At 36.7% G+C, this 142,458-nt stretch overlaps 6 protein-coding genes and 1 pseudogene across 8 annotated transcripts; 4 read left to right on the plus strand and 3 right to left on the minus strand.

Moving 5' to 3' along the window:
• Nucleotides 1-8,126: 8,126 nt before the first annotated feature.
• LOC115420211 (guanylyl cyclase-activating protein 1) lies at nucleotides 8,127-14,552 on the plus strand. Its single transcript, XM_030135477.1, has 4 exons — nucleotides 8,127-8,404; nucleotides 9,997-10,146; nucleotides 11,815-11,905; nucleotides 12,535-14,552. The coding sequence occupies exons 1-4, from the start codon at nucleotides 8,207-8,209 to the stop codon at nucleotides 12,663-12,665; spliced, it is 570 nt and encodes a 189-aa protein (XP_029991337.1). The 5' UTR covers nucleotides 8,127-8,206; the 3' UTR covers nucleotides 12,666-14,552.
• A 1,705-nt stretch (nucleotides 14,553-16,257) lies between these two features.
• On the plus strand, nucleotides 16,258-29,235 carry irf6 (interferon regulatory factor 6). Of its 2 annotated transcripts, none has more exons than XM_030135476.1 (8): nucleotides 16,258-16,502; nucleotides 16,790-16,972; nucleotides 19,604-19,799; nucleotides 22,205-22,303; nucleotides 22,394-22,657; nucleotides 25,312-25,704; nucleotides 26,859-26,977; nucleotides 28,203-29,235. In XM_030135476.1, the coding sequence occupies exons 2-8, from the start codon at nucleotides 16,799-16,801 to the stop codon at nucleotides 28,431-28,433; spliced, it is 1,476 nt and encodes a 491-aa protein (XP_029991336.1). In that variant the 5' UTR covers nucleotides 16,258-16,502; nucleotides 16,790-16,798; the 3' UTR covers nucleotides 28,434-29,235. The 2 variants fall into 2 exon arrangements, with proteins under 2 accessions (XP_029991336.1, XP_029991335.1); XM_030135475.1 differs by having other exon boundaries at nucleotides 16,258-16,498; nucleotides 16,792-16,972.
• A 5,250-nt stretch (nucleotides 29,236-34,485) lies between these two features.
• On the plus strand, nucleotides 34,486-48,690 carry eps8l3a (EPS8 signaling adaptor L3a). The gene is made up of 18 exons (XM_030134989.1): nucleotides 34,486-34,550; nucleotides 34,628-34,698; nucleotides 34,796-34,860; nucleotides 35,844-36,002; nucleotides 39,446-39,595; nucleotides 39,691-39,755; nucleotides 39,839-39,960; nucleotides 41,692-41,816; nucleotides 41,914-42,019; nucleotides 42,105-42,178; nucleotides 42,844-42,918; nucleotides 44,731-44,876; nucleotides 45,168-45,327; nucleotides 45,406-45,449; nucleotides 45,535-45,631; nucleotides 45,745-45,849; nucleotides 46,133-46,218; nucleotides 48,519-48,690. Exons 1-18 carry the CDS (start codon nucleotides 34,486-34,488, stop codon nucleotides 48,661-48,663), a joined length of 1,860 nt encoding a protein of 619 aa, XP_029990849.1. The 3' UTR covers nucleotides 48,664-48,690.
• A 691-nt stretch (nucleotides 48,691-49,381) lies between these two features.
• ampd2a (adenosine monophosphate deaminase 2a) lies at nucleotides 49,382-76,835 on the minus strand. The gene is given in 19 exon segments (XM_030134260.1): nucleotides 49,382-53,059; nucleotides 53,452-53,562; nucleotides 53,692-53,865; nucleotides 54,106-54,226; nucleotides 54,310-54,473; nucleotides 54,558-54,684; nucleotides 55,155-55,318; nucleotides 55,416-55,547; nucleotides 55,638-55,832; nucleotides 55,990-56,119; nucleotides 56,206-56,295; nucleotides 56,393-56,534; nucleotides 58,040-58,226; nucleotides 58,318-58,429; nucleotides 59,076-59,144; nucleotides 59,738-59,868; nucleotides 60,319-60,340; nucleotides 60,342-60,447; nucleotides 76,514-76,835. Coding segments are annotated over 19 exon segments (2,700 nt in total). The 5' UTR covers nucleotides 76,821-76,835; the 3' UTR covers nucleotides 49,382-52,843.
• Nucleotides 76,836-85,393: 8,558 nt separating this feature from the next.
• LOC115419467 (G-protein coupled receptor 61-like) lies at nucleotides 85,394-90,476 on the minus strand. 2 transcript variants are annotated; one of them, XM_030134262.1, is made up of 2 exons: nucleotides 90,305-90,476; nucleotides 85,394-88,880 (listed from the first exon to the last, which is right to left on the minus strand). In XM_030134262.1, the coding sequence occupies exon 2, from the start codon at nucleotides 88,676-88,678 to the stop codon at nucleotides 87,275-87,277; it is 1,404 nt and encodes a 467-aa protein (XP_029990122.1). In that variant the 5' UTR covers nucleotides 88,679-88,880; nucleotides 90,305-90,476; the 3' UTR covers nucleotides 85,394-87,274. The 2 variants fall into 2 exon arrangements, with proteins under 2 accessions (XP_029990122.1, XP_029990121.1); XM_030134261.1 differs by having other exon boundaries at nucleotides 90,196-90,476.
• Nucleotides 90,477-105,919: 15,443 nt separating this feature from the next.
• LOC115419968 (amphoterin-induced protein 1-like) lies at nucleotides 105,920-109,282 on the plus strand. Its single transcript, XM_030135035.1, has 2 exons — nucleotides 105,920-106,167; nucleotides 106,517-109,282. Exon 2 carries the CDS (start codon nucleotides 106,569-106,571, stop codon nucleotides 108,108-108,110), a length of 1,542 nt encoding a protein of 513 aa, XP_029990895.1. The 5' UTR covers nucleotides 105,920-106,167; nucleotides 106,517-106,568; the 3' UTR covers nucleotides 108,111-109,282.
• An 8,530-nt stretch (nucleotides 109,283-117,812) lies between these two features.
• On the minus strand, nucleotides 117,813-124,483 carry LOC115419570 (RNA-binding protein 15 pseudogene; annotated as a pseudogene).
• Between the last annotated feature and the right edge of the window lie 17,975 nt (nucleotides 124,484-142,458).

The following is a 142,458-nucleotide window of genomic DNA, read 5'->3' on the forward strand; positions in this document are numbered from 1 at the left end:
ACATGTGACCTGTAAGGATGATGTCAAAGAGCCCCAGCTAAAGAGGATCAGGTCTGTGTAAAGCCCCTGACTGACCTGACCCCTGACAAACTACAGACTATGATGGCAACCACCGACACATGGGTGAAGGGGGACCTTATGGCCTCAGAGCCCAGGAGGTTAATGTCAGTGTCTGAGGATGTTTACACTGGAAAACAACCAACACATTCACTCAGCCACATTTAGTTCCATGTGTGTATTGGATATTTATACTATGAATGAATATTTTCACAGTACAAGATTCTCCATTGCTACTATTTTGCACCTGTTTGTCTTTGTAAATGGGTTTGTTTTGGAAATGTAAAAGCTGAGACTCTTTTATTCATGCAGTGTGAACTTACCCTCTGGAAACATATCTGTGCCTGAATCAGTTCACAGTTGTGAGATAGGATTTCCAAATATACTTCTTCCATTTCCATGACAGGTTTTATATCAGCCACCAGAGCGATCCTTCATCCCTGAAAACCCAAGTTGGACCTGAATGTAGAGAACTGAACTCTCATTGAGTAAATTGACTAATTACTGAGATCAGATACTAATGAATTTTTAAAGATTTTAACCCTTCAAAATAACAAGATGTTTTTGTCATGATCTCACCATGTTCTCAGATGAAACATAAATTATATAATCATTTTTGTTTTTTATCAAAGGAGAACTTATGCAGACACTCTGACAACTTTGCTGTAGCAGCATTTGTGTTCTCGATTTATTTGGTAATTTTGTCTTATTTGTTTTCTACAGTACTGTTCAAAAGTCCTGGTCCAATATGAAGTTTGTACGTTAAGTAATGTTCTAGTGACCACACATATACACATATGCATTTCTCAGTCACTGTATTAAGATTTTATTGTGGACCAGATCTTTGGAATAATCTACGACCTGAACTTCAATCAACATCTTCTTTATCATTATTTTAAAAAGCATCTGAAAAGGACTCTAATTTATGAAAAAATGTACGGCTGTATATCATTTGATTTGTATTTCTAGTGTTTTTACTTTAGATTATCATTTCAATTATATCGAATTTTAATTTTTTTGTTTTTTTTGTTTTTTTCCTGTGTATTGTTTACTTCCAGGGCAGTATTTACACAAGCCTTTTATGGCTTCCATCCTCTCCTGCACAATGGTGTTACTTGTGTGAAAATTGTTTCTAAATTTTTCTCTTGCTGTCTATGATGTGCAAATAAATAAAATAAAAAAAAATAAAAAGATACAGTCTGGATATATGGGAAACATGAACAGCATTAAAAACAAAAGGTTCGGTAAGAGAAGTTTACACCATGGAGAAAATAACCCATTGGCTTAGAATGAGAGAAAGTGTCTTTGTGACTAAGTGGGAGAAATGGACACAGTATGACAGTGAATGATGCTTAAGGATTGACAGACTCAAATATATGTACCTTATTTTGGATGATAGAGATCGGTAACCATGACTTATTTCTTCTGTTTTTGTTTTTTTACTTAACACATCTGTTCTGTTTCTCTAACTCTACAGTGGAATACATAATTTGAATACGTATCTCTTTGTTAAAATGTGAAAAATTTCAATAAAATGTATCAAAAAAAAAAAAAGTTCAGGAGAAAAGCAGCTTTAAAAAGACATTCAACATGTCTTCAGGCCTTTTGTTCAGGGCATATGAGATTTACTGACATTAATTTTCTGTTTATATCAGGTTTCATTCAATATGTGTCAGATGTTTCTAACTTTCTGTGTTGCTTTGATTGAACGAAGGATATTTATTTATTTTGTCAATCAGTTAGTTTCTTCTTTTTGTTCAGTCATATGTAACCTTTGTGATGATGGCCTTCACCAACACTGTTAATATAATGCTGTCTTGTTTTTATCTGTACTATTTTTATTTTGTTTTTTTAAGCAAAAAACTCAATAAAATAAACTTTAGCAATAAAAAGGCTTGTGAGACCCATTCAACTGCTGAATCTACAGTTCAATACAGTGTACTTTATACAAACCTCATTTATTTTTTGTGCTATGTCATCCATAAAAAGTTGTAACTCTACCCCAACAGTGACCACAGTCAAATATTATTATAGATATACAGGTTTAGAATCTGGTGTAGACAATTTACACCATGTTACACGAACATCTCTAAACACTTCAATTAAAAACATCAATTAATGTCAATGTTCATTCAGAAGCATCTTTTATGTTTTTTTGCAGCACATAATCACCCATTAGACATATGACAATAGGAGCATAGGACAGATATTCACATGTAAATGTAGATTATGTCTGGGAAAGTGAATGTGCACTAAGCTTGTCTCTTTGTGTGTTACATAATACTGGGTTGTTTAAATATACACCCAGCACAGTCATTTATTTCAACCTCTTTGCCACAGTCACAGTGTTTTTGTTGAGTCTGTGCGTCGCACCTCTACCCAGTCGTCCTGGAGACAAAGCAGACTGGTCCATCCAGTTCCTCCACGCTCTGCTGGTTTAATGCCGACTGATGCTGGATGAAATGTGAAGAATGTGCTGTGAAGAAGGTGCTACACTTACAGCTGCACACAAACCAGGAGTACATCAACTACACACTGCAGTACTCACCTGCTAATGACTTCTTAGTGTTATTCTTTATTTTATGTAAGGGTCATCAAACAGATATCCAAAGTATAGCTGATAATGTAACAACATAGTTTTTCCAGCATTCTATGTAAAAATTAAACACCTATGAAAAGGAAATGCATCAACAAGAACAGCATGAAATCATACCAATGTCATTACAAGTATAATTTATGAATCTGTCACCTGACATGATGGTGTATTCATGTATTTATTTACTTACTGTTCACCTTTACAGTGTGGACGAGGTTTTTCTCGAGTGATGAATTAAAGTCGTATACCTTTAATTGCATAATATAACACTTAACCCTGTTGGAAAGAGTTGTATCATGTTTTATTTGAATCATACTGGAATACACAGTCATCAGTATAATTACTTTTTCTTTTGAACTTCTGCTTTTTATCCTTCTGTTCCCAGGCAGCTTTACTCGCAAATCACACAACAAAAGACTGCATTTAACACTCCAGTTTAATGAGGCTTGAATGTATTGAAATGGAAATGAAACTACAGGTTATGAAGGCGGTGGTTTCAGTTTGATCTGTTGCATTTTTCCAATGAATGATGTGTGGCGATTGTGAAACAAAATGCTCCTGCAGGATTTTCAACCTCCACCAAGGCCGTCGTCCACTCTTCTACCACAATACAACTAGACCTTAAATGATTTCTGTAGCGTAGAAGTCTCAGTAAACATAAACAAAAATAAAATGTTGGGCGCCAGACAGGAGAAGGGTTAAATTACCTTCAACATGTCAAATTTATTACATATTTAACTTAAATGTGAAAGAAACAAAAAAACCCAGCTGCTCACTTCATTGCTACAAAAGATATGTCAGATAACAGCGTAAAATTAAGGTTTCTTAATTTTCTCAATTTTAAATCAGCAACTCAAAATCATCATCATCAAAACATTTCTAATTATTCATCAACACAAACAAGTCTTAAATCAGGAATTAAAAGGTAAATTAAACAGACATTAAATTAAACACAGGTACTCAGTCTCAGAAAACAATAGGTTTTTCTTTTATAACTCATGTAGGTCAAGAGGGAGGATGAGTGTGCAGGGGTGTATGTATGTAGAGTGAGTGTGCAGGGGGTATTGTTCGAAGGTCTTCAAGGTCCTTCAGTTCTTTCCAGGGGATGATGGTGAGTATGGAGATCAGTTGAGATCAGTTCAGTTCAGTTCATGGGGTTGTGAGTGTCTGTGTGTGAGAAGGAGGAAAGTTGAATGGGGTCCATTTCAGGGCAGGTTGGAGGTTAGGGGCATATGTGTGTTGAGTAGGGGGAGAGAGAGAACAAGGGTATCTTCAGGCCAGAATGGGAGAAGCCAGGAGAGTGTGGGGAAAAAAGGGGAACTTATCTGTCTGTTGGTGTCCTCTGAGAGAGAGTAACCACTGAGTCCGAGCAGAACAGGTCCGCCTGCTCCAGGGATTCAGATGCTCTTCTAAAGGCTCCTGGGTCCACACCGGTCCATTTTCAGATTCTTCGGTTAAAGTCACATTAAGGTTTTCTTTTTCATTTTGTTTTTTTCCTCCTTCCTTTGTCAATCTCACTTCTCCATTAGATCTGACCTCCTTCCAGTCTCTCCTTTGTTTGAGTTTCCCTCCACACACAGTTCTCAGGTGTGTCTCATTTATAAGTTTCCCTTCCCCTCCTTACCAGTGATGTCACTGTCACTTCCTACTTCCTGCTACAATTACATATATTTTCCTAATTTTTTTTTTCAAAAAGCATTGTTTCATTTGGACACTGCTTCTATTCCTGTTGTACATTAACCCCCAAAGACCTAAACAACTGCCAATCATAAGCTTCAAATGATCTAAAATGTTCAATAAGTTTTGAAACATTAATCCTATCAATACATTGAAAAAAATCAGGTAAAATACAATCTCTCAGCTTTTCATCACTTTCAGGTCAGATTTGTCTTTTTTGGACGTTCAGAGGCTCCACAGTGAACATGAAAACATGATCATACTCTGGAGACTGCAAACTCAAGACCTACTTTTTAGCCTAGTTTTGAATTAAACTTTCTGTATTTCTCTATTCTGTATTTATTACAATTACTGTGTATTTGTCTATTCATTCACTTTTATTAATCTGCTTTCTAGATGGCATTTTCTTTTCTTTTTTTACTCATTTATTATATTTTATCTTACTTTAACTTATTAATTGGTTGATTTCAATCGCTTTCATTTTTGAGTTGTTATCCTGCCTCTGGTGTTTCCACTTCCTCAGCTCCCGTCCTTTCTTATGAAGGCTGTTCTAATTTTAGTATCTACCACTACAAAGTATTTCCGTATGTGTGTGTTTTATTGTTATCATTGTGTGAAGCACTTTGTGTTGCACTGTTTGTATGAAAAGTACTATATAAATAAAATGTGATTGACTGACTGACTGACTGACTGACTGACTGACTGACTGACTGATTGATTGATTGATTGATTGATTGATTGACTGACCATATTTCACTAAAATTTGACAAATCACAGTGGTTGTAGACATTTGTTTTGATGTTAATGACATATTTAGCTGAAAAAGTCACTTCTGTTCTGATAATCACAATCTTATGTTGTATATCAAGTGATTCAGCACTAACAGTCTGAGGACTGGAATTAGGGGGTAGGACTGGATAAGCAGTGGCTTCTTCCTACTCCCTTTCAGGCACAACAGTTGTTCTTTTTTTTTTTCTATTATTTGATTTTTTGTGTATTGTTTATTATTATTATTTTTTTTTTTTTGTTTTCTATTGTTTGATTTTTTATTTGTGTATTGTTTATCATTTTTATTATTTTTATTTTTGTTTCATATGTTTTGTATTATGTATGTGTCTGAAATAAACTAACCTAACCTAACCTAACCTAACATCTACAGTGTGTAAATTATATGGGAAAAAAATGTCATATTTTTACTCAAATATGCAAAATGCAAAAGGAAAATCTTATAATAAATGATCAATCACATCACAGTCGTAACATGTAGAAACAAATTTATTGGCATGAGCCTGGTGACAGACAGAGGTGATCGTATAACAATAACCAAGAAATTATGTTTAATTTTCCTTCATACAGTTCACTGGTATCTCAGCCTTTAACATAAAAACTGAGATAAATTAACACTCAGTGACAAAATAAAAGAAACTTTCATTCAGGTTAAAGGTACGTTTTAGAAATAAGTTGAGTAAACCCATCTATCATCGACCAAAACCATCTATTGATCTAAACTGTTTATAACCCTGTTGATCCATTAATCCTATCAATACATGTAAATAATTGACATAAAATACAGTTTGTCATCTTTTCATGGTCATCAAATATGACCCATTTCAGTTCAGAAGCTCCATAGTGAATGTGGAAACACTGTCATCTTCTACAACATTGGTCCACCAGTAAAACCCATGGAGTTTGTTAAATGACAGTGGATGGAGACACTGGGTTTATGTTCAATTGATGATAAATTTTACTGAAAAAGTCCCATTTTCTTCAGTTTTGTCTGTTTTTGATATAACAACCCACAACTTTAATATGAGCTTTGATGAACACGTGCATGTTCAGTGAATTAAATATAGGAAAATATTTGATTTATACTTTTAAAAATGCAAAATATAGTGCATAACATCAGAATAAGTGGTAATAAATCAGTTAAGAAAGGTTAAAAATAGAGAAAAAATAATTTGGGAACTGATACAAAAGTAGCACTGTGTTAAACAAAATTAAATTATTTAATGGTTAAATTTCAACCAAATTCAATAAAAGTAAAATGTCATACTGTTGTAAATTAAGTAGTAAGTAAATGTATTTATTTTACCAAGTTACTAGTTCCAATTATGTTCAATTTGCAGCTAATTTTGCATTTTTTAATCTAATATTTTCATTGTGCTAAACTTACTTTATTGATGTTTTGATCAGTGAAAAGCTGTTGGTTTCATGCATTTCATGAAAACTGAATAAAACTATCTGGAATTGCTGAATTAAATCTAACTAGGAACTAAATGAACTTTAGTAAGTGTCTTTTTTTTATTGATTTATTTTTTTATGAAACAACTTTCTAAAATACATTTTGATTGTTTGAGACCTTTACATCTACTCAATGACTTATACTTACTTTGCTGCAGTAATTTTTAACTAACCAGTAAACCATTTGAATATTTTTGTCACAGTATTTGACTCTATTTACATTAAAAGCCGAGGTTTCCCAGAGGCCTATTGTGCTCCCTGTCCAGTACAACAAATGGCAGTAAATGTAAGGGATCTGGCAGCAGATGGAGGAGCTTTAGAGGGTCTAAGGTAACCCAGTGACTGCTGAAACTAGGCCAAGCTGAAGGATCACATAAGTCTGGCAGTGAGAAGACTTAAGAAAAGGAGATTTATGAATATGGTGTAATATTTTTGAACTCATCTTAAAGACCTATTTAAAGTCATCGCTTATTGCTCAGCTGATAGAAGTTAATACCAGCTGAATACACCAGTGTAAATGTTTTATGTGGGTATCCCTTTGAAAGCACCCTACGTTTTTATTTTGATGCAAGTTAAAACCCTCATATATGCAGGCACTGTTTCTAATTAGTCTTATACATTATACCTCAGCTGCCCTTTGAGAACCACATTTAGATATTAAATATGGAACTTATAATTCATATTCAACCAAGATGTTTTTGTTCATACAATGGGATTTACATTCACTTTAGCCCATAAAGACCCAAACACACACTGGCAACCAAAAGCATCTACTGATCTGAAATGTTAAATACCTGTTGATCCACTATTCCTATCAATACATGTAAATAACTAGTGTAAAATACAGTTTGTCATCTTTTCATGGTCATCAAAAATGGTCCATTTGGACATACAGAGGCTCTGTCGTTACCATGGAAACACCATCATCTTCTACAACGTTGATTCACCATTAAAACCCATGGAGTTGGATGAATGACAGTGGTTTATGTTCAGTTAATGAACATATTATTCCACAATGATTTTCCTGAAAAAGTCACTTTTCTTCAGTTTTTCTGTCTAATAACCAACTTTTATCTGAGCTTTTATGAACATCTACATGATCAGTAAATTAAATACAGGAAAGCAGGTGAATACAGAGCATAATATTTGAATAAATGGTGATAAATCACTTAAGAAATATTAAAAATAGAGATAAAAAAAAATTCATTTGGGAACTGTCACAAAAATAGAACTGGGTCTTTATGGGTTAATGAAAATATATGTTATTTCTTTTGCAGCTTTCATTTCCCCTCAGAAATTCTATGCAATATGTAATCTGTTTGGGATTGATTAGAATATTTGTGTAGTTAATTGTTAATAGTTAATCAGCACTGGTCAAACTGATGTATCATTTTTGTGTTATCTCATACAGAGGGATTTATTTCTGCTCTTAGGCCTCTTTAATTAGTTACTTCTTTACTTGGAAGCAAAGTGGATTATGACCGCTGAGCCTCACTGATGCACAGAGATGTGATTGGCTAGAACACACTGCTTGCAAACAGTTTTTAGACCTCATACGTGTCATATGTGGATGCTTGCTGGATGCAGTGAATTCTGACTATGGTTTTTACAGGATCTTTTCTCTGAAAAACAGATATGGGGAACACTCTCGGGTCCAGCATAGAGGAGCTGCAGGCATGTGAGAGTCATCAGTGGTATAAGAAGTTTATGACTGAGTGCCCATCTGGACTTCTCACCTACTATGAATTCAAGAAGTTTTTTGGTTTGAGGAACCTATCGGAGACATCGAATGCCTACGTCAAGACTATGTTTACAACATTTGATATGAATGATGTAAGTTAATGTGTTTGTTGTGATGTGGCTTTGCTACAAAAATAAGATCACCAGTTTTTGTTTTTGTTTTTGTTTTTTTTTTCATTTGCAGTTTTACTTAATAGAAGTGATAGTAAAATGTTCTGCAGGTGTGAATACTGTCAGCAAAAAATAACAAAAATACATCGGTTGTTTGAGGTAGACAAGTAGCTCGTTGTAATTCTACTCAAAGGGGCCGTGACTGGTTCATTTTACTTATACGTTATGAGCATAAAATGTAGCTTCATCCTCTGGGTCTGTTCACACAATGCAAAAAAAAAAAAAGTTATGTGAGTTATAATGAGAATGAGTTATATGAGAACTGACTTATTTTCAACCCTATGGTTCACTTTTACATGCATGGATGTACTTTTACTGCAGTGACAGTCTGTGTTTTCACTGGAGAAACGTTGTGCTTGTTTTCTTATTGAGAACAGCTGAGAGGGGGCTTATCCCACTGACTCTACTTACCCAACTGACCCACAAATTCTAAGATGCAGCCTCCTTACACAGTTAGAATAGAATAGAATAGAATAGAATAGAATAGAATAGAATAGAATACAATACAATACAATACAATACAATACAATACAATACAATGTTGTGTGTGAAAAATTGTTTTGTATGATTATATTGTATGTTATTTGCATTGACTAGTTGTAAAGATTATTGTAAGGACCCCAGGAAGAATAGCTGTAGCTATGGTACAGCTAATGGGGATCCTGAAGAAAGAAAGAAGAAAGAAAGAAAGAAAGAAAGAAGAAAGAAAGAAAGAAAGAAAGAAAGAAAGAAAGAAAGAAAGAAGAAAGAAAGAAAGAAGAAAGAAAGAAAGAAAGAAAGAAAGAAAGAAAGAAAGAAAGAATACAATACAATACAATACAATACAATATTTTTATTTATTTATTTAGACAGGGACAGCACACAATATACATTAACCTTAACATGAGAGACGTACTATAACAGGTTGTAGCACTAGTGCTAATTTCCACCCGTGCATACGATACAATACAATACAATACAATGTTGTATGTGAAAAATTGTTTTGTATGATTATATTATATGTTATTTGCATTGACTAGTTGTAAAGATTATTGTAAGGACCCCAGGAAGAATATCTGTAGCTATGGTACAGCTAATGGGGATCCGAAAGAAAGAAAGAAAGAAAGAAAGAAAGAAGAAAGAAAGGAAGAAAGAAAGAAAGAAAGAAAGAAAGAAAGAAAGAAAGAAAGAAAGAAAGAAAGAAAGAAAGAAAGAAAGAAAGAAAGAATACAATGCACTATTCATTTTATTTTATTTTATTTTATTTTATTTGTTAATTTAGACAGGGGCAGCACACAATATACATTAACCTTAACAGGAGAGATGTATTATAACAGTTTGTAGCACTAGTGCTAGTTTCCACCTGAACATACAATGCAATGCAATACAATACATGTGCATGATAAAATTAAAAACAAAGTGTAAAAACAATATCAATAAGCACTTTTCTGTCTTTAACTTTTCCATACACAGATGTAGACCATGAATTCTGCTCCATTAATGTCTAATGCTCATTGTGACTTGTCGTTTTGCAGGACGGCTTCATTGATTTCATGGAATATGTTGCCGCTCTGAGCCTGGTGCTGAAGGGAGAGGTACAGCAGAAGCTCCGCTGGTATTTCAAACTGTATGATATCGATGGGAGTGGGTGTATCGACCGCGATGAGCTGCTTCTGATCATTAAGGTGAGCTTGAGCCCTCATGTTTAAGCTCAACTGATAGCTTAGTGACACTCACACCTATAAAAATCTCAAGCAGCGACCTCAAACAACCCATTGCTAAGACCACTCATGACTGACTGAGATGCAAAACAGAGATGAAGCAGCTGAAATCCCACCCAGGCTTAGTAGCATACACCATGGGATTTGATGTTAACTCACTTTAAGGTCAACTCACTAAATGTACAGGAGGAAAATAGATGACACTAAGAGGACCTCTACTGGCTGAAAAAGAAAATCAGTGGTACTATTTGTGTCACTTTCTAAACTGAATATGTACATTAAATGGACAAATGTACTGAATTCAGGTGTTTAAATGCTAACATAGGCTGTGTTTTAAAATGATTAACCCAAATTTCATAAAGTGATTTTATATTGTAAGAAAAGTCATTGCAATCTTTTTTTTTTTTTTTTTTTTTTTTGCATTGTCTTCATTATGGACAAAATGTTTCAGACTTTGTTTTTGCCTAATTTTAATCAACACTGACTTTTTTAATCTTTAGAATTGTTTTACCTCTATGTCTCTAAAATATATACCACATTCAGATGATAAACAATGATTTTATATTACAAGTAGTCATCTGGTTTCCTCAGTTCTCACTCAGACTCAGTCTTTAACCCTTTCATGCATGAATTATGAGAACCTTAATCTAGATTTTTTTTTTTCCCTTAGTGTTTTTATTCCTCTTTAGGCTTGAAAATAAAACGATGTGATTGAAAAATTTTTTATGAACCTATTTTTCATGGAGTTACAAAAATGTCCACTCGGCTGGAAACCATGTGTTTTATTATTATTATTTTTTTTTTTTTTTTAATTTAACCTTTATTTAACCAGGTAAGTTAGTTGAGAACTGATTCTCATTTACAATAACAACCTGGCCAAGAGGCAGCACATAAACAGAATGAGTAGCAGCACAGGTTTGCATGAACAAACAACAGAACAGATTTAAAATGACATTTTTGAAGCAAAGAAACATGCATTTACTGCATGACATACTGTGTGAAAACTATGAATTAAAAACATTTTGAATGCTGCTAATCTGATGTTTTCTCACATTTTAACACACTATAATACTAGTTATTACTCACTCAGATGATATGCAAAAAAAACACACCTTTTGTTTTAACAAAAAAACTTTTAATTACAGTCTAATAACAATTAGCAACTGGTTTACATTAAAATATGTTACTGCAGATCAGGCTTATTAAGAACAGGAAAGTTACAATAATGGTATGAATTGCAGTGTATGGGATGATGCATGAGCATCCACAGTGTTGGCTGATATGGAACTAAAACAACAAAACCATGAATATACAAGAGAACAGTTGTAGAATAGCTGTCCACTGTAGTGACCACTATGCATGAAAGGCTTAAACTAACAAGAAAGATTGAATTGACATTTATCATGATAATTATTGATGATAACTGGCATGAACATTTTTATTATGATAGTGTTTCAGGAATGGGAAGTCTGTCAAGCCCGAGTTGTGATGTGTTTCAGCATTTTTGTTTTTTTTCCCATATAATGTGTTTAAATGAAACTGCATTTTCAGAATAATATACACATAAGGAAGATGTCAGTCATGCATGAATTGCGTTATTCAACATGATTTCATCTGTTTGTGTTATTTTAGTCCATTCGTGCAATCAATGGATCTGCTAATGAAATGTCAGCAGAGGATTTTGCCACCATGGTATTTGACAAGATCGACGTCAACGGCGATGGTAAATCCCTGAAATCTATGATAATATCACCATCACACATAATATCACAGTGGATTAATAATTACATTAATTAGTAATTATTCTCCATCCAAACACTGTACAATAAACTCACCTCTGTCTGAGGTCTCCAGTCATAAATTCATTTGCACTTAAATGTCATTTTGCACATTCCCAGTTGGAAATATTTCAGCTTGTTTTGCAGATTACAGCTATTTTTCAGCACACTACAATTATTATCCAGATTCTACCCAGATCTTTTTATACTTCAAATTTATAGTGTACAGTGTATAGGGTTTGCTCTTACGTTGTATTTGTCTTTACTCATGTTTTTGTGGTATTATGTTGTTATTGAATGTGTCGTGCTGCTGCTACACTGTAATTTCACAGTTTGGGATAAATAAAGTATGTACATCTATCTATCTATCTATCTATCTATCTATCTATCTGTCTGTCTGTCTGTCTGTCTGTCTGTCTGTCTGTCTGTCTGTCTGTCTGTCTGTCTGTCTGTCTGTCCGTTTGTTTGTTTGTCTGTTTGTTTGTTTGTACACAGATGATAAACCTCTGTCTCCATCAGTGCTCACTGTTTCAGTGTTTATCTGACTCACTGTGGGTTTCTGTTCATTTTGCAGGTGAACTGTCCTATGAGGAGTTCATGGAGGGAGTTCAAAATGATGAAATGCTGCTGAAGACACTAACAGAAAGTCTGGATCTCTCACATATTGTCCAAAAAATTCAAGGAGAGATGATTGCACCTACGTAATAATGACATTGATATAATGGTGCCACAGCTGAATGAGTAAAACTATGGGTTCAGGAGAACCCGAAATGACTCATCGATGTCTCGTCATGACTGTAGACTTCTAATCACACATCTGGAGACCGGAGAAGATTTCCTATCTACCTCGATGATCAGACATACAAAATGAAAAGTACACAACCTCATAGTGTCAAATGCTTTCAAATTACACCTTATGTTTCATGCTCTGGTGGCTCAGGTTTTCACATTTACAAGATATCTGTGAACAATCTGAACAATGTCAAATTATTTATAGAAAGAGCGAAAAACTTTATTGAGTTGTGCTGATTTATAGAGAATTTCTTCTCATCGTTGATAAACGTCTTCTTCTATGATAACCATAACAAAGCCAGTAGGTGTATGTTAAAAAGCAAATGAATGTTCCTGTTTTAGTGAATGAACCACTGTACGATTTATGTCTAAGTGCCATCACTGCCTTGAACCTGACCATTTGTTTGATATGAATAACACATTTAAAACCATGTATTTAGATCTGTCAATATCTTCACCTTAGCATTTTATACAAAAATGTTTAGATGCTGTGTGAAATCTAAGTAAAAACAGAATGCAATGATTACAAATCCCATAAACCCATATTTTATCCATAATATGTTTACTGCTGCGTAGCTTCCCCTCTAGTTCATAACCATATGACGACAGAGGAGACGAGGTGCTGGAGTTTTGGAGGAGAACGTTGTCCGATCATTGTCTGATATGGATTCAAGCTGCTCAACAGTCCCAGGTCTTCTTTGTCCTATTTTTTATGACTCTTCTACTTTGAAGCTATGCTGTTGTAATAGATGCAAAATGAGGTTTTGCATTGTGTAGCTGAAAGATGCAAGGACTTTCCTGAAAAAGACGCCATCTGGATGGGAGTACATGTTTCTCTAAAACCTGCATTGATGGTGCCTTTCCAGATGTCCAGTCCTTTGGCACTAATGCACCCCCAGACCATCAGAGATACAGGCTTTTTAATAGAGCTGATAACAACCAGGATGGTCCTTCTCCTCTTTAGTCTGGAGGACATGGTGTTGATGGTTTCAAAAAAATTATTTCAAATGCTAATTTGTTGGACCACAGAACAGATTCCACTTCATCTCAGTCCATTATAAATGAACTTTGGCCCAGCTGTGGTCAGATCACATTCACATGTTCTTCTTCTTTGCATGATAGTTTCAATCTGCATTTGTGAGTGGCACAGCACAGTTTAGAGAAGTGTTCCTGAGTCTGTGTTGTGGTTTTTCCATTACAGAATCATACCTGGTTTTACCACTGTGTCACCCGAGGGCCTAAAGGTAACAGGCGTTCAGTATTTATTTTCTGCCTTTTCCTTTGCGTACAGAGATTTCTGCAGATTCTCAGAATCTTTTCATTACATTGCATATTGCTGATGATGAGATATTCAAAATTTACACAATTTTACGTTGTGGAACATAACATGTTCTATCATGTTCCTGACCTTTTGTCCAGTAACCCAATCAGCTACAAGATATAAATTGTTCCCATCACATTACCTAATTTTTTCAGTAATGGTGCATTTTCTCAGTTTAAACATTTCATATGATTTCAGTTTTCTAATATGGGTTCATGAGATTTGCAAATAATTGCATAGTTTTTATTTAGATTTTACACAATGTCCCAACTTCTGTGGAATTGTGGCGTATAGCATAAACACTCCTGAGATTTCCTTCCATCTGTTGGAGCACTGTATTAATTTAGGTAAAGCTGATTTTGTAAAACTTCCACAGGAAAAAAACTGTTTTGTATTTTGTAGTGATATATGACTCACTGTCTGCACTAAGATGGACAAGCTATAAGGTGTGTTTTTAAATAAAGAACAAATCAACATCACTGTGACTTACCTTCATTAATATGATTTCAGTTCCATAAGATGGCATCCTGTCTGGATACTCAAGTCGTCATTTAAGGCAACTAAAATTTAAAAAAATCTCAACAATTTCCTTGTGTTGCACTCCGAGTCCTTATAGGACTGTTTTAAGCAAAATAACTTCAAGCAATAACCCTAAACATTTAACACTCTGCTGCCATGAATTAATATTCAATTTACAATACATTTTCCAATTTTATGCCAGATTGATTTTAATTATATTTTTAAATAATAACAGCATTAGAATTTGTTATATTGACATACAAATAAAATGCAGTTTTACTTTTAGGATTGAAGTAAATTTCTTTTTTCTCCCTTTTTCTCTTCTCTCATTTGCTTCTTCCTCATCATCGGTTGTTGTCAGTGGTTCTGTCCTTAATTCTCCCCCCACTTCCACTGTGTCACCTACACATAGTCCCAGCTCTGCTGAATGCAATGATATACTTCATAATATATCCGTAATTGTGCTAAAAATAATATTATGACTAATACTGCCTACCATTCAATGAGTAACAGGTTGCTGTTGCTATGGATTCTCATTATGTGGAATAGAATAATACCGCATAATTATAAAATAAATAGTATGTAGAACATAATACGTATATGAATGGATTTAATTCAGAACTAATGCAAAGAAACAACTGTTTATTTGTACCTTGTGAAGCAAGCATTATTTTATGAAAATAGGTCCACAACTTTCATATACATATTGACTAATGTACTATTTTTTCTAGGGCCCCTGTCAGTCATGGGCCCTTAGAATCATCATCACTTTTCTCCCCCTTATGACACCAATTACAAGCACTACACAGATATATTTATACTAACAACAACCCAACACACTCCATGAAAAGGTCAGGGCTTTGGTCCTTATTAGCATTTGCACACATGACAACAGTTAATCATGCATAATGTCCCCAAACAGAGAGATGGAGATTTACAGAGTGGTTTCAGGGAGTGGCATGTCATTGTTGGGCTGTTTTGGATACTTTCAACATCTAAACCATGAGCCATCCTCCTGCATGTGGTGCCACTTCACAGTTAATGCATTGTTCTGTGTTTTGGAAAATCCCACTGCCTGCAGGCAGAGAGGAGTCCTTCCAGTGTGAAATCCTGAGGGAGTTATGTTCTAACACAGATCAGAGCAAGGAACAGATTAAACACTGTATAATAGTAATATTGTCACCTCCCCAAAATATGGACCTAAATCGTTCAGATCTGAAAAATTTTCAGATTTTTCAGGAAACACAAAAAGCTTAACCAGAAATTAAGTGTTTGATGATTTAGGCAATAAAGGTCATTTAAAAATTACATGCAATAAAATGTAATGTAACATGTAATAAACTTTAAATCAAAATATTTAATTTGATTCAAAGATAGTAATTTCACGTTTGACTAGACGGGTTATATTTTATATGTAGTTATTATATTTATATAAATAATAAAAAAAATAAATTAATTAATAAAATTAAATTGAATTAAATTAATAAAGAAGTGGTTTTTAATCCAAAAATAACTGTTTAATCTGGGACCATTGTAAATATTCCTGACACTGTGGATGCTCAAGGAAAATAACACGTCCTGTCCGCGTGCCGTGAAACCCATCCACGGTTGATCAGAAAAGGTGCGTCCGTGTGTGACGTCACGCATGTACCTGAGTTTCGGTGAGGAGGGGCCAAGCTGAGGGAAAAACACCGACTCTTCGCAGTTTCCGACAGTGTGTTTTTTTCTCTTGTTGTTATTATCAGTCGGCTTCGTGTTGAGTGTTCTGTGGGTGAACTTTGCCCGGAGGGAATCCACGGAGGATTTGGACTCGGAACGAACAGAAGGACTTTCATTCCCAGCTGTTCGGTTGTTTAGGCCGACGAGGAAAGAAAAAACCTTCCAACTTCCTGGTTCCACACCACAGGTATGTAGACGACGAGTTTCTTCAGGATCGCACTTTAGATAGTTCACAGTGGACACTTGGACCTTTTCATGTCACTTCAAACAGACCGTGGGCCCTAATGTAAGGTCCAGTCTGCATGAAACTGCAGGATCAGGACAAACACATCCAGTCCTAACACAGAGGACACTGGTCAATGTAATAAAACATGCATTCAGAGCTGTTTGTTACGTAAAACTCATCCGCAGTTGCTGGATTTTGGTGCAACATTGCGCGCATTCCTGCAGAGTAGATGTTTGACGCATGTGGATCCACAGGTATAGGATGTCTGTCACCCCACGACGTGTCCGCCTGAAGCCGTGGCTGGTGGCGCAGGTGGACAGCGGCCGCTACCCGGGTCTGGTGTGGATTGACCGTGAGGCCATGCGCTTCAGGATTCCATGGAAACACGCAACGCGCCACACACCGCAACATGAGGATGAGGACACCATCTTCAAGGTGAGACAGACCTGGAACAGCTGAGAAATAATAACAAACACTGTGGTTGAATCATGCAGCCTGTCTTCTGTCTAAAAGAACTGTCTAATAACTAAAAGAACTTTAACCCACAAAGACCCAGTGTTACTTTTCTGGCACTTCCCAAATGAATTATTCTCTATATTTAACCTTCCTTAAGTAATTTAGCACCATTTATTGTCATATTATCTTCTGTATTTTTTTTTTCAGTGCAAATCAAGTGTTTACCCACATTTAATTTACTGATTATGTAGATGTTTGATTTGATTTATTTATTTCGAACATGCAAAGAAACAAAATAAAACAAAACAAAATAAAACATTTAAATGGACAGAATCTATCTTCAGCACATACAAGTCTGAATATTGCATGGTCAAAGAGGAGTAGGAAGAAGTATAAACTTATTTAATCCTACCCCTCAGGGCTTTTACACCTTTGTCTCTAACTTGATACAAGAATCAAACAATACTATTTTCCTAACTTTGGCATCGAACCACAACAAATACATAATGCAGTAACTGAATTACACACAACAGTATGATCATGGCATTACAGTCATACAAACAGACTCAACAATTCAACCATTTCCTTCAATAATTACAGCAGATTTATCAGTACAACATCATCCATAAACAAATAGGCCTCATTGTCATTATTAAATACTGTACCTCTCAAGAATCATTTTTTTAATATCTTTTTTTTCATCAAAGCTCAGAGTAAAGTTGAGGGTTATTATATCAAAAACAGAGAAAACTGAAGAAAAAGTGACTTTTTCAGTAAACATATCAATAACTGAACATAAACCCAGTGTCTCCATCCACTGTCATTGATCCAACTCCATGGGTTTTACTGGTGAATCAATGTTGTAGAAGATGACGGTGTTTCCATGTTCACTACGGAGCCTCTGAACGTCCAAATGGGTCATATCTGATGACCATGAAAAGACGACAAACTGCATTTTACACCAATTATTTACATGTATTGATAGGATTAGCGGATAAACAGTGATTAAACAGTTTACATCAGTAGATGGTTTTGGTAGGTGGTGGATGTTTGGGTCTTTAAAGGTTAAAAGGTCATGTCTCTGGAGCAAAAAATATACTTTTACTGCCCAGATGTTATGTTTGGATAGGTATCAGTTATAAGTGTGCTTCTAGGGAATTCTACTGGACACTGCATTGGCTCACCTTTGACAGCAGGGCTCCTGAGACGATGTTATGTATCTGCATTCAGCTTTTTTCCTTAAACTGATAACTCATTTTCATTGTTTTGACCAGTGAACTTTATTCAGCAGAAATTTCATTTAGGAAACCCAATGTATTTTGCATCAATGACTGTGTTAAAATAGTTCACAAGGTCACAAAAACCTAATGTAATAACTTGATATTCTGACCATGAAATTGTTTGATGTATCTATATTATCCTCCTGAGAGCCAGTAAAGTGAAAGTTTTTCCTTTTTTGTATTAAATAATTGTCTTGATTGGAAAATGCATAATGCAACAGTTTTTTTTACTTCCACCAAATGTAATGGTGGAGGTTATGTTTTCATCAGGGTTTGTCTGTCTGTCTGTTTGTCTGTTAGCAAGATAACTCAAAAAGTTATGGATGGATTTGGATGAAATTTTCAGGAAATGTTGATAATGGCATAAAGAACAAATTATTAAATTTTGGTGGGGATTGGGGGGGAGTGGATGACTGATCTGCCTTGGCGGAGGTCTGCTCTCTCCAAGTGCTTTTGTAGTTTAAGATACATCTTTTTTTAATGCAATGGACAGCCTTTTTTTCAAGTAAAACTGAAACTTTTGTCCCCTACAGAGGACAAAACTGCATTGCTGGGTCTCAGGAGGATATAATTGGGAAGTGGACTCTGTCTGTGTGTCTCGAGCATCACACAAAATCCAGAAAGAGCTGACTGCTACAGTTTGGCATACTTATGTATTTTTGGTCAAGGAAGAGACTAGTGAAAACGGCAAGTTGATCGGACCAATATTTTAGGAGATATTAGTAATTTTGGAATACAATAGCCTTACAATCACATTGCTATGTCCAGAACCATAGAATCATCATTGAAGTGGGTCACCTAGCAACAGATAAACTATAGGGCCACATTGCCATGGTGTCAAATTTCATGTGTAGAAACAGACATGCCAGCTGAGGGGTTACTCAACTGACAATGCCAGTGGAATTTACTAAGAAAGTAAAAGAATGAACTGTATCATAGGAACTACGCACTAGTCATAATAAATCACGGAAAAGAACAGACCTTAAAATGGACTGGAGTGTAATACTAGGCAGTTTCGGGTGAGGAGTCTCAATATTCCATTTTGGGCAACCACAGAGTGTGCAGTTCATATATCAACAGGAAGAAATTTCACAGTGTTGAAATCACTGCTTAAAAGATAAAATCACATTTTATCTTCAGCCATTGAACTTAAAGTTCAGTGGGTGTAGAGAAAGACAGATGGAGATTAGAATGCTGATATACTTGCACATATATTTCAGAATTAATAATCTCACCCTTGCCCGGCAGCTTGGATATTTCTTTGCAAACCCCCCACTTAATGCAGGACTATGGTGACTAAACTGAGTGTGTGCTGTTAAACACCCTCCAGGCGTGGGCGGTGGAGACAGGAAAGTTCCAAGAGGGAGTCGATGAACCTGATCCTGCAAAGTGGAAAGCTCAGCTGCGATGTGCCCTGAACAAAAGCAGGGAGTTCAACCTGGTCTATGATGGCACCAAGGAGGTCCCCATGAACCCACTGAAAATATACGACGTCTGTGACATTCCACCGCCCCTCGGTAGTCAAGGTAAACAGCCGCTCTCACTGCTGTCTTGCATTTTTATTATTCATCCAAACTATTATGACTACGTTTACATGCATAGCACATTCTGGTTTGTGCCCTTATTCTGACATGAATGTGCTAATGAAAATTACTATTCCACTAGTATTCCTGTTCTCTTCAAACACCATCTTGAAAAGGTCAGTTTTTCGGTATTTTCACATTTCCAAAAAACCTGTTTATCCTCATTGACAATGTTTAAAAAATAGGTTTGTTTCCTCTTCTGACCCATAGTAGGAATTATATTATGAATATGAATTTTTCTTTGGAAAATGCATCTCTGTTAGAGAGGATCTATGTCTCCATTCCCCAGATGGAAACAGGAACTGTTTTCACAATTTGTGATTTAAAAACCACAAGTTAGATGCATATTTTGAATACACATTATACATATCTAAAATAACATCAGATATATATAGAATAATATCAGTATACTCAATATTTTAGATAAAAAACACTCCATATTAACATAACCATATCAGTCTGCATGTAAATGTACTCAGTGTAAAGGTGTTTTCTGCCATTTTTCATCCAGTTAAATCAGGTTCTGGTTTATTTTCCCCCTTGTTGCATTACACTATTTTCACCACTGTCATTTTGTCTTGTCACGTGAGTACAGACACAGTTTATCCAAGTATAATTATTTAACAATGGATTAGTTTCATTTATGTGTCCCAGTGAGTCTGTTTACATGCACACCAATACTCCGATCATTATCTGATTTCTGGAGTTATCAGATTATTCAAGTGATCATGTAAACAAGATAATCTGACATGCTTTATCAGATAACAGCAGTAATCTGACTATGACAAATCAGATTAACACACCTGGATTTGTCCCCAATACTCCTATGTCCTCCTGCATGTGTACCAGTTAATCTGATTTATTTTGTTCTTTTTCGTTCTTATTTGTATTGTACTGTTGTGCCTCTTGGTCATGTCTCCCTTGAAAAAGATTTTATCTCAACAGACTTCTTGGTTAAATAAAGGTTAAACAAATTTTACGTCTGTGCATGTGTAAACACAATTAAAATAGTAGAGAACAGAAGTTATGTAGCCAAACGTGAGCAGGTGACAACAAGAAGTTTAAAGGAGTGATATTTTGCTTTTTTTAAAATGGAATTATGCATTTTAAAACCTTTCCCTGTGGTCTACATAAACTGTAAATGCTATGCTTGGGTCTGAATTCTTCATTAATTTAACTCCACAGGTTCATCTTCAACCCTATTTCTGAGTAATGACATCAGAAAGGTCGATTTGAGCGCTGGCCTTTTAAATGCAAATGAGCCCCTTCACGCCCCACCCCCTCCAGGTTGTTGGCTGTGCTGTTCTTTCCCATTCAACCAACAACTGAACATTTTAGGCAATCAGCTCGAAGTTTGGACATATTTTCAGTATGGACTACAATTGCTGCTGCTGACGAACAATTATGGCGTGCTCGGAGAAATGTTCGTCAGAAGTCTTGACCTTATATGTGCAAATGTTGTGACGTAACTAGTTATAGACGTAATAAATTAAACACGAACTAAAACAGGTTGTAGAAATCCATTCAATTTTTGCCAAAATGAATATAGATAGCTTTGCAGCACCTGGAGGGTTCAAATTCAACCTTTTTGAACTATTAGGGTCCAAATACACAAATAAATGAACCAAAGACTAATAAAAGTGGGGTTAGCAAAATATGGCCCCTTTAAGACTACCATCACTACGTACGTACGTACGTTCTCTGAAAGAAAACTAATAATAATGGACTGGAGCATCTAAACCAGGGATTTTCGATTGTTGTATTTCTTAAATGCGTTAGATCTGATTATTAGATTTTTATCCGATTGCTCCCAGATATCGGACTTTTCTGGTCATATAAACAGGCTCAGTGAGTCGGTGCACACAAACCCTGGAACTGATGCACCTCCACAGAAAGCAGCCATAATGAATGACATTAATTACACCTGAGCGTTCTGAGTCTAGGTGTCTGCTGTGGGAAAGGTGTGTATGTTTGCTCAGGTGTGAACTCAATAATTGCACTCAGGTGTGGACTACAATAGCCCTGTTTAGGATGTGGTATCAGTCCAATCCCTGACAAACCTTGGGAGCATTTGTTTGTGGTGGAAAGGTGATCATCTCAGATGTTTCCTTCATCAAGTTCTGCACGAGTTCTGAAAACAGGACCTTCTTCACGTCTGTACTTCTTTGCTGGTCAGATACATGAGACCAGTAAGCAGAATGGATGTTCTCAAGTGGTTCGTTAGGATTCATTTTGGATGTTTTCTGTGAAAAGAAATTGAAGCAAGGGGGAAAATGGTCCAAAGCCAACAACATGTTTGGTAAATCTGTCGGTAAATTTCACATTATTGACAATCGGCATTTTTTCAGCTCCTTCTGATGCTGGTTCATGGGCTCCAGGTGATGATGATGGCGGTGAGGAAGACATTCCAAATACACCAGAGTCTCTTCCTCCATATCCATCCAATGGTGAGTAACTCTACATTTTTATTCCCTTCCAATAAAATAATAGCAACAAAAAGACACATTTAACCAGACATTCTGTCCGTGTTTGTGTAGGCACCAGTCCGTCTCCTGTTATCCTGTGGTCTCCTGACTCCGACTCCTCCATGCAACCTCCCAGTTGCCCCCCTTCAAATGAAGTGTGGCCCAAAGAGGAACCTGTTAAAACCTGGCCTAAAGAGGAGCCTGTGGATGTGGAGATGCAGACTACACCCATGGGTGGAATGAACCCCACTGCGTTAACTGATCCCATCATGCAGCCGCCTCCTCTGGTCGATTCCTTCTTTGCATCTCCAGAAACGTGGATCAGTTCCCTCCCAAGTACGTTAGATGGTTGTTTGACCGTCAGTAACAGCTGACACCTCATTTGTTTCAGTTATTACAGTGGTTGTGTAGATGTGACTGCTGAGGCTCGACTGAATCACAGATCTGGCTTTAAGTGGATTTATTCTGCACAGTAATAGACACGGGGATAGAAACTGGCATGAGTGGAGTAATGACATTCTAAGGTAATGTTGTTGGCTTCCTCTATGTTTTGTACTTCGAAGACTCAGACTCTGTATCTTAAATACTGAAAGTAGTGAAGTTAGTGTTGGAGAAATGTAGTTTGTAGTGTTAGATGACCTGTGCTTGTAACAGAAGCATTTGCCTGTGCAGACATCATGAAATTGTGAGGCCAGTGAACATACACACATCTACTTTTAATAGACTGAAAAAGTATTTATTTAGATTTGTGTGCTGTTTATTTTGTAATGAGGCTCCAACAGATGCATATTTAGTTATTACCTCCGCCAAGGAGGTTATGTTTTTGCCAGGGTTTGTTTGTTTGTTTGTCTGTCTGTTTGTTTGTTTGTCTGTCCGTTAGTGTGCAACATAACTCAAAAAGTTATGGACAGATTTGGATGAAATTTTCAGGGTTTGTTGGAAATGGGATAAGGAAGAAATGATTAAATTTTGGTGGTGATCGGGGGTGGGGGGGGGCCCACGGGGGGGGCCACTGATCGTTAGTGTGCAACATAACTCAAAAAGTTATGGACAGATTTGGATGAAATTTTCAGGGTTTGTTGGAAATGGGATAAGGAAGAAATGATTAAATTTTGGTGGTGATTGGGGGTGGGGGGGGCCCACAGGGGGGCCCATTTCCAACAAACCCTGAAAATTTCATCAAAATCTGTCCATAACTTTTTGAGTTATGTTGCACACTAACGGACAGACAAGCAGACAGACAAACAAACCCTGGCAAAAACATAACCTCCTTGGCGTGGGGGGGCCCACGGGGGGGGCACTGATCAGCCTTGGTGGAGGTCTGCGCTCTCCAAGTGCTTCTAGTTTTATTGATGTGAAATTTCGCCCATTTTAAGAAAGTGGGAGAAAATGTTAAAAAAATTCATAAAATTTTTTTAACTTTGACCTACTTTTCCCTAAATGTAATGACATCTATTCTGGGTCACTGGCAATGTATATACCCAATTTGGTATGAATTCACCCAATAGGTTTGCTGCTACAGACATTTGAAATTTCATCCATAATAAGTAAATGGGTGGAAAAAAGATTTTAAAAATTGATTAAAAAATGTGAACTTTGACCTACTGTTCCTAAAATGTAATGAGATCTATTCTGGGTTACTGGCAAAATGTAAACCAAATTTGGTATAAATTTAACCAGTAGTTTTGCTGCTAGAGTGTTAACAAACAAACCAAACCAAAAAAAATACCCTTGCCTCCCCTTTGGCGGGGGGGGGGGGGGTAATAAGGGTTTATCTGACTGCTTGATCACCATATAGTAGAGATTGTTTTTATTTCTTCCCCATTTCTGCAATCAAATCACCCTAAATCCTCCTCAATGTGGACCTTTTTTTAATTGTTTCCTTTTTGCAGTTACCAGACTGATACTGGGATTACAATTACCCTTTAATAATTGGGATGTCCAAGCTTTTTATTATGAAATGTGAAAATTCACGCCTAACATTAACACACAAAGAAAGGTGTACTGATGAAAATTGAACACTCACACATTAAATAAGTAAACCAAAGGGTGGAATATTGTATGAATGTATGTCTGAATTTGTTCAAGTGGTATAAATGTGCATTGTGCTCAGTGTGCAGCCTGTATTTCTCACAAACCTGATGTTAATTTAACCCTTTCATGCATAGTTGTCACTACAGTGGACAGTTATTCTACATCTGTTCTCTTGTATATTCATGGATTTTGTTGTTTTAGTTCCCTATCAGTTAACACAGTGGACGCTCATGCACCATCCCATACACTGACATTCACACAATCACTGTAACGTTGCTGTTCTTGATAAATGTGATTTGCACTAACATGTTTGAGTGCTAATCAGTTGCTAACAAAAATTGGGAATGTGAGAAAACATCAGATTAGCAGCATTAAAAATGTTTTGATGTTATAGTTTTCACACAGTATATCACTTTCTGATATTGCATTCTTTGCTTCAAAAATTAAACACATGGTGTCCAGTGGATTGGACATTTTTGGAACTCCATGAAAAATTATGACGGTAGATTTATTTCTTTATTGCTTTAACCAAAAAAAAAAAAAAAATTTTTTTCAATTTAAAAAAAAAAAAAAAAAAAAAAATCAATCAAAAATAAATAAATACCTCAATCAAAAAAACCTTTTCAATCAAAGAAAAAGTGTTCAAATAAATTTTTTGGATTGTAATTTTTTTTTTTTTTGCATGCAAACACGTTTTTTTAATTATTCTTTTTTGTTAGTTAAAGCAATAAAGAAACAAATCAACCTTCATAAAAAAAAAATTGGGTTCAATAAAAAAAATTCAATCGCATTGTTTTTTCATGCCTAAAGACGAATAAAAACACTCAGGAAAAAATCTAGACTAAGGTTCTCGTAATTCATGCATGAAAGGGTTAAGGAAATGCCACATACTTATCAAACGCATAATTTCTGGAATTCGCTCAGTTCTAACATATGTCAACATGTGTCTGACACAGTGACTGACCTGGAGGTCCAGTTCCTGTACCGAGGGAAGGAGATGTGTCCCATGATGACGGTCAGTAACCCCCAGGGCTGCAGGCTGTTCTACGGAGACCTGGGGCCCATGGTCAACCAGGAGGAGCTGTTTGGACCGGTGAACCTAGAGCAGCTGCGATTCCCGACCACAGAGCACATCACCAACGACAAGCAGAGGATCTTCACAAACCGTCTGCTGGATGTGATGGACAGAGGGCTCATCCTGGAGGTCAACGGCCACGATATCTACGCAGTGCGTCTCTGCCAGTGCAAAGTGTACTGGTCTGGTCCATGTGCTCCAAATACAGCTGCACCCAATCTCATAGAGCGGCAGAGGAAGGTCAAACTGTTCTGCCTCGAGTCTTTTCTCAGTGGTAAGTTGTTGTTATTATTGTTGTTATTATTATTATTATTATTATTATTATTATTGTTATTATTATTATTATATTGTTTTTTGTTTGTTTTTGTTTGTTTTTTTAATTATCCTTTATTTAAAAAAGAAAAAAATGACTTGTTGAGTATCCTTGCCAAGACAGCAGCAGCAGAAGATGAAGAAATTAGCCATACATCCACACTAAAACCATACATAAAACAGACTTATAGAACACCACCAATAATTTAAAAGGTGCTACAAGTATGCAACAATGTTCCTGCAGGGTCTCAAGTCTTAAAAGTCTTGAATTTACAAATCTGCATTGAATACCTTTTTAAAAAGTATTTAAAAGGTATTAAATTTGATATGGTAGGTCTTAAGTTATTTTGCCATGAACTTATTCACTGTATTGTGTTTAAATGTGTCTGGGAAATGTCCAAGTTGCAGAGAAAGTGATGTTAGTCTACTGGGTTCCACCCGTTCCAACCCAACAATTTACACTGAAAGTAGTAACCAATTATCACTAAGTTTGCCCCCGGTGAGAAATGATCACAGAACATTCATCCCAACACACATGCAGCTGTTGGTCACGAGCGCATTGCCAGAGAAAGGTGACTTTGGAAACTTTAAGGGAGAAGCTTGCACGCAAAAAGTTAACATGGGGAAGTATGAATTTAGAAATGCCTGGTTGGAGAAAAGACCATTTTTGACCTGGTTGACACGAGTTTCTGAAATTCTAGGAGTCACGAATTTTTGCCAGTATGTCTGTGAAATGGGCATTAAATCCTGTTGTAAGTAGTCTCAAAAAGGTCTTAAATAGACTTAAATTTAACTTATAGAAACCTGTAGGAACCCTAATCTCAAAGCAGAACCCAATCCAATTAGAAAAACCTCTCCATCCAGCTTTATCCTCCTCCCAGTCATTTAAACATGATTTTTAAAGTATTTTAGCTCTTTCTGTAGCTTTCTTTCCCAGTTCTGTTCTGACTTTCAGAACACATAAATGAAACAGATCCTAGAACCACAGGCTATAATTACTGAAGTCATTCTAACACATGTAAACTACTAAATATGACAGAAGCAGACCTAAAAGTAGGTCTAACTATGCAGCCTGTTTTATCCAAGTTATAAAATGTAACTAATGAATACATGCAGGTGTGATAGCCCACCAGCGAGGACAGACCCCGAACCCCCCTCAGTTTGAAATCAGCCTCTGCTTTGGAGAGGAGTGGCCCGATGGAAGACCCAGAGAGAGAAAACTCATCATGGTTCAGGTATGAAATGTTTGTTGCATTGTCTTTTCAGTGAATGATATAGGTGGCCTCATCAGTGCCTCGAACCTACTAAAGGTTTACGAAAGAGTTTAACCCTCCAGTATCCTGTCCACCAAGGCCCTTACTAAGCACCAAGTGTGCCATTTTTGCACACTTGTGGAATAATGTCAAAAAAAATTTCATTGTTGTTTTTAATTCTTTTACACTTTTTTCTATTTCATCAACTTGAGCCGTAAATAAAAATACCAAATACTCAATAATTGTCACATTTTTTAACCTTTTAAATGCCGTGTTTGTAATGTAAACAAACCATTTTTTTAATGCAAAAAACACACAAAAATTTTTTTTTCAATATACTACATAAAAAGTGGATCACATATTATTTGATTTTTTCATCCTGGCATATGTCAATGATTGACAGCAACATCGGTTAACTTACATTATTATTTTTGGTGCTAGGTCAAATGTTCAAAAATACTAGCATCTATCGCCAAGTGTGCGTAAAATGCACACCTATAAATCAAACTATTAAATATTATTTATTGATTTATTTTTCTGCTGTAATTTGATTTTATTTTAGTAACTCAAGGTCAGCCCTAATCATACATATCAAATTGAAGAAATAGTGCATTTTAGGCACACTTGGGAGACAGATGCTAGTCTTGTAATTTTCTTTTGTTTACAATGTGCAAATTTTAGTTGGTGGCCAGAATTTAAAGATCATGCAGAAATTAACAGCTTTTGAATTCTAACCTTATTTAAATTGTGAAAAATAATATGAAGTTTTTTAAAACAAAGTGCCAAGTGTGCTTAAAAGGCACACCCGGATACTGGAGGGTTAATGACCTTGTTAAAATGTTATATCAACACCATCTCATCCACTCTGACTGAGAAAAGTAGAATTTCTAAACATGCAAATATTTATTTGCTAGGACGTAGATGTGTGTTGCTTTCTTTTGTGTAATGTTGGCCTCAGGTTTTCATGTCACACTTGTAAAAATTGCAGAATTGTTACAAACCCTATTAGTACAACCGCCTCTCAGAGCATTCAGTCATGCATTACTCTGCACTGTGAAAGATTACAGAGAAGAAACATTAAAATATACTCGACTGGAGGGGAGCTGGCATGGCAGCACATTATATCAGAAATGTTGTTTATTATTTATGCAAAACAGAAAATATACAAGTGTCTGAGTTTTTTTTAACACAACTGTGATGCTTGCAGGTGATTCCAGTTGTGGCCCGTATGATCAGCGAGATGTTTTCTGGAGACAACATGCGGTCTTTTGACAGTGGCAGTGTCCGTCTGCAGATTTCAATCCCAGATATCAAGGACAACATCGTGACCCACCTGAAGCAGCTATACTGCCTGCTGCAGGGTCAGCAGGGTCAGGACGGATGGGCATTACACGCCGGCCAGGGCCTGAACATCGCCCAGGCTCTGCAGTCACAGTGAAACAGCACAGTGGGGACTAATGTTATGACGCCTGTAGGTTTCACTCCTGTTAGAAAAGAAGTACTTATGTGTTGTCATGTTTAGTAGCTTGTATACAGTTTATATACTTGTCCGTTTCTCTCGTACTGCATGGCAGTTGTGATAGTGCTTCGCTGTATATAAAAATAGTGCCTCGACACTTTGTACTCTGCATCTGCAATATGTGTGTGGTAACTGAAGACAGATTTAGTGACTGCATGGGCCAAAGTCCTGCTGGCTGCAAGGGAACATTTAACAAAGTTAATGAGTTACAGAAATTGCCAAACTGTACTGAAGTCTGGTCCTTACAGATACTACCTTTTACATTTTCACCTCATGAAATTATATAAAGCAGCTCGTCTTATTTTGGAAAAATGTGAATCTTTCCCAGATGTTCCCTGTATTTTAAAATGTATGATCCTGATTAGATTGGTTACATTTGGCAAAAGCTTTTTTCCTGATCAGGACTCCAGTTTTGTCTTCAGATTTTTTTTTTCTTAACTTTTCTGTTTATATTTTTGGCCATTTTTGTACACATACAAATTTTGTGCATTTTATTGTATCCACCAGCCATTTAATTAAAAAAACCTTCAGCTACATGGCTCTGTTGTCAAACAGATGCCACTGCACTCTGAATATGCTGAATTTGTATTGTTTGAATGTAGGAGCATTTATCCTGTGGTTTGTATATTTTATCAATCAATGGTTTGGACTGTTTTCCTTAATGATTATATACCATCCAAACTGTTTCTGAATTATTAAATCATGCCTTTGAACAGTGAAATGTTTTGTTAGTTCTTTACGCCACTGATTATCTTTATGTAGGATGTGTTCATTCACATTAGTAGCAGAATTTAACAGTCACTTGACAAAGGCAGTTTCTGACCTCTAGTGGTTCAGATGAAGTCCTGACATCAGTGAGTGTTTGGAGGTGTAATGGACTCCATGCACAGCCCCACTACTTCCTTTACTTCAGGTGGGTCCTTTATTTCCCGTCTTTCATTATTGGACACACTGATTAACCCTTTCATGCATGAATTATAAGAACCTTAATCAAGATTTTTATTCATGAGTTTTTATTCCTTGAGGCATTAAAAAAAAACAATGCAATTGATATAGTTTTTATGAACCCATTTTTCATGGAGTTGCAAAAATGTCTACTCAGCTGGATGCCATGCATTAAATTTTTGAAGCAAAGAAATGTATGTACTGATAAAGTGTGTGAAAACTGTGAAATAAAAACATTTTTAATGCAGATAATCTGATGTTTTCTCACATTTTAACATACACTAATACTAGTCGTTACTCACTTCATGGAGATAATATGCAAAAAAAAACCCACAAAAACCTGTTAATTACAGTCTAATAACTAACAAGCAATTGATTTACTCTTAAACATGTTAGTGTAGATCAGGTTTATCAAGGACAGCAAAGTTACAGTGATGGTATGAATTGCAGTGTATGGGATGATGCATGCACTGCAAAAATCTAAATCTTACCAAGTGTATTTTTCTAATTTCTAGTCAAAATATGCCATCACACTTAAAATAAGACAGAATCACCTATAGAGTAACTTTTTTTCTTTTTTTGCTTAATTCAAGCAAAAAAATCTGCCAGTGGAACAAGTGAAAATTATCTTGGTAAGATTTCTTGAAATAAGAATTTCCAGATCTATTGTCTAAAAATGAGTTCATATATCTCACTGAAAAGTTCCTCTTTAGGGGATTCTGTCTTATTTTAAGCATGATAAGATATTTGGACTACAAATGAGAAAAATACACTTGGACAGAGTTAAATTCTTGCAGTGTGAGTGTCCACTGTGTTGGCTGATATGGAACTAAACAACAAAATCCATGAATGTACAAGAGAACAGCTGTCCACTGTAGTGACCACTATGCATGAAAGGGGTCATCCAGGTGTGCCTGACTAATCAGTAGTCACAGCAAGAAGTAGCAGACACACCTGGATTAATCAGTGTGTCCAATAATGAAAGACAGAAAATAAGGGAGCCACCTGAAGATCAGGAAGTAGTGGGACTGTGCATAGAGCCCATTCAGGTTTAGTTCATTATGGAAGCAGTTAGTTAGCAGATGTATTCAAATCCAGTCCTCCAGGGCCGGTATCCTGCATGTTTTAGATAGTTCCCTCTTCCAGCACACCTGGTTCAATTAATGATCAGCTCATCATCATGCTCCTCAGAAGCCTGATAATGATGGAATGGCTTCCATGTGTGATGGAAGAGGGAAATATCTAAAACATGCAGGATACTCACCCTCAAGGACTGGATTTGAATACGCCTACCTTAGTGTCTTCAGTGTCTGACTAGTGTGAATTCCTTCTAGTTGGTATAAATATGACTGCAGACAAAACTTTAAATTACACTTTTAGTTTGAAACTGAAGTTAAAGGTAGAGATAGAAACTATTTCTGCATATACTGCATACTGTGTAAAGTCTAGTTTCTCTTTCTGATATTTTTTGAGAAAAGCCCATTTTTTAATATCAGAAAACACAAAAGTCACCACAAAGAATTACAAAATTGAATGAAGAGGACTTTGACCAAATCTTTATCTAAACTGAATACACACTGATCAGCCATACCATTCTGTCCACTGACAGGACAAGTGGTATTAATGTTGATTATTTCATTCCAGTGGGACCTGTCCCTCGAAGGTGATGTGTTAGAAACAGCAAAATGGGGAAGAGTTTGGATGTGTGTAACTGTGACAAAGGAGAAATTGTGACGGTCAAATCACTGGGTCAGATCGTCTCCTGATCTTGTTTTTCATTCCCAGTGTAACGTGGTTCCTTCCAAAAGTATCTAAAGACCAAGGCAGGTTTATTTTATCCCTGATATGTATTTCATATCAACCACATCTCAACCAGTCCAGTGTCTATGGAAGCAGAACATTATTACCACCTGTCTAATATGGTGTAGGTTCCCCTTTTTCCACAAAACCAGCTCTGACCCGAGGTCTAGACTCCACCAGACCTCTGGAGATGTGCTGTTGTATCTGGACCAAGATGTTAGCATCAGACCCCTGATGTTCTGAAAGTAGCGAGGTGGACCTCCATGGATCAGATTTAGTTATCAAACACCTCCCACAGATGATCAGTTGCCATGAGAATGGGGTGTCCTTAGTCCATTTTTGGTCAGTACTAACCACCGCAGACCAGGAACAAACAACAAGACCTGCAGTTGTGGAAATGCTCTGACCCAGTCATCACTGTCATCATATGGCTTTTTGCTCATTTTGGTGTTTCCAACACAGGACTAATTGTTCACTTGCTGTCTAAAATATCCAACCCAGCAAAAGGTACCAGTGTATTGAAATAATGAATATTATTACCACTTCTCCTGTCTCTGTATATTGAGCTGAAGGTCTTGTTTTCAATAAATCTGATTAAAATAAACAATATGAAAATGACAGAAAAAAAAAGAATTATCACAAAACATGTACAAAACAACTAAATTGGTTGAAACAAGAATAGCTCTAAATGAAATATGATAGAATTAAAAATTAAAATTACCTGAGTTTGGGTGAATTTCAGATATTTCTACGTTACAACAAAATATCATCCAGAATTTTTGCTGTGACAATTGTAACTGAGCAATGTGTGTTTTTATGTATATTTATATGTTGTTGTTTTTTTTTGTTTGTTTTTTTTTTAATTAGGTGAGTTAGGACATTGTGCAAGAAGCTGAAAGTTAAAATGCCAAACATGTTCTCATTTACAGCCTGGAAACCTTTTTTCCACGATGGGGTGTTTTCCTCAGTATCTTCTTTTCTAACCTTTGCTCAGTTGGGATGCCACAGTGATTCACACCCTGAACTGAGTCGGCTCAGTTCCAGTCCCACAGAGCATTTTACCACTGACACTGGACTTTGTCCTTTTCCTTTATGAGGAAGTGTTCTTCTGTCGTTGTATCTTGCTGGTGAAGGAAAACCAGGATTCAGGTATGATTTGTGTTTTTAGTAAATGGTAAATCATAGAGACAGGACTGACGGCACCGTCCAACGATCAGACATAAGAGGTAAGAGCTTGAACTCAGAGTCACTACAGTGAATTAGATACATCTGTTTGTCTGAATGATCTGTACAGTCTGAGTAATCAACCTTATTATCACCAGAACAGGAAGACAAAACAGCTGGATTTACAAATAGATATCATTTTCCATAACTGTTCTTGAGTTTAGCTCGTTCATTAAACAAAACCAATCAGAAATCTGTCTCTTTAACACGTTCTTAACAGTGGTGGCACTGTTTTTAGTCAAGTCCTCAAGTATTTTGAGTATTTCCATTTCTACGCTACAACTACAAGTTATTTTTTCCACTAATTTTTCTTCCTTTTCCTGTCAAGTGAAAACCATGTTTTAGTGATAAACCCAAAGGATGACGTTTTCCTCTGTGATTTGATTGAAGAAAATGTTCTTCCTTTTCTGATCCAAATTATCTCTTGAAAACAGGTCTGTTTTACTGAGCTCATGAAAAGCTGACTTGTTTTAGAGACATGGTTCTCCCAGGACAGCGACACTACAAACATATGGTGATTTAACAGAATGAGATGTTCAACCAACAGTTTATAGTCTTTTAACCCTCAGACCCTAAACAGTCACTGGCAACTAAAAGCATCTGCTGATCTATTTAATAACTTTAGACCCACTAATCATATCTATACATTTACATAATTCAGGTAAAATGCAGGTTCTTAGGTTTACATTAGTTTCAGAACCTGTAGTGAACATGGAAACACCATCATCTTCTGCAACACTGATTCACTACTAAAAACCATGCTGTTTGACAATGGCTTTAGGTTTGGCTTTACATTCAGTTAATGGTATAATTTGCCTGTTTTCTCTATTTTCATGTAATAACCTTTGAATTAACGCTGAGCTGTGATGAACATCTACATGTTAAGAAATTAATTATTCAAAAACACCACAATTTCAGTGCAAAATGAAGATGATACATTAATGAACTGCAACAAGTCTTATAGGAAAGCTTAGGTTTGGAGAAAAATTCACCATAAAAAAAAAAAAAGTCATTGTTAGACTTAACCCTTTGTAGACTGTTGTCATGAATCCAGCTCAGTATTCCACTGTTTTTGTAAAGATTTGCTGCTAAACACCATATCTGAATGTACAGTACAAATGTTTCCCTCTTACAATGATCCCTGACATCCATGGATCAATTTCAAAGTCCTGTTCCAGTAATGGTGTTGTTAATTTCATGACATGGTACTGATTTCTGGATAATTTTTGTTTTATTTGGATTGTTGTTGACAGGGATAACTGATCAATAGCAGCATCAGTGAAATAATATACACACCTGAGACTGGATAATTATTTGTATATCATAGTTATAGTATGCTCTATATTAAAACTAACTTAATTTTAGAGTCTATTTGATGGCAACGGAACAAATAAATATTTTCTCTATATTATTGTAAGTAAATTTAGGCAGCAAGGGGTTAAGGTAGTTGAAATGAACTCCATCATACACACCTACAGCAGTAAAATGTAACGTTCACCCTAAAGATAGAGGAAAACAATCTGAAAATTACATGTATAATAGTAAAACAATGACAGACACCATTTTACAGCCCAGTGATGACTTAGGCTTTGCATACTTTAAGTCGATCTGGCGGTAGGCCTGCATGTTCTTTAGCATATTCAGTGTGATACTTGTACTTACGTTTAAGTTAATGATCCGGTTACGTCTTCCCGTCCTTATCGACACCATAAAGATGCATTATTCCATCACAGAGCGTGGCTGCTAGGCGACTGTAACTAGTTGATGGTTGCTCTGATTCATTTATTGATTTATTAGTAATAGGTATGGGTGGGGACGAGCTAATTTTACTTCATCCTAAGTTCAACATGAGTCTGTTCTGGCACCCCAAACATTTCTAAATGAATTATTAACAGATTCAGATGTAGGGTGCTGAGTCTGCTCATTCCACTGCTGTAACACATTCCATTGTGTTTGTTTAATATCAGCTGTCATCTTGTAGGTGTGACAAGTCAGAGGCAAAATGATCCGGAATAACCTTCTGTTCGGCAACGACACCAGCAGCTTGACAGGATCCATCCAGTCTAAGTATGATGAGCTTTTCTTGGTTTTGTATAAAGAGCGACTGATTCACACTGACATCTGCTCATGTTATTTTGTGACAGTGGTTTTTCTGTGGATGAGGCGTCATCGCAGGTGTCTGGTCTGTCTACACCCAGTGCAAAGTCAATTTACTGTAAGTTAACACTGGTACCAGTCACAACAAAGGATTATCATACTAAATTTATTCTGATCAATAAAGCAGGAATCTGGTTTATTTTTTAACCCGACAGTGCAAAGGAAGGAGTATGCAGTATCAGTAAACAAGATGTTGAAAAAATCTCAGTACAAAGTGGAGGTAGAGTATCATTACAATATCTGTATCATCCTTAACCCATAAAGACCTAAACAGCCAATGGAGACCAAAACCATCTACTGATCTAAACTGTTTAATACCTGCTGATCCACTAATCCTATCAATACATGTAAATAATTGGTGTGAAATGCAGCTTATCATTGTTTCATGGTCATCAGATATGACCCATTTAGACGTTCAGAGGCTTCGAAGTGAATGTGGAAACAACGTCATCTTCTACAACATTGATTCACCAGTAAAACCTATGGAGTTGGATCAATGACAATGAATGGAGACACTTGATTTTACACTCAGTTAATGATAAATTTTGTTGAAAAGTCGCTATTTTCATTTTTTTTTTTTTTTCTTGATGTGAAAAACATTTGAATTTACTCTCAGTTTTTCTGAACATCTGTATGATCAGTGAATTAAATAAAGGAAAATACAGAATTTACACTGAAAAATGCAAAACACAGAAGCTAATATTATCATAAATGGTGATAAATCACTTAAAAAATGGTTAAATATAAAGAAAAATTCATTTGGGAATTGCCACAAATGTAGCACATGGAAACACCGTCATCTTCTACAACACTGATTCACCAGTTAAACCCATGGAGTTTGATCAATGACAGTGGATGGACACACTTGGTTTATGTTCAATTAATGATATATTTTGCTTTAAAAGTAACTTTTTGTTCGGTTTTCTCTGTTTTTGATTTGATAACCCTCAATTTTAATCTGAGCTTTTATGAACATTTACTTGATAGGTAAATTACATATAGGAAAATACATGATTTACACTAAAAAAGCACAAAATACAGAAGATATTACTATAATAACTGGTGATAAATCTGTTAAGAATGATTAGATAGATAGAAAAATTCATGTGGGAAGTGCCATAGCAGAAGCACTGGGTCTTTATGGGTTAAACTCACTCTGACATATGTAAATGTGTGTTTTAACCCCGCTGTTGTCTCCTGCAGCATTTGTTCACCTGTGAACTGGATGGGAGGGATCTGAGGACCCTGGCCGACTGTGTGGAGCGGCTGAAGCTGCTGGATGGGATGGGCAGAGTGTGGGGTCAGAACATGATGCTGGTGGTGAACGGCGCCAGACTGATTCTCACAGATGTCGAAACCAAGGTAGACAGTAAACACCATGTGAAGCCTTTAGATTATTACGCATTGGAAGAAAAAACAGTGATGGGAGTGGTCCCTCCCATAAACTAAATACCTGTAGGAGACTACGAGCAATGGTACAGATGCAAGAATGTACAAATATGACCTTCTAAGTTTTAGTGTTTAACTTAGATAATACCTTTAACCCATAAACACGAAAACATCCACCGGCAACCAAAACCATTTACTGATATAAAATGTTTAATACCTTCTGCTCCACTAATCCTATTAATTCATGTAAATAATTGATGTAAAATACAGTTTTTCACCATTTCATGGTCATTAGATATGACTCATTTAGACGTTCAGAGGCTCCGTAGTGAACGTGGAAACACTGTCATCTTCTATAACATTGAGTCACCAGTACAGTGGATGGACACACTGGGTTTATGTTCAAATATTAATATATTTTACTGAAAAAGTCACTTTTGCTTCAGTTTTCTCTATTTCTGATATAATAACCCTCAATTGTGATTTAAGATTTTATGGACATCTGTGTGATCAGTTCATTAATGCATAAAGACCCAAACATCTGCTGGCAACCAAAACCATCTATTGATCTAAAATGTTTAATACCTGTTGATCCACTGATCTTATCAATACATGTAAATAATTGGTGTAAAACACAGTTTGTCATCTATTCATGGTCATCAGATATGACCCATTTGGATTTTCAGAGGCTCCGTGGTGAACCTTGATTCACCAGTAAAACCCATGGAGTTGGATCAATGACAGTGGATGGACATACTTAGTTTATGTTTATTTAATGATAGATTTTGCTGAAAAAAACACATTTTCTTCAGTTTTCTCTGTTTCTAATATAAGAACTCTCAACTTCAATCTGAGCTTTACTGAATAAGTGAATTGAATATGTGAAAATATCAGATTTACTCTGAAATAAATACGAAATACAGAGGATAATATTATAATAAATGGTGTTAAATCACTTAAAAAAGGTTCAGTTGAGAGAAAAAATCTTTTGGGAATTGCCACAAAAGTACAACTGGGTCTTTATGGGCTAAATATGGGAAAACAGGCCATTTTCACTTAAAAGTGCAAAATACAGAGCATAATATTACAATAAATGGTAACAAATCATTTGAGAAAAGTTAAAAGTAGAGAGAAATTCATTTGGGAACTGATACAAAAGAAGCACTGGGTCGTTATGGGTTAAGGAACATGTTAATTATTACCCTCCCGTACATACATCTTAGTCCAATATTGGTGTTTTTTGGTCATTATCAAGGGTGCTGCCAGGGATATGGGGCCCCATGAAAAAAAAGTACTACAACTTTGGACCCCACTATTTCAACCATAAAATATAACACTGTGCAGGCATGGATCAATATTGTGCTTACAAAAAAATTTACTATTTCATGCCAATGTTACGATTTTTTTTTTTTTTTTTTTTTTACATTGATATACACATGAAATATGGATTTAATTTTTGGAAGTATATTTCACTTTGTCTCCATTTTTCTCTTCTCTCATTTGCTTCTTCCTCATCAGCTGCTGTTGTCAGTGGTTCTGTCCTTTAATTCTCCCTCCGCTTCCACAGTGTCGCCTACACATAGTCCTGGCTCTGTTGAATGCACTGATACAGTTCCTAATAAATCACTAATAGTGCTCCAAATAACATCATGACTAAACCTGGTCACCATCCAATTAGTAATACAGGTTTTAGTTTATCTATGGGTCGTTACGTGGAATATAATAATACTGTATTATTATGAAATAAATAGTGTGTAGAATAATACTGCTCTGACTAGATTTTATTCTTTTCAGCTAAAATAAATCAAAACTAATGCAAATAAACAAACATGCTAATAGTGCCTTATGAATCAAACATTTTTTTATGGTGACAGGTTAATAATTTTCATGTGGAAAAAGTGACTAACGTTCTATTATTTTTAGGGCCCCTGACAGTCATGGGCCTTAGAATCATCATCACTTTTCTCCCCTTTACTGTGTCCCTGCCCGAAGAAAACAATCGATCAGTGGTACAGACACAATATTGTACAAATACAACCTTAAGAGTTTTAGTGTTTGACTTAGATAACACCTGAAGGAACATGTGTTAACGATTAACCAGCTCCTTACACACATCTTAGTCCCATATGAGGTCCTTTCAGTCATTACAAAGCACTTATTAATGCTTTATTCTGTATGAATATTAGGCAATTAACTAACAATTTAGAATTGAGATCAGTATTTGTGTTTTCTGTGATGCGGTTGAAATGACCGGTTGTTTTTTCCGTTGCATGTATATTATGTAGAAGGTTTACAACTAGATGTATACGACTCATTTTACCCCAAGTTTTGGACCTTTAAATCATTTTTTCTGGAGCGCATTTGTACGGGACACGGGTGAGGATGACTTTCTGGGGAATAACATTTTAGTTTTTGGAAACTTTTATATGCGTTCATTCATTCATTCATTCATTCATTCATCTTCTGAACCCACTTTATCCTCACTATAGGTGGGGTAGGGGGTGGGAGTGTGGAGCCTATCCCAAACTTTTATATTAATGACTCAATATATCTAAATGTGAATCCTGGATTTCTGTGTATTTTATAACAAGTATGAATACGAATACGAATACGAATACGAATACGAATACGAATACGAATACGAGTACGAATACGAATACGAATACGAATACGAATACGAATAGTGTTGTGCATAAGAACCCTGAAATTTATGAAATATAAGAATGCTATAAGACCTGTCTGTGGAGGAGTTTGATTTGCATAAAAAAATGGACCCTAAAGTACTTTTATATACTAATTTTTGTTTACATATTGTTACTGTAACCCCCCCCCTTCATTTTGCTTTATATCCATTTTGTTTCGATACTTGTATTGTATTGTATTTGTATATTCTGTTCAAGCACCAAACAGACATTTGTGCCATACCATTTTTTGTTTTTTGGGTTTTTTTTTTTTGCATTTTTAGTATGTACTTTTCAACAAAACCAAGTATTAGTTAAGTTCTAAGTAAAACCACATTGCTTCAATATGATAAATAAAGAGTCAGCATCGAACTAATAGAAATACTGTGAAGTACTAACTCATGGTGAAAATATTTAGTATTTATTGGATAAACACCTGAAAAAATTGTGCCACCTCATTTTAAAGGCTGTTTGTCTTAATATAAGTGTAATGTTAAACTGAATAGAGTTCACAACGTTACTGTGTTTTGAAGAAGAAATATAAAGAAAGTTACATTTAGTTAAGTGCTTGTTCAATTGCACCAACACCATCATCAAATAACGCTTAAGAGATTGGAAGAGATGTTTCATTTTTATATTTATCAAGACGGTTGTAAGAAGAATGTAATTTGTTTAACGTCTGTTTGGATGAAGACTATTTATTTTATAATTTTTAAAATTAATTTCTTTATTTAGGAGGAGCTGGAATCAATGGCTCTCAGCGACATTGTGGAGTTTCAGGCTGTGCTGAACTCTGGGGTGTTTAATTCACTTCTCACAGTCTCGGTCCAACCTGGAAAGAAACCTCCCACCAGTGTCTTCATGTTCCAGTGTGAAGAAGTCAGGGTGAGGATGACAAAACTGCAGAAAAGGCAGATCTCCTTGGAGAGACAAATACACTTAGGTTTGTTGAGTAATATATATGTTTTTATTATTTCCAGGCAGATCTGGTTCAAAAGGAACTCTCAAAAGCACTTTCACGTATAAATGAGGATCTGAGTAACGGGTAAGGACTCATAGTCACCCAGAATACACACCTGCAACTTTATTGGTGGCATTTACTTGTAACATCTCAATTTTTTAAAGCAGCAAAGCAGGATTTTTACCTGTTCCTGTGGGAATGAAAAACCTCCGGAACTCCATAAACTCTGAACCTGAACAGCAAAAACCTGCAGCAAAACCAGTGCCTCTATGGACGTCTCCTGACTCTGGTGAGGACAGAAATACCAGATTTGACCTAATATCAGGCACTCTGATTTCAGAATTCCTCCAGCATGTAGGAGTTTGAGTTAGTTGCAAGTCAGTATATCCCAAGGTTATAATAGTTTTGGATTTTTCATTGTAGTTTAGTTTTATTTAGTTCTGACTTTTTTTTTTCTCTAATTCACTTAGTTTTAATTAGTTTTTAGAGCAGGTTTGCTAGTTTTTTATTAGTTTTTGTTATTTTCTAAATGCTTAGTTTTAGTTTAGTTTTAGATTTTTTTATATCTTTTATCTTCTTCACCATCGTATTCACATAAATCCCAGGCAGGACTCTGTTTTCTCCCAACTTTAGTCTCCATGTTTCCAGGTAGAGTGGGGACCAGAAGACAACTCTAAAAGACAAGTGACGAGAAGTGACGTCATATGGTGCCAACAGATAAAATTGCTTGAGGGAAATAAATCGATTTCGTATCAATCCGACATTGACAAAGACAAAAATGAAGGGAATTTTTTCCATAATTTTTATACGTTTTAGTTAGTTTTGTAAGCACACAATACAGTTTCAGTTACTTATTGTTTTTTGTCTTTTAATTATAGTTTTTATTTATTTCAGTTAACAAAAATGTTTTTACAATTCTAGTTTTCGTCATTTCGTTAGTTTTTGTTAACGATAATTTCCTTATTAGTTGCAAATCACATCAGTGTTTTAGTTCTATAAATTATGAGTGATTCAAATTCAGATGCTTTCAACAATTGTAAGACAATTTGGTCCACTCCAAGGGGAAGCAAAGGAGGAAAAAACTGGAATTTTCATTGGACCCCAGATTGGAGAAGCTCATTGGTGTTCTTGTTTTCTTCTCAAAACATAGTCCTCTACAGCATATATCAGAAAAATGTAAACTCTCATCAAAAACAACATAAAACCAAAATGCGAAGACATTTTGAAAATCTGGTCATATGTGGCCCTGTGATGAACTGGCGACTTGTCCAGGGTGTACCCCGCCTTCGCCCCTATGTTGCTGGGATAGGCTCCAAGCGACCCCCGTGACCCTAGTGAGGATAAAGCGGGTTCAGAAAATTAATGAATGAATGGTCATATGTGTTTATTGATCATATAATTTTCCTTTGATTGACACCAGTGTGCTGGGTCAGTTTTCATGCTTCAGTGAACAACGCTAATTTGAATTGTGCAAAATAAAAGTCTTTTGCGCATGGAAGTGTAAGGGTTGATATAAGATCTGCCACCATGGATGACAAGTTCCATTGGTCTTTTACTTTCATAAATAAAACAGGAAAAAAAAAATTACATGTTAACCCCCTACCATCGAAACAAAGCATGAGGCCCATTTGTGCAACCATGGAATCCAAAATTCTCATCAATTAGTTGAAGACATGCTAAAATCTTATGAAAGAATGAGCACCCCCCCGACACTCTCTCTCTCAGTTTGGCTGATGTAAGTGATGAACATAATGAAAAATTTCTATATTACATTATATTTCTGAAATGGAAACCAGGTTCCAGGGGGCTTCAACCCAAACATGACATGGTTACTGTCAGTTCTTGTCACAATCTAAACACAGGAATCTGAAACATTTCAACAAGCGGATGGACTGATACGTCATTTTCTTCAAATCTGCTCCAAATGATAGGGTTTTTTTTTGTTGTTGTTGTCCTGTGTGATAACAGTGAAGGTGAGGTCTTCAAACTGCTTCTATTGGGTTTTGTTATGTTCATGCAGAAGAAGACGAACCTGAACCTGAACTGGTCATAGAGGACGAGGAGGACTCAACACCTCGACAGCAGACGCCACAGCCCTCCGTCACTCTTCCACCAAGACGGTACACGGAGCTGGACAGGAATGTGGTGAGTGACCTTTGAACACTCATACAACAATGGCAAAACTGTATTCTGTATTTGTGTGTTGAAAGTCAATCTGTTTGTGCTCTTTGCTTCTTTACAGGACATTTTGAATCATATTCTAGCAGATATTGAAATATTTATTGGGAAAATAGCTGCAGTAGTGGCTAAAAATGCAAGCAAAAAGAAGAAAAAGAAAAAAGGAAAAGGTATTTTGAAGCCAGAACAAAAGCAGATGAATTCTCCTGAACTGATAATGCATGACTTTATGGTGCATTGATTTTTCCTTTTCAGTCATGGATGGAATGCCCTCCAGAGAAGAATTTGCCACGTGTTACCACAAAATTAAATGTGCCTTCAACCTTCTGGTTTGTGCCTTTAAACATATTTATACATTTTGACCCATAAAGACCCAAACAGCTACTGGCAACCAAAACCACCTACTGATCTAAACTGTTTAATAACAACTGATCCACTAATCCTATCAATACATGTAAATAATATGTGTAAAATACAGTTTGTCATCTTTTCATGGTCATCAGATATGACCCATTTGGACGTTCAGAGGCTCCATAGTGAATGTGAAAACATTCGACAACGTCATTTTCTACAACACTGATTCACCAGTAAAACCCATTAAGTTGGATCAATGACAGTGGATGTAGACATTTGTTTTATGTTCATTTAATGATACATTTTGTTGGAAAAAGTCAATTTTTCTTCAGTTTTCTCTGTTTCTGATATAATAACAATCAACTTTATTCTGAGCATTTATGAACATCTATATGATCAGTAAATTAAATATGAGAAAATACCTCATTTTCATTGAAAAACACAAAATACAGAGGATAATATTGTCATAAATGCTGATAAATCACTTAATAAAGGTTAAATAGTGAGAACAATTCATTTGGGAACTGACACAAAAGCAGCACTGGGTCTTTATGGGTTAATCACCCTGTAATGTATAATACATGTTTCACTAGAAAGATGTACTGCCTTAAATGTCCCAAAAATGTGTTTATTTTAACAGGGAGAGCTGAACGGAAAGATCAATAACCCCAGTGCTCCTGACTTTGTTCACTCCTTATTCTCAACATTAGCATATGTAAGTGACTATAGCTTTACATTTATAAATGTATTATTGGTGAAAGTATCTCATGTACAGTTTGTGTCCTGTGTCTAACTTTGCTTTATCTCGGTTTCTATGAGCGTACGAGTTGAAACAATGAGCATTATAGAGAATTATTTATTTTGGAGTCCACAAATTAATTTATTTATTTCTAAATGTCAAATACTTAGGCTTTAGAATAATCTTGCCAACATTAGAAGCTCCATAAGAAAATATTTTTTTGGGATATATTTCCTGTGAATAAATGAGGTGAAATGTAATATTTTTTTTCATTTATGTTGACAATTTGTAATATTTTCGTGGTAATAAAAACATTTCTTTTCTGCAGTCTTCAACTATTTTATGTTATTTCTTTTCTTGTAATAGATTTAACTTAGGTATGCTAGGATTATTTTATTGGTTTGGTGTTATATTCTACCTAAATTTACTTTTCAAAAAATGTATTTGTATTATGATCTTTTTTTTTCTTTTTTTTTTTTTTTATATTTTTTATTTCATGTTCTATCTCATTTATTTTTTAGTTCTCACTACATAACTATTTTATAGTTTAAACCCTTGGTTTTGTATCTTTTATTGCTGACTTTCCATTGTAATTAACACTTTATTTTTCTTTTATGATCAGTTGCTGGCTTTGTTTTAGCTGCATTCTGTGCTTAGCCCTTTATTTAGCACATTGTGCTTCTGTCTGGAAAGAAGTCTGCTGGATAAATTAACTTCTTCTTGCTTGACTTACTGTAAATATCTTCTGTATGAATATAAATACCGTAAAATATATCATCCCATACCCAAAGTTGATTCTACTTCTCTTTTTATTTCATAATGTCCTACTGCTTTGCACTTGTGGTTAGACGCAGTCTGCATTTTGTTGTGCAATGACAATGAAGCTGAATCGAATCGAATCGAATCGAATCGAATCTAATCTAATCTAATCTAATCTAATCTAATCTAATCTAATCTAATCTAATCTAATCTAATCTAATCTATCTAGTATTTATGAGGGGGGAAAATTAACTTTAAAATTCCCTTAATACGCACGACTAGGAAGGGTTTTTGTGTTTCTGTCAGCGGGGTGAGACTGTGGAACAGATTTAATATAGAGTTAAAGCAATGTCCAAGCATGAAAGAATTTAAAAGGAGGTACAAAGACACAATTTTTCAGAGGTACAGGGATGAGGGAGGGCTTGGAGATCACTGGGTGATATAAAGATGAACAAGTATGTGGAAAGTGTGTGTATATGTATGTATGGGTGTGTATGTGTGTGTGTATATATGTAGGTATATATGTGTGTGTATGGATCTGTGTGTGAATATGTATTTACATACATGTGTTATTGTATTATGTGTTTATGTAAATCATATTATATTTGTTCATAATAATATAAAGCCAGAAACCTAATTATTTACTAGTAAGTATCAGTCATATTATGGCATAGTGTGATATGATTAGACTAGGAAGGTTATTATTGTTATTAATTATATAAGGAGAAAGGGTGGGAGTTTATAAGTTGTACATCTTCTCACTCCTTTTCAAATATGTATTATATGTCTTATATTTAAGTGTTTTGTTTATTTATTTTCTTCTGTTTGACATTCATGTTCGAAATAAATACATCAATCAATCAATCAATCTTATATAATATAATATAATATAATATAATATAATATAATATAATATAATATAATATAATATAATATAATATAATATAATATAATATAATATAATATAATATAATATAATCTACTTCAGCCTGCCGCTTGTGTTTTATTTATTTCTCATATCGTCATCAGTTGGTATCTCACAGCCCTGAAGACCTCCCTCAGACCATCGTTGCTCCGCTGCTGACCCCTGTGTGTATTCGTCTTATGAGTGAGGAGGCGTCTTTGGAGGAGGACCAGCTGTGGCAGTCTCTGGGAGACACCTGGAACATCCCCAGGTGGAACAATGGACACTGAAGAAATAATTTTTCTGCTTTTGCATTGTTATGTTTTCATCTATACACTGCGTTCTAACTTGCTTGTGTTTTGTTTTTTTTTTGTTTTTTTTAATCTGAATGTGATTATACAGTGGTACTTTGCTTTTTTTTTTTTTGCCTGCTATATTGGCATATGGTTGATTTTTCTAACAGATTCTACTGTTTTGCTATAAAGTTTACTCACCTACCAATGTTCAATAGGAATTATTAATCAACTGTGACACTAATAAAGTCTCATATATTTGTTCCCAGTACCCAGTGGCCCGAGGACGATGAGGACATCCCTACCTACACTCTGGAGTTTTTGGATGGCTGGCAGCCCCCTGAGGTGTCTGCAAGCCCTGAACCCATTGAACCTGTGATCAGACAAGAGAAGAGGGAGCAGCAGCGTCAGAAAAATACACCCACTCCGGTAAACACTATAATTTAGTAAAGTGTCATTTAGTATCAAAGACAAGAAACGTCAAACAGGTCTTTTTTTTCTGTTTAGATCCCAGCTAAGTGGACACCCCCACATCCACCCCAGACACCCCGGTACGATCAAACACATAAGCATAATTTAACCTTATGTAAATATCTTAAACTTATAAGTGTTTCTGCTTCATGATGCATTTTCCAGCTCAAATGAGTCAAAACCACAACAAATGTGCGTTAAGGCAGACTTCATCGCAAGAAACCAAAGAGAACTCACCGTCACAAAAGGAGAAGTCGTGGAGGTGGGTTTGAGTGATCCGTACAGTACATCCTTGACCTTTTTTGTAATAATGGCACTCACAAAGAAAGCCCCACACTTCTTCAAGATCATGACTGGTGCTTTATTCGTTCCCAGGTGCTGGATACGTCAAAGCAGTGGTGGAGAGTGAGGAACAGCAGAGGGGAGGAGGGCTTTGTACCCAATAATGTCCTGGATGAGAACGCAGAGCAACCTGACGAGGTGCCTTTCAGACAAAAAAAAAAAAAAAACACCACAGGTTAACCCATAAATAAATAATAGAAAATCTGACAAACATGACAAACAGATGATCCTTGTGTGACACTGAACGAAAGCAGTGACTTAATTCCTCAGAAAGAATGTAAAGAAGGTCTCAGTGACACATTATACACTGAAAGGAAGGGAAAAACGTCAAATATTAAAAAATAAATAAATAAAATACATTTGCATATGATCCTAGTTACCAACTTTTGTGACAAAAAGGCATTTTAAATCTTTTTCTAAGCCATCTGAAGCCAACCCTGTCCTGACAAAGAAGTCCAAACCTGCAGAGGTGAAAGCCTGGCTCGAAGAACAGGGCTTCAGTAAAATGTAAGTATGTTATTGATTACATTTCATGAAACAAGTGTTACAAATGCAGCTAAATTCATTTTGATTCAACTCTTATTATTAAGAGTATAATGTTAAGGGTACTTTATTATTCACTCTCTTTGTCCAGAAGGTGTAGAAGTTTGAAAAATTAACCGTAATGAATGATACAGACACATATACAGATGCAGATGCAGATGCAGATACAGATACAGATACAGATACAGATGCAGATGCAGATACAGATACAGATACAGATGCAGATGCAGATGCAGATGCAGATACAGATACAGATGCAGATACAGATGCAGATGCAGATACAGATACAGATACAGATACAGATGCAGATGCAGATACAGATGCAGATGCAGATACAGATGCAGATGCAGATACAGATGCAGATGCAGATACAGATGCAGATGCAGATACAGATACAGATGCAGATGCAGATACAGATGCAGATGCAGATACAGATACAGATGCAGATGCAGATACAGATGCAGATGCAGATACAGATGCAGATGCAGATACAGATACAGATGCAGATGCAGATACAGATGCAGATACAGATACAGATACAGATGCAGATGCAAATACAGATACAGATGCAGATACAGATGCAGATGCAGATACAGATGCAGATGCAAATACAGATACAGATGCAGATGCAGATGAAGATACAGATACAGATACAGATGCAGATGCAGATGAAGATACAGATACAGATACAGATGCAGATGCAGATACAGATACAGATACAGATGCAGATACAGATGCAGATGCAGATACAGATGCAGATGCAGATACAGATGCAGATGCAGATACAGATACAGATGCAGATGCAGATGAAGATACAGATACAGATACAGATGCAGATGCAGATACAGATGCAGATACAGATGCAGATGCAGATACAGATACAGATGCAGATACAGATGCAGATACAGATGCAGATGCAGATACAGATGCAGATGCAAATACAGATGCAGATGCAGATACAGATACAGATGCAGATACAGATGCAAATACAGATACAGATGCAGATGCAGATACAGATACAGATGCAGATACAGATGCAGATGCAGATGCAGATACAGATACACATTATTGATCCCCAGAGGCAAATTCAATTGTTTCTGCTGAATCAGTCCATGCCTGAGCACAATGTGGTGTAGACTCTGATGGGTATGAAGGATCTCATACATCTTAATGACATTAGTCGCCCACTGCAGCTGCTCCTCTGGTTTGTCAGAATGGGATGAAGACGATAACCTTGAGTGGAATGTCGTAGTAGGTTATAACCCACCACCACCAGGCTATGGCCAATGTTTTGGCCAATTGTAGTGCCATGCAGTTTCACTTGTGCAGCTCAGCTCCATAATTCTGTTGGAGTCATGTTGTAGGATGTGTTGGTGCTCCACACCCTGGGCCAGTCTCATTTGTGAATCTTTGACTTGAATATGCAGTGATAAACCTTCTATTTAATAGATGGTGCCGTTTCAGCCTAGACATATGGACCAAAAACACCATCTGCAATATTGTTTTATGAAGAATTTTATGGTCATAAGTCTTTTGTTTATGAGGATGACATATTGGAAAATGATGGAACCTCTGGGAGTAGTAAACTCTGGGCCACGCCTGACCAATCAATATCAGTATATAGACTGTCCAAGAGTGAAAAATGCATCCATGTACTGACCCCAATTTTATAGAAACTGCTCATTTTAAAGCATGTTATTAACCCTCACTTACACTGGTCTACATGTAAAATACCTCCAGAATAAAAGTAGTGAAACTGTGCCATGTTTGGGTCAAAATGTGAAATTCTGTGAATTTATGAGAAAGTGGGTTTTACTCCAAAGGCACGTTTGTCTCAGACTGACTTGATTTACTTCAAAACACTGTCTGAACATTACAATACATTCACTTAACAGGTTCTTTCCAGACAGTGGATAATTTATTAATCTATTGTGTACATGTATATAAATCAATATATAAGTGTACTAACACTTTATCACATTGAAAACATTGATTCACCAGCACTTTTCTCATATGCTTTCCAGTTCATCTTATTAAAGGATATCTGAGCCAAATATTTTCTTAAAAAAAAAAAAAAAGAAAGAAAAAAAAAAGCAGTGATATTAGTGCTGTTTAACAATGGTTAACACAGGGTGATCATATCAATCATGAGATTCTAAATAAATGAATAAACTTTGATTTATATCTGTGATCTGGAAGTGAAGTGATGAGTGACATGAATGCATTAACCACACATCAGTGAGAATATCTTTTCTCTCTTGCAGCACTGTGCGATGTCTGAGCGTGCTCAGTGGATCGATGCTGCTGGGGATGACCAGAGAGGAACTGAAGGCCATCTGTCCAGAGGAAGGAGGCAAAGTCTTCTACCAGTTAAAAGCCATCAAGTCTGCTTTAGCTGTAAGTGACTGACCACTGAACATGTGACGTATGTTTACTGTCTCATTTACTAGAACATGAAGGATGTAGTTTTAACTATGTCCTTTTGATGAGTAATCACAAAAAAACTTAAGTTTCAGGAAGGGAACCTGTTTTGAATCTGTTTTTTTTTTTTTTGTTTTTGCCAAGGTTGAGAAAAATTACAGATTGTTACAAAATGTATTAAAATGTGTGTGCATTGTATCTGTGCTTTTAGTGTGCAGTCAGACAAATCACACTGGATAAATGCTGACAAGTTCTGTGTTTCAAAACTGCAGGGTGGAAATTAAGTGCAACCTGTGAGACGATTCCAAAGAGGACGAAAAAAATCATCAAGGACCAAAACAGTTTTTTCTCTTGTGAGATAGTGTAAACCTTTTGAAAAGGTGGGATTAAGGTTTACATCAATTTAACATGCACATACAGATCACATCTATTGAAACATTGTCATATTTTTGTTTTTTAAATGCTCCACAATGTATCAAATAATATAAATATCACTCTGAAATGTCTGTTAAATGTTTCTGAAATAATTTCAAATGTTTCAACCTGCTATGTGATGAAATCAATAGACAAATATGAGAATTATATTATATGATAAACTACATCAGCCCAATGAAACCAGTGAAGGTGAAGGGTGATCTACTGTTCAAGCCTGATCCATTTGTTTATCATGTTCCCTGTAAATAAAAGTTTGACCAGTACAAAGGCATAGTGAGTAAACATGCTTTATTATATTGTTCAGACATTAGACATGAACCTCATTATCAGATGCTTCTGGATGTGTGAATTACTGGCAATCCATTTCAGGCAATAATATGACTACTGATCAAAATTAGGCACAAATAAAAATGAAAATCTCTGACAAAGTGACAGTAGCGTAAAAACAAAAAAAAAATGTAACGGTAATTATATTAACATAACATAAAATACCTCGAGTGTGAGTACGAAAATACGTGAAATGAATACATGGTGAGATAGATACAGTGAAATCAACATGAATTTTACAGGCATTGAGTTTTTTAAGTGTATTTTTTATGTTTTACAGCTCAGAAAACACTGAACAGTAAATATTTTCTGTTCTTTCTGTTGGTGTGGGGTGTTGTTATTTATTTAACACTGATGCTGCTGAGGACAAAACCGAGCTGAAGCCATGATCTGAAATTGTGAGGTAGGGTCTTCGACAATTTGTGGTTAGTTTAAGAGACATATAAACCCTTGAGGTGTACATAAAAACAGTAAAAACAGTTATAAAAACAAAGTGGATGGATATCTAAGTAAAAGTCTAAGCATTGAAAAAACAGAGCAGGGATGGAACAGAGAATCTAAACTACTGCATCAAAAACGTATCCTCATAATTTATAAAAGTCATCAACAAACTAGTCATTGCACATTGAAACCAGTACAAGTCAGTGACAAAATGGAACTGCAGTTATGACACTTTGTGCTTCAGCTTCTGGACTGATGCTGTCAAACAGGATGACTCAGCATAGATCATGAATCTGTCAGTAGTGGAACTCAAGAAAAATAGCTTTTAACACAAATTTGTACCCAAAAAAACAAACAAAAAAAAAAAACAGATTTAAAACAGCTGTGATGTAAAATCATGGACAATTCATTTATGTGTCTAAAAGGCTACTGAAGAGACTTTTGGCTGTAGAATAAGAGGTATTAATCATGTATGTATCACCTATTTGATAACTGAACTACAACTTCAAACTGAGAATTATCTGGAGTATGAAACAACACATAAGGGGAGCAGCTACTGTGAGAATAAACAGGCAGGACAGACACTAAAATACTGTGTCATATTCCCTTGACAAATTAAAAAGTACAACCAAAATAAAAACTGCTCTGAAAATATTCTGTTTTTATGACATAATGCTAGCTCACACTGATCTACTGCAAAAAAAAAAAACTGTTTAACCTCAACATTGATATATAGTGAATATAAAATTTCTTATCTCTATATCGCCTTTAAAAAAATACATTTTATACATGAAATCCAACAACCACACAAATTCCACCAATGCAAAACTCCTGCGCATCCTTCAGCACATAGAAGCTACTGTGATTTACTAGATTAAGATCCAATTCCTTTTTTTTTTAAATCTTAATTATCTGTTGACTTAAACATATATATTTATATATATTTATGACCTAATACATTACAGTTAGTTACTCAGATAAAGGCTCATGTTTTCTAATGCTTTATCTCTTTCTACACCTAACATCCTCTGTGTTTACTCACTATAAGTCCTAGTCTTGGCATCAAATATTACTTAACAGTAGCATCTAGGTTTTTAAGAAAAACGCTCACAGTCTGACTGGACTGTGTCCAGTGGCAGGGAGAGTGGTGTGACAACAGGATGAGTGGACAATACAAAACGGCTGATCTTAGATCAGGTCTGGGGAAGTTTCATAAGAATGCTACAGGAACCATGCATCAGTTTTAACCATGTCCCAGCATGGTTTGCTCATGTCTACATGGTGAAAAATGCTGAGGTTAAATGTGTTTGCTGAACAAAATATTCATTGCAAACACATTTCTGACTGAAAAAGCTGGTGGGCAAACCTGAATATTTTAATTTACGTTATTTTATAGCTGGCTGTAAACAAACCATTCACTCCTGCCATCCATTATTCATGCATGCATGCAAAAAAAGCACTTATAGACAGAGGCCTGAACATAAATCAATGTTCCTCCTGAATACAATACGAAGGCTAAGTAAAAAGCTCTTTTACTCTAAACATGCATCTAGGGGATTTCAACTCCACTAATGTGGATATTGCAACAGTGCACAGGCGTGTACTCTGTGAAGAAATATGCAATAGTTGGTAAAGACAAAACTTTATACATTATACATACAACAGTCTGGAAGGAGATGGTTGCAAAGTGCCTAAACCTAACATTGTAAAGGCACTGTGAAGTCTTGGCTTTGTGCATATGTATAGTGCACTACATGCAGAGGGGGGGGGACTCCACCACTTTCTGTTTGTCCAAGAAGACAGTGTGGTCAGGGCCTTGAGAAGGTGCACAGGCTCCACATCTTCATACCACAATGAGGTAAGGGACGGACGTTCTCATTGGACGATGCTAAATTCATGCACTTTGACTGTCCTTTGACACAAACTGGTCAACAATGCACATTTCCCCATTAAACGTCTACTGCAGAAAAGCATAAAACCGAAATAGTTCTCTATATTTACTAGAAATCTTTTCATATGTGTCTAAAAACTCATCTTTGCTTATTGGAATGTTTGCTGTCAACCAGAGAAAAATCTGCTTCCTACCTGACTCCAGAGCTAGAGATTCTCTTGGTTATTTCAGAACTGATTCAAATCATGGGACAATGATTGTTTATGCAATTTGGCAACTAAATGGTTTGAAACAACACCAAGCCCTGTGCATGGCTGACACTGATCCAGCTCACTGTCTTCTCCTGTTGTTTGAGTCTCTGGTTCAGTTTTCTAACCTTTAAGCTACTGTTGAGGAGGTTAATATATGAAACTTGTCAAAGCCTCCTGTATATGTGCAACTTTCATCTCACAAATTCTGAATCTACAGTCTACATATGTGTTATGAACATAAAAAAGCACTTAGGCTAAGCTGAATGTAAGGTCAACCGTACTGTAAGCAGCTTTCAGAGAGTCGAAGTCTTAATGTGATGTTGACTTCATTCTGTAGACAGTGTCACATCTATGGCCAATTACAACAAATACAGAAACCAGTATGATGGCTTTGGCAGGAAAGGTCGTGGAATCAAAACATAAAAATAAGATTGAGCAGACAGAAAACACTGCCCTCTAGTGCTTTTTAATTCTTTGAGTTCGAAAACCCCCGAGCTCGTCGATGCTACAAACGTTCATCATGCAAACTGACGGTGGACACGTCAGAGAAAATAACAGAACCCAGAGTTGTAGCCATAGTATAATCTTTGAGTCCTAAAACCAGACACAGGTAATCAAGGAACAGTGAAGCTGCCTAGCAGCACTACATCCTTGGCTTTCTGGGAGTTGTGAGGGTGTCAGCGTGCAGCGTTCTTCTATAGTGACAATTCTGGGTGTTTACAGGTAAACTCAACAGGACACTTGAGACTGCATCACTGCAGTGTCGAGCTGGGATTGGCTGGAGGATTGGGACTTTACAGGATAGAACCATGTGACCATGACGTCAGCGTCCCCCTGGAAGAGGGCCCATGGACAGAGTGTCCTCTTCATCAATAGTGTCTAACTCGTCAGTGCTCACAGCGTGAGTGATGAGCTGGAGCTCCTCAGAGAGCGTTTCGCTGCGATACGCCACACGAATGTCAGGGACATTTGTACGACGGATGTCATTGCTCTCAGGACCCACTTTGGAATAGCTGGGGCCCAACCAGTAGCTCTTTGCCTGAAATTAGGAAAAATTATTTGAGAATAAACATCAGGAGTATTATCAAACAGTTATGATGTGTTTTGGGGCATTTTCATCAATACATGTCACTTCTGAAGAAGAATAATTTCAGACAGGTTGAAAGTACACCAGTACAAAGCAGAGGTCTGAGAAACAAAATTCCAAACTACACCATAAGACTAAAATACATGCCTACCACTAAAAAGTGTGTCTCATTTAAAAATAAAATTGAAAAGCATCTTCTGAAGATGTAAATGATGTATGTATAATATGTAATCTACCTGTTATGACAGTGCTGTTAATTTGTATCAAAGAAATCAGTCCAAGTATGAATAACCTTTGTTGTCTAAATAAATACATTTATTGATGAGATCAACAAAGTATTTTACCTTGTGTGAAAACCCACTCATGAGGACACTGTTCCTCGCCAGTTCACACATGTCACAGGAACTGAGCTTCCAAACCTGAGCAGCAATGCTGTACTCCTCCATCAGAGGCTCCTGGGTCCAAACAGATCACACAACACAAATGCAAGGGTTAATGGCAATTCAAATGTTTATAAAAAAAAAAAAAAAAGCTTTAATTCAACCATCAGTTTTAATTGTCTTTTTGTGCTAGCTCACACAAACCTTGGTGAAGTGGAACTGAAGGGGATCGTCTGTGGACAGAGACACAATGAGGCCCCGGGACAGATACTCTGGCAGTGGGTTTCGGTGGTAACTAAGGAACAGGCTGTTGTTACTCAGCGGTGACATAGCGATGCCAATTTGAGCCAAGTAGTAAAGATACTGAAGCACTGGAGCCTGACCAAAACAAACAAATCAGCAAAAAAGTTGCAACATGAATTCAACATCATTAGGATCAGATTTATTTTTGATTGCACTCATTTTATATTATTGTGTTTACCTTCTTGATAACATTTTATGACATTTAAATTAACTGAAAGATATGCAACACCACCCAGAGAGGCTGATGTTATTTTAACTTGGTGAACATTTCCATAGAGGCTTTGTGAATCTAGCTCAGTTACATCCTGTCCTGACCTTTCTGAGCAGCAACCCATGGGAGATGTTCTCTGATAACATGAAACCAGACACCAGGTGATGGATGGGCCCTGCCTCTCCACAGTGAGGTCGCAGCACAAACGTATGGAAACCTCGCTTCCTGTTTTAGACAAATGAGAAGTGGCATTAAAGCTCTGATGTAATTTGTGTTTGTGTGTTAAAACATGTCCAGATGCGCTGTACCTTCGCAGGTGATTGAGCACAGTCATGTTGGCGTAGGTGTAGTAGAGGTAGTAGGAGTACGGTGGGTTGTCTTCGTCTGTCCAGTTGGCCGGCAGGGGACTGTCAAGATTGAAGATGTGATGCTCAGGTTTGGACTCATCATCCACACTGTCAAAGCCCACCACCTATGAACACACATTCAAATGTTTAAAACAACACACACTGTGAATCATCATGGTAGCTTCTAGTTCTTTTGAGATGATGCTCACATGCTCCAGGAAGAGATGTAGCTCTGGGTGACTGCGGGGGTTGATAGTGACTTCAAACAGAGGCAAAAAGATGTTCTCTAGCATCTCCTGGAAGTTAGCAAGCTGTTTCTTTGTGTGGTACACGTCACTAGAAAGATGGTAAACAAAGACATTTGCAGTTATTAAAGATGTAATTCTTATTGGTTAAAAAAAAATCACAGGTAAGCTGTAGTTTAGGGGGTGAAATTATATCATCCATGTTTACGTGCTGTTATTTTATTAAAGGTGAATTAAATCATTCTAATCCAATAGACACTAATAGTCACCGAAAGAACATAGCCCTGCCTGAGTAAATGGGAAAAAAGTGGGTCAGATCACACAGTGTTCCTGCCAGTCAGCAACAGAGGGCGTGTGTATTCTTGCAAATAAAACTTGAAATTATGACAAAAATAATGAGCAACTGCATTGTATATCTGCGAATTTAGGGAGCAGAGCTAAAGGGAGAACTGTGTATGTGTGTTAAGCCGTTGGGTTCAACATCAATAGTGAGAAATTGCTCACCAATTCCAGACTAATGGTTAAATTCTGTGGTTAAAAGCACACTGTGTTAGTACTTACAAAAGCCTGGGGACCTGAACAAGCCAGCGCACGTTGTCAGAGTACACTCTATGTTTGACAGCCCACTGAGCCAATTTATCCCATTCATCCCTGGAGCGACCGTAGATAGACAGACGAAGCTCAGAGTTTTGGTACTTGCTCTCCTCCAAATCATACATCACCTCCTAGATAAAAAGAGACATGAGACATCAGTTAATCAGTTTGTGTGTTTATCATTTAATTATTTAGAAAAGTTAAAAATACTGCTGAGTTTTTTCAAACCTTGACAATGTGCGCAAAGTATTTCCCCTCGATGTGGTTGTCAGTCTTGATGAAGATCTCTCTAAGGATGGATTCTCCGATGGGGTTGTATTTGGCATTGAACTTATCAAACCGATGGAATGTATTTCGATCCTGGTAAGTAAAAGAAAACAAGTCTTTGAAGACCTAAATCACTCGATTACGTTTATATATATTCTCTTCAATTTTGAGCATTTGCCTCACCGCATGCATGTCAAGAGTGTCCACACTCAGGTCGAACGCTGTCAGGTTCATGCTCTCAAACACCTCCTTGAGTGTCTGACCCCTTCCTCGCTCGATGTGAACGATCTCCTCAGGGTATTTCTTCATGGCTCTCTTGATGAATCTCAGCAGGTGCTTCTGGTTCATGCACGAGGACGCATGTATGTGTGTGTCTACCTGAAGTCAGGACCCAACAGAAAGACAATATGAGAAACTAGGATTGTGCATTACCTGTACCACAGTGCATTACAATTTACCTGAACGACGCGATCCAAAATAATAGTGATGACTGTACTAGTTAGATGAGCAGAAGGTGCCATTTGTTAATTCTTGCCTTTCGTATGTTGTAGAAATCTCTGTGAGGAACCTTCTTCTGAGCTGCCAACTCCTTCATTTCATTCAAGAGGATGTGCATCTGGAATTTAGAACTTAAGTACTGCAGGCGGCGGTAGCAAAAAGACTTCCTGTAAGCACCACACTCAGTGTCAGACTTTAAAGTAAAAGATAAAATACAAGCTAGAAATGGACAATGTTAATAACAAAAACTCACACTGGCCCGTTGATGATGAGAGCCATCATAACATTCATGTCGGCAATATACTCCTTCAGGTCAGGATAGGGCAGATCAAGCTCTGTACTTCTGAACGGAGGGAGAGAGGGCAGAGATGTTAAAACTGAAAACGTGATGTGATGGAGGCTCAGTATTAACATGGCAGCTCACAGGTAAAGACACACACTTGTCCATGTTGGTTCTTTTAGTGTAGACATGAACCACTCCATCCACCATAGTGCAACCATATCCTGCATCTGGGGGCATATTTCCAGGGTCCTGATTGTCGTAGGGATGGGTCTCAGAAACAGGTGGGTGGACGGGGGCATCTGGAAGACAGGACGGAACTTTAATCATCTTTAGAGCTAAAACCATCTTCAAGTAATTAACAATGACACAGTAGCTCACAGCGCCTGTAAGTCTTTCTCCATGAGTACATTTTTTTCAGGGTCCCTTTTCTGTTTTTTGGTTTGGAGTGCTTTCACATACTTTGCAGAAGCATTTCTTTACTATCTCAATAAAAATCTATTAGAAATAACTATATAGATACGTAATACAGAATATTACCTAAAATGACACATCATATGGGGATGTTTTCATCTTCCTAATTATTTTGAGGTGTAATATGAAACTTGGGCAACACTTTATATTAAGACAAACATATTCACTATTAATTAGCTGCTTACTTACACGTATATTAGTAGCGTACTAGCTATTTGTTAGTCATTATAAATCATTTATTAATATCTTATTCTGTGAAACCTTATTCTACCCTTACTTGAACCTTAAATAAGAACTTCCCCTATATAAACTCCTAATTACCTATTATTCATAGTTGGTGAGTAACTTGTTGTATATCAACTATGATCTCAATATTGGTGGTTTTGTGTTTCATTCCATATGCATAGACCCCCTTTGGTAAGTATTATTAGGAAAGAATAACTGTTCCTGTGGTAATACCACCTTATAAGCCTAAATACTGAGTAAAGCATATTGAGATCATAGTTGATATACAACTTACTTACTAACTATGAATAAGTGGTAATTAGGAGCTTATATAGGGGAAATTCTTAGTTAAGGGTCTAGTAAGGGTAGAATAAGGTCTTACAGAACAAGGTATTAATTAATGATTTATAATGACTAACAAATAGCTAGCATGCTACTAATATACATGTTAGTAAGCAGCTAATTAATAGTGAATATGTGTGTCTTAATATAAAGTGTTACCGAAACTTGTTCTTGCGTGTGCTTATGGTTCCTTCCATTTTTACATTTACTTGATTTACACTAAATCTACCTTTTCATCAAGCTGTTTTTATTGGGTTGCCAATTGTTAGAACAAAAGACACACAATAATTTGATATACAAATTCATTTTCCTAAATAAAATAGAAATGATTGGCCTCAGGGGAACTTTGTGAATACTGATCTCACCAGAGTGATGGTTTAAGGTGTGACAAAAAAGGTGTTGTAAAACCATGCAAAAGACAATACCGTCATGAAAAATTTAAATATTATAAAAGGCACAAGGCAAAAAAACAAGACAAAAACTACATATAAGACACAGGGTGAAACTATAAAAAAATGCAAGGTGTACACAACATAACAAGGCAAATAGATGCACAAGAAACAAGACAAAAACTTTGCAAAACTGATACTTTCAGACAGTGTTTTAACAGCAAAAAGGTCAGTCAAGCTTGAGTTTGTTGGTATTGAATTGTTCTGTTTTGTTTTTCATGTCTGTTTCTTGGAAGTTTTTGAATCACTGCACTACATGATGAGTTTTCTCATCTGATACAATAAAATATGTTTGGTGAAAATATGTAGCAGTATACCAGCATCCACAGGGGTTTCTGGAATATCATCATAAACTCTCATATCGTGAGTCTTCACCCCGAGGTCCTGTAAGGCGTGAGCCGTGGTCTTACAAAAGGTCTGCATGGATCGATTTATGTACTTCTCCCGAATGAATAATGCTTTCACCACACATTTAGCAGCATCTACCAGGTCAGTGAAGGGCACCTGTTAGATTAAAAAATAGATCAGAAAACACAGTTAAGACAAAAGCTTTTACTTTGCTGAAGAATTGCGAATTAGTGGAAGATCTCCTCACCCCACACTTTTCTTCTCCAGATATAGAAACCCGCTGGTACTCTCGCTCCATTGGCATTTCCCTCTCCGGAAAATCATCATCCACAGTGTCCACACTCTTCTCCTTCATTAACCTGAAAGGATAGAGACAATGAAAAGTTTTAAACAGGAAAAGTAGGCCAAGGCAGGATGACTGGAAAGTAAGAAATGAAAAATAGAGAATGTGGAATGTGGCCCTCGCTGGGTTGTTGGAAAAGTTTCTAATAGTATCTGTCAGGTTAAATGTTCACAACCATTTTACTCTGGCCAAGAAAAATTTATCCGATTAAAGGCTGAAGGCAAAAACTAAATTGTCAGTGTATCAATCCTTCATTCACAATCTTATATTTAGCATGCAAATGACCAGGGCATTCATAAGTGTTTAGTTTTTAATGTAAAGCACAAGCTGTTGCAGACTTGTTTTTGATACAGTAAAAAGGGAATGAAAAGGTTACCAGTTTTTAGAGCTATTTTACATCTATTGGTCACCAGCAGGGGGAAGATGAGCTCCATTTCAATATGTTGATAAAGTTTGTCTTGCTTCTGGAGAAAAAAGTACTGCAGACTAGATATTGATAAGTATTGAACATATGTTGAGGATACAGAGATATAGACGATACAGGTAAAATATCAGGTTGTTGCCATGGACATTTCAGATGTTCAAGCAAGCAAAATGAAGATGGACTGAAAGAAAACAAATAGAAAACCCCTTAATAAAATGTACAGAAGCAGCTCACTCACTCTAGGTCTGGAGCACTGTCGATTTTCATGAAGTCCTGTTTGGCGCGGAGCAATATCTCTGGCTCAAGCCTTGGGGTGATATGCAGCGGCGCAGGATAGTGTGGGCAAGCCAGGGGACAGATGGGCATCAGAGTGAGAGGAATTTAAGCACACACAGGGAGAGAGACCCAATATGTGCAAAAGCACACGCATCAACACTCACACAGTCTCTCACACACATACTTGTAGTACTATCACAAAGCATTTTGGTATTAAATGATCACAGTGATAGACACAAATAGAAAAAATATCAATAATTAGTATTGGTACACTGATTGGTAAAAAGGGGCTTGCATTGGCGTGTCAGATAACAACTGAGAGGATCGGCTTAGTGGAGCAGATAGCTTCAACCTTGGCAACAAAGACAGAACCCACCTCCCAGTAAAAATCTGTGTAGGGCAGGATGAAACACCAGGACAGGTGCCAACTGCAGGCTAGCCCCATTAGCTTATTATGAACGTTAGTTGACCTGCAAACTCACAATTTCCTGAGAAGCGTGTGTGCGTGGATGAAAGCAACACTCCATAAGTGAAGGCAGAACGGAGCTAACTATTAGTTTGTGTGTTGGTCTGAGGTCAGGTTAAGAGTTTTTGTACAGACTGTGTTGTGTTTGTTTTCCTCACTTTATGTCCTGGCTGATTTGCCTCTCGAGGCGGTGCCGTCGCTCCTCCAGCTGTTCGATGGGGCTGTCCTCTGGGAACTCATAAGGAGCACTTCGCATCTCACTCTCAGCCATGCTGCGCGTGAACAGCTCCTTTTGGAAAACATAAGTTATAGCTTTTATGGCATCATAAAATGTCATCATTTATGGCATCATTTATGTACCTTGGACATAGGGAAAACTCTACAGGTCCCAAAAAAACAGCTGTTACATGTGCTTTCGTTAAAGGCCACATTATGGCACATATTGGACTGGTATAATATCATATAATAACTCAACAACTTCAGTTACTGAATTTGTATCATATTAACCAAATTCTCAATCTGAGTTTTAAGTTTTAAAAGCAAATTCGGTTTATTATTACACAATCCAGTCAAAATTAATACTTAAATAAAGGCTAATGAAAATGCTGTTTTTTTTAAGTAGCAAATTTCTTATTCAGAAAAATTCTGCCATTTCAAGCATGTGAATTGTTTCTCTCTCCATCTAATCACAGTGATCATTGTTTTTGTAAATTATGTTTTAGAAGCTCTGAATTGTCACCTCTGCGATCTCTTGTACTTCTCTTCCATGGATGTCGCAGGTCGACAGGGTAATGTGTGAGTGAAACAGGAGTCCCTGGAAGGGATCGCTGAGGCTTCAGGGGTTTTGGTCCTGACGCACTACACAAATCTGTGGGCACACAAAGTCAAGTATGAGTAGGGTTGCAACCAATAGTAGTTCTCACTACTGAATAATAATCTGCTGATTATTTTCATTATTTGTAGAATACATGTTTGGCATTTTAAATAAATAAAAAACATCAAAATGTCTTAAAGGCCCAAAGTTACTCTTTTTAAATAGTTTGTATAACCTGTAAAACACAAACAATCTTAAACATAAAAACAACAAAATCCAAACTATGGTATTCATTAAGACATTTTTTTATAATGAATGCCAATTGGTTAAATATATTGCTCAATACATTTCTTAAAAATAAAATGTTAAGTAAAAGAAGTTCAGGCCTGAAAGCTGCGTGTTAATGGAGCAACCGCCCTTACATTGAGTATGATGTAAATGTGTAAGACTATTACCAGTCTAACACTTTAGGATGTGCACACTATCTGCAAGACATATCAAATAATATGGTAACTATAAAGAAACTCATCGATTTGATATGTGTGAAATAGTCAAAGTATATTCTCAAGAAGGTGCAAAATCATGTGCAGTAGAGTATGTAGACATCGACATAACATGTGAGGGTACAGATGCCCATGGAACACCTGTGTGATTTGTAGGATACAATTCCTTCTGTAATAATGATGTGCACTTATATGACACATTACACAAGTGTGATTGGCAAAGGACAAAAAAGCAGCAAAATTCTTAGAACACATCAGATAACCTTCAGCAACGACTGCAGACTCTTTGGTGGATCTCTGACTTCATCGTGACAAATGAATGGACTACTTGTGGAGTGACATGAAGACATGAATCAGAGGCACCGGTGAGTGGTCATTATGTTTACGAATACCTGACCCCTGTATCCGATCCGTGAACACCCCACCCCACCCCAAAAAAAAAAAAAAAAAGCAGATTTGCATGATTCATGTGAGCCTCATTTTGAGGTTGGAAAAGCTGGATTTCTGAATTGATCCAAAAGAATCACACCCCTGACATTAGTCGTATGGTGAAAATTGTTCACTGACACTGTCAAAAACAGAGACAGACAAAGCTAAATATACAAAAGCAGACTGCACTAACTAGTACCACTGCAGACAAAAATAGAAGATAATTTGTTTGGTTTACCAGTGTCTGGTGGAAAACTATGATTTTAGTGGCTCATAGGGATGTTTACAGTGCAGCTTTAAGTAAACTACTGAGTGCACATTTAAGTTGTGCATTTTTAAAACTACAGACTTGAGGAAAACAGAAAACAATTACTAAACCATTCAACGAGAAACCAGTCTTTAAGTTAATCAATAACATAAGTAACACAGACATCACCATAATTCAACACAAAAGATTTTTAAAGCTCCAACCAATGACAGATCATAACAAGTGACTTCAAAACCAGAAAACCGTTGGCCAGGAATTCCTTTGTTTTCTCATTCAGCTGCATGAACACATTTAGCCAATTTTTCCTGTCTCTACTTTGAAAACATTAAAGACAAACACATCATTTGCAAACGCTTAACAGCCTGGAAAAGCAAAACAAATGCCAAGTGTGCATAATTACCTATGAGGCTCCGATAACAGCGGCTGTGGCTGCAAGTGTGACAGAGCATGAAAACCCTTGTAAAATATCCAACTCCACAGGCCAGTTTAAGATCAGGCAGCTGTAACAACAGTATGCTGTGCCACTGTGCTACATGTGGACATGCTGTTCACATACCTGCGACAGTTCACAAGTACAAATGCACACATACGTGCACACACCTGAGAATGACACAGAGGGGCCTTCCCCACTCCAGACCTGCTGGAAACAGATGACGCCCACTCCACTCAAGACTAAACGGAAGGAAGCAGAAGTACCACCACACAAAATACACCTGTCTCCAAAAAGTCAGGGGGAATCAGTGACAACACATTTACTTGTTTACTTTTTAAGACAGCTATGACTTTAATTTAAAAATATGTGTACATGTGGTAATTCACCCACTCATAAGTCTGTGGCATTGGGAGTGGTGTGCTCACTCGCCTCTATAATTGGTGCCATTATTGGTGGCGTGTTTGGCCTGTGACAATTAGTCTCTGCCATCTGCTGTCTGGCTCCAAGGCTGCAGAGTTTGGAATGAACAGAGGGAAGCTCTCCACATTATACTATATAATACTGACACCACAAGGACAACAACAATCGCATGATTAATAACTGCTTTAACCTTCAGAGAGCTGAAACAGCTGGCGGTGACTAAAAATCATCTACTGATCTAAAATGTTTATTAACTTTAGAATCACTAATCCTATCAATATGTTTAAATAATTCAGGCAAAATGTCGTTTTTCAGGTTTTCAGCGTCAGATATGGCTCATTTAAACGTTCAAAGGTTTCTTAGTGAACATGGAAACACTGTCATCTTCTGCAACGATGACTCATTAGTAAATTCCATATAATTTGACAAATGACAGTGGATGTAGACACTTGTCTTTACATTCAGTTTATTATATATTTTGCTGAGAAACTCACTTTTTCTTCAGTTTCTCTGCTGATATAATAACCTTTGAATTTACTCTAAGTTGTAGATTATACCACTCTGCCTTCAACTCAGTTTTACCCAGTGGTTGGTGCCATTAGTTGTTTTTTTCTGTTTCTGGGATTTTTTAATTCAACTCTGGTTCAAACTCAGACATAATGCATCCAACAAGAAAAGAAGAAAATTACATCCATTCTGAGCAGCTGTAGGAACATTGTAGACTCGCTCCCTCTGCAACATTTTATTTTTGCAGGTGAACATTATGTTCCCTTTCTGTAATTACATCCTTAAATATTAGACATTAAATTAATTGTACTCCCTTCTAAACTGCGTGTTGTGTTCAGAGCATTTTAAATAGCATACATCCTGAAGATTAGCATGGAAACACTGTTGCTGAATACAGCTTTGTTGTGCTGGTACTAATGAGTACAGCCTCGAAGCTCTGACAGTGTGGCTGTGGTCTCTTACTGTTGTTTCTGCATAAACACATGGTATAAATATATGTTTTGGATGATGGTCCACAGAGTACTATATAGCAAGTGGTGCAATTTACCAATAAAAATAAACCTGTCAGTGTGTTTTCCAATGGACAAACTATATACCAAAGATTAAGTTTTGATCACTGATATTTCAGCAAAGTTATATCTTGTTATTTATTAGTGAATGTAAAACATGGAGTAATGTAGCATCAATAAATATACACTAAAAATATTTGAAAACACACCACATGTAATGTACAGAAAAAAACCTTGAGTACTTGTCCTGTTTTTGTGTTCAAAACAAAATTTAGTTTAAAATTTGACATGAAATCCTCTAACCGTCTGAACTGGTGGTCATGTAACATTCTCACCATCCTTGAGTAGCGTCTGTTCTCTTTGTTAAAAAAAAAGGCCAAATGTCCCTGTTCTATCTATAATCAATAACAACTTGAATTTGCAAGGTTGTCAGGTTCACCTGCTGCTATCAGTGCTCAATAGTAACTATATTCATCTTGAACCATTTCCATGCCATAAACCATTAAAATATGGCCCATTATAAGTAAAGGCAAATTTCAAATATCTCAAAAATTCACCAAAAATGCAAAAATCTAAATTTCTTAAAACTGTGAACAAACGTAGCAGATATTGTCCCAAGGAAGCTACATATAAAACTTTAAAATGAATCCGACCAGTAGTTTCATCAGAGAAGCTGTTTGAAGAAATTGCTAACGAAGACAAAGACAACGCAGAGCGGATCTGCCAGTGAGCTAAAATTCACAAATAACAACCACATCACTGTCAGGAAAAGATGCCGTGGCTGGCACAAGCAGAGTGGAACATGGCCATCGGTAGGATTCAGTGTGGCTAAAGCTGCAGAGCTGGATCTATTAGGCACCCCCCGCCAACATTTCAGTGAATCCAGAACTGTGGGTGAATGACTGAGATTCTGTCAAGAGGTCAGTTTGAGGTATGGCAAGCCATATGTCACATCAAAATCAGTCCCTGCTTGTTACTGAGCTGGGTCAGAAGTTTGCCTTGGACATGTGTTAGAACTCGAGAGCATGTAAACTTAAGTAACTTAAACATTTGTTTGTTAAGGAACATGTGTGTTAATAAGACTGTATCTGTATTAAAGTAACTTAATGGTTCTGCTCCTTTATGGTTTCTGAGCTTTCTGCCCAACAACTGCCCAAAAAATTGTGTTTTTAAATTGCATTAGCATTGGACATGGTAATTAAGCATCTACTGAACATGGGAATATACAGATAAAAAAAATCTTCAAATATGCTGTACACGGATACATACACTCTCACATAGTGCTTCCATGTGTATACAGAGCATTATATTGATTTATGTTAATTTACTTTAACCATAACTGCAATATCCCTAAATCTAACCCTTACCCAAATCCTAAACTAACCTCAACTTATCCCTAGCCTTTTATCCTCACAGGTCCCCACAAATGACTATGGGTACAGATTTACATACCCATAGCATCCATAACCTAATGCAAATGTCAACTATGCGCACACACACACACACACACACACACACATTGGGTTTCCATGGGGATATTACACTGACTTACTTTACTTTCACAACCCTAACCATAAACCAACTCTTAACTGTGAAATGTAAAGATTTACACTATGGGGACATGTATTTTGTTCCCACAAGTGACCGTAGAAACAGATTTGAATTCCCATAATGTAATAAATACCCAGAACACACACAAACACAACACACACACAGTTCGCCCCAGTATAGTATCCATGTAATCCCCTGGCCTTTCCAACACAGACGACTCTTAATCCAAACCCCTGACTCTATTTTTCTCTCTGACATCACTGAAGCAGGAGACAAACCCACTGCAGTCGTCAATACGAGTACATACATAAGAAAAAGAGAGAAACTAGGTCTGTTTGCTTTAACAAATGTTATTTATTCGGCCAACATACAATTTAAAGAATCCATTTACTAGTGTGTGCTGTATCTAATAAACTCCAATAAGGATAAATAAGATGTCTTGTTGAACCACTTGTGCTGCATATATAACAAAGAGGCCATAATGGAGTCCAAAAATAGCAACCTTTGATTGTAGTGTTGTCCTTGAGACAGTTTTAAACAGTGCAACTCATTTGTGACAAAGACTGTGGTTTAACACAACCACCACTCTTGCCTACCCTTGTTTCCTTTTTTGGCCTATTTTTGTGAAATCTTGACATAGGCACTTTAATTGTGTGTTTCAACAGTCTGCACAGTCCCAGATTGCATGAGAAGGCATGTTGGCGTATAAAAGAAGAAGTATTCTAGAAATTCTTCAGACTCACCTCAAACATGCTGACTGCTGTCTTTTTAGAAGGAAATGCTACAGCCTTTGCATCTCCCTCTGGCTATTATAATGTTAATTTCATAGACTGTTGAGAAGCCCACAATCCTTGCTCACCTGGTTCTGAACCTTATCAGAGATTCACACATATGGTATCTGCCTGTGCTCTACAGGGATCAATAAAATCTGCCTGTCTAGTCTTACCTGAGCTAAGGTCATACTGGTTTTTATGCTGTCCCTCTGGTGCATAGAAAAAATAACGTAAGGTTCATCAAGGAACCAAATGCTGGACCAAATGTACTGAACACAACTTACTTTAATCAGTTTTATTTACACCAATGTAGTGTTAAACTATCACTTCAAAAATCTATGTTTCTGTTAAATGTCTTGGTTTATTTTATTTCATCAGTCTTGCACAGTCGGATCTAGCACTGGGCCAGTGCGGTAGATAGGTCTGGACCCCTCCAATAACATTTGATAATATGGGTCAAAGACACCTGGGTTGTTGTTTAGATCTTAGGCACAGATGAGAACAGGAGACTGCAACTGTATATTTACAAAACAGTATCAGTATTGAAGATGTTTTGGTAGAACTTGTGGGCATGAGGAGATCAAGACATGGTATTAAAATGGCTAAATCTTTGCAGAAGAAAATAGCATGTAAACAGATCTTTGTCAAAACTTGTCATTTTCACTGTGCGGTTGCAGCTGGGAGATTACTGTTCTTTCACATTGCGAGGTGGACCTTTTAAAGCAGTAACACACCATTAGCAAAAGGAAGGAGAATGACAATCCTGCCACTGGTTGATGGAAATATTCACTCTTATTCTAACACAGTGCATCCAGTAAACCAAATCAAACATAAACAGTAACTGTGCTTGACATTCAACTGTACTGATTTTTTTTTTTTTTTTTCTGTGAGTCACAATAGTGACTAATCTTTTGCTCAATGTTCATTTTTTAAATAAATGGTCTATTCTGTTATTAATTTGCTTGTCACAGTCTTTCACAACCCAAAGTGATGCCCCATTCAGCTGAACAACAGTTCAGTTCGTAATGTTTCATTTAATACCTAATAAAATGAAAATATTTAAATTACAAATAACAATTGTAAATTTCTAATTTAAAGTTTCTTTTAATTTTCTAACTAAAAATTGTTCCAGATACATTTTATGAATGTAAGATAAACATGCACAGCTATATATAGTACAATGCACAGTGAAATGTATTTTTGTACCTTCAACCACAGCCACTAATACTAAACAAAAGTCCCTACATGGCAATTATTTGTAGAGTAATTTTTCTTTTCCCAGAACAGGATCATAGTACGACTGATATCTCTATTACAATCTAGCAGCAGGTGAGTTGAATTAAAACAGTAAATCTTCAAGTTATCTCATAATATTAATCAGACATTCTAATCAGGATGTCCACTGTTCTACATGGTTTCAAACGAGGCTTCTTGCTGAGCCATTTACTGCCATAACACACAAAATGATACCCAGAGAAATAATGAAATTTGGCTGCCACTGCAGAGCTTATGAGTGATTTCCCCACTTGTAATATCTCAAAGTTTAATTTCTATATTAATTATCTCCTTCTACTCTCTAATGGGTGTGACTGTCTGTCTCATAATTAGTTTATGCTCAGTGTTTGGTGATAAAATCAGCAAATAATCCATTGTATGGCAAAACAGACCTTGTTGACCAAATGTTTCCAGCGCAAGATCACAGAAACACGTTTTCCCACAGTAACAATATACAGTGGAACTGACATTTAAATGAACACATCTGGCCTTTCACAACCTCATTTACGTGGATCTCAACTTGTACTACCTCTGCTCCAAACCTTCCTCAAAACAGAGAAAATGAAGGCGTCTGTTCATTGAGTGGATTTATGTTAGTCTCCTCTTACCTATTTATAAGTTAGACTCAGCCTGGCATACCACAACCTCAGGAGGACTGTGTCTACAGTACAACACACTGTACAAGAGTTTGTCTTTGTTTATTTTTACTTTATGCACTTTAAGCATCAGTCTGTTATGAAAAATACATGTGTGTATAAAGTGTCAGTGCATCAAATGTTGCATATTAACTATCTAATTAATGTCATTTTGATAATTATGAGAAAAAAGGTCATATTACTTAAAAGTGGTCGGCCACTTATATTTTCAATCATACATTTACTCTATTCTCATTAGCTTAGAATCCCATTGAGATATAAATGTTATAGCTTGGCAATAAATTATGGGTATTTTACACTAAGTAGGTATTTAGGGGTATGTAAATTGTTTTGGGTATTTTTGGGTGGTGGTCATGGTATTTGCTGCATTTATTTCAGGGCGTTTGTTTTTGTTAACAGACTTCACTTTATGCCCAAGAGAAGGAGAGTGATGACACTCTTCAGCTGTTCCTTAGCAACCACAGATGAGAATAAACCTCTACTTAAGGTCTTTGTCTGGAAAATATATTATCAGTACTCAGCACGCTTAGTGCAAGAGTACAAACATGGGTGATGACATTTGCCGGCTTCAAACTACAAGTTTCAAAATAACTTTCCAAATAGAACAGTATAATTTTCTCAAACTTTCAGAACTCTCTGGAATGAAACAAATATATTTGCAGACATAAAAAAGTGATACACAAACAAAATAAAGTTTAATACTAAGGTGGGAGATACTACAGCTGCTGCAGATTTCTGCAACATAAACAGCTTTTAAAAGGGGAAAGAAGACCACAGACCACTGCAATCTTATACGCCAACACACAAAACATGTCAGCTGTTCTCACAAAAACACTGTGCTCATAAAGATCAGGAAGGTCAACGTGTTCAGGTGGATATTTAAAACTGAGATGCCAGCAGTTTACAGTACATTATCACTGTGCTCACATAAACAGCCGCTGACATCTACTCATCAGGCAGTGAAGCTGCTAACCTGAACAGTAGAGTGTTCATTGATATATTTTCTTTTTTTACTCATTTTTCTCATAACATCTTCACTGGCATCTGTTCAGCAGCTCACTATTTGTTGCACATTGTGTGCACACGTGTGTGTGTGTGTGTGTGTGTGTGTGTGTGTGCGCGTGCAAAATTTACAGTATATGTTTGTTTTTGTCAGCAAACTCGCAAGACCCTGAGTGATTAATCCACTGGGAAACACCATTATGTACATTACGTTGAACCAAGGAAAAGAACAGATGCCCCAAATGTTCACAGACTGAAACCGTCAACCACAGTAATAAACTATAGAGCACATGAAGCTTTGCTAAGATCAGCATCATGGCAACAGACCAAGCAACCTCACCAATGCATGACGTAGTTCTCTCTTCCATCTGTTTTTCCTTCCCAGTAAAGAAACCCCCCAAATCAGGACAGTATTTCCTCCTGCTGTTTTCGGCTCTTCCAGTGCACAGGCACCTCACCTGATACTATGAGAATGTTTGTGTATTATTTTTGGAGTGTAAAGTACCACAGCTAACAGAGAACGTGTGAACAGAACTTCTTGTAACACAGCAATTACAATAGCAAGCACTGTGTGGTATTGTACATCACTAGTCAGCATAGGTTACAATACCTCTATGTCCCTGTCTTGTCTTGTTCTCAGTCTCCGTTACGGTCGCAGTGGCCTTGTCTGAGTTCTTGCAGGATGCTGGGACATGTAACCAGGCCTGGGACGGCCGATGTACCCTCCCCCGCTGGCACAGTGAGAATGACAGCAAACAGAGGAAAGAGAGAGAGACAGAGAGAGAGGATACACTCTCTCCTGTAAAACGTCTGTAACAGCAGGGTGTTTTTTTCTCTTTTCTTTAAGTCTCCTGTTGGAACTGTCGTCACCTTCAGTGAGCCGCTGAAGCAGTTTTTTCTCCCTTTTCCCTTGATTCCCCCTCTCTGCCTCTGTCCCTCAGCTGCTTCCTGGATTACACCGGTTTGCAGTGCATGAACAGCACAGCCGTCAAGCTCCCGGATTTAAATACTGGGTTGGAACATACCACGTGGCAGAAAAAGGGAGGGATTGTGGTGAACTACTTCACCCTCTATTGTGCTATAAAATGGAGGAGGCCCTGCATCTCTGGCCCCTCCCACCTTTCCTGCACCTCCCACCCACAGACTGCAAACCTCTTATTCATGAATGCTGCAATGACTCTGAACCTTTAAATACTTTTTAATGATGGGGATATTAAAACATTAAAGATAAGATATGCTTCTGTTTACATGTTGTGTTAAAAATTCACAATTTTATAGCCATTACTTTACAATGTATGTTATTTTTTTGCATCCAGTTACTGGTTCTGTAGCACTGTGCACAATAATACCTTTTAAACCATTCAATGACATGGTTAGACCAGCTTTTACTATTACATAGATGAGTCTTCCAATGCTGAACAATAAAGATAATATTTTTGTGAATGCGTGATTTTTGTACATCAATATTTGTAGTATATACAGTGTGGATTTGTACCATTTACATGCTGCAAGCTACATTTCATCACATCATTTCTATAGAGGGTATTTCCTTCCGCCTCACATGACTCCTGTATGGCACAAGGAAGGCATGTGGGCTACATTTCACATTGTGTAAGTCACCTGCTAACCCTTAAAAAACCATGACAGATATTTCAAATAACGCTAAAAGCAAAGATTATCACAGAATATTCCAGATAAATATCTAACAAATGCAGCCATGCAGGGACACACAAAGATCAACATGCTGTGTATCTCTATGAAAGACATACAAAAGGCCAACATAAAACCACACCAGGGACTGAATTCTGGACAGATCCCCATTTCTGTGCAATAATATCACATATAAAATGACTCAGCTGCTTCAAAAGATAAGCAAAAGCAGGCAAATACACAAGACTAAACGGGCCGCTATGACAAAAATGTTGCCCTACTTTTCTAAGGAAGGTGTGTTTCATGCTAGTCATACTTATCACAGTAATAGTTTTGACATGGACTCTGAATCATACTTTTCTTACAAATAGCAAATATAGTTTGCACAGGAGCTTTGAAGGGGTCTAAAAACTTTCCCTCTTACCCTAAATATATCACAGGAAGTAACCACAAACGACACCCGTCATCCAGTGTCTGACTAAGCTGATGTGCATATATGCATTACACTCAGTATTTTACCTGCATGGCGGCTCTCAGTGACATTTCATTTCTGCTGTGTACTAAGAGGGAAGGACACCCAAGCAGAGGCCTGATGATGCCACAGCAACCACCTACTTTTTGATCTAAGGAAGAGCTGCCACAAAAAATGCATGATTGAACATTAAAAGTATTAATCTTTAAATGTTTCCAACTCTGACTGTATAGTATAATATTGCAGAGAGGTGCTATTAATGGACTTAGGGAAGTAATAAAACAAAGACAGCAGGTAGAGAGTCAAGTAAATCCAGAAGTGCGACTTTACCTATGAATGCTATTGTCATATCTGTACCAGTTAAGTTACAGCCACTGGACGTTTAGAGAAGTAAGGTAACCTGCTAGTATATATTGGGGTTTCTTGTGAATAAGCCTGTATTTCCATTTTATTTCTCTTTTTTCCATCAACTTTCTTTTATGAGTTTAAACTGTAAGATAGACAACTTCCTTGTACCATGTAAATGAAAAATAGCTTATCAGCTGTTATAATTTGCTAAACAATAAGAGAGGATGTTAAGATAGGTTCCAGAATTTTAACAGAAACAAATATCCATTTTTCATTTTATATTTATTTCTCAAACGCAGTCAAGAGTTGTGGTTCGGTGTTAACCTCAGTTTTAACCTCTCTACTATACTGCTTTACTTGTGTTGTTTTGCCCAAGGGACAACTCAGCAGCACAAGGAAGAATCTATCTACACACTTTCAACTCCCACTTCATTCTCCCATAGGAACACAGCAGCTGACAGTATTCCAAGGCCATTCTCAAGCAAACCTCATCTGTGACCCTGCAAACAAATTCCCATGTGAATGTGAAGAAAACTGGACCAGCCTGCATTAGCATTCACACTTACCATGTTTGCTTCATCCTGAGTTCTCAAAAAAACAAATTTTCACATGAATGTGACACTGTAAACACTCAAACCACTACTTGATAGTAGACACTGCATCACATCTCAAAAGAAACATACACATATTGACATGTCCTTCTCCAGTCCTCTGTGATAACCCAGAAAACAGGTCTTGCCACATCTATCAATGGAGCTCTCATCATATCTGAATATAGCAAAGACAAGCACTGTGTCACTCGACACTGACAACTTGTAGCACACTTCTAACACACTGTACTTAGCACTATGCACACATCAAGAGGTTAATATCCCATAACTAAAACCAAAGGTATGGCTAGCATTAAAGGTGGAGGAAATAAAAAGACTTCTTGAAAATGGTTAAGCAGAGGGGGTTCTGACTCACACTTCGGTTCAGCTGTTTTCTAAACAGTTTAATGGACCAAAACTATTTCACGCATGGAGCTAATGTGAAGTTTTGCATGTTTTCACCCTGCATTTGTATGAAGGGGTACTGTGTGCTTATAGTCCTAAAATAAGTGACACTTGAAGCTGTGAGATCATTAGATAAAAAGGTGAGTGACAGTCCAGGTATTCACTGACTCACAAGACAAAAAAAAGTGCCACACACAGACCAAACATTAGCTGACATGGGTTCATCTGTGATCCAATGAGGAGGATTACATGAAGATGGAGTCATGGCCAGAGCTGAGACAGTAAAGCAACATGCTTAACTGTACCTCAGCAATGAAATACAACCCTCATATACCACCATAAGCACTGTCTATCAACCTGCAAATCACCCCACTGAGATAGATGTTGTGTCCACTGGTATGATGTGGAGTCTATGTTGTTTATGGTGTAGTTACGACAGATAGGGAAGCCCTGCAGGATATCTAGTCACACCCAAAAACAACAAACCACCTGTTACTGTAATAGCTCTTAAGGCCTTGGTTCCTGGTTTTCCAAAATCCCTTTTCCAGAACTGTCAGGCTTCTACTGTCACATGGGAAGTATCAGTGTTATTCATAGGATAGGAAAGTTGTGGAATTTTCCACTCAAACACAGAACAAACTGGTCCTCGATCATGTCTAACTGCACCGTCTTACAGCCACAGAGTCTGAGACACAACCAACCAGCCACTAGTTCCAAAGTGATAGCCCAACTTTACCACAGCCTTTTGAGTCACAGTCTCCCTCTAGTGGGTAAACCAGGAAAATACAAAACTGCACCTTAATGACAAGTTTTTTTTTTTATTTTTCTGTAAAAATTCTGAAAAATAAAAATAACAACAGAAAAACAGGAATTCTATAACATTGGTGATTCTGTTTTCTGCCAGTATACCACTACATGAATCACCCAAGTGTGTTATAAACTATGTATAACCATAAAAACAGGTTGAAATACAAAAATCTTTGTCCACATACCATTTTAGTTGTGCTGATTCTCCAATATGTCAAAGTAAATACTGTGGCCTTAATTCTGTACTTTTTAACAGTGTGGTTGGTTCTGTAAATTGCTTCATCTTTGTGACACCTTTTTAGTAGGAATGAGTAACACCTACAATACGCTGTAACAGTGACAGCTCTGAGGTTATGGGGCCTGGGAAAGGGCTCTTAGTGTTTGCTTGTCATACATTTGCTTACTACTGCAGGGTCGGCTGACGGAAGGAGGAGTGAGGCAGGTACAGAGGTTGATGGTAGTGGTGGTTGATGAATAAGAACACAGCCCACATGACACAGTACATCACAGAACACATGATGTACATAATGTCACTGGACAAACCTACAGATACACATGCCATAACAGGAGCAATGTGTGTGTTTAATAAACTAAAAACAACAGGTGGTGGATAACAGAGTGACCACTCAACTGCAGCATGTGTGGTACATATGAAGAAAAGGATTAGATCTTACTACATAAAGCTGCAATGCTTCATAGTTTGTCGTAGCATTGGGCCTGAGAGGGAGGGAGGGAAGAAAGAAAGAAAGAAAGAAAGAAAGAAAGAAAGAAAGAAAGAAAGAAAGAAAGAAAGAAAAAAAGAAAGAAAGAAAGAAAGAAAGAAAGAAAGAGGTAGGTTTGGCTTGTCTGTGTTAGAGGAAGAGTTACAGATCTTTGAATAACCAATGTATAAGGTTTTAGTTTTCATTTCACACTTTCCAACTAAAATTTTGCTATGTTTCAACTAAATTCAACTGCATTCCAGAAAAGCTTCAACCATCAGCAATCACATGGATTTTCTCCAGAGATGGCCATTCATTTAGTTAGATTTAGTTTTTTGATCAGGATTGAAAGTATCATCATGATTTGAATCTATTTGGATTCTGGCTGGACAAAACAAAATATCTGACCGCATTGTCTTCATTACTATGAAACTTGAGATTATTTTAGTATTTTATTCCTCGAAAGGACTGCTGAGTAAATAAAGAAGATATTGTAACTGTCAAGTTAATTGATATTAATGATATTAATTGTATATTACAGCCCTAACAGGGCTTACCTTGGATGCATGTCTTACCTTCAGATGGAAGGAACCAACCACATGTCAAATGTTGCCCACTACCACATATATTATTTCAATCTACAGTATAAAGGAGAAATATGGTATATAGACTTTGATCACAAAATCTTACAAATGCTCCAGAGCTGACAAGCTATGTAAAAGAAGAAAATCTGATATGCTCAGCTACCACACCACATAATAAAAGATACACAAGGTAATGTCAAGTTAAAGGCCAGAGTTTGTAAAGATCAGAGAAAAGCCAGTATTAGGTGCAGCAGTAATTCATGCTGGAGAGAGGATTTCCCTCCACCTCTCTGACAGACAGTTTAATAGGCTCTATAGATCAAATCATATGGGTTTGGCTGGGAAGCCACATTACATATTCTGCTTCATGTGATGCAATGGCAGTCTAGGGGGAGAGAAGCCTGCAGGCAGAGAGGGATTCCTGCAGATCAGAAAGCTGACTGGGTAATCAATGTTTCCACCAGCAAATCAACACCATCACTTACATAAGAGATGTGTTTCAATTGTTCAAGAGTGCTGGAGATCAGAGTTTATCAGAAAAAAACCTTAACTTGTGGGATTCTTGAAGGGGAAGATGCTGTAAAGCATTCCAGACTGGAGCATTCAGCCTTATATAAAACACCACCCAATCAAGCTGCACATACAATCTATTTTTTACAACAGCAATACAGACCGGTGTGGTCAAAAGAAGCACTAAAAATGGGCAGCCTATGTGGCTCTTATGACAGACTCGGAGTGCATGGGGCTCAGCCAAGCGGCTAATTGAGAGGACTTAAATGACTGCATCGATGGAGAGACTCCTAAGTTATTTATTACTGCAGCAAAGACAGGCTTCCTCAGCAAATAAGAGTATGGAGTCTGTCACTATGAATTACTGCTTGAGATCTTCTGCTGCATTACTCCAAATATTCAACATTTGCCACTGAACATTTAGCTTAAAAGTAAATAAATATTATCATTTAATTAGTATTAACAGTGTCCTTTTTGCCCAGACAGACCAGTTCAAAGCACTGACTTCAAACGTTACTAAAGGTCTTCTGTTATTGCCCTTAACCCACTCAAAGGTTAATTAAACTCCTATGCACAGCTTGGGATCAATCATAACATTAACAGCAAATACATCCAACAACTGCCAATGCAATACATGTTAGTTCTAAAGAAGTCTAGAGAAAATACAAATGGCAGTGACATTAGTAAATATCATGGATAAATGACAACTAAAACGCAGCTGACTTTGTTGAAAGGCTGTCATAATTCAGAAGTCATTAAACTAAAAACACATTCACTTTTGGATGTTGTTACAGGAACATTAAATGTAGTTTTAGTCATATAAATGTAATAATGAAAACATAACTTTCTGTTAAGTTTAGATGGCAGAAAATAGTTTTAACAACTTTTATATGGACCACTCATTGGAGTGTATGTAATACCTGAAGGAAATACAACAATTTTGGCCACAGAGTTAAGAAAGGTCTTACTAATGTTATTAGAAAGATGACATCACCAGTGGAAGGTGCTGCTGTCATGATTAGAGGCGTGCCATTACAAGATAAAATACTCCCACTGCTCTCTCCACCTCCAGCTGAAGAGATAAGTGTCATTACTATAACATGAGGGCAGGGTGAACACTACAGACTTTGAAATTACAAATTAATGCTAAAATGCCCCAAACAGTCAGATTTTATTAATACATACATCTTCTAAACTCATCATGCACACCAACTGGGAATAACTTCATTAAACTAGTTCCACTGGCATTTCAATTACACATATGAGCTGGTTTTTAGTATCAAGACTTGCCTAAAATCCAACTGTTAAGCCACACATCACCTGTCAAGGTCAAAATTAATTTCAGTCATGTTATTAATTAATTGTTATCAATGATTCAATGACTCCATAGATTAATCAATACCAAATAATAATAACCATTTGCAATTCTAGTTCAGATCAAATATTCTTCTTAATGAAGGGCATTACAGTCCCATGTGAAGCCACATTTATTCTGAAAGTCATTAAATGCTAAATAAGTCAACTGATTCCAAACCACAGATACAAAACAAGACCAACAAAGTAGACGTGCAGCACATCCACCTCTGAAAACTCAGTGACTTTCTAAGTGCACTGGGTGAGCGATGTAAATATTTCAGTACAAGAGAGCAATGGTGCAATTTTCTGTCCTCACTTCCATGTAACAGTTTCAAGACTCTGCTTTCTTTCTACCATATTTTCACACTCACCAGGGCTGGTGGTGCTCTGCAAGCTACCCCTCTTGCGAAATGGGGATTTAGGTTTAACCTTCCCTTGTCCATCGGTAGCAGAGGAGGAGGTGGAGGATGACATCTTGCCGCCTGTGCTCCTGTTACTACGGGAGCAGCGTGAGTAAAAGCTCCTCAGTGGCCAGCAGAGGGAGAATGGAGTGCTTGCTCTGATGCTGGAGCTCTGTCTCATGATGGGGCAGCAGGGCGGCAGGACCCATACTGGACCAGAAGACGCTCCTCTGCAGAGATGGCTCCTCCTCCCAGCCAGCAGCAGGTCAGGAAACATGCTGCACAGCCATAACTTAAAAGGCAGCCCAAGGCTTCCCCATCTTCTGCTGGGGACCATCCTCCTTGGTTGCCCTAGCAACCAGGGAACGAGCTTCCTGTAGCCAATGTAGGGGAAAACAGCCACAGAAGAGGGCACTGCAGATCCAAGTGTGTAGCTAGCATGACAGCCAGAGAGCCAAGACACTGACTATACCCGTTCAGCTGGGCACCAAGGTAGGTGGAGGACAAAAGTTTTTCCACTCATCTAAAAATAGCCATTTGATACACTAGATATCATGAGAATGTGCGTTCAACGAAATGAAAAATGGCAGAGGATCCAAGTGAAACGCAAGTGACACAAAAAGCAAAAGAAGAAAGGATAGCTGTGAGGATAAGCACAGAAACAAGCTTAGTGAGTAAGCTGACTGGTGATCTCCCAATCTTCTTTGCTGGAAAATTCTGAGGGGAGACAGACCGCCTAAACACACACCGCACAGGCCCGCCTGACGAGAAGTTTTATAAATAGTGACAACCAATGCCAGGCCAGGACAGTAATGCAACCCATGTAACATACTGAAAGTGCAGAAATATGGATCCTGCAGTTGAGGAACATTCATTTTTATAGCACACATTAATTAACAGAGTGTAATAACAATTAGACAAGTTTTTGAAAGTTAATTTAAGACATCTTTTTGAAGTTTTGCTTGACTGGGACTTATCAGTGACATGTAATATACAAAATGGTCCAGTAAATTTCAGGTTAGTATTCCAACTCTTATTTGTAGATGAGTTTATTAAGGATTTAGTGTCAAAAAACATTTGGTTTCCTGGAAAATTAAGATTTGCACTCTCTCAAGGAATGTTAACATTAATATAATAAATTAGGATTAAAGTTTTCAAATCTCACAAATCAATACTAAAATAAAAATTTTATTCTGAATTCTCATCATTTACTGACTCATTGATCCCATGTACATCAGGGTATTAAAAGCAAGAAAGCTCCAAAGAGAGTAAATATCTCCATCTAGTGGTATGAACATTTTATGCAGCCAGACAACAACATTTCTTCTTTTTCATGCACCATCAAACAGCATCAATTCTGATGTTTTTATTAAACTAATTTATCAGTGTGTTGAAGAATGTCAGAAAATCGTGACTATGTCTGTCATAGTTTTCTAAAGCTCACAGTAACGTCTTCAAATTGCAATCTAAACCAAATATATTTAGTATCATGTATAATAAAGAAAAGCTTCTATTCTAAAGAACAGAGAAGCAGACACAAGTTAATCGGTAGCATTTGAACTTTACAAAGTAAGCTTACTTAAATGACTAATCAATAATCAATATAGTTAGTAAAATGAAGCAGTTTTCAGTGTAGTAACTAATCAGTTACTAAACCAATTATTTCAGCTTTAGTTAAAAACGCAGGATTATGGTCAAACATCCACAAAAGCTACAGCAAAGACTAAATTTGATCAACTCTGAAAAAATGGTTGAAATTTTCTATCATACTATATAAGTATCTGAGTATCAATACAGTTAAAGACCAAATTACAACCATAATCCAGGTCACAGTGAGCATTTAAGATCATGAACAGACCTGTACATTAGATGGTGAAAAGTCAGCACCTGTAGTTAATGAGCTTCATCTTGAAAAAACAAATATCGTGGGTAGTTGTTAACGTTGAAGGACATCAGGCTTAGTGTTAGTGAGGTAAAAAATGTAAAAGCTAAATTTTGCCTCAGGACATCTCCACCCTTTTCTGAGATCTGACCTAGTTTTCAAGAGATATGACACTCACCATCTGGTGCAACAGCAAAGGTTAAAAAAACCAGAGGCCTACTTTTTTGTTTTAAAGAAAAAACTATCCAATAGAATGTATAAAACATTTTGCTAAAACTAACAGGGAACCTACCTTGAAACAGAATTAAATATCACCCTAACAGCTCCAGTTAATCCTTTGCTTTTTTGCCACAGCTGCTTGGTTAAACTGTGTCTGCAAACCTGACTAAAGTTCATATCATTGGCTGCTTGAGTTTTCTTTTTTTTCACTTTTCATGGAATTCAGCATTTTGTTTGCAGAGACCATAGACCAAAAAAGTAAGTAAACAATGTTTTCTCTTTCCAAATATAGAGTATATATTTACATTTCTTTCAAAGGCTGGTATTAATAGATATTTGAATGAATGAATGAATGAATGAATGAATGAAACTTTTTTTTTTACATTTAGAACAATGCAAAAAATAAATTAATACATACATTTATATAATTTCTGCAATGTGTTCAAAATGGAGCAGGCTGAAGTGAACACTTACTCATTCCTACTCAAAAATCAACTGCAAATTTCTCAATTGCACAAGATAAACAAACAAAAGATTATTTAGCACTATGAAAAAGAGACATATAGCATTACCTGTCAAAATAGCACTTTTTCACAAGACTGAAAAGCAAGGAATTCAGAACTTTTTGCAACTTTTTAATGAGGAAGACAAGAAACAATTTTTAATTACCACATTATTATTAGGAATGACTGTCTATAGCTATTAATATCTAAGTTATTGTTAAAATGTAGGTTTAATAAAGTTATTTGGGTAGTTTTCAGCACCCACACATAGTTAGTTAGCAGCCTATTTTTGTTATTTAACAGTTTAACTGTACCTAATTGTGATTAAACAGTTATTAGCTAGCAACTGTATTCAACTATGTCAGGAAACAAGTATAGTGGACAAAAACAGTTCAGGGTCCCACGTAAAACAACTGCCAGAGGTAAGCAGATTATTTTACTCATTTCAGAATTTTTATTCAGGTTAATAATATGTATAGTCTTTATACAGATGTGTGTGTGTGTGTGTGTGTGTGTGTGTGTGTGTGTGTGTGTGTGTGTGTGTGTGTGTGTGTGTGTGTGTGTGTGTGTGTGTGTGTGTGTCGCTGAATATGTTAACTTACCCTCTGACATAGTTGAAGTTTTTAGCTAGCCTGGAGCTGAAGTGGACTGGAACAGCGGAACACAAGACAGGAAATGTCCTGGAGAAGACAACGACACAAACGGTTAACTGTCAACAGATGGTTAGTTATCTGATAAGCTGCCTGTTAGTTGATAAAAACCTTTTGTTAACGCTGCTGTGAAGATGAAATCTGTGTGAGAGTTAACGGAAATTGACGTTCCTCGATGCTAACAGTTTTGTGTGCTAGCTTACTCTGACCAGCTGAACCCGTTTAGTGTTTTAGTAATGAACTGTCACCTATCACTTATTACCGACAGGAAAGTTAGAGTTTAACCCGGACTTTCGCAATAATAACCAGCCCACATGGAGACGGTGTGTTAGTAGTTTAATATGTCAGGTAGTGGACAGTGGTGTTACACATGTAAGTATTTGTTTTGACGGAAATTGAAGTTCCTCATGGATGAGTTTTATTCTTAAAGAAGCAGAACCAGATGTGTCACAGGTCAAAGGTCAGCAGGCGTCTGCAAAGACATGTAACAGGGTTTATCTGTGATGAAACTGGAAGGAATTTATCATATATTTACCATTTTACTATTCACAGTCTAGCTCTAATTTGGCAGTAGGGCTTTAAGTGGTGGCAAAACTCACAAAAAAGTGAGTTTGTTATCAGGGGGGTCTCCACGGATTTGGGGCAAGTGAAAAAAAATATATATCAGTTTGGGCCCCATCATTTCAATACCACAAACCCTAAAAATATCTGCAGGTATTCATCAATATTAAGCTTACAATAGATTTCACAATTTTGTGGAAAATTGGTGAGAAAGGTTCAAGCCATCTTACATTTTAATAACATTTATGTTGTCAACAGTAATAGATTTTTTTTTTTTTTTACATTAATATACAAATAAACAAGTGGTGCCAGACACAACAAACCCCACTCCTTGCACATATTTCACCAATTATAAGTAAATGGGAAGATTTTTTTTTTTTTTTAAATTCATTTAAAAAAAAAAATAAAAAAAATGGAACTTTGACCTACAGTTCCCAAAATGTAATGAGATCCATTCAGGGTCACTGACAATCTATAAACCCAATTTGGTATGAATTCAACCAACAGTTTTGCTGCTACAGACATGTGAAATGTCACCCATTCTAAGTAAATGGGGGGGGAAAACGGTTTTTAAAATGCATTTAAAAAATTTAAACTTTGACCTACTTTTCCCAAAATGTAATCAGATCGATTCTGGATCACTGACAATCTCTAAACCAAATTTGGTATGAATTCAACTAATGGTTTTGCTGCTAGAGTGTTAACAAACAAACAAACAAACCCAACCAAAAACAATACCTCTTGCCTCCTCTTTGGAGGCGGGGTAAATATAGTTTATTTGCTGCAAATGCTTCTTTCCTAACACTCACCTTCACATGGGCCCCTGTCAGTCATGGGCTCTTCGTATCATCTTCACTTTTCTCCCCCTTATGGCGTCACTGCCTGTTACACAGTATTGTTTCTATTCCTCTGATTTCTACTTAGTGATATGTCTGTATAAATTCTCATTTGTCCAGACCAACCACCTAAGTCTACTCAGTGATATAATATGATACAATATTCCAACTGTCTTCAACACACAGAGGTGATAGACATTGTAAATGCTAATTTTCTACATTGACTGACATGACTTTTTATTGAAGTATGCATTAAATTTTATCATGTCCTTGGTGGTAGTTTAGTTTTATTTTGAGCACATAAAACCATCAGATAACAAAGAACCATACAACACGGTCAAACAAAATTTTCAGTGGAGTGGGAAAAATTATGACTTATAGACTCCCACCCCCTTTTTACAAACTCATAATTAAATTAATTCTGCTTCCTTTGCTTGTTAACACACTTTTTTTTCTTTACATTTTTACAGTAACACAAAACATCCATACAAACCATTCACCATACACTTTTTTAGTCACCTCACATACAATCAGATTTACATAATCAACCTTTTTTAATATAAACTGTGATATGTATATGCATTTTAGATATTTACTACAAATACCTACAATCATAAAGTTCAGTCTCTAAATGAAATTCTACATTTAACCTGGCTCAGAATTTTGCACCCTGTTAGATTCTTGACCTGTCTGTTCTCAGTCATTATTTTTGAGCCCTTAACCTTATCCAATATAAATTCCTTAGTTAAACATATCACTATTCTGGGAGAATGGCAAAAACAATTTCAGAGCCAAAATGTTACCACACAACAGGAGGGACCTTTTGTCCTTTTTGATGGTAAGGAAGTAGGCCACTTTATTTTACCCCTTAATTACATCTACTAAAATGTATTCATAGTCTTGTAATAGCAAGTACCATAAGTAAAGGTATGCTTTAACATAATACCCTGTATGTTTCACTGCTGTATGAAAGCATAGTTTACTTTAGATCATTTAGAAGGACATTAGTTATAAAAAATGACTCATTGCTGGAAAAATAGTTGATAGTTGTTCACTGTTGGGTGAGTTAGGTCTAAAGTACAGTACAGTACAAACTATGGACAGCCATAAAAACAGGAGATAAGAAAGCTAACAATTTAACAGCATGACAGGATATAATGGGGATTCATTCCGTTGTGTACAAGGTTTAACTGGAAAAGACCGAGGATATGCATTTGGTGGTTTAACATGTCAGCGTTGTCTGAAGTTGCAATGGGATGGCCTGTTTGTAGACATGTTTTGGTAATTGCCCCCTAATTAGAGCAATGTACTCATTTACTCACCAGTGGTGATTACACCTTTTCTGGGTAGCTGCTAAACACATTAGCTGTTTAATTTGCCAATACCAAAACATCATGGAGATTCACTAGAACATTAGACTGTAGTTTCTGCCTGGAACAGATGATTTGCTGGTATTCTATTTTGGTGAGCTGTATCCATGTGTCATGTCACTTGAGACAACAGATGCTAGAGATAAACAAATTCAGACGCTCACTGTTAGAATATCAGAGATTTTCATTCAAGTGATTCATCAAATAAGTTAACACTATGATGACTGAGCTTATGACAAATAGACTGGGCTTCAAAGACAACAGCTGCTGCCAAAGTAGATTTAGTTCATAGTGAGTCAAAACATTTTTACATCCACCAGGGTGGTTACAGTGCAGCCTGTTATAGTCCAATTTCACAGACCACAGACACATAAGCTGAATCGTGGTTTGGTGGTGACTTACTTTTAACAGTCATTGTGACAGACTTTGCATCTCTTTTTACATGCATTTAGTTTACAGCAGGGGTGTCAAACATGCAGCCACTGGGCCAAAACTGGTCCACCAAAGGGTCCAGTCCAGCCCATAAGATGAATTTTTGAAGAGAAAAAAGTTACACTGACGATATTAGCAATCAAGAGTGTCAAACTCATTTTAGCTCAGGGGCTAATACAGCCCAAATGGATCAGTCCAGTAAAATAATATAACCTATAAACAATGTTAACTCCAAATTTTTTTTTTTTTTTTTTTTTTTTTTTTTGTGTGTGGACAAAAGTAAAATTACATGATGAAAATGTTTACATTTTTGGTTAAATTATTGGCTGTTAACCTTTGAAAACAAACATAAACAATTAAACAAACATGACTTTAAATCAAGATCAGTAAAGTATTGAAAATACTTAAAATAAACCATGATCAAATTCTTTTTTTTGAATCTGTTTATAATAATTCTAAATTAAGATTTTAGATTGATTTGTTTTTAGATGTTTCTATCAAGATTTTAAATGTAAATTATACATTTTTAATATGTAAGAAGTAAGTCAAACAAATCACATAATGAAATGTCAGTTTATATGTTCATAATCTAAACAGACAAAATAACAATCAGACCTTTCAAATCAAACTCAAATCTATACAGGGTTTGGAAAACTATTTAACTATTTAACTAACAGTTTAAAAAGTAAAGATGTGATGGTAGTTGGTAGTTTTGTAAGTTTGGGAGGACTTGAGCTGAAAAATGTTGGAAATCCTTAATTTAACAGAACAAAGAAGAGTCTGAAAAGTCAGTGCTTACACTGACGGTACACAGAGATTATACTTGTCCCTCTCTGGATTTGTTTGTGACACACAGATCAACTATGAAGACCTGGACCATCTGCTTCCACCACATCCTGTTAACATATGACAACAGATCAGGGTTTGGAGTCAACATTTTGTTCAGACAGAACAGCGTCTTTATAGTTCAGTAACAGTCATAACTCAGTCTGTACAGTATTTTCAGAATATATTGCAGGTTCCTCTTTGGAATTTCTCTGTAATTGATGCATCTGATCCATAAGTTAGTTATCTAAACATATACAGAGTTTGGTATATGATTTTTTTTGTTTATTTTTTTTTTTCAGATGCATCACCCAGTAATTTTACATTCACAATGGCTTAAATGACTCTGTGTGATATGAAAAGGATGGATTAAGAAAATTATCAGCCATATTTGCCTTCTGAATAGTTTGTAGCATTTCTTCCTGTGAAGTTAAATGTTTAGTAGCTGAATAAATACTTTCCTAAATGATGAAATTAAAAAAAAAAGAGTAAAAATGATTTGTGTTTATAAGCTGTGTGTTGTAACATGCTCATATCAGTGTTGTATTCTGCTGCCTCCAGGTGGCCAAACACATCAATGAATACAGCTTTTATCTTCAATCATTGTATAAATGTGATTTTCTGTGATTTTCTGTTGAAATTCAGTATCACAGCCCTTCATCATGACTTTTTGATTTTCTAGTCTTTGGATATTCATTGTTTCTAGGTTGATTTTCATCATCACAAGTTCTTAATTTTTGTGTTATTTATTATTGAGAAAATGTGTTTTTTGATTACATTAATTTAAATACAGTTTATTTCAGAAATTCAGAAATTTCCTGTCTTTTTTTTTTTATCTTATTGTTGCCTCATATTTGTACACAATAAAGTCTGATTTCCACAAAGTTCCTTTTTTAAACCCAAAATATCTAAACAAAAAAAACAAACAAACAAAAAAAAAGATTCCAAACACTATTCATGTCCCAAACCTAAGATGAAAAAAATTCCTTGTATTGAATATACAGATTGACATTAAGGTAATCATTCATCATCATTAGGAAGTATCTACCACAGAATATAGCAGATTATGGTTATTCCATTTCACAGCATAAAATACTCCGGCCAACAGTCTCAAGATTTTTGATAAATTCACAAAAACAAATGTCAGGTCTGGTTTAACTCAGAATGTATTTTAAGAAGTCACAGATAAGGGTGTCTTGCTGGATTCCCAATAGAGCAGGCTCCTCCTACCACCCACTACAGCACTGAGAAATGTCACTAGGTAATAATTGCCATGGGGATGGCAGATACTGGTGAAGCTGGGGGCGGTTTGACTGAGGTCCATCGTTGAGGTGTGAGGCCTATCACATGCCAATGTCTTCCAACTGATACACAGCATTAAACACGAGTTGGACAGATTTGTTTAGACTACGATTGGTAGGAGGATTACATTAATCTATCTATCTATCTATCTATCTATCTATCTATCTATCTATCTATCTATCTATCTATCTATCTATCTATCTATCTATCTATCTATCTATCTATCTATCTATCTATCTATCTATCTAAATTATGACAATGCACCATAAATGTGTTACAAACATAGAAACTTTTTATTACAACGCACCTTTCACTCAACTTTTAGCCATTTTTTTCTACACACATTCATGTCATTGTAGCACAATGGAAGTCATTCATTTCTTTTAATCACAGCATATAAAACAACCTGTGAACAAGTGAAAATCCTAACACAAATGATTCACAGTTTGGGGTATTTTGACAAGATGAATAGAATATATCAAGATCACTTTTAATTTTGGATTGAAAGTGTCACTGAAACGACCTTTATTAAAAATATCTTAAAAACCCTGTGTCCACATTCAAAAATCTGTCATTCAATCGAACATCTCCAATCTCTAACAGTTTGCTATAAAACACTACTTCATCTCATCATCACATTCAGGCTGAAAACTTTATTTGTAATAAATGTCTCTGTGTAAATCACATCTGCTTTGTTTCCTTATAACATAAGAACATGTGCAGGAATCATACTTGACATAGAACTGCGCTCGACTGTAAAATTTTTTTTTTTTCCTTTTTTTTCCTGCATCTGAGGTACTTTATATACCCTGAAGAGCAGGGCAGTAAAAATAAATCTAAACGTCCATCTTGCAATAGCAATCTCACACAAAAAGGCAGTTACTGCATACATGTCAAAATCATCCATATTCGAATAAAACCATGACAAATACTTAGACACACTAACAAAAAGCAAAATTGGCTTGTTGAGTGGAATACACAACCAAAACTTTTACAGTTTTACTAAACATAATGTACAGTTCAGTACATTAAACAATGTAAGGAATAGAATTATATTTGAATGTAACGCAGTGCATCAATATAATACTAATTTTTAAGATTTATATCCAAATACATGAACAAGTACATTACATGGCAGAAAGCTAAGTGACCCTTAAGATGACCTATAAAGTCAACCAACATCCTGAACAGAGTCGCAGTAGAGCTGTTAGAAAAACTGTTTTAAAAAGGTGTTTTGGAACAAGGGTCAGGGAAAAGAAAAGAAAATTCATTCATTATCTGTAAACAACTTATCATTAAGCTGTAACCTGTATGTTCCTCAGTTATGATTTGATTATCGGCACATGGATTAACTGTGGCATTACCACTACCAATCAAAAGTGACAGCAGTGCTTCTCTTTCAATGGATTCATTAGTTATTGTCGTCTCTGTTTTTATTGCTGTTTTTTTTTTTTTTATAGGACAGTAGTTAACATGCAGTCTAAATTAATTATTAAAAAAATCTACTTGCCACAGTTTAAAAAAGGAATAGAAATAGTTTGGCATAATTTCATATTCCCTTATATGTAGGTACTTATGTAATCATTATTTATGAATATCAAAGGTATGTTGTCCAGTAGCACAATGTTACTACACAAACATGTCACTAATTTAGACAAAGCATCACCTTTGTTCCAGATCAAATGGGGTCTTCCCAAAACTTAAACTTTATGAATTTTCCATTTCCTTCCCAGAAAAACATTTTTATTTATTTTTTTTTTTTTTAAATAAAAAAGACTTTAATGAGTTACATCAACATTGATTCACTGAGTTATTTACTGTACAGAGCTGAGCATTTGTGTGGAAGGCCCAAAATACAGCCATTTTTTTTTTAAACTAGCAGTGATTTCCCTGTTCACAAACAACAGTTCAAATGCATCTCCAACAAATGCATTTGATTGTATCATTGTGGATGTTTTCAAAACTAGAATGAAAACTGACGAGGCAAAGTGCAATGACTCAAAAACACAATTTAAAGTTATTTTTTTGAATGAGCTGAGCTACCAGTTGGACACAGAAACATACTGTCACTGAAATAACTCCTGAAACACTTTATATCTGAGGAACAAAATTAGACTTATTTTCAGAAAATACAGATGCTGTTGTAAAAACTTAGTTGTCTGTATATATATGGTTATTTTTCACCTGTTCAGTCTCGATAAACTCTGAAGTCTCCTCTGCAATTTGTCCAGGAATGCGGAAATCAATGGGTATGGGCTGTGCTGGCTCAGGTGGTTGGGACTGAGCCATAGGGCAGCCGGCCTCGCCCTTAGGACTGGAGGTGCTGTGAGAGTTTTGAGGATCCAAGTTGCAGCCAGTGCCCTGAAGAAACTGGAGGAAATTCTCCTCTATGGACCCATCACGGCTTGGTAGTCTATCCTCCACCTCGACCCCTGCTCGACGAAAAAGACAAGGCAGATGCTTTCCCAGCTCTTCCCGGATCTGTCTGTTCAAACAGCCGTAGAAGAAGGGATTGGATGTAAAGCAGAAGTAGCCAATCCAGGTGACCACCTCCTCCAGGGAGGCCAGGGTGGCCGGAGGGCTGGCAGCCAGCGCTGAATACAGGTGAAAAGAAAAGTATGGCAGCCAGCAGCACAGAAATTGACCACCTACCGCTGCCAGCACCGCTGCAGCTTTTCCTCCACCAAAGGGGCGTTGTGGTGTGGCTCTGCCTGTCCCCGTCCCCGTCCCAGAGCTTGTAACCATAGTGGAACGACTGCTGAGTGACTCTGACCGCTGGCGACGAGGAGTGTCCATCCAGGTAGGCAGAGGCCCGTGGTGCATGGCAGCCACCCGGGCCACTTTGAACATATTGCAGTACACAACAAGAATGACAAGAAGTGGGCACAAGAAATAGACCAGAGTAAAAAGAACCATGAAGGCCAAGCGGTTTGACCCTCCACCTGTCCAGTGTAGTGAACATCGCCTATGCCCCTGTGCAGGTGGAGATGGGACAGGCCCACCTCCTCCTCCACCCACCCCACTGCTCTCTAGAAGTGGAGTTCTTCCACCTTGCAGGAACCAGGCGAGCAGCGGCAGAGCAGACATGGCCAGGGCTTTGACCCAGATCCCCACCAGCACTGAAGCCACTAAGCCAACAGTCATCTTCACTTCATAGCGCATTGGATGAATAATGTAGTAATAACGCTCCACGTTTATGACAGAAATAGACAGGATGGCAGCGCTGACCAGGCACACACTGAGAAAGAGGTAGCTCCGACACAGGGCCTCCCCGAAGAAGGCTCGGCTTGAGAGCATGCCGAGGGGCATCAGCACCAGTGCTGCCAGCAGGTCCACCAAGCACAGGTGGAAGACAAAGGCAAACTTGTGGAGCTGTGGGGCCTTGGCAATGACCGCCATGACAGCTACATTACCCACCACAGCTAGCAGATCCATGAGCAGCATGGCCAGCAGGGCTAGCGACTGAGACAGAGCCCAACCCTCAGGCAGAGAGGAGGCAGACATGTTGGACATGAGCTGTGGAGGTGGGTGGGAGGAGTTCCACGTCGGCTCCATTGAAGGGTGGGATGAGGCAGGTGGGCAGGAGAAGTCACAGGCCCATAACCCATCCTTCACAGCCAGGAAGAAGTACGGCCAGGAAACAGCGGCTTGAAAACGAGGTCAAAAGATGCCTTGCAGTCGGGGGGCAGGTGATCTGATTTTATAATTCCTGTCCATCAAAAAAATCTTCATGTTTTGCCATCAGTTGCAAACCACCCTACGAAGCAAAAGAGAGATTTGTAAGGGATGGGAAACTAAACAATGTGAATGCATGGAGAATGTCTGTTTGATTTGTTTGTAGTTGTAGGTTTCACATTTACCTGACATAGAGAGCACCTTTAACAGGTTTTAAAATCTCTCTTAATGCAGTCTAAATGATAAGGTAATCCACAGCCAACCCTCAAAACCAATTAACTGAATTAAAACTGCATCATTCAAGGTAGGGGTGTTTAGCAATGTACTAAAACAACTGAATGAGGCACTTAAAGATGATTAATATTATTCTCCCAACAGGTTGTAATGATCAAAGCACATTTGTATGACCAACCTCGCCCTCCTTGAAAAACACAAATGAAGAATCTCAGAATAATAAGGTCAAAGAAAAATCCAGTCTGGTCCTTCTAGAGCTGCAGGTGATAAGTACTTTCCAAGCACACATCCTGTTAATGTATGAATGCAAGCTAATTCCTCAAACCAATGCTATCAGTGAGATAAGGTCCTTTTTGGCCCTTTTCGATCACATCTACACCTGGTGGAGAGCTTTTGCTGAATATGTATGGCCAGGGTCAATCTAAACTGAATATTTACAGCTACGTTTCCATACACAAATACAAGTGCAGGTTTCTAGAAGGCCTTGTCACTGTCTCAGATATGGAGGCATGGCACTAAATATGTATAGTGGATATAGTTTCATCTAGGCACAACAATAGGCCACAAATAAACCCTAATACTCCTAACTTTTTAAATCAAATGTGTTTGGATGAGGGTATCCACAGACTGCAGAGGTTTTCTGCATATTAACTTTGCCTAGCTGTTTCAGACAACAAACAGACATGGGTGGCTGCTGGTGCATGTGTCAGATTACAACATCCAGCTGCTTATTGCTATAAATTCCTTCTGCCACAGATTCAGCAAAAGCCTAGTTTGTTCTTTCTCCAGTAAATCAGGGTAAAAAAAAAAAAAAAGAGCTCTAACCCCTCTCATCACCTATAAATGATGGTTCTCAGTGAGCTGCATTTCTAGATCACACATAGGGGTACTCCCAATTCACTTTAACCCTCCTGCCTGGTTTAGTCATATCTACCGCCTACTCATTTATATATTAATCATTAATGCATTACACCCACTGTTTAAAGCTAGGCCCACTTGGTATACATCACATCACACTTAAATCACATTTATCTGTTGCACTCAACAGTATATAATCAGCACATTAGAGAGAAGAGGATGAGAACAAGGGAGAAAATGTGGTGAGAAACACTGAGCATGAGGGGAAAAAAGACAGCGAGAACAAGGCAGAGAGCAATATGTACCTGAAACAGAGTATTCCCTGATGCAGCTGTCTGCTGCTTTGGTCTCTAAGGATGAAAACCTGGTTTAGCTCCTACTGCTGAGGTACACAGTGGACATCAATCACTGTACCTTGTGAATGCTGCTGAGGTACTTCTCACTGTAAAAGCCTCTTTCTCCTCCCATTCCTTGATCTGCCTTGTGCATCCTCTCCCTGGATGACAACAGCTGTGGCAGACATTTTTCTGAGGAACGATGCTGATGTAAATGCTTGCAAAGACACCAGCTCAGTCTCTGCTCTCCCCTCCACTCACACACTGTGACTGCAGAGATGAAGCAGGAGGCAGTGAGAAGCAGGACCTGAACCATTATCTCCTCTGGGTCCTACTGTCCCACCAAGTTTTACCATCAGAAAATATCAACTGTGAAGGCAGTGGGAATAGATGGTTAAAGCCAACAGCTCTAAAAACACTAACTACCATGATTATTATAAAACTTGTAAAAAAAACTCTTTCTTTGTATTCCATATATGGCAGAATTTTCCACTGAAGGCATTGAAACTGTTACTGTATTCTTCATGAAGCACCACATTACCTGTCTTCTCAGTCAATCCCTTTCATATATTAAAGTTAGAAAATGACTGTGTTTCATAGTGATGTTTTCGTCATCTTAAAAATGTAGACTTTATAGTTATCAAGTAGTTATACGCATAATTTATTGAATGTATTTATTATAGAATTTTACTTTTCACTCTAATGAACATCATACAAAATCATCCGTGTTGAATGATTCTTCAATTTCTACAGAAAAACCATAGGTGGTCTAAAAGCAGTTTATTACATTTGTGAAAAATCAATAAAAAGAAGCAGAAGTAGCCTGATTGAATACAAATCAGCAGAAATATGCAAATTAATCTGGTGTTGTGCAAATAGATGCAAAAAGGTGCAACACATCAACAGTTCCAAGATTTCTGATGCTCAAAACCAAAACATCGATTTGGTGTCTGTTCAGGATCCAAATTTACAAAATATATGTCATGAAGTGCTATCAATCATTCTAGGCTCTTCCAGTGTCAACACTTTGTTGGGATGTTGGAATGTTTATCGCAGCCAAATAATATCTAACACTTACACATACAGTCGTGGAAAAAATTATTAGACCATCAAAAAGTCAGTAAAAACAATGACTATACGATCAAAGACTAACTCCTGTGTGTATCATGTGACTAAAACATGGAATGCCTAAAAGCATTGTTTTTGTCAGTACAATGCCATAGCTATTGATGTAAGACCTGTAGTGATTTTGGTTATTATCAAGAAAACATGGAAAATGGATAGATATCAGCTCTGAAATTAAACTCTTATAAGCTATTTTTGTTGTTATCATTATATTTGTTCAAACAAATGTACCTTTAGTTGTACCAGGCATTAAAATGAACAAGAAATTGAAGAAAACAAGGAGTGGTCTAATTTTTTTTTTTTTTCTGCAACTGTAATGTTAACTAGGCTGACACCACATAACAACATAAATGGTAAGAAACATGTGTGATGGACTGTTTCATTGTCCAAATAGTGTCTCTGAAACATTCTTTTTTATGCCATTTTCATCTTGTTGTATCTTTTACGACTGTGGCCTCTGCTGTTGACGTATATACAAACACCACTGAGAGCTCTTTGCATATTCTACTAATGCTATATATTTTACTCAGCTCCACAGCCCACTTTGGGTCCTGACCCTGTGTTTGAGATTGGCAGTCCTAGATCCTCCAGTGAACAGGTTTTCAATGTAATGAGCTGCAGTAGATTTGGAGAATGTTACCATGACTATGTTTTACATATTATTGAACCTGTAAACATGTTCTCTTCTCTGCAGATGACCTCCGTGTGACCTTTTGAGTTTTATTCATGAGCCTTTCCATGCACACAAAACATACTTCTACTCCTCCATATGTAATTCCTTCATGTGTATCTGCTCCCTCTGTTTATTTTCTTTTTTTTTTCCCGTCAGATTGATTCCAGTAGTAATTTCATGGATTAAAGTGCCCTCCAGTAGAAGATTTACTGAGACAGTGGAGCATTGATTAGTCCGGCCCTCAGCCTCCACCATACCAGCTCCAAACTGGGGCTCCTGTTGCCACGGTGATCTTTTTCATATACAGTCCATCTCATGGCTCTGTCTGCGGAGGACAATGAAATCTGGTCTATTATGGGTAAGGCTACTCTACTGAAAGAGCAGGCATGGAGCTGCTGAGTCCTGGGTGTTTTCCATTTGCATTTATAAGGTTCCCCATGATAACACACATTACATTTGCAATTAGTGGAACCGATGTCTTACATTTCTTATACTATTAAAAAATGTGTTATTTTGCAGCATGAACTGACAGATTTTTTTGTACATATTTGACCATATTTTCTACTATACATATCAATATATACTTAGGAACACATAATAAAAGGCATATCAATATAAATGTATTTTACTACAATTGTAATGTTTTATTTCACTGTGACTCTACCTCCTACATACCACTATATAATTGTAAATACATCACTGTAAAAACATGCTGCTGCTATTACCACTTTTTTTTTTCTTTTATTAAATTAATGTGTCAATATTTCTCCCACAAAGACCAAGTAAATACAAGGCCTTTTTTCTAAACCAAGGGAAGAGTACATTTATACACACCATTTTTATGGAATTCTGCATTACATCATAATAATAGGTAAAACAGCCATCTGTTTATTTTAATGCTGAACATATTCACTGAATATGTCTGTGATAATGATAGATGTGGTGTGTACAAATTAAGAAGTGCTTATTTTGTCTTAGATAATGTGAGATAGCTGGTCTACGCATGATTTCTGGTGTAATAATCTGCAAAGTATTGCTTATAGTGTAATTAATATGTGCATGGTTGACATAGCTGGCTATTGTATAGAATTTTATAGTTGTTTGTACTTTTACTGTTTTTTTATGGAACATCTCCTGTGGGACAACTGGAAATGGAAACTAGCCATTGGCTAAAATATGGAGTGTTTACATTCATGTGAAAATGTATATGTTCATTAATACTCACTGTCCTGTTCAAATAGAATAAATTGAAATATTAATATTAATATTAATATTAATATTAATATTAATATGTAAAAGTCCTTGGCCACTTTTAATTTTGTTGATTTTGAAGGGTTTTAAATAGCATACATATCTATGTACCTTTATTGGGTAACTAGAAAAAAAGGAAATATGTGCAAAACACACAAAAAATCTGAACTAAATAGATTCTCCAAGCTAAAGTAATAATTTATTTTTGACCTCTGTAGACATGACAGGAAGTCGACCAAACAGGGAGAAATTCTTGAAACGTTTTAGTGAAACCTGGTAAAACTGAGGATTAGTTCAGTAAGTCTCATATCAAGTGCAAAGGGAGGTCACTCTAAATTACATTTTTTAATGATTTGAACACATTTCCTGTATATTCCAGTTGTATCTTGTATAGTTATTGTAATTTCATAAAACGTGGCCTAAATTTTTTTGCACAGTACAGTACGTATGTGTGGTTACTCAAAAAACATAACTGTAATTTTTTTATGCACTAGTCTTTCAAACTGCATTTAATGTTTTGAACTGTTAAAAACAGACAGACATTCATTTCTATCAAAAACATGCCTTTTGTTGAAAGCTTTTTAGGATGCTTGAAATGCAGATTTATTTGGAGACCCAACTAAAATATCCTGTGACTCACCTGTGGGTCCTGATCTAATCTATGAAAGGACTCTATACTCGGGTTCTTATTACCCTACTTATCGTATTACGTACTAAAACAACATGTCTTTGTACATGACATTGGAAAATTAAAATATCATCTAGCTGGGAGGGAAAATTTTACAAACAGCACCTAGTTCTGTTGCTATTCTGAAGATATGAAGATGTAACACTCAGAGAGGATGAAGAAGATACACAGGATTACATAACCCTTCTTAAAATACATACATGAATCAAATCACTGCAATTTTGTGTTTCTTTGTTTCTTGTTTAAGTGTCTGTTTGCATCTGCATTCAGGCATGTACACCTGAGTGTGTGTTTGAGTGCATGTATGTGTGAGCATATCAGGTGTTGACTCATGACAAAAATAGCAGAGTCTTGCTCGGCCGGCAGCTCCAATCACTGCCATCACAAATACAATGGTTTCCATGGCAACCTTGAAAATAGACTCCACATTCACACTCAGAAATAGCAAAGGACGCTGCACTAACCCTGGAGAGCCCCTACTGCCAATAATAACTATCTGTAAAAATATGGACGTGCAAATATCGACTGCACTCAGAAATAAACATCATGCCATTACATTTACCGAAATATAATCACTGCATCCTACACAAACAATCAGCTCAGACTCAAATGCACATTTAGCATGGGTGTAGTGAGACATGGGAGAGCATTAACCAGCTTTGTGTTTAATAACATCAAAGAAAAAGCACAAAGAGCTTGTTCACTCATGCTCAACAATTCCTGACGTGTTTGAAGACGAGATTCTTCACAAATGTCTAACGTGATGCACTAACAAGCGTCTCGTATTAATTAAATGTACACATGCAGGTGTCAAATCTCATTTTCAGATATCTTGTAAAAATAAAAAAAAAATGTGTTGGAGGGATGTTACTGCAGATAAAGGCTAAAGTAATGAATGTTGCCGTGGAGACACTAAGGAGAAGAAGGTTTACATCGCAGCAGACATTCAAACAGAGGCTGGAGGAGCAAATAAAAACATAGTGACTGTATGTACAAGGCACAATAATATCTGACAGATTCAGAAATGCATCTCAACTGAACTTCAACTATAAGTTGTTTGGTACTGAAAATGTTGGATAATATTGTGGTCCAACAATCACACATTATGAAAGTGTTTCATTATTGAAATGTCTTTTTCCACAATCATGTTGCTGCCTCTGGAAACAACAACAAATGCTGAGTTACTGTTAGGGAGGTAATAGATGAATAGATGATGGTCATGGTTTGTATGGAATTTTTTTGTGCCAATATATTCAAACAAAACTTTTTAATTCTCAAACACACTGTTAAAAAAAAAATCCTGTTGTTTTTACAGAAAAAAAAACTGGCAGCTGTGGTTTCCAGAACAATACTGTAAAAAACACATCCAACTGTAAACATATTTACGGAGTAACATGTAGATTTAACGTTTTAAACAAGTAGATTTAACATTGTAAATATGTAGATTTAACACTGGATTTAAATGGTAAATGGACTGCACTTATTTAGCACATTTTCTCCACCTTCATGGTGTCCAAAGCACTTTCCAAATCCACCAGGTTCAAATGGGAACAATTTAGGGTTCAGTGTCTTCCATGGACACTTGGACATAAGGACAGTTAGAGCTAGGATTCGAACCGCTAACAGTTTGGTTATCGGATGAGCAGCTCTACCAACTCTACCAACCCATTAATTTAAAATGTTACATGTTGTTGTTAAATGTTTACTTTTTTATAACTTTATTATTAAAAAAAGCAAATATGCCATTATTTCAACAATAAAACAATAGAAATACATAATTTCCACATACAAATCTGGTTTTGTTCACATACTCTTCCTGTAAAAACTACAGCTATATTTGATTTAATCATTAACACAAAAATCTTTTCAAATAAACAACTTTGCATTGTATTGTCACTTGCAGTTTTTTTAAGTTGCAATTTTACAACTTTTTGGTGTTAAGTCTACAGTAATTTTTTACAGTGTAGAAATATGAATTTGAAAGAGAATAAAACTCACGCAAGCTAAAAAAAAAAAAAAAGTAATAGCAAAATCACCATAAGTCATCAGACTATTTATCCAGTGGACACACAAACACAGAGACCTTGTGTTTGTGTGTCCACTGGATGGATAGTCCAATGATGCCTGAACTCAATACAAACAACTTCCAGGTCACTGAGTAGCTCGCTAGATGGAGCTGTCACTCAAAAACGTATTAGCCAATGAGGATGCATCTCTTAAAGAAACTGCCCATCCAAGAGGTTTGTGCCAAAACTGTAAACAAAGACTCAAAGGGCCCAAACGAAAAAGCAGGGAGCGTAACCGCAAAGCCAGCAGTGACAAACAAACAGAGGGAACTGTAAACAAAAGGACAAAGTGTGAAAAGAGCAAAATACCAATACTTTACACAATAACACAGACGATTTGTTTGCAAGTTATAGGTTTTGATTTTGCAATTACTTCTTTTTTTTTGCTTGGGTGAGTTTTATTCTCTTTCAAATTCATATTTTTGTTTGAGAATTAAAAAGTTTTGCTTGAATATACTGACACAAAAAAAATTCCATAGGTTTGTCCCCTGTTACTTCTTTTCAAATATTTCCATTTCATCATTGTTGAATCCACACAATTTTGTGCACTGCAAATAAACATTTCAACAAAATAAAAAAAAAACTTTATTTCTGCATGAAAATAGAAAATGTCCAATACTTGAAAAGCATGTTATCAAGCATCATTCTCCATTTGAAAATGAACCTCATGACTTTGTCTTAAAAAAGTCTTTTTGTTCATTTTGAGCATGAAGTTAAAATACTGATTTCCATGAAGTATCTGTGGAGAAGCAAGATTAATGTTTCCTTCTGAGACTACTGACACAGCTTCTTCATTTAAGAAAAATGTATCTATTTAATTTATCTTTTAAAAATTTGCCGTGTTGTCTCTGCTTGTAACAAACACAACTTGCTAATGTTTTGACAGTTTTCTTATTAGACTCATTCTGATCCTTCACTGACTTGACAGTTATTTTGATTTTGATGAACATATCCAAAAAATTCTTACAAATCTTTTTGATAAATCGAGACAATTTAGTTTCTTTTGAGAATATTTATCTTCTTTCTGTTTTTGTTTTTGTTTTTTTTTTTACAGTGTACACAAGTTTAGGGCATTATCTTTTCATCTTTACCCTTGTCTTAAGCAGTGAAATAACACCAGGATGTCCACAAAGTATTCATTTTTATCATGTAATTCTCAAAATTCTGAAAATGCCTGAAACATCCCCCTTTCTGTCCATCATTTCCAGCCTTGGAGTTTGTCTCAGCAAACAGATTCACTGACTTATCTTTATAAACTGCAAGTAGAACACAAAACAGATCTTTTGCCAGATGGTGGCAGTGTGTCTACTGTGTTGTGCTGTGCGTGTGTTACAGTAACTGCTGTGATGCACATTATAGTCAGAACTATCTGGTATGTTTTTTCATGCAGTAAGGATTGGTTCTGAAAAATCTTAATCTTTTCTGTCTCTGACTTTTGGAAGGTGCTCGATTCTTGATTCTGATTAACACTTTAATAGAAATGCCACAATGTCTGAAATGCGTATGACTTTTATATTATTTCAGAGGGGCTACTATTAGGAGTCTGCTGAAATATTATTATAATGAAACTCTAATGAAAGCACAAGAATATTTCAGTCTACTGGCGTGCTCTATATAGGCTCCAAAAATGATTTTAAATCGACAGTGCAACAGTATAATACTTTATTTTTTCTTTTATAAATTAATATTGTAAAGACAGGTCAATAACAAACTAACCCATGAAGACCCAGTGTTACTTTTGTATCACTTCCCAAATGAATTTTTCTCTATATTCATCCTTTCTTAAGTGATTTATCACCATTCATTATAATATTATCTCTTTAAGTTTTGCATTTTTTTCTGTGAAAATCAGGTATTTTCCCATACAGTAATTTATTGATTATGTAGATTTTCATAAAAGTTCAGATTAAAGTTGAGGGTTATTATATCAGAAACCTGAATCAGAAAACTGAAGAAAAAGTGACTTTTTCAGTAAAATCTATTATTAACTGAAAATAAACCCAGTGTCTCCATCCACTGTCATTAATCCAACTCCATGGGTTTTACTGGTGAATCAGTGTTGTAGAAGATGACAGTGTTTCCACGGTAACTGCAGAGCCTCTGAACGTCCAAATGGGTCATTTCTGACCATGAATTGATGACAATCTGCATTTTACATCAATTATTCACATGTATTAGTAAGATTAGTGGATCAACAGGTATTAAACATTTACATCAGTGGATGGTTTTGGTTGCTGATGGCTGTTTGGGTCTTTACGGGTTAAACACAGAACTTGCATATTTGTATGCAAATGGAAATTATTGATTTCCATAGGAAGATACATGGACATATTTTCCAGTTTAGCCTTGTTACCATAACATATATCCACAACAGTCTAAATTATAGGAATTACACACAAAACATTTGGTTATTATTAATAATAATAATAATAATAATAATAATAATAATAATAATAATAATAATAATAATAATAATAATAATAATAATCATAATATCCTTGTTTTAAAGAGTTAAAAACGTCCAGAATCTGTGATTTCTATGCAGAAATAGAAGGACTGTCTCCATTGACTGACTTCCTCATAAAATATTTCCAACCAAACACAGAAGTGGATTTGCTAACACCTGTTTACCTGTTGCCTTCTATATATTCCCAGGATCATAGATGCCTTGTACTTACTTGAAATTTACATTTGGGACAATCTGACAACACTGAAATACTGTTATGAAACACACAAAAGCACAAAAGCTCTTAAGTCTATTCTTAATATATTTGCACGTGATGAAGCCTCTGTTGCTCTGTGTTTGGTTGTGACTTGAATGAAATGAAGCATGTCACAGCCTCAGCCTTAGTTGTTAACCCCTTGAACCCGTTCTTCGATTGTAATTCATGTCAAAAAGAAGCCGAGGCTGACCAGTTGTGTTCATCACCAGCGTATATATTTACAAGCAGATTTTTATAAGACTAGTTCTATTACCTGCCATTTGATGCCACTGTATGTTCAGACATACATGAATAAATGATGCACAGGATTTTATGACTTCACATTTCATAACGGCCGTTTTAGGTTGTTTTTTTTCCAACCCAGTTTATCACCATCAACACCTACTATGTTCATTATCTGATCTGACAAAACACTCACATCCATTTGCATTTTTTTCAGCTGCAAGCGACAAACAGCTCTTCTTCCAGAGGAGAGGCAGATCTCATTTAGCTGATGGAGTGCTGTGGCCTCGGTTAGTTATTACCCTAACCTGCTGCCGCTGCCCCCGTGCTGCACCTCATTTATAATTCACAAGAGAACTGTAAATCTCCTGAGAGCCCTTCTCCCATCCACCACGCAGCTGCCTAAACCAACCCTGCCATCTGATACTTCCCTTCCGAACGTACTGTACACCGAGTCATAAACAGGTTGCTGTGACAGGTGAATTTACTTTAAAGAGAATAAAATCAGCAACAGGGAAACAATAAAGATTATACAAAGGCAAAAAGCCAACAAGGCCTCACAGGCGTTGTTGTAGTTGAATGGACGGCATGCTGTGCTTGTTTTGTCTTTAATCCTTGAACACATTTGCCTCTTTGTCCTACTGAAAGTAGAGTAATCTCTGCTACTACAAGTCATTTATTTATTTTACATTGTATGTGATGTTGCCTCTGACACTGTGTTTCAGTGGACTTTACTATTGTGTTTCCATGGAAATTTCATTTCTTTTCAATTTCATTTCAATTTCTTTTCATGCCTTTCTTACATGTATGACTTAAGCTAAGGTCATTTTTTTCCTTATGAGAGGTTGTCAGGTATATTATAGGGAGCATAGAATGAGTTTATACAGCAGCAGATCAGTCTTAGTTCTTATTTTAGTAATGACATGGCCAGCAGTAACTTGTATTGGAATTAGACACCCCTAATCATCTTTACCCTAATAAGTTTTTTGTTATTGCTGAAATCTCCTCTTTAACTACTTACCTTATTGACTAATTTTGTATGTTTTGTGGGATGAAAGAATGTACAAACATTAGTCATGTTAGAAAAATGTACAAAAAACTTCACTGAACCTTCTGTGAATATTGGGGCAGCACACTAAGGTGGGATAGAGTGCAGTGGAGATGTCTTATTTAATATGCAGTGGAGTACATGTATATATTATATATTATATATTTTATATATTATATAAAATAATACATGTATATGTTATATATTTTATATATTATATGTTATATAAAATAAAATAGCATGTGGGTTGTATAAAAACATAATTAAGAAAGGCATGTATTGTATAAATTATACAGAAGGTTGTATTTTATTTATATTGGTTTATACTAAGCAAACATGTGGTAGATTATGATGTAGAATTATATATATGTGAATTATTATATTGATTGATAAAAACATATATACATGATGTATTAATATAAATTAATGTAGTTTTTTGGTAATGAGTTGAATTTGGGGTAATGAATTTGCTTTCACTTTAAACTATTCCATTTTGAACACATTATGGAAATTAGATAAATTTAAATATTTATTTGTATTGTTCTACATGTCAAAATAAAGATTTCAGTTATTCATTCATTCTTTCTTTTTTTGGTGTCTGAGTGTTTGTATTTACATTCATCCTGGGACATGTGATGTTGTCTCAATAAAATAAATAAGAAAATAAACTCTAAATGAAGCAGCATTTCTTACCTCAGTTTATAGCACAGTATAGAGGACTTGACATATTCCCATAATGCACAGCATCACTGTTTGATTCTGACCTTGAAAGTAGGGCAGCACATACAATGACAATGGTGTTAAAGTCATTATAATGTGGGATAAAGGCTTTAGTCTGACTGTAAACCTAAAATGAAAAAGTGTCCTTGTCAAGTTCACAGTGTAACTCCGACACTTCACTATTGAGCCCAAGGCCATAATAACCATCAACTGATGTGTTCTCCACATACAGCTTTTGTGTCTTCTCTCGATATATTTCTTCCTTCACAATCACATTTCTAATCTGAGTTCGTTCTTACCATCTCCAGTGTCTGTCTGAGCTTGTAACTGAAGTCTACCGCACCACTACCATCAAACCTCAGTCTTTTTTCCAGACTTTTCTAAAAGATTCTTCATTGTAGACTGTGGACACCTTACAAATTTTTCTTGCAACTTGTAATGTGTTTTTTTGTCATTTTCTCAGATGAAAAAAAAATCACACACATGTTGGTAATATTTATCAACATGGTCAATATATTGCTCATCCAGTACAGGGAGCATGTTTTAATTTCTGTCGGTCACATTGTTTACAGTGTAGTTACTCTGATAATGGAACTGACACCGCACAACCACCCCAATAAAGCTGAAATAATTGATAATAAAAACATCATGAATCCAAATTCACTCATTAAAACTTGATGTAATGTATCATTTATTGAAATTATCTTATACTATGAATAATTTAGTACATATAAAGTGTCAGAAAGTGCAACAACAGCAGCTGTTTACTGAAATAGTCAACACTGTGAGTAAGATTTTGCAGCAATGCCAGTTTTTTATGGTCTCCATTAGATTCTTCAGTGACCATATTGCTATAAGAGTACATTAGTCACATTATTTCAAAGTCCTGTAATGTGAGCTGTGCTGAAACCACCAAAAGAAACACAGTTTTTGATGAAACAATGATAAAGAGAGGTGTGTGATATGCATGAAAACTAAAAAACTGGTTTAATATCAGTCTATTGTTGAACAAGACACACTCCATTTTATCTTTTCCTGGTTTTATTTAAAGTGTTCAGGATGTGCAGTCTAGAAAATGACACCCTGTCCTGTAAGTGAGTCCTTGCTCTGCGACTTGATCCACTGCTGAAATCCAGCCTGGATTTTTTTTTTGTCACAGTTTAAACCTTTTAATCAAAGATTTGCAGGTCAACCTCAAGTGTTGAATGTCGACCTTTTGCTTTCAGTTGACATCATCTCATTCCACATGTTGTTCAGGTACTACTATTTCTGATCACATCAGGTTTAATGTTGCTGAGGATGTGACACTGTCATTCGTAGGTAAACCCATTTCTGCTTTCAGGTTTGTTTACTCACACAATACAACACCAACCAACACAATATCTGTGTGCCAATCCCCATGCTATTTAATGTGCCAGAAAAAACACTTTGTATGTGCCAGTTGTAAAAAAGGTGCATTGTGTAATCAAAGCTAAAGGAGGTCCAACAAAATATTACATATGAGGCTGTTTATTTATTTTGTATGAGTATGAGGGTTAAAGTTCAAGGCACAGGGTGATAATGTAATTGTACTGTGCACAAAATGCATCCAACAGTATGTGCAGAGTGGTCCAACACAACATAACTTTTTTTTTTTAAAAGTCTGTAAATATCATACAGTAATTCTCTGGGCTATGGATTATAATAATCTATTTATTTATTAACCTTTATTTAACCGGGAAGTCTCACTGAGATTAGAAATCTCTTATGCAAGGGTGACCTGTCCAAGGCAGCAGCCATACAAAGTCAAAACTGTATAAAACACATACATGATGCACAATGAACAATAAAACAGAATAACAACTATTCAACCATGATGGACTCTCAAAAAAAAAACCAAAAAAAACAATGACATTCCTCCTTTACCTCATTCTCCATGATACTTTTAAAATCATTAACAGAGATGAATGTTTGTACTTTAAGAATTAAGGATTGGTCATTATTGGCTATTACTGGCTTGGTAAATACCCAATTTTAACAGCTGACAATTACTTTATACAACCTGAAATAAGAAAAAGAAAGGGCAGTATAGACAAAATGGTGACATTAAAATTTGCTATGAATTATATTTCTTTGAAGTTAGCATAAATGCAACACATTTTATGTTTTGTCTGGTCAGCTTCATTTAATAAAATCAATACACATTGATTCCTGACATTCAGGTCTGAGGGGCAATTTATGGGGCAGTAATGAGTTAAAATGATTGAAATAGCAGTGTGATTTATGTACTCAAATGACACGAATCATGATTTGGTTCATAACCAACATCTAGGAAAAGTCTAGGTCTAAGAGCAAAGATGGAAAATAAATATAAAAATAATATACAAATATTTAAATATGTCAACAATGTTTAAAATCAGTGTTCCACTAAGAAAAATAGCATATTTCAACCACTAGGATGCATGATATAATTAAAAGATTTAAGAAATCTAAATTTAGTTCAGTGCTTATACAACCAGGACACAAGCCTCGGCTAAAAACCATGATAGTGATCTCTGACTCCACAGACGACATCAGGAACAGCTCAGGAATACTGGGCCAAGCCTTTGTCTAGCACCACAGTACAGAGTTACAGCCACATACACCAGTTTACACTTTCCTGACCCAAACAGGAGCCTGACATTAACTGTGCCTAGACGTGGCATCTAGGATGAACCAGTGAGTCTGCTGCAACATGGATTATGCAATTAATATTCCAGGTCTGTTTGGGAGAAATGCACACCATGTGTTTGAGCCGAACATGAAAAGGATCATGCAGACTGTTACAGCAACAAGTCCAGACGCCGTGGTCTGTCACGGTCTGGGCTTGTGTAACATGTCTTCAACAAAGGTCATACGCACTGCTGTGATGAATCGTTCACACTGAAAAGTACATTCAACAACACAATCTGCCTTCATGATGACCAATTTTCCTGGAATATTGCGTTCACATTGCCCACAATTAAATTATGCTAATGTAAATTTTAACCCTTTCATGCATACTGGTCACTACAGTGGACAGTTATTCTACAGCTGTTCTCTTGTATATTCATGGATTTTGTTGTTTTAGTTGCATATCAATCAACACAGTGGATACTTATGCACCATCCCATAATACACTGCAATTCATACTGTTACTGTAACTTTGCTGTAATTGATAAACCTGATCTACAGTAACATATTTGCTAATTGTTATTAGACTGCAATTAAGTTTTTTTTTTAATGAAAAGTTGTTGTGTTTTGTTATTTTTTGCATATTATTTGAGTAATAACTACTTTTATAGTATGTCAAAATGCGAGAAAACATCAGATTAGCAGCATTTTTTAAAAAAGTATTTCATAGTTTTCACACAGTATGACAGTAAATGTGTGGTTCTTTGCTTCAAAAATGAAACGCATGGTGTCCAGCTGAGTGGACATTTTTGTAGCTCCATGAAAAATCAGTTCATAAAAAATAATAATAATAATAATCCATCACGTTGTTTTGTTCATGCCTAAAGAGGAATAAAAATACTCAGGATAAAAATCTTGATTAAGGTTCTCATAATTCAAGCATGAAAGGGTTAATATCACTGCTTTTTTAAACCTTAGTTTGCATTTTTCTGTCCCATTTCCCTTATTTTAGGCTGTAGTTCAGTGTGCTCATCCATCCCCCAGTCAGGAACATGACATCATTTTTTGTGGTGACTGGTTCTCTAACTGTGAGCTTTCGTTTATATCACTCCATCATCACCTTACGTCTAGCCTTGACACCATCCAACCCAGTGGACCACTTCATCTCCACATACCCTTTTTATATGAGCTTGGGATTGTGTAAGGTGACCTTGTGTCCAAAAGATTGATAACCATAGAAACGGTGGGCACGATGTGCAGCTAATGCTCATAGGTGGGTGGACATTTTTCCTGTTGACATCTGCATTGTCTCCTCTTCTCTCTCTTCAGCTCCAGGCTTTTTCTGCTACTTTTATTCTATCTTTAACATCACTTTTTTTGTTTTTTTTAATAAACCTTCAACTACAGGCTGATACGTGATTAATGTCAAAAGATTCAGTGTCTTGTGGTTCATGGTATAAATCTAATCTAATGATTCCAACACATTTATACACAGGACCTTTATACCACTCTCTATTGATTTCTCACACACTGTTAAATGCATATCACGTTCTGTGCTGGGAAAAAAAAAAAAGCTGCAGTTAACACACACAGTGGAGTGTTTCCCCTTGTCCTTCACCACAGCACATGACCCACAGCTTCATCAGTGGAGACATCATTACACCGTATAAGGAATAACTGACTGTCAGCACTGAGGAAAGGCAAGACAAAGCATCAGCAAACCAAAGATTATGTAAAAGAGAATACAGTATATGTTCTATAAAGAGCTTATTTTAACCCTTTCATGCATGAATTATGAGATCCTTAATATAGAATTTTTCCTCAACTGTTTTTATTCCTCTTTGGGCATGAAAAAAAAATGTGATTGAAATTTTTTTTTATGAACTGATTTTTCATGGAGGTGCAAAAATGTCCACTCAGCTGGACATTATGCATTGAGTTTTTGAAGCAAAGAAACATGCATTTACTGGTGTGAAATCTATGAAATAAAAACATTTTTAATGCTGCTCATCTGATGTTTTCTCACATTTTAACATAAACTAATACTATTCATTACTCACTTCATGGAGATAATATGCAAAAAAAAAAAAAAAAAAAAAAAAAAAAAAAATTACATTATTTACATTATTTTTGCATCATTTTACATTATTATTTTTACAGTCTAATAACAATAACAAGCAATTGATTTACACTCAAACATGTTACTGCAGATCAGGTTGATCAAAAACAGCCAAGTGACAGTAAAGGTATGAATGTCAGTGTATGGGATAGTGCACAAGTGTTCATTGTGTTGGCTGATATGGAACTAAAACAACAAAACCCATGAATATACAAGAGAACAGCTGTAGAATACCTGTCCACTGTAGTGACCAGTATGCATGAAAGGGTTAAAGTTATGGCTGGATCATGCATTCTGCAGAATTATAATGGACTCAGTAGAGCAGGGTTTATTTCATTTTCTTTATGACAACCTTGTGCATTTTATGGGACTGTGGAAGAGATTAAATAACGTCCCGACAGACAGACAGACAGACAGGACAGAGAGGGAGAGGGAGGGGAGTGATCGGACACACCCCCTGCTCTGCTTATTTGCACCCCTCAGATCAACTATCAGATGACTGCATTTCCTCATCAGGGACAGACCGCAGACAAGCCTTTCCGGTCATTTTCTGTGGTACACTTAGCTCGTCTGTCCGCTCCGATGACAGACTGAACAATCCGCTGATCCGCTGCTGCCATGAAGAGGAAAGGTCCCACTGCAACTGCACTTTCCAGCTGAAGACAGAGACGCAAAGGTAAGGCAGCCTCATCCGGCTCTGACGGGATGGGGGTGGACAACAGGGAGGATACATATATGCATGGATCCTATAGGTTACATACTGCACGGATATAAAAGTAATCGCGACAGTCATTAGGGTAGGGTAGGGTTAGGATGTCGTTTTTGCTGACCACACAGAACTTTTTGAGAGGCTGGTGCAATGCATCCCTGTGTGCATTAGAGCATGAGTCTGCAGGAGTAAACACTGCGACTGTCCCTGTCAGAACTCTGCACCATCATCTACAGGAATCAACATCTAGGCTTTTATGTGATTGTTCATAAAACTGCTGATTGATTGATCTTAACTGTACAATTTGTCCTTCCAGCTCCATGACTCTCCACTAGGTCACCGTATCCACACCTAACAGCAGTGACAGGATGGGGGGGTCATTTCACATTTCCCATCATGCCTCTGGAGCGGTGTTCAGAGGAAGGCGCTTCCTCATAGTTCTTCCTCTGGCTTTATTGCTGCCATCAGTCAGAATCGATGCACAGTTCCTTGGGACCCCATTAGACTGCCGGAAGATGTGTGTTTGCGCCAGTAACATCATCAGCTGCTCCAGGATGAATCTAACCAATGTCCCCACTAAGCTTCCTAAATATACAGCTGTGTTAGACCTCAGCTTCAACTCCATCAACAAGCTGCGTGCTGAGTGGGCTCCTGAAAAACTCAGTAAGCTCCAAAAACTTCTGCTCAGCCACAACGGACTCTTTTTCCTCTCCACTGAAGCATTTGTGCACGTTACACGGCTTCGCTACCTGGACCTGTCATCCAATGATCTCCGCCAGCTGGATGAGTTCATCTTTGAGCCCTTAGAGCATCTTGAAGTGTTGCTGCTTTATAACAACCACATTGCCCAGATTGATCGTTCGGCGTTCGCAGGCCTCCTGAGCCTGCAGAGGCTCTACATGAGTCAGAACAACATCTCACGCTTCCCCTTGGAGCTGGTGAAGGAGCGGAGCCGCCTGGAAACTATTCAACTGCTGGATGTGTCCTTCAACCGAATCAAATCTCTGCCCCTCCATGAGTTTAAGGACCTTCCTGCCTGGATCAAAAATGGTTTGTACTTCCACAGAAATCCCCTGCCCTGCAGCTGTGAGCTGTATGATATGGTGGCGCGCTGGAACCTGAAGGAGCTCAGCTCTGTCGTTGACTTCAGGGATGAACACACCTGTGTGCTACCAGGCCCCCAGAAAGAGAAAATGTCCATAATGGACCTGGACAAGGTCTATTTGAATTGCAGTGAAGTCAAAATTTTGAATGAAGAGGCCTATCTGGAGCAGTTCCTGGTCCTGGATTGTGACACCAGACAGAAGGATATGATGAAGAACTGGGCTTTACCAGGGAACATCCCATTGTCCTCAGAAAAAAAGACTGCTGTGATGAATACTGATGGCAGCCTCCAGCTGGGGCCCCTGAAGGTTGAGGACTCTGGGGTCTACACCTGCTATGCCACCAGTGACTCCTACAATGAAACGCTATATGTGACTGTAATAGTGTTCAACTCCACCACCAGTGGAGGACTGGAGAATCTAAAGACGGCCTACACCACCCTCGTAGCATGTCTGATCAGCGTAGTAATGGTCCTCATCTACCTCTACCTCACACCCTGCCGCTGTTCGTGTTGTCCGGGTCAGGACCTGGAGAAAACCAACCCCGGGGACAGTATTCACTCTTCAGCCGTCAGTATCCCTCATGCACAGGAGGAGATGGGGCAACAAAGAGGGGGAGTTGGGGGCAAGGACTTTCCCTACAGACATGTGGCCTTTATGGAAGCAAAGGAGCAGCTGGAGCAGAACGGGAGGCTGAACCCCATAGGTGAGGAGGACGAGGAGTGGCAGGGGGACAGCCAAGAGAGACGGAGGTCTGTGGCAGAGTCTGTCAGCTCGGTGTGCTCTGATACTCCCATGGTGGTGTGAAAGTGTAAAAGGGTAAGGCGGTGACGGTGCAATCCATGACGCTTCCACACTGAGATTTGTACATCTGAATGTAAGCTTCGTTAGCCCTCACAGTCAGTAGCACCTCTGTAGTAACAAAAGCCAAATCAGTAGAAATTGGGTTGAAATCGTTTTTGGCATGTGAGATTTCAACTAATGTTGCAACTGCAGGTTTGAAAATTGAATTGAACAAAAAAATGCAAGAAAGTAGCCAAAAATGCTAGACTTTATTTTTTATCTGTCAAAATAGAAGATCACTATTCTAAAGACTTAATTACTTTTGACTTTTTCACCAAATAGCCATTTAAGTAAAAACATAAGAATCTGAAGTGTTGGTTCTTTCTCCCACAATTAGAAAATGTTCTTTTTCAGCACAGAAATATTGTGAGGCGACAAGCAACATGATAACATTTCGATGGTATCTTTCTTCTTAACTGGTTATGGAGTATTTTTTGACTTATTCAGCTTTTTATGCACTGCAAATTTTGAAACCTGAAAGAGTTTTAAAGATTTTGGACGTGACAGAAAATCTTTATGCAGAGCTTGCAAAGCTCACTTAATAATTACTGCAAGTTTTTCAATATTTATGCTGTATTTTACATTCCTGTCAGGTTAGGTTGCACTTTACAGGACATACCACTGTACGGAATGCTCTTATGCAATTTATCTGTTTAAATTATTTGAATATTTGAGTGTTATTGAATGCTCATGTTATAATACACTTTTGGAGAAGTGACCTTGTTGGAATGTTTTCTCCTTTTGATTTATCAAAAGCTCGAAACAAGCACCACTAATTTTCTGTGATTAGTTGTACTTAAAAAGAAGCCAACCTATTACTTTATTGTCTTTATTTTATTTCAAAAGAATCATAATTTCTAAAAAAAAAAAATGTAAAAATTAAAAAAGAAAGAAAATTGAGTTAAAAATATGTCTATAATGAGAAACCATAAAACAAACACAACCAAACTACACCTAGTGTAGTGGCAATAAATGTATATTGATTAAAGTTCAAACGTGTAATATTCACATCACTGAATCTTATATCCAGTTCAGTGTAAAGAGAAGACATGTTTATTTGTAACAGCTTATCCACATAAATGCTTTACACAAAGTTTAAAACATCAAAATGTGAGAAAAAAAAGTGTTCTTTAAAACAGTATATACTATACTACAGGAAAATTACAAGGTTTACAGATATATTGACTATTAAAAGAAACATCAACTTGAAACATGAATTAATATACACTACAAACAAAAAGTTAAGGATATTTCTTTCTTTTTTTGTAATTTTTTGGTCATTTTTGCCATTTGTAAATAAAACTGTCTGGTCATTAAAAAAATGTGTTTCAATTCAATTCACACACAAAAAAGTAAAAAGCACTGTGCAAGAATCCCAACTGAAAAAAATAGCCCAAAAATTAAAAATATCCTATCCTATTTTTGTTTGTAGTGTATGACAATACATATGGTAACTTCCACACAGCACTGATGTCAAATACCACATTTGTAGCATCACTGGAACAGAATAATAACCCTCCAAACAAATACCAATACTTATTTTATATAGTGTTGCTGTTATCATAACAATTTTCAAGACAAATATCTAAATCTTGGAAATCATTCAGAGAATCTTTCTGTCAGGTATTTACTCTGCTCTGCTCAGTGACTTTAATAGTACGTGAACATAATCTGTGAGGTCTGCAAGAAGAAAAGCACTGGAGTGAGATCACACAGTCACAGAGGTTAGTGAAGTCAGAGCAGCTGCGACACTTTTAGTCTCCTGACGGCAAATTTTACTGCTGATTATCTAGTTGGAGAAGAATGACTTCATCATAATAGAATTACATTTTTAAATCTATGCTACGTGTTTGATTTTTACTCAGATTTTCATTTCAGTATATCTAGTTGTGCGATGTGGAGAACCATATGCTCAGCCTGACATTCAGACTGATCACGCAGATGTAAATGATGCCATATTGGATGGCATCCGGGAAGGATCGCCCAGGGGAAACAACTGAGAGTGAGTACCATTTACTGAATGCTTGTGGGTATTAGAGCCCAACCCTGAGCAAATCAGTAAATGCCATCCAGAGAGCCTGCAGTCCCATAAACACAGTCAGAAATAGCAGCCAGCAGTCCAGCCAATGCAGGCTGTCTGACACCGTTGAAATGTAAATATACAAGTTTCCAACAAACACTTTCATCATTTAGTTGAAATGTCGCAAGAATCCAGCAACTCAGACCAACGTGTGGAAATAAATTAAGAAAAAAAATACCATTTACAGTAGATTTCCATATGATTCAGTCACACAGAACACAATTTAAAGCATTACAAATAATTAACACAAGTAAGAAAAAACTAATAAGGGCGGACATTTTCATGAATAGGCTGATTATCCTCAGACAAAATATAACCGTAAATACACAAAACAGAAATAATAGTTGTAGCAATGTAGTTTTACTTTTAAAGAACAACTGTTTTTATCCTTTCAAGTCTCATGGTGCTTTTTAAACGAATTAAAGTGAATTAGCACTTTAAGTAAATGTCTTCATGAGAATTATAGGACATTGTCATGACATTGTGAGCGTTGTCTAATGGTGTTATAATGTAATGTACATGATAAACAAATTCATTTGATTATATCTGAGAAGGGGCATATATTAAGTCTGTGCTAGTGTGCATACTGCATCTCTGTTTTCCTCTAAATGTCACTTATTACCAAAGACTTATGATTAAAAGTCGACATATTCAGTGTTTACAGTGAAGTTATGTTGTCATTATGGTTGAAGATACCATCTGTACATGTGTGTTATGTCACAAACTTATATTTTAATATATGCAGTCCTGTATTAGAGCCTAATGTATTTGTCATTTCATGTATCATTCCTGCATTTCTATTTCATAAACTGCACAAATATTGCAATAAAACTGAATGATGTCTGTTGTATCCGCTAACCCAGGGGTGTCAAACACATGACCCATGGGCCAAAACTGGTCCACCAAAGGTTCCAGTCAGGCCTGGTTGATGTATTTGTGAAATGGAGAAACTTAAACTGAAGATGTTAACAGTCAAGGGCGTCAAACTCATTTTATTTCCAAATTGCGTCTCCAAAATGTACAATTTTGTGGCTGTTACTAAAGGTTTTGTGCATTTCTAGATCCACCTTGGTCTTTCATTCATTCCATTCATTTATTTGTTTTCAACAGAAGAAAAAAAACATTTTTATGTGTACAAGGAACTAATATCGGAGCAAATATATTAATAAATAAAGGTGATCAAGACAAAATAGCAATTTCCATGTACACTAGTAATAAAATAAATTCAGTCTTCTAATGTATAAATGATAAGTCGGGGTATAATATTGTTGAAATTGCATTTATTTTTCTAAAGAAATTTCAGGTCAGTCACATTTTTGTAAAAGGATAGTTTACAAATGTAAACATTTTCATAATTTAATTGTAATTTTCTTTCACTCTAACAATGAGAAAAATGTGGAGTTCTCATTATTTATGAGCTTTTATCCTTTTTATTTACTGAAATGGCCTGCTTGAGATCAGATTAGGTTGTATGTGGCCCCTGAAATAAGATGAGTTTGACACCCCTGCTCTAACCTGTTAAGACACCAGCTAAAAAAAAAACCCAATCAATCAAATTTGATTAATATAGCACCAAATCATAACAAAAGTTATCTCATGACACTTTACATATAGAGCTGGTCAAAACCAGACCTTTTCAAAAATACACTAAATGTAGAATGCTGCAGATATGACTGAGAACTGAGGACCTGATCTTGATCTAGTTTGGGCCCAGATCGGGTTTCTGTTGTTCAAACATCCTGGATCTCCTCTGGCTTTTGTTTCTGTATTACACTAATGACAGAGCCTTGTTCATTTGAGGGTGAAATGGTAGACCACACAGGTCAGCGGAGTGGAAACTGCTCACCCCGGGAGTCGTATTTATTCCATCTGTCTCTCAGACTTACTTTCTTGTTAAAGGCTTTTCATCCTTAGCTGGATCACTGACAACACCGGTTCCTGAGAGGGTCTAGTTTCATGTTGACCTCAAACATTTCATTTAAAACAAAGCCTGTGTATGTGTAGCTTCAGTAATAAACACTCCCTTTAGATTATATTTGGTCACGTTGGTTTGTGGGATACTGCAGCAGATTTGTGCAGAATCACAGTTCAGAGTTAGGTTTTACACAGAGGTTTTGTCCGTCCTTCTGGCTGATGCTGCAGTGTAAAGCCTCACCTTCTGCACTGCAGTAAGTCCCTCTGCCTCGTAACATGTGCAGAGATGTCCATGTTTTCTGCTTCAGTAACTGCTGTATCATGTTACCTTGTTTAGCTACAGTAAATGCAACCCCAGGCAGGTGTGTGCAGCTTGATTTAAGCAGTAGACAAGGCACAAGGGGGTTAATGATAGCTGATCTGTCTGTTTATACATGTGCTTAAATAGAAAAAAGCTGAATGACGCATCCCATTCTGATATTATATGACAGTTTATAATTAGAACAAATGCAGCAGCCTAAAGAAAATCTCAGATCAGGGAGCATCACAGATGCAGATGGCATAAATATGAGCCAGCGTTTGTTGACAATGAATGACTGGCAGCCAAGTCTGCGTTTTTAAAGACAGAATTCTAAGTAAGATGACTCATCCTGTCCTCAGGCCCCTCCCAGGAGAATCACATGAATGGTGTAGTGACTGAAACTGCAGTTTAGTGAGTCCTGTGCCATCTAGTGGTCACCAAAAGACAACTGCAGAATACTGAGGCTATTTACTTCACAGTCTCCTGATTCAATTCCCTTTAATAATAAAGGAAAACATGCTGAAAGGTCAGAAAGGTGACATTTCCACAGCATCACTAGTGTCAAGTGAGATGCTTTCACATTCAGTAACTTAATCACTTGCTGTTTTGACACGGCCTGAGTAAAGCAACATGAAACTGTTGCATTAAGACCTCAACCAAGATCCAGAAGTTGACCCTGGCACTGAAAAGTCCTGCTCTGCATCGGAGAGGAGAGGGAACCTGAGCATCTACAACTTCTAAAGCACATATGTATGATTTATGTCGATGCACATATTTATGTTTAACAAACTATTAGTCTGTTTCTATCATGTGACTGTCTCACATCCCCTTCCCATCCAGTGAAAATCATACATTTCCAAATGAGTTTATGTTGAATGTTTTAGATAAACTAAAGGATTAAACATCCCTTCATGCCCAGACAATTCTCCTCTTTCTAAAGCTTTCTAAACTTTTTAGAAACATCTTGGATTATGGGAATTGCATAGTGATAGAGTCCAAAACAGCCCAATGAGCTCGTGATTTTTTTATTTTTCAGAATATGACAGTAAGACTTTCCTTTAAATTAAACCACACAACAGCAGATAAAAGTAGACAAAATGAACTCAACCTTCTACACCTGCAGCAGTTAAATGCTACGATACACACTAATGTAGCAGTACCATAGACCCATATACATTATCTAATAGTAAAACACTTACAATGACCATTTTACTGTATAACAACTACTTTTACTTTTTATACTTTATGTCCTCACATACTTTTATGTATGTACATTTATTTATGTATTTTTACATACTTACCTGTGGCTTTGAATCCATAACATTTACTTGCATGGGGGTGTTTTAACAGTGTGCTATGAATACTTTTATGTAAATAAAGGATCTGAACTCAATATGCACTAACATACAGCTCTGGAAAAAATTAAGAGACCACTGCAATTTCCTCTGAAATCAGCCTGTCTGCATGTATGACAGCCATTCCATTCCTGTGTCTGTTGAAGTCTAACACAAGCACACCTTATTCTATTGAATAAAGATCTGATTCATGTCTTATTTAAGAAGGAGAAGTATAAAAACCACTACTGGGGCCATCCTTATCTTCTTACAATAGGCAAAAACAGTGCTATTAGAACTGCAAAAGTAATTGGAATCAAAACATAACTATTGAAAACTACTGGACTTCTGCTCTGACAATGTTCCCAAACTCTGAGGACTGGTTCTTCTATCAGGACAATGCTCCTGGCCTCAGCTAGGTCAATAAAGGTGTGGATGACAGACCACCAGATGAAGACCCTGTCATGGCCAGCCCAATCTCCAGACCTGAACCCACTTTGAAAACTTCTGGAGGAAGATGGATGGTCACAAGCCATGGGACATTGCTGAGCTTCTTCATTTCTCTGCCAGGAGCTGCATTAAGTCATCCAACAGCAACGGTGGAGAGCCAAGACATGTGAAAGCTGTCATTGAAAATCAGGGTTATTCCACCAAATACTGATGTCTGAACTTTTCCCAAGTTACAACATTAGTATTGTGTTGTTTAGAAATGAGTATGAACTGGTTTTCTTTGCATTATTTGAGGTCTGAAAACACTGCATCTTTTTGTTACTTTGACCATGTGTCATGTTACAAAAATATTTTTATTTGGAATTTGGGAGAAATGTTGTAGGTTGTGTAGGGAAAAAACCAAAAATCTTCATTTTACTCAAACACATACCTATAAATGGTAAAATCTGACAAAGTGATAATTTTGCAGTGGTCTCTTATTATTTCCAGAGCTGTATTTATAGCTGAGGAATAAGAAAAGGCCTAATAGCTGAGTACTTGTATGAATCCCATGGGAGTAAAAGTTCTGAGCTGTGAGTCACCAGTTTTATTCCACATTGTTTGTACCATTTGTTATGTGCCATTCTCTTTTTCCACATTTTCTGTCTCTCTACACTGCAAAAATCTAAATCTTACAAAGTATATTTTTCTCATTTCTAGTCAAAATATCTCATCACACTTAAAATAAGACCTAATCACCTAAAGAGTAACTTTTCAGTGAGATATAATAACTTATTTTTAGACAATAGATCTTGAAAATCTTATTTCAAGAAATCTTACCAAGATAATTCTCACTTGTTCCACTGGTAGATTTTTTTTTTTTTTTTTTTCTGAATTCAAGACTTTTTTGTTTAATTCAAGCAAGAAAATCTGCCAATGGAACAAGTGAAAATTATCTTGGTAAGATTTCTTGAAATAAGATTTTCAGATCTATTGTCTAAAAATAAGTTTTTATATCTCACTGAAAAGTTACTCTTTAGGTGATTATGTCTTATTTTACGTGTGATGAGATATTATGACTAGAAATGAGAAAAATACACTTGGTAAGATTTTGGTTTTAGCAGTGTACTGACCCTGTTAAATAAAGGTAGACAATGCCCAAAAGCTACAAATAAATGTTACAAAGTGGTGTTCTCAAAGGCATCATCATTACATTTAGGTCTTCTTCATTAGTATGACATTAGTATTACTACTTCAGTGTGGGTCAAAGGTCATGCAGAGAAGACACTTCAGCTGCAGAGCTTTATGGAAACTTCCTGACGTAGTCTCCAAACAGGCATTTCGTTCTCCTGCCTGGGGGGGGGGGGGGGGGTCCCACACAGACCAGTCGCCAAAGTGGACCCTTCAGACGGGACTGGACTTTGTGCAGCACAGTCATTATTTCAACTGGGTTTAGTCTAGGGACACAACTCACAAACATTTAGAGATTCAGACCTCATAACTTATCCTAAAAAGGAGTCCCAGGTTAGGAATGATTTAGTGAAGTGCAACTTAAAAAAAAAGGCTCAAAAAAGTCCAGAACTGGTGGAGCAGAGTTTGTTCACATTGTTGCAAGACACTGAAAAGCTCTACTTGAGGCCTTTATGTTATGTTACTATACCATCTGTCAAAAAGGGACAGAGACTGAACAAACCTCCAAAGTATAGTGGGGCTAAAATTATACTAAACCGAAGTGATACTATAAAAATAACCAGAATTACACTGTGGAAACTGTTTATACAATGAGGCCCAACGTCTCTATATGTGTGGGAGGTGGTTCTTCTGTTCTACAATGAAAATATATTAACCCATGAAGACCCAGGGCTACTTTTGTGACAGTTCCCAAATGAATTTTTCTCTTTATTTAACCTTTCTTAAGTGATTTATCACCACTTCTTATGATATTATCCTCTGTATTTTGTGTTTCTTCAATACAAATCTGGTACTTTCCCATATTTAATTTACTGATCATGTAGACGTATATAACAGCTCAGATTAAGTTAATTGTCATAATATCAGAAACAGAAAAATGAAGAAAAAGTAACTTTTTCAGCAAATGTATCATTAATGGAACATAAAACAAGTCTCTCCATCCACTGTCATTTATCAACTCCATTGGTTTTACTGGTGAATCAATGGTGTAGAAGATGACGATGTTTCCATGGTAACTATGGAGCCTCTGAACATCCAAATGGGTCATATTTGATGACCATGAAAAGATGACAAACTGTATTTTACACCAATTATTTACATGGATTGATAGGATTAATGGATCACAAGTTCTTAAACATTGTATATTGGTAGATGATTCTGGTCGCCGGTGGTTGTTTGGGTCTTTATGGTTTAAAACTCATACAGATTTCCTGTGTACTGTAAAGTATTACCTTCTTTGCAAGTTATTTAGTTTAGTAATGAGCCCTGAAGTCCTGTCTTTATGGGAGAAAATGAAATAAAATCTACTTGTAGGATGAAAAAAAAGATTGAAGTGTACAGTGAGATAACATTTTGCTTTTATTTTACTGTACGATCATTTTATGGTAAACAAATAACATGTAATATTTACATCAAAATAAAGGTTAATTCATATATTTAATACCTGTGTTCTACATTTCATTTATAAAATGATATACACCCACATCCTAAAATATGTGCACATTTGTATTTATATTGTTAGCACTTGTGCTAAGCATATGTCTTGCACATTCTAGACAAATTCCTGACCCAGAAAGACTCATGTCATAGTTTAACAATAATTAACTCACACAAGGTGAAATGTCGACACCTGTTTCATTTCCTTTACACATCAGCTCATGTAAGAGCCAAGAAAATGTCAGATTCACCTTTAAGACTATTTTTGTGATGCATTTGTTAAAAATACTTCACCTTGAGTTAATGCATTTCATCACCCATACTTTTTCTAAGTTGAATGTAAGTATAGGGGTGAATGTATAGGCTAATGCCCCTGTGATCATCCTATGTCTATTTGTTTGTTTGTTTGTTTTGATGATGTCTATGTCATCATTATGTAAATTTTAAAAAATTTAATTTATGGTGAACAAGTGATGTATTAATGTTGGCTGTTTTATGTCTGGTTTCTGTCACCTGCCTAGGGACTGCAGATGAAAAGTAGTTTTACTAATTCTGGCAGATTTACATGGGTGTATTTTTTATACAGCAATGTTCATAAATATGCATGGTCCCTATTAAATAAACCAATAACATAAAAATAAACTGTTTACTTCTTGCTCCATGAAATTAAGGGAAAAAATACTCTATTCTATCATCTATAATGAAACATGCCTCCACATTACAAACTGTATTTCACATTAATGTCAGACATCTGTAGATTTATTCTTACTGACATTAGTGTTAACTTACTAATAAACTAAAGATCAAGTGAATTATCAAAACAGATACAGTATCATTTCTGTCTCTGCTAATTATCTGGTAAACTCTGCCCTCTGGAGGACTGAGAATCTAAAAACCACAAACGATTTAATGTTTCGCAATTTACACAACACACATTTTATTAAATAGATATGTCACCAGGAAAAAGACACAGCCTAGAGTAGAAGAAAACCTGCCTTTATTTAAGCACACATTCAGTTAACATTAAAATACAAAACACTATAAATATGTGAAGTGCAAGTGAAGCTGTACTCACCATGGCATACTCACCTTTGTGTGCTTGATCTTTAGACTTTAAAGATCTACTGGTTCACACGACAGAAACTGAAAATTAGAGCATTTTCAGGATAAAAAAAAAAAAAACCTCAACATCTTAGTCCATGTGAATTACTCAAAATATACCAGATCTATAAAAATGCATAAAAGTTCAATGAACCTAATGAGGTGAACAAAAATAAAGTGCTGTATTTACTTACAACCCATTTGGGTCCATCTCACTAACTGTATCTACCATAGTGGCTTCACTGGAATAATTATCTTTCATCTGAAGCTGTAGAAAAAAGGGCTAAACACAGGAAATATTTAACTTGAACCTGCTGTTCATTCATCCCATTGTTGAATATCATAGAAAACGGTGAGATTATCCCTGAATAATTAACACTAGTGTAAAAACAGCGCTGAGAAACACTACAACAGGCACTTGCTGAGTTGTTAAAACATCACCACCAACATCAGGTTTGTGTTCTCACACTGCAGTTAAAGTAACTGTTTCACACAATACATCATCAAATACCTGGCACTGATCTTACAGGCATTTACTTCAGCACATTAAACTACAGTTCTCTAAAATGTACATATGCACAGAAATAACTGTCTTTGACACTGCAGAAATTCCTGGCCCTCACTACCATCATAAAAAGCACATAAACCCTGAGCAAAGATCAAACCAAGTGCACTTCATCATGTTCTTATTAACATCAACCTGATTACAAAGGGTGGTGACAGGGTTAGGGATTATCTACCATAACATGTTAACTACTGCCGTCAATATCACACCTCCTTCTCTAAATATAGGTAGAATGACATGCATTAATAATGTTTTTAGACTAATCTATGAGTATCAAGTCTATTCAGTGCTGATCACATTAGATTAATATACAGTAATATATGTACAGCAGCACGTCTCAGATTTAACACCACCCATATTCACTCAAAACAGGGAAGTAACTAGCAGTGCAAAGATTTAGTTGCACAACTGTAGACTATCCTGATATTTAATGCGTTTCAGGCAGAACATCATTACCCTTCAGCTGTTTAAAGTGGAGCTTTATATGCTTATGCTAGACATTTTCATACGTACCCAGGTTTGCTGTTTAGGTCATCTTATTTTACCTTTAGACCGGCAGCAGATGCAGCCTCACTGCTTTATGAATCCCAGCCGTGGTCCTCAGGAAACATCAGCTGCTGCAGAGAAGCCCTTCTGCTGTCGTTTGGAGATGAACCGAGGAGCCGACACGAGCAGAAGCAGCATATCATGATGGAAAACATCCTGCTGCAGATTCTGTCTGTCACTTTGCTTTCCTATGCAGTTTGGCACAGCCTCTTTAAAAGCACGTAAATCACATGAATATATCTACAGGTTAGGGTTCCCTGAACAGGATTCTGTCAATCTTTTCTCTTCTGTTGTGTTTCCTTTCCAATTATGGCAAATAAAGCAGATGCTGTCTCACTGTCTCCACCTGAGCACACAATATGCTCTTCTCCAACACAGGATGAGACATGTCTGACGTCTGGCCCTAGCACAGAGATCTTCAAAACTCCAATGTATGAACAACAAGCAACTACACAAATGTTAGCACTGCTCCTTTTCAGGATGCCAGATTCTGCAGCAGTGTGCTGATGGAGCCAGACCAGGAGGATGAACAGGGCCTGCCATGCTGTCGCTGAGGGGGTGTGGAATGAGACGGCCCCGATGACTCTGGCAGAACTTTGCATGATGAGTGACAAAACCAGCCGTACCTCCGTCCGGACACACAAAGCCGGAAGCGACTGAGGAACAAGCCACATATGTGAAGAGACTCTAGATCTGAAAAGTATTCTAGCACTGGCCAAATTTCAATCTGAATGAAGGTCACATGAAAAGCTCTTCACAAAGAGGTCATTCAAACAAATGATGAGCAACATCAAAACACAGAACTGAGCAGCTGTCTTCCCTTGAGCTCAAACTTGCTCTCCTTTCTGCTGGAAAGGCTCCTGCTCCCAACGAGTTACAGCCTTAGAGGTTGATAGACAATTCCAAGAACAGAAAAGGTCACAAAGTTGTCTTCCAAGGCACTTGTGTTTCCCACGAAAGAGCAAATTTATTAAAACAAAATCAAGTGCATGATGCACTTTGCGTTTTTTTTTTTTTGACAGTTAGGTATACTTCTTAGGCCCATGAGCAATGATGTTCTCCATTTCTCTCTCCAGATATCCTGAGTTTACAGCAATTATATTTTTCCATTAGACACACAATACTCAAATCATGAAAAACAATCACTTAAGAGTCCGTTCAGAGGACGGCCACAGCAGAGCAGCCGCCTCTCATACTGGTCATCACAAATGTCCATGGATAGTGGAGCAACATTTTCTGATTATAAACTGCTGATGATCAATGATAAGAGATGTGCATGGTGATCTATATCTTATTCTGAAGGTTACATCATCATTTTGAAAAAGTACATGCTTTGTTGGGGCAGCAAATAGTGGCTATGAAACTCAAGATAACAAAAATGTTATGTTATTAACCAAACATGGTTCATCAAATTGACTGTGAAGACATGGAAAAAAAAACACAAAGATATAAAGGGGGTGGACACAACAAAATAACCCTGTATCATTTCACTCAAAACAACAGACCTCAACACACGACATTTTTGGTGCTACTTTGAGGAAAAAAAATAGCCAGTTCAACTCCGATAAGGTTTGAGCTGAAGTAATCCACTGTATTGACAGTGAACTAACCATTTAAATCCAATCATCTGATGGGATATGAAGATATGGTGCTTACATCAAAATATTTAGGCATTTTACAAATTTGGCAGGACAAACAAAATATGTTCTCCATTTTTATGTTTTATGAACCAAATCATTCAAATATTGACAAATATTTGTTCCATTAACCAAACTGAAGCCTTGAATATTTTAAAATGCAGTCCCAAAACAACATTCTCAATTAATGTCCAGACACTGAAATGTCTGTATTTAACAAATACATGAATATCAGGGGCTTCAGATTAGTTTTTTGTACCACACTATAATGTACAGGCACTTGGTGGTGTCAACCCCCATATACTGGTCTGCTTCCAGAGGAAAAAGCTAAACATCTTTCACTTCATCATACAATGTCAATGTCTCATAGCACCCAGAGGTGGCTGAGATAACACACTACTACACTAGTGTTGATTTAAACATATTTTTGTCTTTTAAAAATCTGATGGAAAAATAGTATGTGGAGGCCAACAGGTCTGATACAAAGATCATCCACACTTTTCTGTAGTTTTAAGCAGAACTGGCCATAAAAAAAATAAAAACAAAACAGAAAAAATAGGAACACTCTCAAAGTGAAACTTTGAATGATTAGGTATTCAAGACATTTTACTTGGTCATCAAAAAGTGTTACAGAAGCACATGTGGGATATGTCTGTTAATGAGAAATGGATAAAGCTTTAGAAATAAATTTCCTCAATCGAATTTACACATATTTGACTTTGTTATTTCATAGCCTGTCTGTACAAATATGGTTATAGTATTAAAAATGGGTGAGATTGAGTGATTAAATGTATGTTGAGTGCAGCACTATCGGTTTGGATTAAACTCTTTCATAATCAGATATGAAATGAAAATGAGTATGAAGGAACTGTGCTACTATTTAATGAGATAAGGCAACATACAGTATTGATTTGGACACTCTGAAGTACTCTGAGCACAGCACCTTTACATTTTTCACATGATGAAGAAGCCAAGAGCAGTGTGCCACCTGCATTAATATTTATCAATTTATCAAAATGTCTTCTATAAACTCTGAACAGGATTAAATTAAGCCACCATGCAGCTAAAGGAACCCTGTCATAACCCACAGATAAACAGTCAATTTATACAGTGAGTGTAAAAACAGACATTTATAATGTGCACTTTTTTAAGATGCTCCTCTGATAATGACCATCACCATGCAGTCGTCTTCTGATTTGGCAAAGGCTTTGGCAGAGACATCCACGAACTTCTGTGAGAACTCACATGGGGGGAAAGCGTGCAGGACTCCTCCGTGGTCCTTGTCTCGGCTGCCGCCCACAGGGAGGCTGATGATGCCGGCCGCCTCCTTCTGCTTCAGGTACGACACCAGGTTCTTCAACGGCCTCTCGGTGGAACTATGGACATCCGAGGCCCCTCCGTCCTCAGATTTTCCTGGGACAGCCAGGAGGATGGCATATCCACTGGAGCCTGCTGCTTTGATGCGACGGGACACTTCATCCAACTTGGGCTGGTCCAGACGCAGGCGCTGTGCGATCTTCAGCTGGGACACTGGACCCCCTGTGGACCCCTCCACCAGCAGACTGGTTGCCACCTCTATGTCCCCCTCCAACAGGTGCAATGCTGTGGGAAAGCTGCTGTTCTTTAACAAGAGGAAGCCCTGCCAAACCTGACTCAGCTTGTTCCCTCCAGCCGCTGACTTCGACTGCTGGCTGGACTTACTGGAGGAGTTTGAAGAGGAGGTGGGGTGTTCTGAGCGGTCCTCCTTTTTCATTGGGCTTTTTGATGAGTCACTGGCTTTGCGGTTGTGGTCCCTCTCAGAGCCTGACTTATTCGGGCTCTGAGTTCTTCTTTTCTTCTCTCCAAAGTCGTGGCTGTTCTGCCGTTCTCTGACAGGCGACGTTCTGCCAGAGCGAGGCAGACGCTCAGAGTCACTGTAGCGTCCCCCGTCTCTGCTGCTTCCTCCAGGGCTGCGTTCTAATGAGCCACCATGATGCCGTGGACCATAGTCACTGCTGTCAGGTGAACGGTCCAGCCGCCAGCCATCATCCAAATGTCTCCTTTTGCGGCTTAGATCTCGGCTTTGTAATTCCCGCTCACGTTCTAGCGACCAGATGTCACGAGAACGCCTGTCTGGACGGTCTGTGGGTTCAAAGCCAGCTCCACGTATCCTGTCGTGAACTCCTAAGCCGGACCAGTCAGAACCAGAGAAAAGGTCTCGGTCTCTGAATCGAGCAGGAAGTGGGGGGGACCTCTCTCTCACTCTCACAGAGTCACTAAGGCGGTGGGCAAAAGGCTCAGGGATCAGGTCATAGTGCGGCAGGGGGAGGGGGAGCTGCATGTACTGCTGCTGCTGGTAGCGCTGCTCTGTCTCTGCAAAGTCCACCCTGAGTCTCCGGTCAGGACCACCTAGAGGGAAACCCCTCATGTGAGTCCAGGCAGCCTGAGCAGCATCTAGACTTTCATACTGGATGTACGCCGACGCCTCCCCTTTCCTGTAGTCTATAGTCCTGATGGTGCCAAAACGGTCAAACTCTTTTGCCAGTGCAGCAAGTGGAACCCAGGGTCCGAGGCCCCCCACCCACAGCCTGGTGGAGGGAGTAGGTTTCCCGTAGCCAATTTTAATTGGACTGTGGCCCAGTACTTTCCCTGCCATTGCCATTTTGGCACGATGAGCCATGTCAAGGTTTTCAAATTTGATGAATCCATAGGTGTTGCTCTGTCCTCTGACTGCTCGTTTAATGTCCACCTCTGTTATGATCCCAAAGCGATCAAACGCTCTCCTCAGGTCATTCTCTGTCAAACTGACGTCCAGATTCCCCAGAAACAAAGTCCTGTTTGCCCTCTGACCTTCATCGGAGGGCAGCAGGTCGTCGTCACGGAACACAGCACATTCAGGGATGAAGGGAGGTCGATTCCTGGCATCATACATAGAAAACTCTCTGTCTCTGTCCAGGTCTCTGAGGTGGGGGGGTGGATGTGGGGGGAGCCGGCCCAGGGCCAGCTGCTGCAGCCGGTAGTCTCTGTAGCCCAAACCTGTGGGCGACAGGGGTCTCTGAGAGTGCGGATTCCTCTGTCCTGGGGGGAAAGTGTCTTTGGACACAGGGGAGCGGCTCCTCCGTTTGTTGGTGTACACTGTTTCTATCTTCAGGGGCCGGTCGTACAGGACCAGTCTGCCGCGTGCGTGTTTGGCCGCTCGTGCGTCATCTGGTCTCCTGAAGTTCACAAACGCCACCCTCTCATCGTTTTCTCGGCAAATTTTAACACTAACCTCTCCAAACTTCTTAAACTCGTGAAACAGTCCGTCCTCTATCTCCTCGTCGTTGAGCTGAGAGCCCAGTTCGCTTATTTTCAGAGTCTTGTACTCACTCTCTGGGTTCGGGGTAGGCCGTGAACCGGACCTGGAGGCTTCCGCGATGATATCAGCGCCACCGTGAGGCTTATTCCCATATTCGTATCCGCCACTAGTCCTACCAGACGAATTATGCCCGTCTGAATCCCTCATGTCTCTTTTGTCCGGGTGTAAACTCCTCCTGGATGAGGATGAGGCGCCGCTCTGGGCTGAGCTGTTGCTGCCGGAGGTCGACAGGGCTCCGGTCTTCTTGCCGCTCGAGTGGCTTCCTCCTCGGTCTCTGCTCTCATCTGGCGCCCGGGAGCGTTTCTTTACCGGCGATCGCTCCTTCCCTTTCATTTCCAAACTACGATATTCACAGTCTACAATAAATGTTATACAAATACACTATATTCTGTCTAAATCGACCAAAACTACGTGAACTATACGCGGTTTCCACAACTCTGTCAGACGACCGACATAACCGCCATATTAGACTACTGACACTACTGTACAGGAAGTCACACCCATTGACTGATGGAAGAATCTGATTGGCTGTGAGGGATGTCACTCATAGCGAACGGAAGTCTGTTCGCCTATAATAAACAAGGGTGCGGTTCTGCCTTAGGGTCAAACTACAGTCCAAAAAGACAAACTGATATGACAAAGAGTCCATGACAAAAGTGGAACAGAAGTAAAAACAGTTAAAAAAAAAAAAAAAGTATGCTTGTAATATTAGTGTCACGGCTATGATGACTGAGTATTTTCGTAATTAAAAGTAGTGTAAATGGACTTACAGATTGCAATACTGAAAAACAGTTTTGTTTTTTTGTTTTTTTTTCTTGCAGGAAGTAAGGGCACTGCATTGAGTAACACATTTACAACATAACAGTGCTTTCCGGTGAAGGACAGTTATACCTTACGTAGAGTTCTGTCAAATTCCGCTTCCTGCACTTGCATAGTTGAGTAGGGCTGGAAATATTTAGAAACTGTACATTAAACAAGTACCATGTCGAAGTAATCCATCAGCAACTTCTGAATCAGGATGAAAGTAAAAGTTTCTTCCTTCTGCAGCATTATGTTACTGTAGAGTATTATTTAATCTGTTTTTACCACTACCATCTACAGTAGGATAATGAGCAAAAGCTTTAGGCTACCTGGAATTGGTTTTATTTCATTAAGAAAATACAGAAAGTACAATGTTAGGAGCACACAAAAAATTGAATCAGAATCACACGACTTCTAAAGTCAAAAATCAGTGGGACAATGGGAAATGCAGTTTTAAAAAAAAAACACAACATTAGTGCAGTTTATTTCATATTTGTATACCCAAAAGAGATAAAGCCAAGTTCAGTGCACAGTATGAACTTGTTATCTTTCATTGTAGAGACGAGGTCTTTTTAAGAAATATTTTGCTTGTAATGCTGTTTTAGATGTTTCCTATACATTGTTCTGGTTATATGGTAATTGTAACTTTACTGAAACAACAACCCTAATTGTAGCCTAAGACTTTTGCAGAGTACTGTACATGTAAGAGTGCTGTAATGTTTTAGTGCATCCTTATTGCTGTAGATGCCATACCTCTAAATTCCTGAAGCATTTATCATTTTGATACATATACATATATAGATGAACTTTGCTGGTCCCCAAGGAGGAATTAACTTTCTTAATCAGCTCAATAAAATAAAAAGAAAGAATGACTGACTCATCTAGCATTATGATGTGAGAATGTTCTGACGAAAAATAATTATTTTAAACCACAAGTAACTGTCAAATGTAGACAAAGCAGACCTTTAAACATAAAATAAATATTTAATTAACTTTTTTTTTTTTTTTTTTTTAATCATTTTTATGAACTGACCTGAACATTTTTATCATGATAATTAAAATTGGTGGTCAAGCTCTAGGGGTAATGTGTCCCAATATTTTTGTCTCTAAGGTGTATTTTGGATATTTTATCATGTAAAGATGACAACTAACTGTAAGTGTGTAGTAAATGCAGTAAAATGTACAGCATTTCCCTCTAAAGCACAGTGGTATTGCATGACATAAAATACTGACCGAAGTACAAGTATGTGGAAAAGGTGCAGTAATTTTATTATTTCAATAAATATACATGGTTACAATCAGCCACTGCAAACTATGGGTATGGCAACCAAAACTCTTGAAAATTATAATTACAATTTAGGAGGTATGTGAAAATAGAAATAATAGAAATAATCAGTGGTAGATTGTTTTATTGAAAAAAAAAAGTGTTAATAACTTCTGACCACCAGGGGGCAGAAGCACTCCTCTGAAGAAGCAGCTGACTTTATTCCTATAATTTGGAGGTAAATTCGTCCTGTCTAGACTCTGTGTCTTAAGAAGTGGATGAATGGAAGGAGACAGACTCCTCTGTGGCTGTCAGATGTGGACAGTTCACTTAGAGGCTGCAGTCAATGTGTCTCTGTGTCCTGTCCATCCACATGGATTATTTATGTTGGATAAGATGTCTTCACTGCTCCACAATAATCAAAAAGCACCAAATGTTGCGAACCTGTAATATTCTGACTCAGCTCGTCATCAATTACACTGTTTAAAGATATTATTGTGATTAAAATGGTCCATCTACAGCTAATTCTCTAATTTTATCATTAACATTACACCACACTTTTAATACATTTGACTATTGATGTTAGAATAGAATAGAATAGAATAGAATAGAATAGAATAGAATAGAATAGAATAGAATAGAATAGAATAGAATAGAATAGAATAGAATAGATCTTTTTTGTCACTGTTACAGGATCAATAAATCTCAGTTTAGCAGCTCTGTTTCTTATTCAGCAGCCAAAACACTTCTGTAATTATAGCACTGAGGATAGGGTGAGTATTGCCTTGTCCATTATACCAGGGGTGGTGATTATTTAGTCAGTGGGAGGGTAAAAGCATACATTCTCAGTATCTAGTTTCCTATGGAAAACGTACAGATATGTATTAATGTGAAACTTTCAAATAAAATAAGCACTTTAATTTATTTGTTTTGTTTGTTTCTCCAAAGTGGACTTGGTGCATACATGATAACAAACAATGCTGGTGTTCCTGCTGTATATGACATAATACTGAAAGCCATTACATTACCCTATACTCTCCCATTTGGTTAAATAATGATTTGTCCTTCAGATTATTTCAGAGGTGAAGCCGGTGATGGTTCAATTTTAATTAACCCTTTTGATTTTCTTAATGGATCAGCTTTGCTCTCTCCCCCTGTACAACAGCACTAGTCTGCAGGATATTTGTTGATTATTATTATTATTATTATTATTATTATTATTATTATTATTATTATTATTATTATTATTATTATTATTATTATTATTATGGAAAATAAAATTGCTGATGGACAGAGAATGCATAGGATGACAGAGAATGCATAGGATTACAGTTTGCAGCTCAGCAGGAGGAGAGGCGGTCATCTGCTCTTTAAAGTGTGTTGTTTTGTGGACAGAAAACTTTCTTTCTTTTCTTTCTCTTTTCTTTATTTATTTTGAACATGCAAAGAAACAAAATTTAAAAAAAAAAAACAATAGTATTTACATTAACAGAATCTATCTTCAAGTATGAGCAAGTCTGAATTTGCAAGGCCGAAAAGGAGTAGGAAGAAGTATAAACTTATCTATTCCCACCCCTGAAGTACTTTTACATCTTTATCAATAACTGAATTCATGAATTAAACAATATGTTCTCTTAATTTAACATTCAACTCACAACTAATACATAATACAATAATTGAGTTAAGTTAAACACAACTATATATATATCTGTGTGTGTGTGTGTGTGTGTGTATGTGTGTGTGTGTGTGTGTGTGTGTGTGTGTGTGTGTTTAATTACATTTTATATATATATTATACTAAAACTTTCTGTGTCTATGAGTATCTGAGATTTTGACAAATAAAACGTGAGCATTTTTACTGCACTGTCCCTTTCTGTTAAAGTGTTGAGTGAGTTTGACCCTGTTGTTTGTTGCATCTACACATATAAAAAAAACAACTGTAATATAATATTTTTGAGTGGAATTGGAGGTGTAAAATATTTATTAAATCAATATGAATGTACTTAATGCTGCTTAAAAATCAAATATAACCATATTAATTTCACACAAAAATAAGATCCAAGTTTATTAAATACTGTCCAACATATTGTAGATTTTTCCACAAATATGTGTTCAGTTTCTATTTTGATTCATTTTATATTAAGAAGTTTAGATAAAACTACTCAGGCTTTGGGTCATTTACATTTATTTAGACTTAATTCAGTACTTTGAGTACATTTTTTTCTTTTTTCTTTTTTTTTTTTTTTTTTTACTGAGTACATTTAAATCATTTTTCAACTGATTTAAATCTCTTTATTGTTACATGTCATTTTGTTCTCACAGTTTATTTACTTATTTTCAGTAGTGAATAAAAAGATTTACATAGATTGTACTAATAATTCATCGAGCCTTCGCTGCAGCTGCCCCCACCCTATGGAACTCACTCCCACAAAACATTCGGAACTCGGACTCAGTACAAAACTTCAAATTACTACTGAAAACTTACCTGTTCAAACTTGCATTTTCTTGAGGCTCTTTTTTTTCTCTCTGCTCCTTTTGTTTTGTTTGTTTGTGAAGCGTCTTTGAGTGTCCAACAAAGCACTATATAAGTGTGATCTATTATTATTATTATTATTATTATTATTATTATTATTATTATTATAAATGACTAACCTTTTTCACAACCGTAACAACATTTTAGGCCTCATGTATCACTAAACTATATTTACTTACCAAATATGGTATGGAAAAAAGACACAAAATGATTGGAATCAGTCTCTAAAAAATATTTAAATACACTCATGCTCTTTCATTCACAATAAAGTTAGTTCAAAAATATGTGGCTATAGTTATAGTTATTTGTGAAAGCACATGTTAAGAAATAATTGGAATTCTTTGATTTTAACCTAATATCTGTTAGAAAAAATACCTTTTGCATATCTTATCAAGGAAATAAAAAAAAAAGTGTTCCACATGTTTTGATATATTTTTATATTTATTGTTTTTGCATCCCCTTTTGTTTTTGTTTTTTTGGTTTTTTTTTTTTTTGCTTTTGACCCAGTTCAGCACTTTCTATACATGGAGTTATTTATTTATTTTACCCCCCAGTCTCACTTTTTACAGTGCACATTGTTGCACCAACAATGCTTACTGAAAAAAAAAAAAAAAAAAAAAAAAGCTGCAGACATATTTTAAAAGGATTACGCTGTCCAAAAAAAAAGGGGAAAAAATGGGGACAGGAGCTTTGTCCTCCACCCTGTGTGCTGGACTGGCCCCTCTTTGTGAGACCATCTGGTAAAGTTGTTCTATAGACCATCACATGTCTGCGCAGGCCCAGAAAACGCAATCTGCCACCCATCCAGTATTAAAACAGGTTTAAGTGAGCCTATAAAGGTAGGACAAGCAGGAGCAATTGTTCAGATTTTAATCGCTCCCTACTATCAAGGTCGGCTGTTTGTTATTTTGGATGGAGGAACCTCAGCCTGACAAAGAGTCGAGCAAAATGTGAAGAGAAATAATTCACTTCACTCACTTGACATATTCAGATGACGTCTGCATCTCAGACTCATCTGCTGTTCAATGTGTGTCCTTATGTAACGTATTGCAGAGTCCTACATTTTTTTTGTCAAATTGTGCTTTTTGTCTTTGTCGTTTGCCTTTTCTTTACCAGTGTAATGCTTGCTGCAGAATTAATTAGTACTTAACCCTTAAAGGCCTAGAACTAAGTGGTTTATCACCATTCATTATAATGTTATCTATTGCATTTTGCCTTTTTGCCGTAACAAGCGAGTATTATCATATATTTAATTTACTGACCACGTTTATGTTCATAAGGTTATTATAATAGAACACAGAAAATTAAGGCAACAGTGACTTTTTCTGCAAAATATATCATTAACTGGACATAAAATCTGCTGCTGCTTAAACTATATGGATTGTTTTAGTGAGTCAGTGTTGCTGTGTCTCCTTATACACTACTAAGTCTTTGTCCAACCAAGACACATCTGATGCCAGTGAAAAGTTATTAATTATTCTGTTATTAGTTATTAAACATTATGGAAACAATATGCCAATTTTTAAATCTTTGGGGGTTAAAAAAGAAAGAATTGACCTTCATTGCTGCAGAAAAGCTGCAATCTCACCCAGTAATGCGATATTTATGTATACATCTTCTTTTGTGTATTTCCTTGTAATGTAATACCTGACATAGTCGAGATTGGGTTAGTCTGTGACCAACATCTACAAACAGTTGCTGTCAGTAAGCCTTAAATCACAGCACCTAAATGCTAATGCTAATGCTAAAGCTAGAACATCCAACTATTCTAAATGGATCAAACCACCCCCACACTATTCAGACCCAAAGCCACACTGACCTCATATAACCGAGATCAGTATTTACAGACGCATTAAATTTTGCCACAATGCAGTTGTCTGTCTCTCGTATTTATCTCTCTCTCTTTAGTTCCGGCAGCATCAACAGCCTCTGTCACAGTTGTTCTAAGATATTTTTTCCTAATCACTGATCTTCCTACTGACCAGACTACCACTGAATATTGATGCTTTTTGATCACATTTATAAGACGATAAGAGTAAAAAAAAAAAAATTTGACAACACAAACAGGTACCAGATGTCACTGAAATATTCAACAACATTAAATCTTAATAATTTGAATGATTGATTTTGCCATTTACACAGATTTTTTGGTAGCAATGATTGTGAATTAAAATACAGTAAGTTATATAAACACAATCTTCAGCTATAGTCGAAGCCACCAGAGTTCCATCAAATGGAGCATATTGAGAGATATTTACAGTTTAACCCTTTCATGCATGAATTATGAGAACCTTAATCAAGATTTTTTTTCCTGAGTGTTTTTATTCATCTTTAGGCATGAAAAAAACAATGTGATTAAATTTTTATTTATTTTTTTATTTTTTTTATGAACCTATTTTTTGCAGAGTTACAAAAATGTCCATTGAGCTGGACAAAATGCGTTTAATTTTTGAAGCAAAGACACATGTATTTACTGTCATACTGTGTGAAAACTATTAAATAAATGTTTTTTTAATGTTGCTAATCTGATATTTTCTCATATTTTAACATACTATAATAGCAGTTATTACTCACTCCAATAATATGAAAAAAACAACCAAACACAGCAACCTCCTGTTTAAAAAAAAACAAAAAACAAAACCTGTTAATTACAGTCTAATAACAATTAGCCAATAATTTACACTCAAATATGTTGCTACAGATCAGGTTTATCAAGAACTGCAAAGTTATAGTAATGGTATGAATTGCAGTGTGTGGGATGATGCATGAGCGACCACTGTGTCGGTTGATATGGAACTAAAACAACAAAACCCATGAAAATACAAGAGAACAGCTGTAGAATGACTGTCCACTGGAGTGACCATTATGTATGACTGGGTTAATTTAGATAAGGTGAAAGGAAAAAGTCATAGAGTTGCAGACACCTGATAACAATCTTTCAAAAAGTGCTATAGACTAAATAATATCCATGACTAACTCCACTAGATGTATTAAATCCTGCACAGACTGTAACAGATAGGCGTTTCATCTGCCAACAACCACCAAAAACAGAATGACATGCAGAGTTTTTTTTTTTTTTTTTGTTAATGAGCTGTCAAAGGGGAAATCTGCAAAGGATTAGTGGGGGGAAACAGCCTTTAATGAGTTTCTATTTTTGTGTGTCGCATTAAGGTGAACGGCCTGATCTGACCCACTGCCCCCTGGCTTTCATGTGAGACAGATGCTCAGTGACAGATCTGTTTGTGTATCGACCAATGAAAAGACAAGCGATCCTTCACCTGCGTGGAGTGGATCAACATGTCAGGAGTCACGCAAACATCAGCAGATGTGAGACGACAGCAGCCCATGTCCAGGTCACTACAGGTATATCGCCATCAAACTCATTCATAAATGTTTGTCTCTGATGGACTGATGCAGACTGGACTGTCACAAATACTCCTGATTACAGCTTGTGTAAAGACACACACCATCCAGGAGAGCTGGTGGTAGAGCGCTGCAGTGTATCTGCCAGGGACCAGCATGACCCACTTTATCCACTGTGTGAACACCTGCACAACGCCTGCTCATCCCTGAGCACTGATGCATTCTGGGAAAGCAAGAGGGAATACAAAACTGTGAGGATGCACCGAGACAGAAAGTAATAATTTCACTTAAGTACTAATTTTCAGCTGCGCATTGGCCAAATTAAGGTTTTTTTCCCTCTTGATTCACTAAGTTTGCTTTTTTTTTGTTTCAAACTCTGTTTCTCTAATATGTCTGCAACTAACCTCTGATTCTGTCAAAAGTGATCGTGCAGAACTTCAGCCTACATGGCAGAAAGTGTCATCAAATTATCACTGAGTAATGTCATGTGAACTAAAAATGCAGACATCTACATCGACTTATGTATTAATTTCCCCTTCGTTTCAGATAGATTTACAGTATTGATGGACATTACTGTACATTTGTTAAAGTGCTTGTACTATGAATAGCCATACCTATAGCCATGCACTGAAGCTTTTTTAGGAGCTGAGAGTGACCCAGACAGCACAAAACACAAGGGGAGAAACAGGAGGGAGGGGGAGAAAGAGAGGGGGAGAGAGGAATATAAATGAGGCTGGAGTGAAGGAAAAGTACTGGGCGGATGTAGTGGTGCAGATGCAGAATGCACGAGTGCACGTGAGTGGAAGTGGGCGTGGGGGAGCACAAAAGAAAGCAGGCTCTCAGTGAAACGGGGGCTGCAAAGCACCAAGGAGACAATGTGAAGAGGCGACTGAAGGTGAACAGCAGAGAGGAGTAGAAACGTACTGTGAGATGCACTGCTGAGGGTGCTGACGTCAGCCACAAAAAACCATGACATACAACAAACAGAAAAAAAAAGACAATATATGAAGCTCCAACTCCAGGGAGAAACCATTTTAATGAGAGAGGAGAGAGCAAAGGGACTGTGATGAGGAGAAAAGAAAAGCAGCTGATGACGAAGATGGGGAGAAATCGAGACAAACGCAAGGAGGAAAAAAAAACGTGGCAATAAGAAGACAAGACAAGACAGGAAATGCAGCCTCTGGAGGTTCTACAGTTTATGAGTTTGCATCTGGTGCTGAGCATCGACTTTTCACCTATTACAAACTCAAAGAAATAATGTTGGAGGAGATACAAAAAAAACCCAGCAATAAATAAATAAACACAGAACAAAGGACAAATGACGGCAGAACCAAGCTGCAGTGACTTCTATAATCCAGATGGGACTGTTTGGTCATTTGCTAACCAGAGAGGGCAGCAGCACCACTGTGCACACTGTCCCACAGGCCTGAGAGGCTGCTGATGCTGCTTAATAAAATCCTGAACAATTATCCACGTGGTTCACTGAGTGACACTGCTGTCCACTTAGCAGATGCCCTGCAGTCTTTAAAAACCCATAATGCATCACATTCCAATATCCCCACCTTGTTATGCATGTGAAATATAACAAGAAAAGGATCAAGCCAACGTGCTGTAAAACTGATCTTATATCAATAATTTACTGACAGACATTTTTTCCATGAGACTGGGCAACAAAAAAGCTGTGAAAGCAAAAAAAGGGTCAGGAAAACAATACAGATGACCATTAAAAACTTGCAAAAACGAGAGATAACACATAGAGCTGAGGAAGAGGAGTAGATGCAAAGGCAACATCATTAAATATTAGAATATTAAAATAATATGGAAGCTGCAGGTCACACACGTGCCACAAAAATACACATATTTATTTTCCATCTTGATTAAAAATATTTATTGTGGGGGATGCAGAGAGCAGAGTGAAGGGAAGGGGTAAATCTGTCATATGATCCTGAGGTTGCTGTGGCAACTGTTCCCAGAAGTCAGCTCAAAGAAGGTGCATCAAAAGCATGACCGTACAAGGTCCAGCTGCAAAAATAAGAGAACCAGATCAGCTGGTGTAGTTTGAGTTTGAGCTGAAACAGGTACAACGACATCCTGCTGCAGTGACTGACACAAACAGGGAATAGAGGTGGGAAATGTCACTCACATGGAGTTAGTTCAGACTGTGTTAACGCTTGTTAAACATAATATATAGAATGACTCAGCTCCATATTTATTCCTTGTTTTGTGCATCATAACTCAGAGACACATGGGTACTGAAGCATGTGTTTGATTGTGATGCAGGTGAGAAATATCATGAGGCGAGTGAGGAAACCAGTCTGATTAAGACAACCAAAGGAGCCAAGCAAATGCACAAGGTCAGGATGAAAAATGGCCTCTCGTTAATATCTCCCTCCTCTATCTTGGTGGTTTTACAGAATATTCTGGTGGATGGTATGTGATTTATTGTCCCCTGGGTGACTCTGTCTGCTAGAGTCGTGTCGCGTGTCTAAACTCTCAGTAGAAAAACGACCACCCTGTTCATGTGTGAGACTTACAGTTTGATCAGGAAGATAAAGAAAAAAGACATCTGTTAACATAATTAGGTGTGCATATGCCTTAAAACCGCAGTGCTGCACATTTCTAAAAATAAGGTTTTTTGATGTCATTTCTTTTGATGACCATATTTTTGGGAGGATTTTACTGTTACTGAAACAGTTTATTTGAACACCAATGCACAAGTCACAAGGAGCAGGTATTTATATTTGTAAGTATATTTATATTTTTACCTTTTTATCTCACTGATCTTAATTAATGGGTCTTATTCTCCTGACCTATGTCTTATACAGCATTAGTTATGGTGTTTTTAATTATTTGCTTTGACCGCAGCATTTTATTCTCTGTATTTATGTGTTTTGTTGTGTCAAAACTGTGATGAATACTGTATTCGCAGACTGCAAACCTCATTTATCAATAGAATAGAATAGAATAGAATAGTTTTGTATTCTCACTGTTTTTAGCAGCTGTATTCTGTTTAGCAGCAGATTCTTAACGTGCATAAAGAAAGACTGTATATAAAAACTAAAATCTGAAATGAAATTGAAAATATATACAGAAAAATACTGAAAAAAAAAAAAACATATCTAAACCACAGAGTAGAAGAAGCACATAAAGGATATATAAGGTAAAATTAACCCTTTCATGCATAATGGTCTCTACAGTGGACAGTTATTCTACAGCTGTTCTATTGTATATTCATGGATTTTGTTGTTTTACTCGCATATCAACCAACACAGTGGACACTTATGCAACACCCCATACATTACAATTCATACCATTACTGTTCCTGTTCTTGCTAAACCTGATCTGCAGTAACATATTTGAGTCTAAATCAATTGCTAATTGTTATTAGACTGTAATTTAAATTTCTTTTAAAACAAAAAGTTGTTTGTTTGGGTTTTTTTTGTTGCATATTATCTGATTGAGTAATAACTAGTATTATAGTATGTTAAAATATGAGGAAACATCAGATTCACAGCATTAAAAATGATTTTATTTCATAGTTTTCACACAGTATTTCAGTAAATACATGTTTCTTTGCTTCAAAAATTAAATGCACGGTGTCTATGGAAGTAAATCTGTCTCATCAGATTTTGAATTATACAAGCCATTGAATTTCTAGCACAAAATTTTTTTGCACTGAAATTAAGTATCTGAATTTTAGTTTTGTTTTTTTTTGCACTGAAATTAAGTATCTGAATTTGTTGTTTTCAACTGAAATTAAGTATCTAATTTTTTTAGCACTGAAATTAAGAATCTGAATTTTTTTTTTTTTTTGCACTGAAATTAAGTATCTGAATTTTTTTGCACTGAAATTATCTGAATTTTTTTTTTTTTTGCACTGAAATTAAAAATCTGAATTTGTTTTTTTCAACTGAAATTAAGTATCTGAATTTTTTTTCTCTCAATTTTACTATGTTCATAAATTTAGAATAAAAAAAATTCAGATGCAAAAAATTCAGACGCAAAAATTCAGGTGCAAAAAAATCAGATGCAAAAAATTCAGAAGCAAAAATTCAGATGCAAAAAATTCAGAAGCAAAAATTCAGATGCAAAAATTCAAAAGCAAAAAATTCAGATGCAAAAAATTGAGATATCACATCTGGGACACCAAGGATAAGCAATGATTCTATCTCAAGTCGAGCCAGCCAATCAAATTACATTAGGTTGGTCATGTGACGCTGAAAAAATTCAGATACTTAATTTCAGTGCTAAAAAATTCAGTGCTAGAAATTCAGTGGCTTTTACAATACAAAATCTGATGAGACAAATTTCCTTCCATAGGTGTCCAGCTGAGGGGATATTTTTGTAACTCCATGGAAAATAGTTTCATAAAGAAATTTCAAACGCTTTTTTTTTTTCCATGCCTAAAGATGAATACAAACATTCAGGAAAAAAAAATCTTTATCAAAATAATAATCATAATTCATGCATGAAAGGGTTAAAAACAGGGTGCATAAGTCTATGATAAGACATCATCTGTATTTCAGGTACAAAATGACCTCCTTTCCTTCTTATTCAAGAACTGCTCATTGTATTATTTATTAGAGAACAGTGAAACTAAATGTTTCTTTGTTGGTGTGGACAGTTTCTACAAACACCCACTTATAAGAATTCTCCCTCTGCTTCTGAGATGTAAGTTATCTTTCTAGGTGTAGTATCCTGACATGCCAGTGGTGAATGGCTTAAATTTTTTATCAATTGAAAGCCCACCCTTATCAAGTGTGACGAAAGCTGCGTCAGACACCCACTTCCTCAGGTAGGAGTGGATAACCTTGACAAATGTGCGCACACTTTTGGCCCGTTTGTCTCCCCACATCCCCTTCTCCCCCCAGTGCAGAGGTGATGAGAGAGATCTGTGGCACAACAAGTGAAAAACAGCCGATAATTTGTTATTGTTGGGAAGGAGTCGTGCGCTGTGCGTCACGGTGCGCCCTGGACTCTCCACCCTGCATGTCAATGGTAGGCAGAGCAGCAGCATGTGATGCTCCGTCCTCCAGTGTCCTGTGAGCGCTCAGCACCACACCGACACATACGCGCTGCCCGGACGGATATATTCATGCCTCTCTCCAGATTTGATCCAAAAACTGCGTTCATAATAAACCTGGATATTTCTGATCGCCGCAAAAGACTCACGGTGAGAAAGAAAACGCTTCTTTTCTATGATCTGAGCATCTTTACAGCTTGGTAGGTTTTATTTTATTTTATTTAACTTAGAAGTTTACACGCAGCTGGAAATAACCGAGACTCACTTGTTTTAGGTCATATGAAGTTGAGTCTAAGCGCAGGAAAACATGGCACAGTTAAACAAATGTGCTCTAGTTTGCACAGAAGAATGGGAAATAATCGTATTTGACCTTGTATGAGTCAAAAATAATGAGCTATCACTATCAGTGGCAGGAGCAGATGTGTCACCTGGTGTTCACAACCACTGATCCCTGTTGTACTGATGGTTTTCATCACCTGCACCAAGTCTAGGTTTACTTCTGAAATTATTACTATGGCTAAATGTCCCATGGAAATTAACAGTTCTTTTTTTTTTTTTTTTTTTTTTTTTTTTAAGGCTGTGAGATGAAATGTGAGTCACACATGATGGTGTCAGATCACATTTGTTCTGTAATCACAGGATCCATAATGAATCAATGAACAACTGTGGTCTTTTACACCAGACTGATGACTGAGGCTGACACATGCATACACACATGCAAAGTCTTATTAGAAACTCAACATTGGTTATTAAAATACATATCTTTATTAATGTGGGATGAGATATTATGGATTAGAAATAACCAGTCGCTTAATACACGACATGGAAAAAAATGTTACGACACATCACACCTATAGTTTGTAGGATTTGTCATTCCTGTTAATATGAAATATGAAAAATGTTCATTTCAGTTAGTAATAATTATCATGATAAATGTCAAATCAGTGTTTTTTAAAGTGATTTTTTTAAGAGCTTGAGAAGTTAGAAATCTAGAATATTTAACAATATTAATATTTAAAACAGCATAAATGCAAACAAAATTAACCCTTAAGACAAAATAAAACATGTATTGCAATGATATGTATCACAGTATGAAATGATATGACATTTGCAACCAAAATTCAATGTGTCTCAATACTTTTGTCCATATTGTGTGTGTTATATGTTCTGAAGTGACATTTTGACTCTTCCAATAGTAGATAGATTGACTTTTTGATGACAAACTGTTATCAGTAATGCTGTGAAATTTCCAACAAGGCTGCTCATTTCAATATGTTGCTTTAAATTCATTATTTACTTTGTGTTTCTTGCACATATTTTATAGTTTATCTTTGCTAAACATGTTCACTGAAGTATTGCAGCAGGAGACAGCTTCATATTTCTCAGAAAAACACCTTGCAGTAGATATTTACTAAACAAAACTCATCATTCTTGTCCTGATACAGAAATTCATCTGGAATAGACCCTCTGCCGTAGACGTAATGTTTATTCTGAGTTCTAAATTGAAGTTATTTCAGTGGTTTGATGTGTGAAGATTCTTAATTTGACAGCAGTTCTTCATAAATATAATAAAGATCATATCATGAGTTTTTAACTGATTTCCATCACTCACTCGGGGGCTTTTTCCTGCCATTCTGAGTCTGTCAGCATCTGTTGAGGTCATTTAAACTGTGTGTGTGGTTTTTTTTTTTTTTCCAGGAGGATTATTGGTTTGGTGAGTTGTGTTTTCATTTCTCAGTGTCGGCTGGATGATGCAGCCTCTGATTGATATTACGTGTCTTGTACAGTGTGGGATTGAATGACAAGACAGAACGCAGCACTGGGGGCTTTGGAGTTAATGCACACAGGATTATGGGGGGGGTGGCCTCTGGTGTGACTTGTGAATGGTCCTGGATTATTGCATCATAGGCCCCTCTTGACATGCAGGGAGGAGGAAATCTATGGATGATGATGTGGAAGTAAATAAACAACCACAAGGAAAGCAAATGAACATTCTGTGTGACTTATGGGCTGGAGTCGGGGGGGGGATGGGAGTGTTAGGGTGTGGAGCTTTTTTGTCACTAGCAGAATGTGTCAGAGATGCTGCTGATGATGATGCTGATGATGATGCTGAGAGGGTTTTTTGTTGGTTTTTTTTTGTGGCTGATGTAAGCAGTGAGTGTTGTGACGAGGAAGGATCATGTGCATTATTGTTGCATCACACACAAGGTGAATTATTGTATTTGCCGGAATAAAACTTTTGGTCTTTGGGGTTCCTTTTCTCACTTCTGCCTCTGTTTTGAGGTGTTTTACAGCTTTTGTATCTGCATTTCAGTGGACAGCAGATTTTTATAATAGAAAAACAGCTCACTCAATAAGTAATGAGCCTGCATGGGGCTTGTAATGTGGATCAGGAGAACACATGACTGCAGTTCATCCAAAGCATCATGTTCACTTCCTCCATTACGTTTGGGATGAACCAACCACTCCCTGAAAGAGGGGTGAGGATGGATGTTACTGCAAGGATTCAGAGGATTAGGGGATTTACAGGGAAAAAAAAGCCTCACTAAAGTTAAGCTTACAGAAAGGGAAATTAAATAGAACAATTTGCAGGATTGGTAATTTTTGGTACAGAAAATATTGTAGGGAAAACAAAAAAATGTTAGTATTTTTTCTCTGTGTTGTCAAATGATACCGGATTACCCCTTTGTAGTTCACTCATAGTTATTCTGAAAATCAGCATTTCAACCTTGGTGTGTTATTGGAGGACACATAAAGAGTTTCTACTGTTGTAAAATTTTTTCAAATTTTTTTATTGTCATGTAGAAATTCAAGGTCAATAAAATGACCATATTTGGTTCCTTGCCCATAAATGGGAAAAAAAATTTTAATAAAAAAAATCCAAGAAGTATATATTTAAAAAAAAAAAAAAAAAACAGATATAAGGTGAAAGGAACATGTATTTTAGAACATTAGAAGATCACTTTTAGAACATTCCAACTACATAAGTGCTGATCCAGACCCCTGCCCACATCCACATGATCCCTTTGAACATCATTCCTTACATTAGTACCATTACTTCATGGTACCTAACAAAGCAGGTACACTCATTGTTCATGCAGAGGTGGACCTTACAGACCCTGTAGACCACACTGGACCTCAGACTGTTGTCACTGTCTTGTAATGTGTGCGGAAATGACCAAAAATAGTCACTTGCCTGTTAAAGGGTTAAGTCCCTGCTGATTTTTTTTTTTTTTTTTTTTTTTTTTTTTTTTAAGTTGAAAGAACTGGGTTAAGTTACCACACAGGTGTGATAAATGGATTCCTGTCTTAAAGCTGACATCCTTCGTGGCTCCAGAGACATATAACCACGTGTTAGAGTCTAGTGCCCTATTACAAGCCTAACCAAGCACTAAATAGAGAAATAATTGTGTCAGTGAATGTGTGAAATGTTATTTAAGGATCATCGATATGTTAAGGAAGCATGAATTAACATCAGTTGAGCCACATTAAGGCCTCTGAGGCTACGTTCAGACAGCAGGTCTTAATGCACAACTCGGACTTTTTGGTGAAATCTTTTTTTTTTGTGTGTGTGTGTGTATTCGTTCATTTCTACACAATAAATGGGAATTCTATCAGTTTTGAGTATGAACTGAATGTGACCCTGAAGTGACCCACATGCGCAAAAGAGGTCCTAACGTAATATGTGATCATGCAGGCATGCACTGTGTTTACGGAGGAAAGTATGTCACATTGCAAATGTCGGATACGAATCGGGTTTAGGACCACATATGAAAGTGGCCTGGGTCAGATTTGTGCTGTTCAAACTGTCTTTAACAGATTGGATATAGGTCACATATGTGCAAAAAAAATCGGATTTGGGCCATATTTGCCTGCAGTCTGAATGTAGGCTCAGTGGACATTCATAGACATAAATGAGCACAAACCAGTCACTAGAAAGAACACAAACATACTTATATGTGATTCTAACAGGGTGTGGCCAGATTTCTTACAGCTATGATTGGTTGCTAAAAAGTGAAATGAAAAAATAGATAAAAAGTGCCAAGTTTTGCTTTTTACAAGTAACAACAGCTGTTTAAGACAGAACTGATATTCTTAAAGGAGCTGTGAATGTGATCTCACCCTGATCTCACCCTACTATCCAAACCACTGCTCCAGTCTACTGTAGCTCAATATTAGTTGGAATATTTAATTAGGGAATATCTGAAGACAAAAATCAGAGGTGTTTTTATAAAAAAAAATTAGAACACCTTTTTAATGAAAAACATGCTGATACCATTATTTTTTCTTTACAATAAGACTTGTTTCCAAAAAAATATTATATATATAAGTATTTTTTGCTCTTCACTATTTAAACTAAAATAACTTTACTTTTCATTTTAACCCATAAAGAGCCAAACAGCAGTTGGTGACCAAAATCATCTACTGATCCAAAATGTTTAATAACTGTTGATCCACCAATCCTATCAATACATGTAAGTAATTAGTATAAAATGCAGTTTGTCATCTTTTCATGGTCATCAGATATGACCCATTTGGATGTTCAGAGGCTCCGTAGTGGAACATGGAAACACTGTCATCTTCTACAACATTGATTTTGTATTCAGTTATTGATATCTTTGCTTAAAAAGTCACTTTGTTCAGTTTTTATTGTACTTTAATATAATAACCCTCAACTTTAATCAGATCTTTTATAAACATCTACATCAGGGGTGTCAAAGTCATTTTAGTTCAGGGGCCACATACAGCCTAATATGATCTAAAGTGGGCCAGACCAGTAAAATAATATAAATAAAAGGATAAGAACTTATAAATGTCAACTCCAAAGTTTTTTTTTTCTGTTCTTGAGTGAAAAAAGTCAAATTCCGTAATGAAAATGTTTACATCTACGAACCATACTTGAACATAACATGAACAAATATGAACAACCTGAAAATTCTGAAGAAAAATCAATGCAATTTTAACAATATTACATCTTAGTTTATCATTTATACATATGCATCACAACTTACAGATCACAGTGGATCTACAAATACACAAAATGTTTAGTAAGAGGCAGAATATTGGTACAATTCCACATTCTTCTCTTAAGAAATTTCAGGTTATTCACATTTTTTGTAAAAGGCTAGTCTGTAAATGTAAACATTTTTGTGTAATTTTACTTTTTTTTTTACACTACAAGAAAGAGAAAAAATTGTAGTTTTCATTATTTATAGGTTATTATGATAGTATTTTACTGGTTCTGACCCACTTGAGATTGACTTGACCTAAAATGATTTTAACATCCTTGATTGTTAATGTATTCAGTGTAATTTCTGCATTTCGCAAATTCATCCCAGGGGCCGGATCGGACCCTTTGGCGGGTCGGTTTTGGCCCTCGGGCCGCATGTTTGACAGTTTGACACCTTTGATCTACATGATCAGTAAATTAAATATTGGAAAACACCTGATTTTCA

Source organism: Sphaeramia orbicularis, chromosome 5 (genome assembly GCF_902148855.1).
Source record: "Sphaeramia orbicularis chromosome 5, fSphaOr1.1, whole genome shotgun sequence".
NCBI classification, from domain to species: domain Eukaryota; kingdom Metazoa; phylum Chordata; class Actinopteri; order Kurtiformes; family Apogonidae; genus Sphaeramia; species Sphaeramia orbicularis.

What these genes read in the sequence shown, in the direction of transcription:
- LOC115420211 (XM_030135477.1), top strand. Translation starts at nt 8,207, where the DNA reads ATGGGGAACACTCTCGGGTCCAGCATAGAGGAGCTGCAGGCATGTGAG. An exon ending in AGCTGCTTCTGATCATTAAG is followed by an intron (nt 10,147 to 11,814) that starts GTGAGCTTGAGC and finishes GTGTTATTTTAG; the next exon opens with TCCATTCGTGCAATCAATGG. An exon ending in GATCGACGTCAACGGCGATG is followed by an intron (nt 11,906 to 12,534) that starts GTAAATCCCTGA and finishes TTCATTTTGCAG; the next exon opens with GTGAACTGTCCTATGAGGAG.
- irf6 (XM_030135476.1), top strand. Translation starts at nt 16,799, where the DNA reads ATGTCTGTCACCCCACGACGTGTCCGCCTGAAGCCGTGGCTGGTGGCG. An exon ending in TCCTCCATATCCATCCAATG is followed by an intron (nt 22,304 to 22,393) that starts GTGAGTAACTCT and finishes GTGTTTGTGTAG; the next exon opens with GCACCAGTCCGTCTCCTGTT. An exon ending in GTGGATCAGTTCCCTCCCAA is followed by an intron (nt 22,658 to 25,311) that starts GTACGTTAGATG and finishes TGTCTGACACAG; the next exon opens with TGACTGACCTGGAGGTCCAG.
- eps8l3a (XM_030134989.1), top strand. Translation starts at nt 34,486, where the DNA reads ATGATCCGGAATAACCTTCTGTTCGGCAACGACACCAGCAGCTTGACA. An exon ending in CAGTGCAAAGTCAATTTACT is followed by an intron (nt 34,699 to 34,795) that starts GTAAGTTAACAC and finishes TTAACCCGACAG; the next exon opens with TGCAAAGGAAGGAGTATGCA. An exon ending in GACACCTGGAACATCCCCAG is followed by an intron (nt 44,877 to 45,167) that starts GTGGAACAATGG and finishes ATTTGTTCCCAG; the next exon opens with TACCCAGTGGCCCGAGGACG.
- LOC115419467 (XM_030134262.1), bottom strand. Translation starts at nt 88,678, where the DNA reads ATGGAGCCGACGTGGAACTCCTCCCACCCACCTCCACAGCTCATGTCC.
- LOC115419968 (XM_030135035.1), top strand. Translation starts at nt 106,569, where the DNA reads ATGGGGGGGTCATTTCACATTTCCCATCATGCCTCTGGAGCGGTGTTC.